The sequence below is a fragment of the Myxine glutinosa genome, chromosome 10, assembly GCF_964187855.1.
Source record: "Myxine glutinosa chromosome 10, kmMyxGlut1.1, whole genome shotgun sequence".
NCBI lineage: Eukaryota > Metazoa > Chordata > Myxini > Myxiniformes > Myxinidae > Myxine > Myxine glutinosa.
Window position 1 is genome coordinate 100,028,935 of NC_136270.1, and position 144,179 is coordinate 100,173,113.

A 144,179-nucleotide genomic window follows, 5' to 3' on the forward strand; every position below is an offset into this window, starting at 1 on the left:
ACTCTTTCTCTGCCTTTGATGCTTGAGCTGACTTCTTGGTGGTTGCAACAAAGTTGTTGTACAGATCATTTTTACACTTCTGGTGGTACCTCAGTTTTCCTTCCTTTTGAGCCTCCTTCATACGTTCCACAACAGTAACATTTTCGACAGTTTCTGCTTGTTTCAATAAAGTTGAGTATCCCTTTGGAGTTGCCTGTATGAGCCTTTCAGCTGGTGTATCCGAGCGTGCACAGATGAAGCAATTGAGCACAGGTGGAGTAACGTCTTCATCCATATTGCTAGACTCCATGTCCTGCAAAGTAGAAAATGAGATATATTTAGAAATTATTTTTCCACAAAGGAGTGTCTGTGGTGAAATATAAATGTTAACAATCAACTCAGAATCATGAAAAACCCTTATTTGACCCCTCATAAGTTACTTAAGGGCCGATTAAAAAAAATAAAAATTCTCGAAAATAATTTTTCGGTACCCGAATTCAACAGCTTTTTTTCTGGGTTTCCCACGGGAGTTGACCTTCAACATTTTAACACATGTTATTATTACACACCTTTACAAACATATTGGTGAAGAAATTTTTTGGTAACAATTTAGTTAACAGATTTTCATATGTTTCCCTTACTATTACCCACGCGTATCGCCTTTTGCGAGCGCAGGGTAATAATGGCTGGTGAACGATGACGATGTGTTTTGTTTGAAGTCCCATGTTGTTGCAGGGTTGGCTGGGGGAAAGTAATTGGGTCAAGTCTTTCAAGAACCAGGTTAGGATAGGAATTTGTCATTTGTCCAAGGTACCTGCAATAGCTTGACAACTCTTCGCAAAGGACACCATGGAATCTTTAACATCCACAAAACTGGTGTCGGTGATTCACCTGCATTAGTTAGTGGATGTGATGGGACGTCCTGTTTAACATCCATCGGAAGGACGGCACACTCATTGATGAATCACCCAGTCCGTAAAACACCGGGATGACATTTTATAACTGAGTCAAGATTCTAATCCAGACTAGAGAAGCAAAAGCAGCACTGAAAGCGTCCACTGACGCACAGACAGAAACAAACTTCTACTTATCTTCCATATATTATTAAAGTAGCGGCAGTTTTACCCATCCAATGGACCACACACATGATGGAGCCACACCCATCCAATGTACCACACAGATGATGGAGCCACACCCATCCAATGGACCACACACATGATGGAGCCACACCCATCCAATGGACCACACAGATGATGGAGCCACACCCATCCAATGGACCACACAGATGATGGAGCCACACCCATCCGAATGACCACATACATGATGGAACCACACCCATCCAATGGACCACACAGATGATGGAGCCATACCCATCCGATGGACCAAACACATGATGGATGGAGCCACATCCATCCAATGGACCACACAGATGATGCAGCCACACCCATCCAATGGACCACACAGATGATGGAGCCACACCCATCCGATGGACCAAACACATGATGGAGCCACACCCATCCAATGGACCACACAGATGATGGAGCCACACCCATCCGAATGACCACACACATGATGGAACCACACCCATCCGATGGACCACAACCGTGACCACACCCGTCCATCCGATCGACCACACCCATCCAACGGAACACAACCGTGATTTCACCTACACCCATCCAAATCCACCCACCCATCCAAACCCATCCAAATCCAATCAAATCCATCCAAATCCACCCACCCATTCGACCACCCCCCATTTTATTCGACCACACCCATTATATTCCACCACACCTCTTTTTTTTCAACCACACCCATTTAATTGCACCACACCCATTATTTTTTTTAAAAATGAAAATTTTTGTTGCTGAAAAATGAAAACTGGATTGATTCCACCCACAACGACGTCATTAGTAGGAAGGTTGGCTCCACCCTGTAATATACTGAACAAACCTGTAATATAATGAAATGCAGTATACTATACTGTAATATACCGGCATTTATGGTTTCCATGCATTTCAGGCCAAACACATCGTCAAACCTGTCCATATTTACAATTGTCATGCCCTACCTTTATATTGCTAAAACACAAACTTCCGGGAGCATGCGAAGCAGCGCGTCGTTGCCTATGCATCGCCCAATAAGGAAGGGTGTTCTTCCGTGGGACTGTGTTAGTATAATAGATTTGTTAGTACTTTATTTACGTACTTTTCGACACTCTTACTGTGAGCCCCAAAACAAGGATGCTGCTGTGATTTTGCTTTGTTTATGAGCTTGTTGCTGTCTTCATATATGAGAACGAAATACCTCGATCGATAAGGTGGTGTATCGGCGGCGGTTTTAAGGGGTCGTTACTTTCTCACGTTTAAATTGTGATTCATTAAACACCTATGGTGAATCAGAAATGTTTATGAAAACACCTTAGTTTGGTGTAAATGTTGTTTTGAGACTTTAATTAAGAAACCCTCTCAAAATACGTCAGACTCCACGAAGGAAAGATCGGAGGCCATTTTTCTTCGTCCCTGCCTTTTGGCGTGTTGGTTGTGTGAGCGCTCGTGAGTTTTCATTCCGTTCCGTGTGTCCAATGATTTATATTGTATTTATTTCAGGAAATTCGGTCTCTAGTTTTAGTAAAGCGAATTGAATATGTCCTTCAACATCCGTTAAGATTTATTTTCCTCACTTCCTGGTTCGTTATCGTGCGCTGTGAGTGTTAAAAAATCATTTCACTTTCCAAGTGATTCATTCACCTTCTGATGGAAATCTTTGTTACCTCCCTTCTCCCTGGCTCGATTATCCCAATTCGACACCTGTTTCTCTCGCTCACCTGTGTTCCATTTGCGCGTGTTGACAACGTGCCAGGAAGTTGTGGGTGGTTCGTGTGCAGCCTCTGTGTGTGTGTGTATCTGTATCTGCCTGTAGATGTGTATGCGTATACATGTAATTTGTTTTTGGCTGCTATCCCCACACGCGAGTGGGCCTCGGGAGATGTGCCAGGTCTCGTAGTATCCATATCCTCCAGCGTGCGTGTGTCTGTCTTCATTCCATCCATCACTTACTGGTTAGTTTGATTTGAATCGCATTTTTACCTAACATGAACTCTGACCTTTGACGCCAAAATCGAATCGGTTCATCTTTGCATCATAATTTATACATGTACCAAGTTTGGTCAGAATCCCATCACTAGAGTCCCTGTATATAGAGAGTTGTGTCAACTCAAATTTGGACGCCATTTTGTGTCTGTGTGTCGGATTAGATATACATGTACATTCGCGATATGGGGTGATATATTCTAAACCTGCTAAAAAAAAATTTACTACACATATTTAGTCTTATTATTACATACAGGTGATATTTGTTTTGTCAAAAACTCAGCTATTGCCGTGAAAAAGAGCTGTGTGGTGATATTAAAAGTGGTATGGCAATGCATATTACAAGCCAACACTGCATATAAGAGCTAACATTATAAGTAAGACAAACCAATGCTGGCCAACTGGAAAATTGGTATGTACAATTGCTCAGTATTCTGTAGATAAATGCTGTAATCGGGAAAGATAATTTTATACTTAACGTTAAATATAACACAATTTTTTTACAATTTAATTTTGCAAAATATTTAGAATAATGTAAAAAGAAAATGGCAACAGGAAGATAGTCATCATAATCTGAACGTACAATTATAGTTCAAAGAGCTATACAAATATAGACAAGCACATGCCTGTCATTTTGTAATCGTTTAAAATATGTCTGATTGAACATGTCCTGCCATGATTTTGTAATAAATAAAACAATTCTTACATTGAGATTCATTTGAGGAGTCAATACGTTCATGAGTGGAGTAGGTGTGGTCGGACAAGTTTGGTAGATGTAGTCTCTCAGTTCTGGACGGTCCACGCTTCTTGGGGGAGTTGCGCAGCTTCACGGGTTTCCGGTAGCTAAATATTGTTGGAACTGCAGAGCACTTCAACCTCTTTTTGTCATCAGCTCGCCCCCTCTCAAACTGATTCACATCGAAATGTTCCTGCAATCATACAATGAGTGTCCTTGATGTATTTATTTATTGAAATTTTTATTCTAACACAACACAGTTTAATTTTAATGAGCTGTCATGTACTAGTACTTCCACAACAGAAAATCACATGGACAATCTTCCGGAAGATGGCCAGACAAATCGCTAGCTCTATCGACCACATGTATATTGATATCAAACAGGGATAACAGCTTTTGAAAGTTGAGCCAGTTTTAAATGTGGGTACACAAATACACCTGTTTTACTGCATTAATCACCTCGAAATATTGTATGTTTTGGGAACGATAGCTGTCACCAGGTTAAATATATAGGGATTGTCCAATGTGCAAAATCTTCCATCACTACAATTTGGCCATAAATCCCGGGGTGGGAAATATTTGAGCAAATATGCCACAAGACGCATGAGCACTGTACAAAGCAAACAATAACTCGTCAAATTTTGGACGTATGGATGGCTGCACAACCCGCAAAAAAATTGAGCAGGCCCCCCCCTAAAATTGCTTTTATGATTGCCGATTAGGCTAAAGATTTTAAACCAAAAAAATAACTTGCCTCGGAATAAGTTTTGAATGGACGGACAGACAACTGAAAACAAAACGGACCATGGGTTTCCCACCCCTATAAAATCAAAATTAATTCCCTCTGAAAAAGTACAGTGACATTGCCCGCAGACCAGGCAATGTCACTGTACCGGGACATTTCATCAATCAATGACAATATGCGGTCCGCCAGTTCTACCCGAAAAAAATTGAGCAGGGTTCTTCCCACGGAAATGCATTTTTGGTCAGCTCCTTGAAGATTATAAACAAACACAAATCACTTCCCTTTAAAAGGGTTTTCAACGGACAGACAACCAAAAAAAAACCGAGCAGATAGAATTGCTTTTGAACATCGATCATCAAGCGGCGTGGGCCTACCTGGCAGAGTCTCGAGGAGTCGATCGCTTTCCAGCTCTTTCGTCTGACTTTCGCTTCCCAAATTTGTCTTCTGACTTTATCACTTGGAAATCTATACATCTTATATTTCCCAGATTGGTTTGAACAACCAAAAGCAGAACAACCAGTCATTTTGTTTGGCAATAAACAACATTCCCGTACCAAGCTGACGTTCACGCACGGTGAAGTTAGACACAAAATGGCGCCACGAAATCACGTGACCAGAAATCTCGGGTCAGCGCATGGCGCAACTCTCTTTATACAGGGACTCTACCCATCACTGATCCACAAGTTAGCTCGGTAACAGAATCTTTACCTCACGGGACCTATTGACCCCACAATTCAATCATTTAATCTTTGCATCATTATATATACTTGTTCCAAGTTTGATTTTGATCTGTAAAGCCATTCTTAACTTATCGTGGTAACAAAAACCTGATCATGGACGGCTGGATAACCTGAATACAATGCCTCTGGCGACCATCAGCGGAGGCATAAAAACATTATAAACCACAAAAACGTATGACTGCCTTTTTAAACAGTCACTATTGCTGATTAACACGAGACTGAAATAAATCTGGAGGAGTCCCGACGTCCCCGAGGCATCGTATGCTTGTCACGTCCACAACGACTAACAGACCAGCACCTAGAACTACTGTAATCTATATATCCCAGAGAGGATAATAACATGACTCTTCCTGCCGCTTCCATAGGGAATGGGTGTTTTTTTTTTGTTTTTTTTAAAGGTTTTGGATATTTATGGGTTCTGTTCTCTCGGTGTCCACAATGGTTCACTTCGTTGACAATATTTGTTGTCCTTCCTTGCCCTGGTATGTCTCTCCCATCCACTCCCCCATTGCAGCCACAAAAGGCTGCACTATGGGGAATGTCCTCGCTCAACTTTTTCAACAGCTCTTTGCGAAGAAGGAAATGCGAATCCTGATGGTTGGGTTGGATGCTGCAGGAAAGACCACCATCCTTTATAAGCTGAAGTTGGGCGAGATCGTGACGACCATTCCTACAATCGGTGAGGAAGTTTGAATTTCTTTTTCCGCCGATTTTCATCTGAGGTTCGACGGCTTGTGATGAAACGTTTTTGCACGTCACAATGCCATTAATGACCGTGCTACCTCGAGTCTTTATCTTTGAAAGACTTTGAATTACAACTTCGATGTCAGTTTTTGTTTGGGTGCCTGAATGTTTTGTAGAGGTAAAGCGGGAATGGGAGAGGGGGAGGTTTTGAGTTTCTCGATCGAATTTCGTTTTATGGCTGACGTCGCACGATCGTGTCTATGCCACCCTGTCTTTAACCACCACCATTGAGCAATCGGGCTATATCGGTATCCCAATGTGATACGATAACAAATTACCATGTTCCATTTTCTCGATATTTGCTTGCTCTTGTTTTTCTCTGTCTTGGCGTGTTTATTATTTAATGCTTGCATGGCATTGGTGTGCAAATGTGGATGAATGAATATGAATGAATGATCGTTTTAAGGCCATTTTTTCCCGCTATAGCGGGGGTTAGCCTTGCGGGCCCCATGACAATCATGGTTCCCTGTTTGAGGCAATGTTTTTATGGCCGGATGCCCTTCCTGACGCCAACCCTTGGTCACGCTCTTACGATGCGCAGGGATACGGTGTACCTATTCTAAATCGGGGTACACACCGTGATCATTCATCCCAGCAAGCTGGTACTCGATTTGCCGACCTCGGAAGGATGACAGGCTGAGTCAACCCCCCTGGCGTTAATTCAGCGATCGACCGGGATTCGAACCCAGGATGCTGCAGGATCCTAGGATCCCTAACAGGATCCTAGGATCCCAAGCCGGCACCCTAACCGCTAAGCCAACGCCAGGATGATGATATCTCAAGGATGAGTGATGATGAAATTTGGTGGGTGGGTTAGGTGTGTGACAAGGACAAATTGATTCAATTCTGGTGAAGATCCGAATCCGGATCCGATGATTTTAAAGTGATGTGTCACCATTGAGTGATACAGCTAAAACCGATACACAGTATACCACGATATCTCAAGTTATGGACAGATTCTGCCGAAGCTTGATGAATATGTTGGGTGTTTGATAAGAACGAATCGTTTCGATTTTGGGGAAGATTCAAATCTGGAAACAACAGTTTAATTTTTAAAATGATTCTTCACCATTGAGATATATTACACATCTCAAAAAGTTGTGGGCGAGTTATGACAAAACTAGGTGGATGAGTTTGTTTGGTGACAAGAACAAGCCGATTAGATTTTGGTTCAGGTCCGAATCCAGATCCGGCCTATCAGTGGGATACAAAACAAACGGTTCAGCCTGTTTATGGTACAAAAACTGATACAAAACGTAATAAAAACGACAATGGAAAGATTTAGTTCACCTGGACTTGCACTTGGTCACGACACTCTTCACGCCAAAGGACATGTTCCACTTGTTTGAGCAGGGTGGTGTTCCTCCCCCTCCAAAATAGGAATTTGCTCTCTTCTCTGAAACTACACACTATTTAAATGAAACATGACCACAACCTTCATCATCCATGATGTACCAAAACTTGTTCATGGCATTAAAAAAAAATCAGGGTCTAAGGGAGTCTGCGGGGAGTTTGAGTGACTTTTGCTCCTGATCCAGGTGACCTTCAGGGCCCACAGTTCTATTTTTATGATTACTTCAATTTGAAGGAGCCTGGTGTTGGCTGAGCGGTTAGGGTGCTGGCTTGGGATCCTAGGATCCAGAGTTTGAATCCCAGTCTATCGTTGAATTAACACCAGGGGGGTTGTTGACTCAGCCTGTCATCCTTCCGAGGTCGGCAAATTGAGTACCAGCTTGCTGGTATGGATGAGCCATTCAGGTATCCTGCGTCGGAGTGGCGACCCATCCAGGATTATGCCCAATAGCCAAGGAAACTGCTTCGGCAGCATATGCATCGTCACGGTGCAAAAAGGAATGGTCATCATCAATTTGAATGATTTTATGATCACTCTCATTTTATAAACTCGTCCACAAGCCTGATCAATGTGATATACAAACAACAACAGGCATTTTAAGGCCATTTTCCCTGTAAGAGCGGGGGTTAGCCTTGCGGTCCCCATGACAATCTTCTCCATTTTGTCCTATTTTCTGCATCTCCCCTTGTTAACCCCCTTGCCCGCATTTCTTCTTCGACCATTTTTAGCCAAGTCTTTCTCGTCCTCTACTTCCTTCTACATTCATTTCCATCACTTCTCAACTAGTCACTTTCATCCTTCCTCAACACATGACCAAACCCTCTCAACCTGTTTCTCTTCACAGCATCAATCACAGGCTCTATTCCCATCATCTTTCGCAATTCATCATTTGTCTTCCTCTCTCTCAACGATACTCCACACATCCACCGAACCATTCGCATTTCCATCCTTTCCAGCCTTCGTTGCTGCTCTACGTTCATTACCCATGTCTCGCTCCCATAAATCATAACACTTCTCACACATGCAGCATACACCTTTCCCTTCAGCTTCAACGACACTCCCATCCTCGTCAGCACACCACTCAGTTCCCGAAACTTCTTCCTTGCACATCTCACTCGAGCAACCGTTGCCGAGTCTGATCCACCTTCTCCATTCAGCATGTCTCCTAGGTAACAAAATGTTTTCACACCTTCCAGCTTCACGCCGTCTCCAAGATCCAACTCAACATTTCCTCCATCTGCAGCTCCCTCTGTGCACACCTTACACTTGAATGTAGCTGCCACACTGGTTAATGACCCTCTCAAACCACGACATTTTTGATGAACCCACTCAGTGCACATTGCACATTGAATGGAATTTACTCCGACACCCTTCCTGCACACAGCACACAGCACACGGCCACTTCCCAGTTCTTTCCACCTCACCACATGCTTTACCACTTGCCATCACCTTCGTTTTTCCGATATTCACCTTCAGACCTTTTGTCTCCATACATTCCTTCTACTTGTTCATCTTCTCCTTCAGTCCATCCATACTTTCTGCAATCAACACCAGATCATCTGCATACAACAACTCCCATGGTAAACCCTCCTTTACGTTCCGAGCCAGCACCTCCATCACAGCTACAAATAGTAGTGGACTTAGTACCGACCCCTGATGCACTCCCACCTTCACCTCAAACTCACCACTGTTCCCGTCCTTCGTCCTTACAGCTGTGCGCGCTCTTTTGTACATTGCCATCACTACTCTAATCAACCATTCCTCCACTCCTAATTTCCTCAATGCCCATGTCACTACTTCACGTGGAACCCTATCGAATGCTTTCTCCAGATCAACAAACCCAAGAAACAACTTCTTCCTCTTCATGTATTTCTCCTGTAACTGCCTCACAATAAAAAGCGCGTCTGTTGTTCCTCTTCCTGGCATAAATCCAAACTGCATTTCGTCAATCTTCACTTTCTTCCTTATCCTCCTCTCCAACACCCTTTCCAATACCTTAATTCCATGCTCCAATAACATTATCGCTCGATACGAGCCACAGTCCAGAGGGTCACCTTTCCCCTTGTATAGAGGGACAAGGGTACTCAGTTCCCACTCCACTGGAATGCGGCCTTCTTTCACCACCAGATTGCAGATCTGTCATTCTCGTCACACCCCAATTTTCCGCTGCCTTCAACATATCTCCCACAACTCCCGTCGGCCCTCCCGCTTTTCTGCCCTTCATTGCTTTTATCGCTTCCTCAACTTCCTTCTCGGTTATCTTCTCTGCCAGTCCTAAAACTGGGTTACTCTCCATGTTGCCAATCCCATTCATTCTCTGCATTCAACAGTATTTCCATCTTCCTCTTCCATCTTCCTTTAATTCCATCTGGGTCCACAACGATTTGTCCCACTTCATCCTTCAAGCAACTCATCCCCATCACATCACACCTCTCTTTCACTATCTGCTTTGCAATCCTGAATACCGCTCTCTGACCCTCTTCCAAATCCAAGCGTTCTCCGAACATTTTCCGACATGCCTCCTGCACCTTTGCTACCTCTTTCTTTGCAGCCTTCTTGGCTGCCTTATAACTTTCATGCTCTGCCTTTTCTGCCCCCATACCCTTCGCCTTCTGTCACTCCTTGAACTTCTTCCTCTTCTCGTCAATCTTCTTTCCAACTTCATCATCCCACCACCATGTTTCCGAGTGCCTCGGTGGTCCTTTTGTCCATCCACATACTTCACCAACGGCTCCCAACAGACTATCTTTCATTGACATCCAACCACTTTCAAGCTCAACCACATCATCCTCTACCATACTCAGGCTCTCTTGTAATGCCTCACTCACTGTCACCTCTTTCAACCTCCGCACCTTCATTCTCGGTTGGTACTTCACCCGCCGAGCTCTCCTCGCACCTTTCACCCTTATGTCGCAGACAACCAAGTGGTGCTGTGAAGCAGCCTCCTCCCCCGGGATCACCTTTGTGTCCCGGAGGTGCCCCCTATCTCGCCTATGCACCAGCAGGTAGTCAACAGTTGTCGTTGACCCACCTGACGTGTATGTAACAAGCTTATTATCCTCTTTCTGGAACTGAGTATTACAAATCAACAAATCAGCTCCATCAGCAAACTCCAAAATCCTTTCACCTTTTCCATTTCTCACACCATTTCTGTAACCCCCATGAACTCCCTCAAAACCGTCCATACTCCTTCCCACATGTTCATTTAGGTCTCCTCCTACCACAACAACTTCCTTATCTTTTATCTTTCACGTTTTCCATCAGCTTCACTATTGCACACCAGAACTTGTCCTTCTCTTCATCGCTCCGACCAACCTGCGGAGCATATCCCGAGATGACGTTCACCAAGAGCTTTCCAATCATCATTTTCACCATCATCAACCTTTCACTCACCCTTGTCACACTCACCACACTGTCTACAAACTCCTCAGAAAATAGGACACCAACACCATTCACGCCTTCTGGGCACCCTTGCCACACAAACCTGTATTTCTGTCCCTGCCTACCCTTCACCATTCTCACACCACCTCCCTTCCATCTCGTCTCCTGCACACAACATATGTCCTCTCTTCTTCTGACCAATACTTCCACCACTTCTCCTGATCTCCCTGTCATTGTCCCCACATTCCATGTCCCAAACCTCAGAAACCGATCTCCACGTCGGGCTTCAGACGTTTCGTCGTCATAAATGGAGTGATTTCCACCCTTGCTTCGATTGGGTTCCCCACCTTGAGTTTTGACGAGAGGGAGTGGGGTCCCCCACGGGGTACTACGGGCTGTACCCTGCCCATATGTAGTTGTAATTGTCATGGTTCTCTTTTTGAGGCAATGTTTTTATGGCCGGATGCCCTTCCTGACGCCAACCCTTTTCGTCGCCTCTTACGACACGCAGGGATACGGTGTACCTATTCTGAACCGGGGTACACACCGGGAGTACACAGTGCGCGCACACACACACACACACACACACACACACACACACACACACACACACACACACACACACACACACACACACACACACACACACACACACACACACATATATATATATATATATATATATATATATATATATATATATATATATATATATATATATATATATATAAAAGGATACAACAACAACAACATGCATTTTAAGGCCATTTTCCCCGCAAGAGTGGGGGTTAGCCTTATATATAAGGATAGTGTTGGGGAAAATGGATTTGTGTTCAGTCAACCTATTTTATTAATCCCCTGCCCAGATGGGACCACAGCTTCTTTTTTTTTTGTATACTTGGTCAAAGCTCGTATTAGAGCTAGCACATAGAACATATAATAAAGAGAGGGAAGCTCAATAGCAATAGGGAACAGGGACATCAGATCTGTGGAAGAGAAAGGGTTGGGTTGGTTTGGGGTGGGGTACATGGGATAAACAAGCTGGACACACCAAGGACTTTCAGAAAAGAAAACGAGGAAATTGAAGGAGGTGAGTTTTGCTCTCCATCTGTCTGTCAGTCCGTCAATCCTTCCCACCTGTGGTTTTCTGCACTTTTTCCCATACCCCTTTAACATATTCAACTGAAACTTGGCACATGGCTTTATTACAAGTTACAGAACAAGTTTGAATTTTGGGGAGTTTTGCAAATTTTTCACGGAGTTATGCTTTTTGCTTGGAACAAGAGCATTCATTGGGACTGGTAGGGGACATATATTGCAAAACAATCCTTCCTCTTGTTAAAGATGCATTTCCTTTGTATTGGATCTTTTCTTGTCCTTTCTTTCCTTTTCCATAACGTTTTAGTTTGTCTCATGACCATATGATTTAACCCATTACAGGATTCAACGTGGAAACTGTGGACTACAAGAGCGTCAGTTTCACGGTTTGGGATGTTGGTGGACAGGATAAAATTCGACCACTATGGCGACACTATTTCCAGAATACCCAAGGTACTGTTGCCGGTTATTTCTTATTTTCCATCTCCTACTACCCAAAATGTCACTTTTGCTGAAGTTAATCCCAATGCCTATCCCGACATCATATTGTGTCGATGTGTTGTATCCCAGGAGTAATCTTTGTGGTAGACAGTAATGACAGAGAGCGTGTGGTTGAGGCAAGGGATGAGCTCAAGTCGATGCTTGATGAGGAAGAATTGCGTGAGGCTAACCTTCTGGTGTTTGCAAACAAACAGGTAAATTAGTTAGCCATCCAACTTGCAATGATTCTCCTGTTATGCTTCTTTTTCACTTTGGCTTCAGCTCATCTTCTACATTCTGCATTCCTTTCCCTTTCCCTGACCAACTCTCCACATGCCGATTGCCTAGGACTTGCCAAACGCCATGAACGTAGGAGAACTCACACAGACCCTGGGATTGCATTGCTTGCATCGTCGCAACTGGTATATCCAAGCCACGTGTGCCACCAACGGCGACGGCCTTTACGAGGGCCTCGATTGGCTTACCAACTCTTTCAAGTCCACAAAGTGAAACGGCAGTGTTGTCATCTCCCAGGCCAGCCCAGTCCAACTTTGCTCCCGACGAAAACACCGTTGCCTCTTGTTTCGAATGCAGGGTCATTCCGGCCGTAAGATGATCATGGACTTCGTCGACCTGCATTTGTAAAGGTTACCACATTGAGTCGAACTGCCAACCGACACTCGCCAAGAGCGTTGCATAATTGCTCGGTGGTCGAGTGCAGCTCACTAATGTTGCTGCTTCGTGGTCAAAAAACAAACAAAAAAAAAAACCTTCCATTTTGGTTAAAAATATACGGACGTGCAGCTGATTGCAAGCGTCCGTCGAACGAGGTCTAGGTTTGCAACCGACTTAAAGTACCTTTTTGCAATGAATGGAATGTCAAAATTCATCACATTTGTTTTAACCACATCGCTTCATGAGTGGAAGCTTTGCCAATTCGTTTGAAAATGAACTTTGTGGTGTTAATTGCTTCATGTTAAAGCTTTTTTTTCCCCCTTTTGTTTCATGTGAGTGGGCAGCGTGTTGTTGTGTGAAAGTGTCCTTCGCTGGGTATTTGGGAAATGGAGCGGCATGGCATCAAGGAAGCCTTTATGGATCAATGTGCGGTTGTCATATGCTGAGATTCATTTACACAGAGGGTCGAATTTTTTTTTTTTCTTTCTTTGTCCTATTTGGCAATGGGTTTAATGTTACATTTCAACTTTATTTCACATATAAAAAGTCAAATACTCCAAGTGTTTGAAGATTTATTTCTCTATAAAATAGATGACATGAACACATCTAATGCTTGAAGTATATACGTTGCATAATGAATCTTGGTATTGTTACCAAATTCAGAATGAGTAATAGTAAAAGCGAAAGGGTTAAAATAGTAAAAGTGAAAAAAAAAAAAGGAAAAATAAAATAAAATTGGTGTGTGGTTCATCTCTTGAAGGGCTGGTATATACAGTCCATGGTTGAAACGTCTTTTTGTGTAATGTGTGATAAAGGGGGCCGGTGTGTGCCATGTATGAGCCATTCATCGAGCTTATGGTGATTCACCTTTTGAGCCACGTGGTAGGTGAAACGGGTCTGCTCTTTTTTTTTTTGGATACAAGATCGAGGCTCATGTAAGAGCTAACATTAATTACAAAAAAACAAATGGACACAACGAAATAAATGGAGCGGGAGACAAGATGGGGAAGCACACAAGTACAACATTTGAGAGAAGGGACCGGGAGATCTGTGGGACGTAGAGGGCTTGGGGGGAGGAGGAGTGGGAGAGGTAAAAAAAAAAACACGGACACTGCAAGGACTTCCAGGAAAGAAGTCGGAATTTCAAAAAAGTGGATCTGGGGTGAATTAACAGGGGTGGAAGAGATCAAGGTTTTGGATGGGGGAAGACAAGAGATGGTGGTGAACAGCTGTTTTAAAGACCTGGAGGGAGGAGTGGGATTTAAGAGAGCGATGGAGTTTGTTCCAGAGGCGGGAGAAAAGCGGAATGAAAGATTGAAGGTGAGCAGAGTGTCTTCATTTTGGCAGTTGCACCAGAAGAGGGTTGCAGGCAGATCTTGTGTGACCTGTAGGAATATTTGGGGGACAGAGCAGACAGGGCTGGGGGGGTTAGGCCAGAGAGTCAGTAGAAGACAGAAAGACCATCAACCTGCCTGCGGTGAGTGAGTGAAAGGCCCTCACAATCGGCTTCATCGCGGGAGATTCCAATGATTCTGAAAGCTTTGGTTTCAACAGCGTGAAGCCGAGCTCAGTGTGAGGCAGGAGCATCAGCCCAGAGGGAAGAGCAGTATTCAATTGAGGTGCAGATGAAAGCCTTGTATGTGGTGAGGAGCTCAGGTGTGCCAAGGAAGGACTTCGCACGATGGAGAATGCCCAGTCAGCTATGGCTTTGGAGGCCAGCTTGGAAATGTGGTTTTCCCAGGAAAGATCATGGCAGATTGTGAGCCAAGAGATTGAGTGACTTATTGGAGAGGATTGTTGAGAAAGTAGATGGGAGGGTTGTCCAGGTGGTCTTTTCGAAGAGACATAGTGAGAGTGTGAAATTTGTCAGGATTGAAAGACATGTTCCACTTGTTTGCCCAGTCTGTGATTTTGTCCAGGTCTGCAGAGAGTGAGGAGGCTGCAGACTGCCGATCTGAGGGATGAGGAATGGAGCGACAGAGAGTAGAGTCATCAGCAAAGATAGAGAGGATTTTCCAGAGAGTCAGAGAGATCATTGATGAAGACCAGAAAAAGCACAGGGCCCAGAACACTGCCTTGGGGAACTCCAGCCTGAACAGGAAGAGGAGATGAGAGAAATCCATTCAGGGCCACACGTTGACTACGACTAGAGAGGAAGTCCGCAAGCCATGTGTGGAGATTTCCATGGATACGATAATAAAATGTCGCGTGTTGGGAATAAAATGCGGACGTTCAAGTGAAGGCCAAGGCACGGCACCTAAAGCCCAGGTTTGTTGGAATGTCTGTCGTAAAACGAACAAGTGTTAATATACAGTGTTTGCCAATTATCAAAATGCTATCCTCTTACTTTTTTTATCCTTGCACTCCAACCCCTCCACCACCCCATTTTCAAATAATGGTGATGCACTGAAGCTTAAAAATTAACCAGCGATGTTGTTTCATTCCCATGGATAGCCTGCTGGAGTTTCGAGGATGAATTGGTCTGTGTCCAGCAGTTTGTTATTACAAGACGTTCTCTCCTGCAGTCCCTGGCTGGCAGGATGGCCTCGAGGTATGTACACTCGCCTCGAAGCTGTACAGCCTGTGTTTGAATGCTGACACAGTTATAAACTGTCATCCTGGTGTTTCACAGGCAGTCTGATTCAATAATGTGTGTGCTGTCCTTTGGATGGAAGTTAAACAGGGCAAAACAGGGCATCTGCCAGCATTAGTTGGTAGATGTTGAAGATCCCATCCCACGGTGTCCTTCACGATGGATAGGCGGCACGCTACCACCAGCACCCTGAACAAATTGCAAATTCCTGCCCTAAACTACGAAGTCGAGTGACAGGCCTGGCCAGCCGGTTCGTGAAAGACTTGGGCCAAACACTTCCTCCGGCCAACCCCACATGAACGCAGGAATAATTGAGACTGTTAAAGAAGAAGATTTCAAGACCAAATGACCAAGTCCCTCCTCCCCCCGGCATGGTGTCCACATAAAGCAGGCTGTCCACGCACGGCCATAACATAACCCTTTCACACAGCACATGAACTGCCGAGCATGGAGCTTCTCGGCCACAACGAGCTTCCCAAAGTGGCTCCCGCAGCAGCAGAGGTTCTGGAACATGACCCAGACCAGAGGGGTGTTGCAGCCTGAGCCGTGAATGATGGATGGCTCTCATAAGTCCTTGACACTGTACAGCCAAGGGAGCGAATGCAGGCCGATCAAGTTTTTATCATCATGCTGTTTCAAAATATTTTTGATCATGCCGCCTTAAAAAGTCAGGTTAATTTTGTGACTCGTGAAATGTACAAAACAACAGGAGTGAGTTATGGAGGAGAAAGCGAAAAGGTTGCTTATTAACTCCGCCACCAAAGATGGATGGAGGTTATGTTTTCACCTCTGTCTATTTGTTTGTGAACAAGATATCTCAAAAGTTGTGGACGGATTCGGACGAAATTTGGCAGAGATGTAGCATAGCATATATGACAAGGACGAAATGATTCGATTTTGGTGAAGATCTGGATTCGGCTACTATAATTTTTTAAGTGATTCTTCACCATTGGGAGATCGGGCCAAAAACGATACCTAGCAGGATATCTCAAAGTTGTGGACGTATTTGGACGAAACCTGGTGGACTGGTTGGGTGTCGGACAAGGACAAACAGATTCGATTTTGGTGAAGATCTGAATATGGATTCGGATATGAGAATTATTTAATTTTTTAAGTGATTCTTCACCATTGGGAGATAAGGCTAAAACCAACAATATAGCAGGATATGTCAAAAAGTTATGGATGGATTTGGACGAAACGTGTTGGACAGGTTGTGTGTGGGACAAAGAAGAATTGATTCAATTTTGGTGAAGATCCGGATCTGGATCAAGCTAGTATAATTTTTTAAGCGATTCTTCACCATTGAGTGATATGACCAAAAATGATATATAGCAGGATATCTCAAAGTTGTGGACGGATTTGGACAAAACTTGGTGAACAGGTTGTGTGTGTCAATAGGACTAATCGATTCGATTTTGGTGAAGATCTGAATATGGATTAGGCTACAAATATTATTAAATTTTCAAGTGATTCTTCACCATTGAGAGATCGGGTGAAAAGCGATATATAATGCCTAAGTCACACATAGGCGGATTTGTCGGCGACTACTGGCGACTGGAAAAATCGCCACCACCCGCCGACAATCGTAATGAAACCGTAATGGACGGTCGCCTGTAGTCGTGGTTATCCTCCCCAGGTCGGCTGCAGTCGGCAAGAGCCGCAAAGGGGCCAAATATTTTTTTTAATGTTTAAAAACGGCGCGCTCAGTCGCACTCGAAAAAAATCCGCCATGCTGTCGTGATGGAACCGCCATGCTGTCGTCGGTATCCGTAATAAGAGCGTAAAGCGGCCGCAACCCAGTCGCTCATAGTCTTCCGCAATCGTCCCACCAGCTAGCACGGCAGAGATGCGAATGCCATACGGCCTTCCTGCGGCATCTTCCCGACTACGGGCCGACACTGTTGCGGCTGCATATCGACTACAGAAGAACTGTCACGTCTCTCCTGCGGCTATGGGAGACTGACGACGACAGCAGTAGGACTAGTGGCGGCCGAGTTACGGCCACTGGCGACAGAGATACGACTGCCTGGCGACTGCATTACGACATACCACGATTCCATGGCAAGACAGGATGGTGTGAGGGTCTCCGTGGAGTGAGGTCCTGTGGTGCCGACAAGGATATGGCTTTATTGTTTGGACTTGGGACTTTTGAGAACTTTATTTTTGGGACTTGGGACCAGTGGAAATAATTTGTTGGACTTTATTTCCATTCTCTCTCCCTGCAGAAAAGTTTGATTATTACATTACAATGATACATCTTTATTAACTTTCTTATTGTACATCAAACATCTTTATGCTTCACGTCATACATCATTGAAATGAATAAAGTGAAATGTAAAATAGAGAAATAAAGATTTAAAAAGTTGTGTGAATCGTCTCCAATCGCCGGCGGTCTTATTGCAGTCTTGCGGACGTCGGAGTAAACCGCCACCCGGCCCCAATGCAGTCGCCGCGATCCGCCATCGGTCGTAATCTAGCCGCCAGACTGTCGCCGTCCATCTGCAATGCAGTCGTCGTCGATCTTCAACAGTCGCCATCCCACTCGGGGCGTCGTCGCAATGCAGTCGCAATGTGGCCGCCTGCAGTCGCCATACTGCCGCCTGACCATATTTGACCGCCCGAAATCGCCAGTAGTCGCCGAAAAATCTTGATCGCCGGCAGTCGCCAGTAGTCGCCAAAATATCCGCCTATGTGTGACTTAGGCATAACATTATATTTAAAAAAGTTATGGACGAGTTATGAATAAACTTGGTGGATGAGTTGGTTAGGTGACAAGAACAAGCCAATTCGATTTTGGTTCAGGTCCGAATCCAAATCCGGCCTATCAGTGGGATACAAAACGTATACTGTTCACCAGGCGGAGGTATGCTCTCTACTGAGTGCTGTTCTAGTTCAAGTATGTATTACCACAACAAATAATTATCCAACTAAAATACTTACAAAACAAGATAAATGCAAAACTGTACAGTTGTTTATCAAATTCAAAAATATTTATTACAATTGCACAAAAATGGCTTGACCTAATTGCAGTTGCAAAAACAAAAACGTCGATGTAGGTTATGAAACCATTTTGATATGACAGGTAATTGTGAAGACTAAGATGTGTGCCTTGATAGAACATAATGTTCTTCTCATCACTCCTCCAAAATATGCATTTGTATCACAACCCATATTGCAGTCATTACTGATTCAGTATTGTTATTCGCTGTCAGTATCATCACGGTGTGTGTGAGGTGAGGACCTTCTTTCAACTGAACGACGACGGTTGGAGGAACGTCTCTCCGACGAAAATCCATGGTACATGGCTGTCCTCATTTCCAAGGAATTTCCACAAGGTGAGGTCCTCCTCCTTTCCGACCTCCCTTCTGACAAACGGCCACGCGGAGGGGTCCTCCTCCCTTCTGATGAATGGCCATGGGGCGAGGTCCTCCTCCTTTCTGTCCTCCCTTCTGACAAACGACCACGCGGAGGGGTCCCCCTCCCTTCTGATGAATGGCCATGGGGTGGGGTCCTCCTCCTTTCCGACAAACGTCCATGGGGTGAGGCCTTCCTCTTTTCCAACAAATGCCCATGGGGTGAGGCCCTCCTTTCCGACAAACGTCCACGGGGCAACGCCCTCCTCTTTTCTGAGGAACTTCCACGGGGCGAGGACCTCCTCCTTTCCGACAAACGTCCACGGGGCAAGGCCCTCTTTTCTGACGAACTCCCACGGGGCGGGGACCTCCTCCTTTCCGACGAAAGTCCACTGGGCGAGGTCCTCCTTTCTGACGAAAGTCCGCGGGGTGAGGCCCTCCTCCTTTCTGACGAAAGTCCACAGGGCGAGGCCCTCCTCCTTTCCGACGAAAGTCCACGGGGCGAGGCCCTCCTCCTTTCCGACGAAAGTCCACGGGGTGAGGCCCTCCTCCTTTCCGACAAAAGTCCACGGGGCGAGGCCCTCCTCCTTTCCGACGAAAGTCCATGGGGCGAGGTCCTCCTCCTTTCCGACGAAAGTCCACGGGGTGAGGCCCTCCTCCTTTCCGACAAAAGTCCACGGGGCGAGGCCCTCCTCCTTTCCGACGAAAGTCCACGTGGCGAGGCCCTCCTCCTTTCCGACGAAAGTCCATGGGGCGAGGTCCTCCTCCTTTCCGACGAAAGTCCACGGGGCGAGGGCCTCCTCATTTCCGACAAACTTCCATGGGGCAAGTCCCTTCTCTTTTCTGACGATCGTCCACGGCGTGAGGTCCTCCTCCTTTCCGACGAGCGTCCACGGCATGAGGCCCTCCTCCTTTCCGATGAAAGTCCACGGGGCGAGGCCTCAGTATTTTCCGATGAATGGCTACATAGAGAGCTCCCCATACTTTCTGAGGAACGGCCACCAGGAGAGGCCGCCCTACTTTTCGAGGAACGGCCACAAAGTGAGTGCCTCCTCCTTTCTGAGGAACGGCCACAAGGTGAGATACCCCTCCTTTCTGAGGGATGGCCAAGGAAAGGGGTCCTCCTCTCTGAGGAAGTCTTTCCCTCTGAATGAGGAAGACGAGAAGTTTTCCACCTGTCCGAGCCCTCAGCATAAGGAAACGTTATTTGACCCTCTTGGTTACAGTTGTGAGATTCAGTTACTACTCGCAACCTTTTGGTAATTGGATTATGTGAATCATCCCTCTCTGATGAACTGGAATCATGACGAGGCCCACATTTCCTTTCATAACTTTGCTTTGCATCATAGCTATGACTAAGCTGCGAAGGTGTCTTGTATCTTTCATCTGGGTGATCAGTCCAGTTTTGACGCTTGCATTTTTGCTCTTCTTGGAACCACCCCTTCGATTTTGTGTTCAAACTCCTGTAAATTTATCAAATAAAGTGGTCAATAAGAAATAACGTCAAAATAATTAACATCTAGGATGATAGAGCAAGCAAACACTATTTTAAACAAAACTTCTTCCAGTACAAAATGATTAACAGTCTGTAATGAAACCAAATAAAAGGGAAAACAATCGTATTTAATGGTGAAACATTTGTCGATCATAGACCTACGATGACAACAACAATCCCAATAACTATCAGGGATGCCTCTTCGTGGTGGTTGTACCCCCCAATTTAAGTTGGGGACCAAATCTTCCCCATTCTTCCCTGCTGCCCAGATTTGTCAGGCTCACTGCTCACCTCCACTCATTTGTTCCTCTTCCTTCTCAACTGTGGAGCCAACTTGCCCATTCTGTTCAGTCCCATTATTCCCTCCAGGGCTTCAAGACAGCTGTTCACCACTACATCAGGCATCCCCAATCTATACTCATTACCTCTTCTACCCCAAATGACCTTATTCCCAAACATGCTTTTTTTTTTTTTCCAAGGCTAATGTGATGTGATATTCTCTACCTTATATCTCTCTTTCTCTCTCTTCTCTCTCTTCTCCCTCTCACCTCTTTTCATTTGTTGGTTTGGTCCTGTCCTGTTTCATTCCTTCTTTCCCCTTTCTCTTGCTGTTTCATTTATCTTGTTCACCCTCCCCTTGATCTCCTACTCGGCTGTTGGTGTCCCTACCCCAATCGATTATGCTCCAGCTCTTCATGCATGTGCAGAAAAAAAAAAACATGGATACTTCCTGTCCTCAAAGCTCAACCTTTTTGGATCAATTGGAAAAAAATTGCTTTGGGATTTCAATCCCAAGTGGAATTAAACAAGGCAATATAAGGCCAAGTTAAAAAAAAAAAAATGTTTCTCGCCCCCGCCCCCCGCTTCCGTTTTAGTCGCCGCCTACTTTTATTTACTATTTAATACTATTTTTAAAAAATATATACTTGTTTAAAAAAAAATCGTTTTGGGAAGAAACTCGGTCTAAAACTGGCTGTTTCCGGGCGTTTGCTGATCGTATCTTGTGCATTGATGATCTGAACTATTATGGATCCCGCCCTCTAACGGAACTTCCTGGTTAATACATGCTAGGCTTAACGCAGACACTTTGTGCTAAAGACTGTCAATTCTCGCAGCGGTTGTGCACTGGGCAAGTGCAATTTACGTGTAAAAATCTTGCATTTCATACTTTTAATGGTACAAATTTGAGTGGGGAATATGACGATATTCGTGGGTGTAAGCATACGTTCGTCGACAAAAGTTTTGAAGTCTTGATTCGCGAGATCAGTTGTAGATGAGAAGCGAACGTTGAACGATCTCTTCGTTAAATTTGCCAGTGGAGAATTTGACGATGGAGATGACATTGGTAATGGATACCAAACAACGAAAGTAAGTTGGCGTCGTGATATAGCGTAAATATTTAAGCCATATCAAGACATACATTTTCTAGTGTACTTGTTTTTAAATACTTGGTGCATTAAAAAATCCATATGTAGCTGTAACGCTATACTTGGATGGCCTAGTACTAGTGTAGTTTCGTGTATTCTGAAGTGTGAATACAGTCAAGCCATAGTCCTACCCTATGATGTAGGTTTAATGGTGGGAGGTGGGAGTACAACGCGGGTCTCTGAGTGAGAAGCTAGGTATCTAGGCCCTGTTGTAGTTAATAAAGTAGGCCTAAATTAGGCCTACTATATAAAGTAGGCCTGAAATTACAGGCCTTTCGGTAACAATCAACACTGGCATGTTTCACATTACATTGGACAAACTATAGAGTCTTTAAGTCAGCCACAGTGGTCATTCAATTCATGGCAGCCACCTTGGAAAAAAATAGCAAAAAAAATGAAAATAGTAAATAGTAAGGGCCTCCCTCCTCCTTTTTCAAAAAAGTCCGGACGAGAAACATTTTTATTTTTTTACTTGGCCTAATATAAAAAATAAATACTGTTCCAGCTTAATCTCAATTTCCCGTTATCTCATCAGCCACAATGCCACCCGAGTGAAGCATTGCATTAGATACGTGAGAGCTATGGAAGTACCCAACTCACCGATTCAACTTCGAGTCATCACCAGAAAAACTACTTTGAGAATGAGATCGCAGAAATTGGCTCCTCTTCTTTTTCTTTTCCTTCTTGTGCTTTTTTTCCTTTTTCAACCTCTTTACTTTGCCACTAAAAATAAAACGGTGAAACAAAACTCAAGAGTAACGTTTAAAGGATGATAGGCAAGCCACAATTAAATGTGGGATTCATTAACATGTGGGGAAAAGAGCACACTGTACCATTCGTACTTGGCGCTTTCCACAAGAACATCTTTCCTTTTTCCAAGCGATTCTTCTTTTGGAGGAACATTCTGATGCTGTACCAACAAAATAAGGAAATTTGTCAACAAATGTACAAAAAAAACAAGACCAAAAGTCTCACAGCGGCATAGCCAGGCTTGTAAAATATTATAAACCACAAACACATATTATTAGCTTTTCAAACTGTCGTTAATGCTGTTCATAACATTAAACAAAGAAATTTGGAGGAATCTCGACATCCATGAGGTAAGTTTTACTTACAGAACTGAGGGAAGATCGACACTGTAATCTCTATACCCCACAAGGTTTGGAGGTGTGCTCGTTTACCACCAAGCAGCTAGCTAGCGCTTGCCAAGCCAGCCGTTCCTTAACGGTTTTGAATGGCGTGCTTGCTTGAATGCTTAAACCACTTCGCGATCTCTCCACAATAAACTTGGTAAATGAACACACCCAATGTTCATGAGACCCGACCATAGATCGACTGTAATCTATATATCCCAAAGAGGAATGACCCTTTCTGCAGCTCCCGTAGTAAGCGAGTGTAGGCCTACTTGTAAATTAAAATGTCGGTCGGTGGAGTCAGCCGTCGTAATGACATCATAGACGTAATGACGTAACGGACACAAAACTGCCGCTTCTTTAATATGTAGAACATTATACTGTATATTTAACTTCCCGTACGTTTGCAGTCACGACGAAGGGATTAGTGTTATGATTAGATTTACTATAATATTAACGTTACCATTATCGTTAATCATTATTTCACTTTTTTAACGTTCATTTAACGTTACTTTACTTAAACGTTAAACTATAATTTAACGTTAAACTGTGGCGGACACAAAAGCCCACTGGCGTGGTGACATCATTCCGCGCACCAAGTGGGCGGTGGCCACGCCCGAGGGGTAGGCGTGGCCTCATGATATACACCGGGCGTGCAGCCCGGAGCGCGCCAGTGTTACAGTGAGCTCCTGAAATAAAGACGCTTATAAGTTACCGCTTGACCGCTTCCTCCTTGCTCGCAAGCAGCGCGCGTAACGCCGCGCTTTACTGGTGACCCCCTTGACGTTGGATCTGTCGGAGCGATCCTTCCACACGCGACGCCATTGCCATGGCCAACTTCATCAAACTTCCCGAATTTTGGGAGGCTCAGGCCGAAGTCTGGTTCGTCCAGGCCGAAGCCCAATTTCAGCTTCGGCGCCTCACCGGCGATGACACGCGCTATTGCCACGTCGTCGCCTCCCTCGGGCCCGGCACGGCCGCTCAAGTTGTGTCCGTCCTTCGCCACCCACCGGACGGCCACAAGTACGAGGCACTCAAGCGGCTACTCCTAGCCACGTTCGGCCTCACGGACGACGCACGGGCCGACCGCCTCCTGGATCTCCCCGAGCTCGGTGACACGCGCCCGTCGGTCCGAATGGACCATATGCTGTCACTGTTGGGCGACGAAGCCCCCGGTTCTCTATTCCGGGCGCTTTTCCGTCGCCAACTTCCAGCGCAGGTTCGCCTCGCGTTGGCCGGGACCGGGCTAACGGAACCCCGAGCATTGGCAGCCGAGGCGGACAAGTACTTCGCCGCTTCGGACACGCGGGCGAGAGTCGGCGTGGCCGTCACGGCCCTCGTGGCTGATGCTGCTGATGCTGCTGCTGATGCTGCTGATCCACAGCATCAGCTTATACAGCATACGCAGCATGCTGATACGCACCTCGTGACCGCCGCCACGCCCCGCCCACCGCCGCGGCGAAAACCGCCACCGTGGGGAAACCCGCCAACTCCACCGGCCTGGCGGAGCCAGCCGCGCTCCTCCAGCTCCACCACCTGGTGCTGGTTCCACGCCAAGTTCGGCCATGAAGCTCGGCAGTGTCATCCGCCATGCTCCTTCAACAGGTCGGGAAACGCCTGGGCCGGCGCTCAATAGTGGCGATGAGCGCCGGCCGTTCGAGCAGCCTGCTGTTCATAACGGACACCTTCTCCGGGCGCCGTTACCTGTGCGACACGGGAGCGCAGGTGAGTGTCGTTCCCGCCGGCACGTCAGACAAGCACGCCCCGGGTGGGGGCCCCGCGCTGCTTGCCGCGAACGGGACGCCCATCCGTACGTACGGAAATCGCTGCCTCTCTCTGCGGTTCGGAGGGCAGGTTTTCCGATGAACGTTCGTCACCGCCGACGTGCCCATGGCACTGCTTGGTGCGGACTTCCTGTGCGCTAATGGGCTCCTGGTTGACGTCAAGCGCAGACGTCTTGTCCAGGCCGAGACGTTCAGCTCGCTCGCTTGTGCGTTGCCCAGCTCAACGAGCGGCTTGCCAAGCGGCTTGCCGAACGGTTCGATTCCGGCCACGTTGGTCTGTACGCTTCCGGCAGCGGACGCATTCACCCGCCTCCTCGCCGGCTTCCCGGCCCTCACGCGGCCCACCTTCTCGGCGGGGGCCGTCAAGCACGGGGTGGCCCATCACATCCCCACCGTCGGGCCACCGGTCTACGCCCGGGCACGCCGCCTCGAGCCGACGAAGCTGGCGGTGGCAAAAGCGGGGTTCGCTACCCTGGAGCGACTCGGCATCGTTCGGCGCTCAGAGAGCGCTTGGGCGTCGCCGCTGCACATCGTGCCGAAGCCCGGCGGGGGATGGCGACCGTGCGGGGACTATCGCCGTCTCAATGACGCCACGACTCCCGACCGCTACCCCATCCCCCACATTCAGGACTTTTCCGCCCGTTTGGCGGGCATGTCCTTCTTCTCGAAGGTGGACCTCATACGCGGCTACCATCAGGTCCCCGTCAGGCCGGAGGACGTCCCGAAGACGGCGGTCATCACGCCATTCGGACTCTTCGAGTTCCTGCGCATGCCCTTCGGTCTGAAGAATGCGGCTCAGGCGTTCCAGCGACTGATGGACAGCGTCCTGCGTGACTTGGATTTTGTCTACGTCTACCTGGACGATATCCTCGTCGCCAGCGCGTCCCGCGAAGAGCACCTACGCCACCTCCGCACGTTCTTCGAACGCCTGGGCCAGCATGGCCTGATTGTGAACCCCGCAAAGTGCCGGTTCGGCGCCACCATAATCGATTTTCTGGGGCACCGTGTCACCAGGCACGGAGCCGTCCCCCTGCCGGCCAAGGTGGAGGCGGTGAAGGGGTTTCCGTGCCCCCGCACGATCAGAGGGCTGCAGGAGTTCCTGGGCATGGTGAACTTTTACCATCGGTTCCTGCCCCGTATCGCCCAGCTCTTGCGCCCCCTGCACGAAGCTCTCCGAGGTAAGCCGGGCAAAGGCGACGTTACCTGGACCGAGCAGATGGACACGGCGTTCACGGGCGCGAAGCTCGCCTTGGCTAACGCCACCATGCTCGCGCACCCGGCGCCCGATGCACCGATCGCCCTCACCACCGATGCCTCGGACTACGTGGTGGGCGCGGTGCACGAGCAATGGGTGCGTGGAGCTTGGCAACCGCTGGCGTTCTTTAGCCGGCAGCTTCGCCCGCCCGAACGCCGTTACAGTACCTTCGACCGCGAGTTGCTCGGGCTTCACTTGGCGGTCAGGCACTTCCGCCATCTGCTCGAGGGCCGTGCGTTCACTGCCTTCGTCGACCACAAGCCGCTGATCTTCGCGATGGGCAAGGTCACCGAGCCGTGGTCGGCCCGGCAGCAGCGTCACCTCTCGGCCATGTCCGAGTACACGACGGACATCCAGCACGTCGCGGGGAAGGACAACCCGGTGGCGGATTGCCTTTCCCGGGCCGTCGCCCACGCGGTCCACCTCGGCATCGACTATGCCCGGATGGCAGCGGACCAGGCCGCTGACCCCGACGTTCAGGCCTTGCGGACCGCCGTCACGGGCCTCCGCGTCACCGAGGTGGCGTTCGACGGCGCGGGCGCGGCCCTCTTGTGCGACGTCTCCCTCGGGCGTCCTCGCCCCATCGTGCCCGCGGGCTGGCAGCGCCAGGTGTTTGACGCCATCCACGGCCTGTCCCACCCGGGCGCGAGGGCCTCCCAAAGGCTGATCGCCGACAAGTTCGTCTGGCATGGCCTCCGGAAGGCCGTCCGCGGCTGGGCCAGGACGTGCCTCGCGTGCCAAGGTGCACCGGCACACCCAGGCCCCGTTGGCCCCGTTGACGGTGCCGGAACGCCGGTTTGACCACGTCCACGTGGACCTGGTGGGATCTCTGCCCCCCTCGCGGGGTTTCACCTATGCCCTCACCATGGTGGACCGCACCACCCGGTGGCCGGAGGCCGTGCCCTTGGCGTCGACAACGGCGGCCGATGTCGCGCAGGCTTTCATCGCCACCTGGGTCGCCCGGTTCAGCGCCCCCTCAGACATCTCGTCCGACCGCGGCCCCCAGTTCACCTCGGAGCTCTGGGGGGCGGTCGCGCAGGGGCTCGGGGTCCGGCTGCACCGAACCACGGCCTACCACCCCCAGGCTAACGGCCTGTGTGAGCGATTTCACCGCTCATTGAAGGCCGCGCTCCGGGCCACCCTCCGCGACGGCAGCTGGGTCGACAGGCTCCCCTGGGTCCTGCTGGGCCTCCGGACGGCGCCCAAGGAGGACCTGCGCGCATCCGCGGCGGAGTTGGTCTTCGGGCAACCGCTGCGGGTGCCGGGCGAGTTCCTCCCCGACTCCACGGCACCATGGTCCGCGGCACAGCAGCGCTCCGCTCTGCAAGAGACCGCCCAGAGGTTCGCCCCGGTGCCAACGGCATGCCACGGGCACCCACCGACGCACGTCGCCCCGGAGCTTCGCACGGCGGAGTACGTCTTCGTCCGCCACGATGCCCACCGGACACCACTGCGGCCCCCGTACGACGGGCCTTTCCGCGTGCTGGAGACCGGGGCGAAGCACTTCATCCTGGACATCGGTGGTACTCCTGACCGCGTTTCGGTAGACCGCCTCAAGCCGGCCCACCTCGACGTGGACCATCCACCGCCAGTGGCCCGACCCCCACGTCGGGGCCGCCCCCCTGCGGGCGGACCCCCGGCACCGCCCAGCCCCGCCGCCCCCCGGTCCTGCACCCATCCCTGGGGCAGCCAGGGGCATCCCACCTGGCATCCCTGCACCCCGGACGCCGCCGATCGCCAGGGGGCGCTTCGGCCGGGTCATTCGTCTGCCCCGCAAACTGGCCCTCCAGGTGCGCGGGAATTCTGGGGGGGTGCGTGTGGCGGACACAAAAGCCCACTGGCGTGGTGACATCATTCCGCGCACCAAGTGGGCGGTGGCCACGCCCGAGGGGTAGGCGTGGCCTCATGATATACACCGGGCGCGCAGCCCGGAGCGCGCCAGTGTTACAGTGAGCTCCTGAAATAAAGACGCTTATAAGTTACCGCTTGTCCGCTTCCTCCTTGCTCGCAAGCAGCGCGCGTAACGCCGCGCTTTAAAACGTTAATTAATAATTAAGATTAACGTTAATTAACGTTAATCACTATAATGTTATCATTATTTCGAAAATGATATTACGATAAAAAAACTGAGGTGAATTCCTTACTTCCTCGGTTATTAATATTAGTGCCGAACACCGCTCATCATTGATTCATGCTTCATACACCGCTTCAATCCATTTACCTTCCATTCCCGACATCGGGATTAAAGTATTATGGTTATATTTACTATATTATTATTAATATTATTACGAAAACGATACTACTGAAACGATACACCAATGTATTAAGAAACCTGGGCTTAATTTGTCCGAAGGTGAAGCATAACGCCTAAGGCCCATACGTACCGTACCGTATTGTTGGAAGAGACGTAACGCTGATGCTTTCGATATTTGATGATAATTTTAACAATCAGTTTGTTTGTCTTTCACACTGAATGAAAAACGTACAGGTAGAGCATGGCAATTGCGATATATGACAGGATCGATGATAGATTCGGCATGAACGGCATATTCATCAACATGGCGGTGTGTGGAGAGTCAGCCGCGGCACAGCCGTAATGACATGAGACGTAATGACATCACCCTGTCATGTGACCAGATTCTCAGCTCTGATTGGTATATGTTTGAGGGGACATACATACATACATACATACATACATACATACATAGTTACATACATACATACATACATACATACATACATACATAACCGGCCGAAAGTTTTAGAACACATCAATTTTTCCAGTTTTTATTGAAATTTACGCAGTTTAATGTCTCAATGTACTCTGAAATTAAGCATAGAACAAATAAACAATTGGAGACAAAAAAGAAATCATGGAATCATTTTGTTTAACAAAATTTAATTTAAATTTTTGACTCAGCAAAGTAGCCACCTTTTGCAGATATAACCGCCGAACACACTCATGCCATTCTTTCTACAATGGAAATCAAATATTGTTTGGGAAGTTCCTCCCAACGCTGTTGCAGAAGTTCCCACAAATGTGTTGCACTTGCAGGTTGCTTTGCTTTCACCCTTCTGTCCAGTTCATCCCAAACCAGCTCGATGGGGTTTAAGTCTGGAGACTGTGCTGGCCATTCCATGATTTGAAGCCTCCCGTCTTGTTCTTTTCCTCGCAGGTAGTTTTGACATAGCCTGGAGGTGTGTTTAGGGTCATTATCTTGCTGTAGTATGAATCCCTGACCAAATAGGCGTATACCAGAGGGTATTGCATGGCGCTGCAAAATGCTGTGGTAGCCCTTTTGGTTCAGGGTGCCAGTCACTCTGTGCAAGTCGCAAACTCTGGATCCAGGAAAAGAGCCCCAGACCATCACGCTTCCTCCTCCATGTTTGACAGTTGGTGTCACACACTGAGGAACCGTCCTTTCACCGACTCGACGGCGTACAAAAACCCTGTGTGATGAACCAAAGATTTAAAATTTTGATTCATCGGTCCATAAGACCTTCTTGCAATCTTCAGTAATCCACTGGCGGTGCTTCATGACCCAGGCAAGCCTCTTTTTCTTATTTTGCCATCTTAGCAATGGCTTTCTTACTGCCACTCGACCTGTCAAACCTGCAGCTCGAAGTCTTCTCTTCACAGTTGAAAGTGAGACTTGCTTACTTCGACCAGTGTTAAGCTGTGCTTGAAGCTGTTGTCCTGTGAGCTGCCTATCACGCAAGCTGTTGACTCTCAGAAACTTGTCTTCTGATTCTGTTGTGGCTTTGGGTCTGCCAGACCTCTTCTTGTCAGAGTTTCCTCAAGTTTACAAGTGCCTTTTGATGGTGTAGGAAACTGTACTCACTGACACCTTGGCTTTCTTTGCAATTTCTATAAAGGAAAGACCTACACTTTTAAGGGTTATAATTAGTCTAGGACCTGGCTAAGACATGTATGCACATAATTTAGGAGAGGATAACTCAACTGTTATAGGTTAATATGACCCCAAGGAATAACCTGGGATGTGTGCCAAAATCTCTATCCGGGGCGAAAAGCCCGAAAATGACCACGCCCTTTTTCATAGGAAGTGGTACTTCCGACATAGCTGTATCTTCTAAACTGTTGAAGCTACAGATTTTCTGAGGTGCTTAAAATGTTCAGAATGGCCATGTTTAGGAGGTCATATAGAAGAGTGAAAAATTTCCAATTTGGTTTTCTACGAGAAAATGACAAAAAAGCGTCTAAAAGCGTCGTGAAGTTGCCTTTCAAGTCTACCTTAAGGAAAGGGCATCGCTGTCTCAGTCATTTGATTACTGGAACACATACGTTTCCGACCTGTTCTCAATAGTCAGGAATCTCACCAATTCTCTGCGCTCTGGAGACTGGATTCTCTACCTCAGTGCTATGGAGAAGGCAACTTCACTGTTCTTCTTTTTTGGGAGAACAAACTACTGTCGATGGACACCATTATTCATGCTGGACTGCTATCAACTGAATGAGAAGTTCCCACTCCTCTACGACTCCTACATGAATGGTGGATTTGTCATGAACACCACCAAGAAAGGTAGTGGAGTGCCCTTTGACCAGGCGCTAGAGCAGTGCTACAACCGGCCTGCCAAAATAAGTGGAGGGATAATTGGGGTCACCAGGAAGAAGGAAGCAGTAGCTCTGTGGGGTATCATCAAGCATAAAAAAGACCAGCACATTGACCTCCTGAAGATGAAGGATGATGTCGAAGGAGAACTCTCACTTCACCACGACTTCAACCCAAGTACTGCAACTAAGATAGTTAGGATGGTGCAAGACATAGAGGATTATCTCCTGAAGGTATGCAGTCCTCTACAAGACCAGGTAGCGCTGAAGAATGTTCTCACTGGAGAAATTGTGACCAACGTAATCGTAGACAAGTTGTTGTGCTGTATCAAGGAGGGCAGCGCTGCTTGTGCTAAATTTATCGATGATTGACTCAGAAATAGGTCGATATCGATACACTCATCAGCAAAATCAAGTTTACATCCCCTAAGACCATCTTAAATTTGGCTCCCAAAGCAGACATCAAAGATGAGACAATCAAAGCTCTCATGTTTATTGAGTATGGGCGTCACCGGGGATTCACTGTCGAGGAGCTACTCCAGCATGAGATCACCAACTCTGCGTTTTTCTTGGTTGACAAAGATGGTTACTTGAGGAAGAGTGCCAAATCACAACTTGGGACTGAACTGCTGAAGTTGTGCCCACTAATAGATAAGAAAAGGGCCAGAAACCTCCCCACAAACCCACGCCATAGTTATCAACTTCATGGCCTTGGTGAGAAAAGTCCCTTTAAAGAAGCTTGATCCACCCGTCAAGACATTCCATGACTTTGCTATTGCCTTGACATCTATTGTCACCAAAGCTGGGCACAACTGTGATGAGATCCACATCGTTTTCGACGCTTACAGAGAGGACAGCATCAAGAATGGAGAGAGGGGGAGAAGAGGAGAGTCAAAATAAATGGTTGTCCTTGATGTGATATCACCGAACCAAAATGTTCCAGTGGTATTAGAGAACTTTTGGTCGTCTTCCATCAGCAAAACTGCTTTCCAGGCATTCTATGTTGAGTGGCTCACCACCAATTACCAAGGCACCAAACTGCTATACCTTGGCATATCACCAGTCATGGATGGTGTCAGCTGGGTGTGCTTCTCCATTCCCTTGGCTCAACTGCACACATGAGGAAGCTGATGACAGGATGATGTTCCATGTGCAGGACATTCTAAGTCACCGGTCAGGACCTACATCCTTGACGCTGTCATCAGGTGACACAGATGTCTTTGTGTGCCTGTTATACCACATCACAGTCAATGGGAGAGATCTTGGCCTCCAAGAGCTCTGGCTCGTCCACAACTCAGGAGTGAAAAGATCAATATTACCACTCCATGATATCTGCATAGCGCTGGGAGACGAGCTCACAAAGTGTCTGTGGGTGGGGATGGGGTGAAAGGGGGGGGGACCTAGGGAGTTAGTGGGGGATGAATTTTTTCGAACCCCTGACCTGACCCTGAGTACTACCAACATGTATGCAATTTATGTTGTTATGCTCCAATAATCGAAAAGGACCACAAACAACATGGATAAACACTGTAAAAGGTGCCGTTTGTGGTTGGACATTGATACACTTAGCTCCATTGTTTGAAAATTGATGATGTCCAACCCACTTCAGATTAATTCTTCACAAACTTTTTCCAGAGGCAACTTTTATGGGGACGAGTATTCCTGCCTTATATTTAATGGTGATGTCAATCCATGGTTTCATTTTGCATATTTTGGCCCGGTCTGCTTTAGTCTTCCAGGTTATCACTTGGATGCCCTTCCTTTTTTTGAGAAATTTCTCGTTCATTTCCCAGCTCATTATGGAGAGAAAAGTGATGTCATGTCGCTGGTACCCAGAATACTCTATACAATTATGTTTCTCCCCCCTAAGCTCAGTGGTTGTGCTTGTCCAAAGTAAAGTCCGGTATTGTCTGAATGCATTTGTCTACGTGTCTGCAGGGTTTATGTTTAGCAAGCCAAAACCATTTTTGTATTCCCTACTCCTGATAAAGGAGGTTTGTTTGTTTGTGTCCATGTCTGTGTGCGTGCAAGCGAAATAAACGCAAACTGCTCAACGTAGATACCCATGTAATAGCTTTCAAACCTGGGAACATTCACCCGGAGGGAGATGGGGAAGATGGTGAGAAATGTCGTTGGTTGTTAACTCTATATGTGGGTTTTCGAAGGTGGAACGTAGCCCTCCCAGGTCTCAAAGTGTGTGTGTGTGTGTGTGTGTGTGTGTGTGTGTGTGTGTGTGTGTGTGTGTGTTTGCTTATAGGTTGATGTTGCCTGCTATCTCCACATGTAGGTTGGTTTCAGGAGATGGAACGGAGACCTACAAGGTCTGAAAAGTATCCACCTTCGTATGTGTGTGTGATATATTCTCTCTTTAAAAGGGCTTTCCATGCAATCGCTTGTCCGATCAATGCAAACCTTTAGATATAAGCCCCATGGAGAATACATTATTGCTAACTCTGATGTCATAGGTCACATGGTATGGCAGCAATATTGGATTAAAGGAAAAAAATTGGACATCATCTCCACAACCGCTCAACAAAAAAAAAGTTGAAACTTGGCATATGTTATCAACTCACCATGGGATATATAGGGTGATAACGATGACCATCGGCCATAATTAGTCAAATTAAAGTCTTTATCCAAAAAATCTGAAACTTCATATATCTGATCTATGACTCAATGTAAGTGAAGAATTAAATTTCCGACGTTCATTACTCATGCCAAGAAACGATGTGACATTATGGGATGCATGGATAATACGGGTACGTGGGCCATAATAGCAGCATGTTCAGAATGAATGTGTAAGGCAAGACGATGCGATCTACCAAGCGCCATTCTAGTTTAATCAGGCAACGATAAAAGGCATGCCACGGAATAAAGATAAAATCTAGGGAAGCACCTTTCCAAGCTCTTAGTAGTTTCATTCCCATTCATACAATATTTCAGTTAATTTTATGCCGAGCAGTCAATTTGTTTAAAGGTATACAATATGTAACAAGTTAAAATTCTTACCACAAACACAGCAAGGCCTTTCTTAGTGGCTTCCTTTTCTTCTTTGGTGAGTAGGGCAAGTGCATTCCTAGAAAGAGCAAAGAAAAAGTATCGATTAAAAGTTGAATGTGAAGAGTGAGGAAGTTGACAGAAAGAAGTGATGGAAAGGAGAGATGGGAGTTGGAAGGCCTGATAGACAGGTCCATGCCAGGCAGAAATGGCGCCGTTTTCCAGTCAAGGTTTTCTCAGTGGATTTATATACTTTTGATCATACTCTGTCGAATAAGCTTGTGGGCCACCCTGAAATTTGCCTCAAATCCAAGATGGCGGCCAAAAATCCAAAATGGCCACCAGAATAGCTAAAATAGTATTTCTGAGAGTTGCTTTTACCCATAGATGATTTTTTTTCAACTGATTGTGGCCTATTATGATAAAGAAAGATAACTCAGTCATAACTCAGCCATAAAAATTAACAATCGGTACTTTATTAACAAAATGGCCGCCGGGCAACTTCCGTATTACGGAAACTGCTATAACTTCAGTTCCGAGTGTGATATGATTATAATTTTGGTGTCCAGTCATATGTTTTTGGGGTCAAGGAATCCATATTTGTACTTTTTATTTCAGTGAAATATATATTACAATACATTTTGATTCAATTTCTTGGTTTCCATTTCGGATTCCTTGAATCCGGATGCAAAGAAATGATTCCATGAATGCGGACGCAAAGAAATGATTCCATGAATCCTGGCTTAGCAGATACAGTGAATCCTCATAAAATTACTACATAAAGACAAAACTTTTTTGGCACAGGAGAAAAGGGTTGCACAATGGCATCCACGCCGATTTTGAGTTTAGCAAGGGGCGACAAACCGTTGTGCTGCCTCTGTAATGAAACTATTAAGGACGTTGAGTCAGCTTATAATATGACTGAGGAGGGATTGCAGTCTATTCAAGAATTAGCGGGAAGATGGGTTAAAGTTGACAAGAGTCTGTGTACTCAGGCACCATATGCTGAATTTCAATCAGCCGCTGTGAGACTATCTAGTGCAGGCCATGATGTCAAGATTCATGAGAACTGTAGAATCACATTTCGGAACAGAATTGCCCGAAAGGAAGCCCAGTCTCGCAAACTTCCCGTTTCCAGTTCAGAGAATATTCATGAGTCGAATGAACCAGTTGCTGCTCCCGCGTATAGGATACGCAGGGGGTCACTTGAGAAAAAGCAAATCTGTTTCGTGTGCAACGTGGATACGAAAGATGACAGTAAACCGTACAATAGTGGTGGTCTTGGTAGATGCTCCGAGAAGAATGCTGTCAGTAAAGTAGAACGTTCAAAGGACATGAAAATCAAAGATGAAGGAGATAAGTTCCATGATGCAGCGAAGCGACTCGATGTTATTCTGAGTGGAGCATCATATGACATGTTTGCAGTTGATGTGTACTATCATAAAAGTTGTTATGACAATTTTACCTATGCATATGATAGAAAGTTGCTGTCAGCGGATGCAGCAGAGAAGGATAGATTAGCTACCGAGGTTATGGACAGCTTTTTCAAACTGTTTCACCGCATGGTAGTCAAGGATCAAAAGGCGTATTTCCTGAGAGAATTGATTGAGGACATAAAGGAGATCAGTGAAGACAATGAACTTGAGGACCCTCCGATTTCAAAAACCTGCATGTTGAAAAAACGACTGACTGAGAAATTTGGTGACGCCATCGACTTCCACTTGTTTGGGAACCGGCTAGTTGTCCATTCCACTGCGGTCAATCCGATATCGTATTCTGCGGCTACAATTGAAGGAAATGGTCTACGTGAATCTGATTTGACAATAGCATTTTCAAAGCTGATTCGTCGTAAACTTTCACAGAGGTATGATATCAAATGGCCCCTTGAACCAGATGAGCTGTTTGATCTACTCGATAGTCACAGACCTCTTCACTGTATCTTCAATGCCATTTCTTGGTCAATCAATCCCAGGAGATCTACAAACGCATTTGGGTATGCTACGGCTACAAGCAACGCTGAAGCGGAGAAAATTTCAGCTATAACTCAGAGCTGGGAAAAAATGGTCAAAGGTGAGCGATCACCATTAGGAACTGCTTTGAGTTTGACCATACATAGAATCACTGGTAGCAAAGAGGCAACTACTCTCTTGAATCGATGTGGCGTTGGAATACCATACACAGATGTCCGTGACTTGAACAATAATTGGGCAAAGTCCATCAGCATGGAGCACAAGAAGATGCTACCTCCAGGTGACTGGCGAGCCCTTTTCTACGATCCATGGGGACTTGATCACTGAGACCACAATCAACAGAGATAGTGCAGGCCCATATGTCATAACAATATTGTTTGTGTTTTTTGTTTGTTAAAATTGATTTAGCAATGGATTCTGCTTCAGAATATTATAGAGATGTAAAAAAAATAGGGTTCCATTTTTTCTTTTACGTCTAATAGGTAGTAATTCGAAGAAATCCAAGATGGCCGCCATAAAATTTGGAAAATACACTTTTGTGCATATCTTTGTATCTAGATATCATATAAACATGAATAATATGTCCTTTTATATGTTTTCAGACCCAAGGAAGCCATTTCTGCCATTGTTTTTACAGAAAAATGCAAGGAAAATAAAATAGTGGACATATACCAGCCAAAGTGGGGTCGGCCGGCATGAAATCGGTTAATTAAGTTTCCACCATCTAGTTAAGGTCTGGTTTTGACTGTGTTGACGAAATGTGAATCTGAATAGTAGTATCTATCTTTGCAGGACCGACGACAGTTCAAGAGTGTCTAGAAAATTACACCTACCTTCAAGATGAGTGACTCACCACCCAGGAAGATTGAGAAGTCAGTAGATTTCGGACTTTGTTTTGTATGCCAAATGGCCATAGGGCAAACAGACTATACAACCTTTGTAACGAAACCAAAACTCTCCTCTGTCGAGAAACTGATGGCAGGTGCTGAGGAACAGTACACGTATGGTGAAACAAAGTTTGCATCATTGAATAGACGTTTGCAATATTCCTCTGCTGAAGAATTGCTCGCAAAAGGTCTCCGCTACCATAAAGCTTGTTACAAAGATGTTACCAATAAGATGCACATTGATCGAGCAAAGGCTAGGTTTGAGAAAGGAACAACATCAGGCAGTGCCGCAGAAATCCGACTGAAAAAGAGAGGACGACCAAGTTCTAGTGATCTAGGGGAAAGCACGTCAACATCCAGAAGGTGTTCCCGAGAACAGACATTTGACGCGCTCAGATGTGTCATATGCCAGGAAGACAGAGGAAGTGAACTACACAATGTGTCAACAAAGAACATGGGACTCCAGATCAGAAACATTGGCCAAGAAACAAGTAATGACAATCTGAAAGTGAGACTGAACAGTGTCATAAGTTCGCCTGACCCATTGCAAGCAATGGCTGAGGACATGAAATATCATTTACCATGTGTAGTTAAGGCCAAACGTGCTATAGTTAAGACGGAAAAACAAACAGAAACAACCAATGTTAACTTTGGTCAGGTGTTATCAGACCTTGAACTCATTGAAATTGTTGAAACTGCGTTGAATGATACTACTGAAAATGCTGTGCTGAATATGAATGAAATTCATGTAACCTATGTCAATTTACTTAAGGAGCACGACTTTCCGGTCTCAGACAACCATAGTTATAAGCCATACCTGAAACAATTGATCCTAGACAACATTGCCGATGTTCATTTCAGCCGGCCCTCAAACAAAACAAAGCCAGAGCAGATTCTTTCCACAAAGCTCAAAGACCACATGATATCAAGCACAATTACAGCAGACAGCATCAAAGACGATTTTAAAGTACTTTTGCGAGCTGCGAAAATATTGAGGAAAGACATCGCATCTTCCCCAGCATGGAAATTTAATGGAACATTTGCTGATTACAAGCCACCCCCGATGCTCAACATCTTCTGCAAGCATGCAGTCATGGGAACAAGGAAAGTAGGAAATAGCAACAGGGAGGACTCCATTGGTGTGAGTGCATCATTGTTGGCGCAGCACTTTGTCGGTGCTTATAAATCTGACCGACAGGTATCGTACGAACCAAGAAGCGAGGATGGATCATTCAAACAACGATTTGAAACTCCATTGAGTGTGGGCTTAGCTCTCGACATACACAAAAACACACGATCCAAGGCGCTTGTAGAGAAACTTGCACATCTGGACCTCGCCATCTCCTACAAAAAGGTCATGGAGATTGAGACCAGCATTGCCAACTCCGTACTGAAGCAAATGGAGTCCACCGGAGGCATCTGTCTACCACCATGGTTGGTTCAGGACACGTTCGTCTGGTTTGCCATGGACAACATCGATTTTCTAGAGTCAACTCCTTGCGGGATGAATACCCTTCATGGTACAGCAATTGCGATCTACCAGCCTGTATCACCGGAGAAATCACCCATGATACCACCAATTGAACTTGACCGGTCATCAAAAGCTCAAACGATACATGATGCAGTTGGCTGTAAAACGTTGACCTGCAAGAAGCCAGCACCCGAGAAGAGAAAGAGCGACTGCAAGCTGCTCACATCAAAACCCGAGACAGACAAGAACAAGAAAACCGATATGACCTGGATGATTGGATGCCTGAACTTCGAGGAAGAAGGAGAAGTTGACGTCAAACTCACAGCTCCGGGGACGTGGGGAGCCTTCAATTCCTTGCTATCTTCGTCCAGTGAGAAGACCAATGTTGCTCTCGTTCCTCCGTTGATAAGGTCGCCTCCTACAGACTATGATACACTGTACACGGGTCTGATGAGAGCTCACAACATCACAACTCGTGTTATGGGGAGTGAGGCAATCACAGTCATGACTCTCGATTTGCAGCTATACGACCTGGCGATGAAGCTGTGGGTGGAACGCGAGGACATCAGGAAGCAATTCCTCTTCCGACCTGGTGAGCTACATGTTGTGTTTTGGGCCTTAGCTGCATTAGGAAAATACGTGGAAGGGAGTGGAATTGATCAGGCATGGGTCGAGGCTGGACTTTTCTCGCCAACCACAGTGAGCCAAATACTAAATGGGAGGCACTTGTATCGAGCTCTGGAGGCACACATGGTAACACTGATCGCTTTGTACAACCTGTACTTCCAGAGATTCCTGGCAATGGAACCTGAAGAAAGGGCCTATCTGAACGAGTCATCTGTTCGTCTGGGAGAGGCATATCAGAGAGACATCAGCGGGAGCATGGAGCCAGAGAAGAATCTATGCGACATTCTCAAAAAAACATTGGCCATGATGGAGTCCAGAGATATGACCAAAAAACTGGAACAATTTGAGGTCAGCACAAACAAGATACAGCGCTTCATCCTGAACTACATGAAACAGTTTGAGACTATCCTTCTGTTCATTAGAAGTACAAGACAACGTGATCTGCTGCTGCATATGGAGAGCATCGAGTCTCTCACGAAGTACTTCTTCGCTCACGATCATCTAAACTATGCTCGGTTGCTCCCTCTCTACATTTCAACAATGCAGGAGACTGAAAAGCAGCACCCAGAACTGTGGAGGGAATTCATGAAAGGGAACTTCTGTGTGACAAAAGGATTGGCAGGCTTCACATCAATAGCCCCAGACCATGGCATTGAGCAAGAAAACCGTACACTGAAGGTGATTGGAGGAATCGTAGGGATAACTCAAAATGAGAAGGCGCTTGACAAGTTCTTCCTCATTGCACCTGAGCTGTCAAAGTCACTGCACGAGTTTGCGGAGGGATATGGTCTTGGTGAAAACCAGAGCAGAAAACAACACCACGAAATCACGGGGGGAAAGCTTTCCCGGGTGATGAGCCATGCCTCCAAGCTTTCTAGGGTGTTCCGTGAACATGGCGATCCATTTATGGAAGAGGAAGTAGACGAGGTCTACAACCTGCTCACCAAAGAAGTCATGAATGAAAAAGTGTCCAGCGACATCTTAGAGCGCGACGAGATCGGACAACAGATGTTCCAGCAATTTGCCACAGATCGTTTAGCTGAGGGAAAACTTTCTGTGTGGGACAAAATGACGAAAAGAAAACTTCGAACATTCAAGAGTTCGAATGCCACAACAGAAGTGAGATCGGGCGACAAGCTGATCAAAGTCAAAGAAGAGCGAGGATTGTTGCAGAGGTTCATCGTTATCTCACGGAGCCGACCAGAGCTCGACCTGAAAGAATGTATTGGCACCTATGAATTTGGCATCGTTCCACGTTCTTTATTTGCATCTGATGGATCCCTCTTGTTGGCATACGACAAGGCAAAAATCCTTCGTCAACTTGAGCATCTGGCTGAGCCTGAAGAGCAGGATGTACATGATCCACCAGGAGAACCTATTTCGACAGAAATCAATGAGCATCAAGACGCGGGAATTGCCGCTTTGAATGATGCAGCAGCACACGCTGGGGAAGAAACTAATGACCCATCAACTGACTATGAAATCTCAAGCCAAAATTTGCAGGAACCCTCTCAGATCAGCCAAAACCCAGACACAACCACAAGATCAGGAGTGATCAATGAAAACGAGACTACTTCTCGCCATAGAGTGATAATCATTGATGGCATGGCTCTTGTTAACGGGATCTCCAAAACAGAACAAATGATTACATGCAGTGACTTTGCTCAATCGTTCATTGAACGCCTCGAAAATATTGCCGTGCATTATGATGACGTGAGGTTGGTATTCGACCGATACATCGATAACTCACTGAAAGACAAAATGCGCCTAAAGAGGACAAAGGGGAAATCAACATACTATCACGTCAGGGATAGTACATTGATCCAGAAGATTTCACTCAAAGATTTCCTTTCCAATGTGAAGACCAAGGCAGAGCTTACAGAGTACTTGGCTGTGAAGTGTCTATCTTACAGCAAGGCTCATCCAAACAAGTTGAAGAAGTTAATGGTGACATCAGGAACTAAGACCACGGGCAACACTGAAGTTCCAGACAGTCTACTCACGCACAGCCAAGAAGAGGCCGATACACTCTTAATTCTGCATGCTCTCACAGTCGACAAAGATGCAGAAGTTATCATTGATTTGCCAGATACCGATATCTTCCTCCTACTGATTCAGAGATTTCACGATCTACCACCTGCTACGAGGTTTCTCACTGGGAAGGGAAAGTTGAGGAGGAGCATTGCAGTCCAACCTATTCATGGCATGCTAGGAGAGAAACGTGCGTCTGCAATACTTGGATTCCACGCATTCACGGGAAGTGACATGTCTGGAAGGTTCGCTGGCAGGAGCAAGGACTGGTGCTTTAAGGTCTTCATGACATGTGACAACAAGATATGGGAGGCTCTGGAGTCTTTGGGACAAACTGATCCGTCACCAGAAGTGTGTTCCCAGCTGGAACGCTTCGTCTGTCTGCTGTACAAGTCTAAAGTTCACACGAAAGTAAACGAGCTTCGCTGGTTCTTATTCTCCAACCGTGCTGCTGAGGGAGAGAGTCTTCCACCTACCACTGGTTCGCTAAAGTTACACGTTCAGCGAGCACATTATATCGCAATGATATGGAGAAAGGCAGCAGAAAGCCATCCGTCCCTTCCATCACCTGTCGAGTATGGTTGGCAGTTACTTTCGGATGATGGGGTTTATGCCCCAAGTCGATGCCTGAATCCTCCAGCCCCAGAAGCAATAATGAATCTCGTGAACTGTGGGTGCAAGAAAGGGTGTATGGGAAGATGTAGCTGTCGCAATAACAATATTCCTTGTACTGAAGTTTGTGGGTGTGTGGGTTACAGTTGTAACAACAAAGCAAACATCAATGAACCGCGTGTGATAGATATGGATGAGGATGAATGAGGCATTCGTTTATGTGATCGTTTATGTTCATTCATCGTTTATGTTTAGGTGTGTGTGTATGTGTGTGCGTGTGTGTGTGTGTGTGTGTGTGTGTGTGCGTGTGCGTGTGTGTGTATTCAAAATAAATGTTATCAGTGAAGATTGTTTATTGAATCGATTCTAATTGGGAAATTATACGATCCGATTTCACGACGGCCGTCTCCATTTTGGCTGGTATATTGCCCACTATTTTAATTTCCTTGCATTTTTCTGTAAAAACAATGGCAGATATGGCTTCCTTGGGTCTGAAAACATATAAAAGGACATATTATTCATGTTTATATGATATCTAGATACAAAGATATGCACAAAAGTGTATTTTCCAAATTTTATGGCGGCCATCTTGGATTTCTTCGAATTACTACCTATTAGACGTAAAAGAAAAAATGGAACCCTATTTTTTTTACATCTCTATAATATTCTGAAGCAGAATCCATTGCTAAATCAATTTTAACAAACAAAAAACACGAAATTACTAATCGCCCTAGACTAAGAGGTTAAAGTCCGGGGTGGTCCAATGCAAGGCGGTTACAGTACCAGCAAGCAGACAACAGATGCGTTCATAAAAACGAGTCACTTAATGGCAAAGCTCAGAGGAAGATTGAAGGAAAGGTTGCATATCCTGACCTCTTCAACTCACAAGGAAACAACAATAGGGGCACGGAGGCAGCATGACAACATGGTTCGCAACCTAGTCATCCAATTGGATAAGTACTTTGACCCTTTTCTGATTGGTTCTGCGCGTCACATGAAAACTGGAGTGGAAATTAACCAAGGTATTGTCAGTGGATTGTTGTCATCAACCGAAGCAGGAGAGAAACAATTCCAAGACTTTGTTAACCTTAGACTCAAGGCTACTGGAGAAGGCAGAATGAACATTTTTGACAGGATTGTGAATCTCAAGATCAAAACGGGCATGGAGAAGGTCAAGAAAAATCCAAAGGCAGTGAACGTTCTCAAGGAGGATCGACAAGCATTTGGTGTGTTGGTAGGAAAGGCAACTACCCCTGAAGAGGCACATTCACACCCCCTGACAACTATTCCACTTGCCCTTGCCACACCAGAACGAGACATTCGACAAGGTTCTAAAGCAGCGCTGAGGAACTACCTTATTGAGGAATCTTCATCAACTACAGAGGAACCGCCAAATAGAAGCAACTGGCTGATTGACGGAATGGCAGCTGTAAAGTCAATCCCGGCTCAACAGACTTGGGGAGAATACACTGATGCCCTATTGAAATTCTGCATGCCACCAAGCCAGTCAAACCCAAAACAGCTTGGGATCATATTTGATTCCTACTGTACGTCCACTACAAAGGAGTTAACCCAACGACGCCGAGGGATCTCTGGTAGAAGAACCCACATCACAAGCCCCGAGCAGAGTATGCCCAGAGGCAAAGATTGGGACGCATTTCTGCATAATGCTGAAAACAAGACTGAGCTGATTAAATTTATGGTCACTTACTTCAAAAGTGATTCAGTCAGATCGAAACTCAGAATTCCACTCACCGTGACAGAGGAACAGAATACATGGTTGATCACGCAAACTAAGTTTGAACAACTTGAATCCTGCAACCATCATGAGGCTGACACCAGGCTTGTTCTTCATGCAAGCAAGTGCGAAGGTCCGGTTGTGATTAAGGCTTCAGATACAGATGTACTGATCCTCTTGAGCTATGCCTATTCTGTCTGCAAACCACCACAAGACTGGTTCATGAAGATTGACCATCGGTACGTCAGTGTCAAGAAACTAACGACTCATTTTGGAGATGAAGTGTGTCAAACTCTCCCAGCATATCATAGCATTACTGGATGTGACACGACATCATTCCCATTTCGCATCGGCAAAATCAAGCCATTGAAGAAGATGTTGAAACAAGAGAAATCCCATCTACTCTCTCAGCTGGGCAGATCAAATCAATCTTTTCAAGATGCTACCAGTGCTAAATGCTTCTTCAGAACCTGCATGTATTCTGGAAGTGAACAAGAAAGCTTTGTTGAAACAAGGATCCGAACGTACAACACTCAAAAGGTGAAATCTAGTTCCAGCATCCTTCCAGACGAGAGTAGCACCAATGAACACCTCAAGAGGAGTGACCTTCAGGCATGGGTGTGGTACCAGTGTCTCAAGCAAAACATTGAGTATCCTTCTATCACTGACAGAGGATGGGAAAATACAGATGATGGTATCAGGCCAATATGGTTTACCTGCCCGCAACTCCCTCCAAGCCTCTCCAAGAAAAAGAGCAAGAAAAGACAAATTCAAAGTAAGTATACTAAAAATATATCATTACTTTGATCATTGCTTTTCGTTCCTGTCATAAAGTTCCTCCAATGTATTCCCACTGGCAGTGCATTCATCCAGATTAAATATGTGTAACCTTCCACTTACAGGTCTCGCGGAGTATGATGCAGATTTAGAAGATGCAGTAGAAGAGAGAAGCCAGCCTTCAAGGAAGAAGAGACACAGGAATACAAGCAGAAAGCATGTACAAGACAGTGAAGTTCACTGTAGAGAAAGAGAAAAGCAAGGTAGATAAGTCCAAAATGCAATCGTAATTTTGTTATTTTTATATGATTTACTGTTTTGAATCCCGACTATATCCATTCACATTTTTTATAGGTATCGGTGGGGCAGAAGAAAGAGCAGAAGAATCTGAAGTTGATGAAGAGTACCAAGGAGATGGGGAAAATTCGGAGAGCACCATGGAACAACTTTCTTCGGATACCTGTGGACTTTATTCAGACTTTCAGAGTGAAGAGAGTGATCTTGATCTTGATCTTAGTAACTGAGGATTATGTGCCTTTTGAACAACATATTTTTCCCAAAGCATAACCAAAGCCGGGGATCATATTGAATGGGAATTCAGATACATTTTATAAACCTGTGTAGTTTGGTAGACGAAGCAAAACTGACTAGGAGCCGTTCAGCGGCAGCCATCTTGGATTTATTGTTCATCCATGATTTAGGGGATGATCTATTGAGCTAGTGTCATGATAAACCAACTAAATGGATAACCAGACTTTGGAAACCAAGAAATTGAATCAAAATGTATTGTAATATATATTATGGAGCACAAGACATGACTGAATCTGCCACATCGGTGGCCAGTATTGGCAGCCATCTTAGATTTCTTTATGAACCAATGATTTCACTGAAATAAAAAGTACAAATATGGATTCCTTGACCCCAAAAACATATGACTGGACACCAAAATTATAATCATATCACACTCGGAACTGAAGTTATAGCAGTTTCCGTAATACGGAAGTTGCCCGGCGGCCATTTTGTTAATAAAGTACCGATTGTTAATTTTTATGGCTGAGTTATGACTGAGTTATCTTTCTTTATCATAATAGGCCACAATCAGTTGAAAAAAAATCATCTATGGGTAAAAGCAACTCTCAGAAATACTATTTTAGCTATTCTGGTGGCCATTTTGGATTTTTGGCCGCCATCTTGGATTTGAGGCAAATTTCAGGGTGGCCCACAAGCTTATTCGACAGAGTATGATCAAAAGTATATAAATCCACTGAGAAAACCTTGACTGGAAAACGGCGCCATTTCTGCCTGGCATGGACCTGTCTATGATAAGAGAGACCACGTACGAGCTGAGGACCATGTTTCATTTACATCTCGGGATCAATAAAATAATCACGCATTATAAACAAAGCATTGAAAGTATGGAGAAAATCCGCACTTTGCAAGTATCCATCTTATTTATCAATCTTGTCCACCCTTTGCAGTCCCCCCTACCCCTCATTGTTACCTGCAGTCCTTGTTTGTCCGTCTCGGTCTACCTTCCCCCTCCCTCCACCCTGCTATTGGTGTTTCCCCCATCTCCTGCTGTTCCCTTTATTATGTTGTGTCCTGATCTGTTGTGTGTCCTAGGTCTTCCACGAGCCTACATGTACCATGTAGTAAAAAAAAAGAAAGAAAGAAAACACGTTCGATGGTGTGACCTTTTCTATGGTGGTATTGGAGATAAGGAAGGAGAGGGTTGCTGCAGCGGTACTTATCCCCACTCTCCTTTTTCAGGAGAATATTTACAATCCGAAATCAACACGCATACCTTCAGGTAAATAACCATCTTAAATACGTTTATCTACAGGGATAACAAACAAAAATATCCTGCTGGGTATATGTAGGAATCGATATTTGGGACGTGTGGATCCCTTCCCCCCCCCCCCCCCCCCACCCCCAACCACGTGAATCAATTTCATTAGAAAGGAGGCAAACTTGACCAAACTTCCAGTTCATTTCGTGTTTTGGTGAGCAAGCTTGTCATGACGTTTCCTTCAGATGCAAACTTCAGCAAATTTTGCAAGAGCTTGGTTGTATCAAATGAGCAGAATGTCTGGTGGGTGACAATGTGTATGAGAGCTAAGGTGAAGCCTGCCGCTACAGAATTGAAGTCGCGGAAAAATTACTATGAACACAAGAACAAAAGACGTCTTGCCATCATTTACTTGTATCAGACTACCTGTGTGTTATGGCAGATGACGTACTTGGGTGCCTTGGTTTAGCTACTTATACATCATGTTGTCAAATATGTTCTTGGCCTGGGTGGACGCCATTTTAATGTAGCAAAGCCACTTCAAGAACATGTCCAGAGTTAGTCCTCGCAGGTCAAGGACAGAAAATGTTTACTGAGCATATAGAGCAGGGAGCCCTCCACAAGGTGTTCACGTGGACCATTACCCAAACAAGAGCAGTATTCAATGGTCACATGGATTGGCAAATACTCACTTTTACACCAGTCTTGGATAAAATACATTTATATGGTATCCATATTTTCAAGTATGTGTGTGTTTGTTTGTGCGCATGCTTGTGCATTTGTATGTTATTCCTTCACAGCCGAACTGCAGCACCTAGAGGCCCCAAATTTTGGGTGTAGGTACTTCAGAATCTGGACAAGATTTTAAGCCCCCACACATTGGCTTTGACATTCGTTTTGAGGCCATCAAAGGCCGCTGGAAAGTGTATAGTGAGACCATCAGCCTGCAGGAAAAAGGTAACCACCATGAGGCCAATAATTGCATAGCATTTCAATGTACAACACGCCCAAAACAACCGCCTGGAAAAGCTCACCCAGCCGGGCAGCACTGGGAATCCACCCCTACCTCCTCCTCCCCGCCCCCCCCCCCCCACCCCCGACCCTTGCTAGTTTTGTGTAAAGCTGATGCAAAAAAAAAAATCCAAGAGCTGCAAGCTTGTAAATAAATAAAAAGTCAGTAAACATAAATGTATTTCACAATCTTTGTAAAGGATGACCACAAAAAAAAACACAGACATACAAATAAATACACAGCGATCAAAACATAACCTTCCGCTTTTGCGAAGGTAAAAATTGCGTGTGTGTGTGTGTATATATATATGTATATATATATATAAATATATAAATATATAAACGTACCAACCTCACCTCTAATAATTACATCCATACTAATGATATCCTCTTGCTTTTTGTGGGTGTGCAAAGTGGGATTTGTATAGTCAGTACATTTTAGATTTAGTCACAATATAGGCCCATCCTTTCAACATGTCGTGGACAACTAAAGAAAAATCGTTTTCAGTCGAAATCTACCTGAGAACAAATCCTCCAAGAAGACTCAAACTGAGTTCAGGGTTAGATGCTTAAGGACGTCTACCGAGGAAGGCCACAATCCATAGATAACCTCAAAACAGCAATAACTGACAAAATCCATTCAATCACTGCAACCAAATGTGGCGGAGTCAGAAACAATTTTGCCCGTTGAATCCATGTGTGCCTGCAGTGCAGAGGCTGACATCCGGAGCATGTGCTATAACCTCAAATCAATGACATTAAATATATACACCTGAAACTTTCCAGAGTGATCATGTGAAGCCAAATGTGTACCAAAGAACACGTTATTTTAAGAACACACAAAGAGCATTAACATATGTGTTATCACATACTTCATGATGGCTACTCAATCTCACAAGAGACATGTCCAAGCTGTGCTACCTCGATGTGCCAAGGCCTGAGATGCGATCGCAGTCCATGTTATCTCTTTCTATCGTACCACGCTTGCAAACTTCAGAGAACTCCTGGAGGATGAGGGAGATGAAAGACACCATCTTTGGCTTAACGTTGAGATCACTGTGCAGACAACGAGAAAAAAAAACATTTTAAACAAACAAAGCCAAAATATAAAATGTTTTGTTGGTTTTGAGAAATCACCGATGTGGTGAAAAACTATCTGGCACGTAAAGAGGCTGAAGGAACACTCACGAAGAGGCATTGGCCTGCACAAAGTGCTGATACGAACATCGTTGAGGCTACATGGGGTTTATATAGATAATGAAAACGTCACACAGCGACCCAATACCTTGGATTAATTATTTGTGGAAAGTGCTTTACAGGATATTTGACACAACAATTCAGTCATACATTGATAAACTGAATAAAAAACCACCTTTAGAGGCCATTTTTTCCCCGCAAGCGGGGGTTGGCCTTTTTCTGGGACCGTGGTTGTTGTTGTTTTTCGGTCCCCTTTTTGAAGCAATGTTTTACGGCCGGATGCCCTTCCTGACGCCAACCCTTTTTGCCGCCTTTAACGACAAGCAGGGAATTACCAGTGAACTGGTACTCAATTTGCCGACCTCGGAAGGATGACAGGCTGAGTCAACCCTGACTGATGCCTGATGCCTGATGACAGGCTGAGGCTGATAAACTGAATGAGAGCATAAAAAACATAGGGGCAATACCCCTGGCGCTCACCTGGTAGAATAAACAGTATACATACTGCCTGACATGACATGACATGACAGACATGACTAAAGGTATTTTAAACCAATTTCAATGGTTGCTAGAAGACAGGGCAGCATGTAGAATCATACTAACATAATCATAAGACTTTAAACAAATAAGCAAAAAAAATACCTATTTTGGGGGGCAAACCCCCATCCCCTCCCCCAACCCAATATACCTCGTCAGACCCCAATTTTTCTAATGCCTTGAACAAACATTGGTACATCATGGGTGATGAAGGTTGTGGTGAAGTTTCATCGAAATAGTGTGTGTAGTTTCGGAGAAGAAAGCAAATACCTATTTTGGGGGGTCAAACCTGGACCCACTTTGACCCCCGGTAAACCCCCTGAGACTCCGATTAATTTTTTTAATGCCGTGAACAAACTTTAGTTATTTAAATTGTCATGGGGACCGCAAGGCTAACCCCACTCTTGCAGGGAAAATGGCTTTAAAATGCCTGTTGTTGTTGTTGTTGAACAAACTTTAGTCACAACACAACAAATATCATTTGTGCCAACTTGTCACAATCGCTTCAGCGGTTTTGGAGAATAAGCTGCAAGTGTTTACGGACTGACTGACGGACGGACGGACAACGCGCCATCGCATAAGCTCCCCTGAACTTGCTAACAAGATGAAATGCCCCGTATAAAGCAAAGGGCACACACAACAAATAAGAATGCACTATAATTTCTTTTTTTGGATATTATATACACCTCCCAGTTGCAATTACTCAATATTTGGGGCTCGTCCGGGATCAATTTCTGTTACGGGGTCCCCCCTGCCTTACCCCTGGTCTCGGTGGACCTCCGGACCCCGAGAGGGTCCCCGGCAGAAAGTTGTTTTAATCTCTCACTGGAACCCGCAAATGGAACAGTCGAGTCAAATGATGCAACCCCACCCGGTTATAAGCAAACCATAATATATTATAAATCCCACACAAAGAGCCATGCCGCAATGGGGCAAGCCATACAGCAATGGGGCAATCACACACTTTCAAATCCTACGATAATATCCTTATCAAGCCCCTTAACCCCAGCACCTCCCCCAATGTCTCTGCTCCACTCCAAGGCGAAGTCCCAATGTCTCTGTGCGCTCCCGCGATTGGGGAGTCGAGGCCCGATGGTCAATTGAGGCGTCGACGAGCGAGACGACCCCGATGACGCGTTCTCAGCCCCCAGCAGCACAGCGGTGGAGAGGAACCTCACCAAGATTCGAATTGAGGCGTCGACGAGCGAGACGACTCCGAGGTCACGTGCTCAGCCCCCAGCAGCACAGCGGTGGAGAGGAACCTCACAAAGATTCGAATTGAGTCGTCGACGAGCGAGACGACCCCGCGGTCACGTGCTCAGCCCCCAGCAGCCAAGCGGTGGAGAGGAACCTCACAAAGATTCGCTCCGATGTACACGTTGCGGTTCAACCCGCGAGCCTCCGTAGAATTCGCACGTGCCCCTCTCTGGTACGGCCGTTCCCGGCAATCCCCCAGGGAATAATGCCCAGCCGACACGACGAAAGCCTGTTCCCTGCAGGGTGCTCGCGTGGCCAGAATGGCGCGCGGCTTTCGCTCCAACTGTTCCGGTCTTGATCCGGATTTTTCCACCACACTTATCAGGAGCGCTTTTAACCCTTTTAACCACAACAAGCATCATCTGGAATCAACCATGAACAGGAACCACCATAATTAGGGCCGGTATCCGTAACTCCCCCCTTCCCCATGGGTGCCCCCCCCCCCCTCTTGGGTTAGAGTTAGGGTTCAGAACCCTTGCAGCAAATGTTGATGTGGCACAAGGGTTCACGGTCACTAAAGCAATGGAGAGGAGAGGTCCCGTTCAGCATCTGAGACATGCTAAGCTTGCAAACTACTCGGAGGGAGTGGGGGGGGGGGGGGTGCAGGGGAGTCCACCCTATGCTGATGAAGGCCAGTAATCCCAAAATTGGTCTGTTGATCAATTTCCTTCCCAATAAATGAGCTGCCATTGCTAAAAATGTCAGTTGACTGATACCTCAGGTAGCAGCTAACACGCTGCTTGTTTTGCAGTCGGTGAGTCTATGTCTTTCACAGGCTGCAGCGAAGAAAATTTTATCAGTGTATAAAAGCCAGTCATTAAAATATTTTGTGGAATCACAGTTGAATGTTAATAAGACTGAGAGTGTATTATAAGCAATCAAAAAATCACATCTGCATGACAAAGTGGTGCAGCGGGTGCTATTGCGAACAAACCTGTTTCGTCAAGCCCGTTGGATGCTTCTTCAGGTCAGTATATCCACTGCAGATGTACACAAAACAAACATTATAATCTGCTTGCAAACAAAACATGCTGAAAATTGTGTGCAATTCTTTCAGCAGCTGTCATTACACAACTCAAAACCAGAGGGAATGAGGCTGCCATCATTTGGTGAATAACAAAACGCACATCCCTCATTACAAGACAACTCAAAATACCGAATTTCACAATACCATAACACATAAATGAGGGAACTAACTCAGTATACATTACGTTACATTTGCTTTTACGGAATTTGAATCTCTAAATTATACATGGGTGAAAAAACATAAGGGCTTCCTACATCTACAGTGACAACAATACATGATAATAAAGACAAAATAAAAGCAAGTTCTCCAACATCTACAGTGCATTCAGAAAGTATTCAGACCCCTTCACTTTTTTCACATTTTGTTATGTTGCAGCCTTATGCTGAAATCGTTTAAATTCATTTTTTCCCTCATCAATCTACACTCAATACCCCATAATGACAGAGAAAACAGGATTTTAGAAAGTTTTGCAAATTTATTAAAAAGAAAAAACTGAAATATCACATTGACATAAGTATTCAGACCCTTAGCTATGACACTTGAAATTTAGCCCAGGTGCCTCCCATTTCTCTTGATCATCTTTGAGATGATTTTACACCTTGATTGGAGTCCACCTGTGGTAAATTCAATTAATTGGACATGATTTGGAAAGGCACACACCTGTCTATATAAGGTCTCACAGCTGACAATGCATATCAGAGCAAAAACCAAGCCATGAGGTCGAAGGAACTGCCTGCAGAGCTCAGAGACAGGATTGTGTCGAGGCACAGATCTGGGGAAGCCGACAAAAAAACAATTCTGCTGCGTTGAGGTTCCTAAGAGCACAGTGTCCTCCATAATTCTTAAATGGAAGAAGTTTGGAACAACCAGGACTCTTCCTAGAGCTGGCCGCCCGGCCAAACTGAGCAATCGGGGGAGAAGGGCCTTGGTAATAGAGGTGACCAAGAACCCGATGGTCACTCTAGCTGAGCTCCAGAGATCCTGTGTGGAGATGGGAGAAACTTCCAGAAGGACAACCATCACTGAAACACTCCACCGATCTAGGCTTTATGGCAGAGTGGCCAGACGGAAGCCTCTCCTCAGTGAAAGACACATTTTGTCGGCTTCCCCAGATCTGTGCCTCGACACAATCCTGTCCCTGAGCTCTGCAGGCAGTTCCTTTGCAAGCGCATCTCTGAGCTCTGCAAGCGCATCTCCAATTATATAATGGCATTAAATCGGAAAATACGGGTTGATATAAGGAATTTCTTTTTTTTTTTACAACTTTTCAAGAACGAATATACAGGCACTCATTGCTATACGCACCCCAGTTTAATGCATTTTCGCGGATACGCAATGAATAAAGTAACCAACACATTTCACTACATGCCATGTATTTCGCTGATACAATTTTTTTTTTTTTTTTGCCGCCACATCTAAAGGGGGTAATGTGCTGTGACCATGAGAACGGAAGGGGAAGCGTATGTGCTCCACGGAAGGTTATTATTCCATTGTAAATCAAGGGGTATCAGAGATTACGGTAGTACTCTATGTAGGGATGGCATTGAAAAAATTCTGGTCCCATATGCTACATGCAAAACTAAAGTTTGAGTATCTTCTCTAAGAAGTTGTTTAGGCTGCATCTGAGAACCTACCTGCTCTGTTCAACTGATTGCATTGGCAGGGATCACTTTTCAGTATTCCAGACCATGGAAAAAGGGAGGGGGGGGGGGGGGGAAAAAAAAAGGAAAAAATAAAATAAAATAATAATATTAACAAAGTTCAAAACAAAGTTCATAATAATAAATAATCACCTATAGACGGTATACTTGTATTTCCGAGCTGTCTCTATTAATGGCAATTAATCTGGTACCATCCGACGGAGTTTTTTTTAGTTTTTTTTGTATACAAGATCGAGGCTCGAGTAAGACCTAACATTAATCACAAAAAGACAAACTGACACATAAAACATATGATAAAGGGAACGGGAGACAAAATGGGGAGAGAGGGGGAAGCACACAAGTACAACATTTTACTTTGTGCAACATCCTTTAGTATCGTAATTTTAATAGCTTGAAAGCATTCCACTAAAGGTACAGAAAACTACATTCCTTTGTAAAATAATAGGAAGGGATCCAACAGGTGGGCGGGACTATGACTGCCAATCAGTTTGATAGGGGGCGCGGCTGATATACACATTTGCATCAGTGTGGTTATATTATGCATGATAATGCGACATCAAATAATATCAGTGGTGTGGAGAGCAAACTCCCATCCACGGGGTCGCAAGTGGCGGATAGCGAAACGGCCTCCAGATATGGAGGTTAGCTGCGAATATACAATAAGCAGTCCCCGACCAAACACGGGTTGCCCTTTGGCAAGGCATAGTACCCGGATGCCACCCGAACCAGGGTCACGGTGAAGACATTGGGAGGCAGGATGTTGGATGGTGGATGAAGCAAATTTGGACAGTCTTGGTTCATTCCACTTAGTGGCAAGGCGATACGAACAGTTACTGCTGCTTGTTTCGGTGAGGCACAAATGACCAATCGTAAATGCCGGACGGACTCAACCTGCAGGTGACCAAACCACCCGAATTCATTGCTCGGCTTTGCGAAGCCGAGTTTTAATGATGTAATGACGTACCGAGGCTCAAGTTTAATGGACTGTGATGATGATAGTGTTTTGAACCGAAATTGGGATAGTGAATAGGATTGGCAGTAATGATTGGCAAATTTGATGGGTAAAAATGATTGGCAAATTTTGATTTGCAGAAAATTTGATGGGCAAGATTGATAGTGAGAGATAGCCGAGGTGGAGGGATGGCAAATCCACCATCCCTCACATCCCCCGGGGCACATGAGCACTAGTTATGGGGTTATGGCAGTGTAAGCTCGCTGAGGGAGGGTTTGGATAATGTATAGGGATCTAGAAAAATGACCATAGGTAACGATAGAGGTAAGTAGCGACATTGTACAGGTAGTCGGGGACGTAGAGAGGTTAGAATGGTTGTTAATGACGTGGTATGTGCTTAGTTTAAAGGGAAGACGGGGAGCACCAAGTTAGAAGGGCACCAGGTAGATCAGATGATGCCGTGTGTGTGAGAATCTTTGCCGGTGAGCATGCTGAGCAAATGAGGCAATGCTCGTGAATGGTGCCGTGTGTTTGTGTTGGAAGTGTATGGAGCAGCGTATGAGGAATAATTGTGATTGTGCATTGTATTGAGTGAATGAAGAAGCCTGGGAGGAAGGAGGGTGCAGGAAGCACCAGGTGTAGGAGTGATGGCACAGGTGTGCAAATACAGGTGAGCATGGTTGTATGGAATAGGTCTGGAATATATGGAGTATGGAATGGATGGTGTGGAGTGAGTATGGTGGAAAATGTGGAGTGGAGTGGTGGGTGCGAAGGGAGTGTATGGTGGGATGGACCCCATCACGAATACCCGGGGAGGGTAGTTTAAGAGTTAGGTAGAGGGCATAGGTAAATTGTGGTTGGATATTGGCATCTGTGGTGCGTGTGGAAGAATGGTGTTTGGATGGGCGCATTAGTGACGTGGAAATGGCTGGGCGTGTGGCCTGTTAGTGTGTGTAGTTGAATGGGCACTCCGCCACTGTGAGGATGTTGGCCAGGTGAGGCCGCAGGTGGGCTCTGGGAGCCAGTAGAGTTGTTCAGTGGGGCCCGAGGATCCAGAGGATGGACCGGGTAGCCCTGTGCCAGAGAGGGCACCGGGAGGGGTAAGTGCCAGAGAGGGCCTTCCCCAGTTAGATAGGTTAGGTAATGAGCAGGTAAGCTCGGAGGCAACTGCAGTGGTGGAGGTGTGCAGGTGGGTAGACCTGCTGGGAGAGCCACACGACCCAGTCCTGAAATTGTGCAAAGGCACAGGGAGGTGAACCGGGGGAGTGAGACCCCATATTGATGAGCACCACAGTTTGGTCAATGGGAGTTTGGTTCTTAAAACCGCATAGAGTGTAAGATGGCCAATGGATTGGCAGGGAAAGACCCCGGGTAGTGTAAAGTGTGTTAAAGTCATTTAGAAGGTAGTTAGGATTGAAATCTACTCGCACCATCTACATCCACTCACCTGAGGTGACAGAACTCCACACCGTGCCATGGTTTGTTGTTGTTTTTTGTTCAAATGTTTGGATTGTGAGACGCATCATGACGCGGGTGTGACATTGTGCTGGTTGTTCCATCTCTTCCTCCTTAAGAGGGATTGATGATGAATTGGTGATGGCAAAATTGGCTTAGTGGGATTGTGACGAATTTGGTATAGGGGAGATAGGGGGAAGACGTGACATTAGTGACGAATTGGTAAGTGTGTAGATTTTGTAAATACGGGGGTAAGGGGCAAGGGGAGAACAGGTGACCGGTGGGGTGACGTACGATAGGGACGGGCTTTTCTCCGCTCAGTCTCCAGGCGCACCTCACCTTGCATTACCTTTATTGATGTGTACCCTTGTGACTTTACCCCTCGCTAACGCTGCTTCTTTGTCTTCCTTCTCCCAACCGAGGATCGTGCTCTCTGGGCACTGGGGGGAGCGTGCGGGAGGCCGCGTCTGTGTGCCCGGATCCTTGCTGCCAGCTGCCTGCATCGATGCACCACTTTATGGACCACGTTGTTGTGGCCGAGCACCACCATATGGACCCCATGTGTTGGGGCCTAGCCCCTCTGCTGGGACCGGCCACGATGGCCCAAGGGAGATCTTGCTTGCGGACCTCGGTAACGTGGCACCTATGCCATACAGGTGAACCACCCCTAGTCGGCCCCTGATGGCCGTAAATAAAAAGACAAACGGACACGTTTTGTGCATTTTTGCTTTATATTTCCAAATAGGCAGCAAGCCAGAAGACCAAGGAAGACCAGACCAGCGGCAGAACATTGGCCGGCTGACGGGGGCGCCAGTGAGAACTTTTTAACATATTTACTGTGCTTTGGTGCTTTGGTGTTTGTTGGTGCTGGTGCATCGATGCAGTGCATGCTGTCTCCTCCCCTCCCACAGGATTTTCTTTTTTTTTTGTTCCCCCCAAAAGAAAAACAACAGGTCCTGGGTTGCGTTTTGTAAATAATTACATAACGTCACTTGTAAATAATGCTCCCCAACGTTCATGTTTAGTTTGCGAATTAATTCCGCAATTCGGTTATCCTGTGGGCGTGAATCTGTTAGGCAGGGTGCAATGCAACAGCCGGACATACTTATTTGTGTTTTAAAACTGTCACACTCAGGGTCAGATTAATTGTAGAGGGAAATTACACCTGCGTGTCACATTAAGTAAAGTTTTATAGGCCCGGGACGTGCCTGGAGGAAGAAGGGTGCCGTGTTGCGGATTTGAAAACCGTGCACTTGGTGTAATTATTGTAAATATCACCCTCTGTAAATAGTAATTCTTTGTAAATACCTCCATCGATTGGTAAAGGTCAAAGGTCGTCCCTTTAGCTTGTCCATCGCATACACGTAGCAAATCATAGGCTTCCCTCAATAGTTATTTCTTTATTCTATGTCAGTATAAGGCTCTGTTTTTCCTCTAGTTCATTGCATTGCACCGAATCAAATAAGGTAGAATCCCTTTCTAATTGCCCAAGAAATTGTATTGCCAACCACAATTGCCAACTGCATTCGCCGCCATGCCATGTGCTCTAACTCGGGGAAGAAGGGCGTGCCCGCCCATCGTCATCGGGGGGGGGGGGGGGGGGGAGGAGTCAGCCAAGCGCCAGGAACAAGGCATGGCTTTGCCAACGCGGGGCGGGATCCCCATCCCCATCATCAACCCCCATCAAGGGGCGGGATCGGTGAGCCCTCGCGACCAATCAAGGTCGAGGCGAGCTCACCGATGGGCGTTTCCAAAAGGCCGGCGGTTTGATCGCCACGCGCCTCATAAAAGGAGGTTGAGAGGGACTGCTCAAAGAGAGGTGTGAAGGACGAGAGAGTTGAAGGAGCCCGAATCGAGAGTCCTGTCAAGAGAGACGCGCAACCTGCGGGAGTACGAGTTCAGGGGAGACGCTGTTCCAACCAGCCTTGCCACGACAAGCTCCGACGCGTTGCTGCGAGCATCCCGGCGGTGTGGACCCGAGGGTGGAGAGCCGGCGGCTGCTCGCTCCCGGCCCGGCCGTTCTGCAGTCCCACCTGAACCTTCCTCCCCTTCCAGCCATTCGTCCCTGCCTTCAACCCCCGTGTAAGTCTGATTGTCGTCCGTCTTTTATGTTGTCCTGGGGTATAAGTTAAGCTTGTTTTAAGAATTGCACTGTCTTCTTCTTCTTCTGTAAATTACTTTCGTTTCTTTCCTTCTCCCTTAGTTTCTTTGGTTTTGTACATAATTAGTAATAAATACCTGTGTTCTTCCTACCTTTGCCTTCTTTCCTTCACATCCGTTCGTTTTAGAGGTTTCCACATTGAGTTCCTGTGGCACGATTTTGGCCAACGCATATGAATCGGGTTTAGTCTTTGTTAATGGCCCGAACCGCGGGCTGCTAAAACCGCTCGGCAAAATAACATCTTGTCCGTGGTTTCGAGCGGAGTCACCCACCTGCCTTGTGGAGGGATTGCCGGAGGTGTACGGGAATCCCTTGACCAATCGCTTCGGGCAATCCCACCCCACAGGGGAGCGGGGTAGCTTCAGGATCGGAGACGGCCAGTGCAAATAGAAGGGGGATTAACCCCCCCCCCCCCCCCCCCCCCCGCGCTAAGGGGAGCGCCGTACTCCGTTTCCGTAACAATACGTTTATGGAACGAAATGCATTTTCAAAGGCCTGTAACATAAAGTTCATTCAGGCTCCCTCACGGCTTTATTTCGACTCTATTTCACCATCACAGTCGCTGGTATAGTTCAAGTCTCGGTTTCAGCTAAAGTTGATAAAATCGGCGAAATGTATTCCAACAGCCGTTTTGAATGTGTCGACTGGTTGGATGAGATGTGGGTATGGGGAGAGACGGGAATGAGGAGGAATGAGAGATGGGAATGAGACATGGGAAGGAGAGAAGATAACGTTCCCAGGACTTCGTTATCTATATAATAATAGCGTAAGGACTCGACTTTGTTATCCCTTTTACGCTGCACCCAGTGACCCGATGCCCACGGCACTAAAGGATTTACGATCTACGAACCGCACTCTTTGTTTATCACGTACAGCCATACTCGAAAAATCTGAATTAGCCGACGTTGGGGGCCCAAAAGCATCCGATTAACTGCCGATACGACGCCATCTTACGACGTCATCGTATTGGCGTCTGCTGGGCGAAGGCGAAGCAAGCCGTCCGCTGATTGGACAGGCAAAGGCGAAAACAAGCCGTCCACTAAGTGGACAATCCAGAGCATGCATTTGTGCCGGTGTCGGCGATCGTTGTTCATATACGCACTCTTCATTCTCATCTTTCTTCCTAACTCTTACTCGGACAAGCAAATCCCCTATGCCATCCATAATGGTACACTCTATCCATACACCACATCCTCCCTTCCATGGATGTTCCACGGGTTTCGGCTAGTTTATATTATTACTTGGTAAAAGTACAGCGACTGAATACTGAAGTTTGAGATCAAACCTGAGTCTTATTATATATTTACATATTCCTGGGGTATATATACAGAGTTTGTTTAAAGTGAGTCCACTCTTTTCCAACCATGGAATTAAACAATACAGTACTTCAAAAATGTACATAATAATGTAAACTAACTATGGAATACAATATTTATTAATAATGTTTGGTTTTAATCTATTTTTACTTTGTAATGTAAAGTGAAAAGTTTTCGATACATTCAAGTTTAAAAATGAAGAAGGGTTATGGGGTCCATGGGCCTCTGACAGGCCTATGATGTTCATTTTAAGACTGAATCAACACGTCTTCGATCATAAATTACTTTTTGAAGAAACAAAGGTACATTTTGATTACAACTCAAGCAAAGGAAACCAGGCAATGACTGTCACTCTGCAGTGTGTGTGTGTGTGACCCAGTCCCCTGTGTGTGTGTGTGTGACCCATTCGCCCGTGTGTGTGTGTGCGTGTGACACCCACTCCCCCGTGTGTGTGTGTGCGTGTGACACCCACTCCCCCGTGTGTGTGTGTGCATGTGACACCCACTCCCCCGTGTGTGTGTGCGTGTGACACCCACTCCCCCGTGTGTGTGTGCGTGTGACACCCACTCCCCCGTGTGTGTGTGTGCGTGTGACACCCACTCCCCTGTGTGTGTGTGCGTGTGACACCCACTCCCCCGTGTGTGTGTGTGCGTGTGACACCCACTCCCCCGTGTGTGTGTGTGCGTGTGACACCCACTCCCCACGTGTGTGTGTGTGACCCACTCCCCCGTGTGTGTGACCCACTCCCCAGTGTGTGTGACCCACTCCCCCGTGTGTGTGACCCACTCCCCCGTGTGTGTGACCCACTCCCCCATGTGTGTGTGACCCACTCCCCCATGTGTGTGTGACCCACTCCTCCGTGTGTGTGTGACCCACTCCTCCGTGTGTGTGTGACCCACTCCTCCGTGTGTGTGTGACCCACTCCTCCGTGTGTGTGTGACCCACTCCTCCGTGTGTGTGTGACCCACTCCTCCGTGTGTGTGTGACCCACTCCTCCGTGTGTGTGTGACCCACTCCTCCGTGTGTGTGTGACCCACTCCTCCGTGTGTGTGTGACCCACTCCTCCGTGTGTGTGTGACCCACTCCCCCATGTGTGTGACCCACTCCCCGTGTGTGTGTGACCCACTTCCCCGTGTGTGTGGGTGATCCACTCCCCGGTGCAGTGTGCGTGATTTGGGAGGGATGGGGGCGGGGAGGGAGAGGATTTGAGCTCTTGAAGTCACATTTTACACGAGATGTAATTACACATTTCAAACTGTATTTCCCATGTGCACGCACATGCATTCACATGTTATCAGAAGTAAATTAATTGTGTAGATGACATAATTTGTGGATCTGATAAATTGCCAGTAACCATTTTGTAAAACTGAATGTGCAGCATCTAAATCTGGGGTGGGGAACCTCCGGCCTCCAGGCCGTATACGGCCCGCGAGACCGTTTGATCCGGCCCGCGAGGCAATTCATCTATCTATAATTCCAGTAATCTCTCCTTTTCAAGGTTTTAAATTAATCGGACAAAGGGTAACCAAGTTATGGCCAAAAACGATTCAACCAATCAGAGAGGAGCGAGCTTTCACGTGTTGTAACAGTCAACGAATGCCGAACGTGGCGAGCAGACGCTGCCTCGGACAGCACATTTGAGAACTTATTCATTTATTTGACGTTGGCAAAATATGTTGGTGCTAACAGAATAATTGCCATCAAATTAAAACTAATTTGCGATTAATCGTAACTGTGGGGATTTTGTTAATCGGACGGTGGGAGGGATTTTCAAAGCTCCACACGGTCTCCACGTTTTTCGAAGTTAAGTCTGTTCACAATTGTATTTTGTCGAAACTGTATTTATCTTTCGGTGTGTGAAGTTATTGTGTGCAACTTTGGTTGTTTCTCGGTGTTTATCTTTCATAAATTGATCGTCTGTTTGCCGTGTCGTGTCTTGAGGCCTTGTACAGTGTGCACTGTACAACTTTGAGGCTTTGTTTTTCTCTCAGCGGTCCGTCGTTTGTGATCCAATAACTTTCGTTCTCTGTATTCCCAGGCTTTTCACCCATAGCCTACTTCCTTGTGTAAATCTCAACTCAAAAAAAAAAAAAAAAAAAAAAAAAAAAAAAAAAAAAAACATTTCCTTCTCTGTTCTCATTCGTTTATTCATTCTTATTCGTTCGTTCGTTCTTCGACCACGTGTTTCTCCCCCATTTCCCCAGATAGTTTTCACTCATTAACCTTCAATGTTTACACTTTCCCCTCAAGTTATGTATTCCGTCATATTTTATAACACCTTTTTCTTCTTCTTCTTAAAAAGGCTGCTTTCGACTTGCTCACCAAATCAATTCATCCCAAAAAAAATATCCATCTCCTATAGTGCCTTTTTTCTACATTCCCTAAACTCTCCTGCACTCCATCCTCCATCCAGCGTCCTTAAACGTATTTTTAACTCGAAGGTCACAAGAAACTCATTTTGCAATAAATGTTCGTTTCCCATAAATCGTACACTTTCAAAAATCCAATCTCACCCCTCCCCTCCAGATCTTCCCCATAACCCCTCCCCTCCAAATCTTCCCCATCACCCCTCCCCTCCAAATCTTCCCCATCACCCATCCCTTTCAAATCTCCCCCCTTGCCCCCTCCCTCCTAAACTACCCCCTCACCCCTCCCCGCCAAGACGCCCCCTCGCCCCTCCCCTCCTAGACTCCTGCCTCACCCCTCCCCTCCAAATCTCCCCCATATCCCATCCCTTTCAAATCCCTCCCCTTGTCCCTTCCCTCCCAAACTCCCCCCTCACCCCTCCCCTTCAAATCTCCCCACCCTCATTGCTTCTCAATTTCCCCCCTCTCACTCCCCCTCCTCAAAGCGTCCTCCCCGCTTCTTCCCCCTTCAAACTCTCACCTCCATCTCCCCCAACCTTCTGCCTCGCTCTTCCCCCTCCTCAAATAACACCTCATTATGGCTCACCCAATCACCATCAAACCTTTTGTCCGCCCCATCCTTCCCTTTCTCCGAGCTATTCTGAAATCTCTGACACACCTTCAACAGCTCTCCCTATCTCTTCCACCTCTTCCACATCTTACCCTACCCCTCCTCCCCCCTGTTCTGTATCTGATGCTCCCCCTTCCTCTTCATTAACGGTATGGACCTCAAACATCCGGGGCCTTCGTTCAAACTTAACTGATCTCTCCATACAGGTTGCTTCTGTCAAACCAGACGTGATCTGCTTAACAGAAACTTTCCTCCTTTATGATGTCTCTGATTCCATAGTATCTCTCCCGGGCTACTCCCTCCTCCGGTATGATAGACCTGAGCCTCGTCCTGGAGGCGGGGTTGCTATCCTTATCAAAAACTCTCTTCCTCACTCGCCCTGCACTGCACTCTCTCCACCTCACCCCCAGGAATACCTCTGGCTACGGCTTCCCCTTCGCTCCCACCTCTTGTTCATATGTGTGTTGTACCGTCCACCAAACAGTGATGACTCCATCTACATCTCGCTGTCTGATGATATGGACCAACTTCTATCTACTCATCCCAACTCTCTCTTCCTCATATGTGGTGATTTCAATTGTCACCATGCCAGTTGGCTGGGTGTGGGTACCTCTCTCACCAGCCATGGCTCTTCAGCAAAGGACTTCTGCGACTCACTGGGACTGACACAATCTGTCAATTTCCCGACCCGGATCTCAGTCAACGGAACATCTTCTCTTCTGGACTTGGTTATGACTAACTTCCCTGAAAATGTCTGCTGCTCTTCTTCTGCTCCGATCGGATCATCTGATCATGTCCTTGTTAAAGTGGACATCTCTCTGACCATCCTCAGGGAGCCTGCTCAGCGTCGACGAGTCTGGCATTTCACTCAGGCCAACTGGCACGGTCTTCAAGCAGCCATCAATCATCTGGACTGGTCTCCCATCTCTACCACCTCTGACATCAACTCATCCTGGGAATTCTTCCAAAGTAAATTGCTCTCTCTCATGCACAGATTTATCCCATCTCGTCTTCAGTTGTCATACCCTTCCTCCCGTCCATGGTACACGGAATCTTGTGGTGAGGCTGTTGCCCAGAAACAACTTGCCTTCGTCTCCTGGAAAGCAAATCCAATGGAAGGAAATCTCATTTCCTTTCACAAAGCCCGAAACAAGTGTGTGTCCACCCTCAGGAGAGCCAGGAAATAATATCTCTCCGTTCTCAAGACCGAACTCTCTTATCTGTCTCCCTCTTCCAAATCCTGGTGGCGTCTGGTCAAATCCGTTTCTGGTGTTTGTTCCCCCTCCATCCCCTCCCTTACCTCAAACGGCTACACAGCTGACTCCGCACGTGAAAAAGCTGAATGCCTCAACTCTGTGTTTGCCTCTAAATCTTGTGTCCCAAACCAATCCCTCTCTGTACCCACCATACCCAGTCGTACCCTGCTGCTCCTGGACTCCGTGTCCTTTCCTCCTGACAAGGTGGAAAAGTTTCTGTCAACCCTCGACTCTGATTCTGCAACTGGACCCGACGGCATCAGCCCACGGGTCCTAAAATCCTGCTCTGCTGCTCTATCTCACCCTCTCTCTGTTCTCTTCACCCTCTCTTTTGCTCAAGGTCAACTGCCATCTGCTTGGAAATCAGCCAACATCACCGCTTTGCACAAAAAAGGTGCAAAAACAGATCCTAGCAACTACAGACCAATCAGCCTTCTCCCAATTATCAGCAAAGTCATGGAATCCATCATTGCTTCGGATATGAAATCTTTCCTCTTCTCCAATGGCTTGATCTCTGATCATCAATTTGGTTTCAGACCAGGTCACTCTACTCTGGACATGCTGCTTCTGCTGTCTCAACAATGGATGGAGGTCCTCAATGCCAAACAGGAAATTAGAGCTGTCTCCCTCGACATATCACGTGCCTTCGACACGGTCTGGCACCCCGCTCTGCTCACCAAACTCTCCTCCTTTGGTATCCATGGAAATCTCCACGCATGGCTGGCGGACTTCCTCTCTAGTCGTCGTCAACGTGTGGCCCTGAATGGGTTTCTCTCATCTCCTCTTCCTGTTCAGGCTGGAGTTCCCCAAGGCAGTGTTCTGGGCCCCGTGCTTTTTCTGGTCTTCATCAATGATCTCTCTGACTCTCTCGAAAATCCTCTCTATCTCTTTGCTGATGACTCCACTCTCTGCGGCTCCATTCCTCTTCCCTCAGATCGGCAGTCTGCTGCCTCCTCACTCTCTGAAGACCTGGACAAAATCACAGACTGGTCAAACAAGTGGAACATGTCTTTCAATCCTGACAAATCTCACACTCTTACTATGTCTCTCCGAAAAGATCGACTGGACAACCCTCCCATCTACTTTCTCAACAATCCTCTCCAATAAGTTCTGTCGCTCAAGATTTTGGGTCTCACTATCTGCCATGATCTTTCTTGGGAAAACCACATTTCCAAGCTGGCCTCCAAAGCCAGTCGCCGACTGGGCATCCTCCGTCGTGCGAAGTCCTTCCTCGGCACACCTGAGCTCCTCACCACATACAAGGCTTTCATCCGCAGCTCAATGGAATACTGGTCTCCCCTATGGGCCGGTGCTCCTGCCTCACACCTAGCTCGGCTTCACGCTGTTGAAACCAAAGCTTTCAGAATTATTGGAATCTCCCGCGATGAAGCTATCTCTGAGGGCCTTTCACTCACTCACCGCAGGCAGGTAGGTGGTCTTTCTGTCTTCTACCGACTCCTCTCCGGCCTTGCACCCCCAGCTCTCTCTGTGCTCTGTCCCCCAAATATTCCTACAGGTCGCACAAGATCTGCCAGCAACCCTCTGATGGTTAAACTGCCGAAATCTCGGCTCTCTGCTCACCTTCACTCTTTCATTCCTCTTTTCTCCCGCCTCTGGAACAAACTCCCTCACTCCCTTCAATCCCACTCCTCCCTCCAGGTCTTTAAAACAGCTGTTCACCACCATCTCTTATCTTCCCCCATCCAAAACCTTGATCTTTTCTACCCCCGCTAATTCACCCCAGATCCACCTTGTTTGAAATTCCAACTTCTTTCCTGGAAGTCCTGGCAGTGTCCATATGTTCTATACCTCTCCCACCACCCCCTTCCCATGCCCCCCCCCCCCCCAAAGCCCTCGCCCTCTCTCAGATCTCTCGATGTCTCCATGTCTCTCGGTCCCTGCTCTCAAATGTTGTGTTTGTGTCCTTCCCCCTCTCTCCCCATCTTGTCTACCGCTCCCGATGTTATATGTTTTATGTGTCGGTTTGTCTTTCTGTGTGATTAATGTTCGCTCTTTCACGAGCCTCGATCTTGTATACAAAAAAAAAAAAAAAAAAAAAAAAAAAAAAACTGCGATATGCGACCTTCCGTACAGTCAAGTGAGTTCCGGACAGTCGTAACTGCGATATGCGACCTTCCGGACAGTCAAGTGATCGCGTGATCTCATGTCATCATTTCATTCAGTATATGCAAACATGGCGACTAACAAGAAAAGAAAGGTAGATGCGGAATGTCGCGCTTTCCAAGAGAAATAGGCAAACGATTATTTCTTTGTGGAAGTAAAAGGCAAGCCAGTATGCCTAGTTTGTCGGGAAGCGCTCTCGGTGATGAAAAAGGCCAACCTCGAGCGTCATTACAGCTCGAAACATGCTAAACTGGACGAGTTGAAAGGACAAATGCGCTTGGATAAAGTTAACGTTCTTCGGCGGAGTTTTGGTGCTCAACAAGCAGTCTTCATAAGACCACAATCTGACCGAGACAACACTACGCATGCTAGTTTTGTGGTGAGTGAGCTAATCGCTAAGAAGCTGATGCCGCATTCAGAAGGAGAATTTGTGAAGGAGTGCCTTGTTGCCGCTGCGGAGCTGCTCGCACCGGACAAAGTAAAATTGTTCCAAAGTGTCAGTTTGTCTCGAAGAACTGTCTCAGATCGGATTACTGACATGGCACAAGATATTGAGAAAACACTGAAGGACACCGCAAGAGATTTCCACTTTTTCTCTCTGGCCTGCGATGAGACAACGGACATAACAAACACCGCCCAACTGGCCATTTTTGTGCGGGGGATTACAGCTCAGTTTGATACGAGGGAGGAGTTGCTGTCTTTGCAAGCCATGCATGGCACCACCAAAGGTGAGGATTTGTTTGAGCAAGTTGTTTTGGCTATGAACAAATTCGAACTGCAGTTTGACAAGTTAAGTGGCCTGGCCACGGATGGAGCCCCAGCCATGGTTGGCACGCAAAAGGGTGTTACAGACGTGGCTTGGATGTTATTTACCGAGCGGTTTATTGGTATGACCACGTCTGCACAAGTTACCCGATTGTGCCCGAACGTTGACTAGTCGCGCTATGCTGGCTCAATAAGAAAAAGAAGACACCCGGCTGGGTTACAATAACACAATACGACACCAGGGGTTCAGTTCTCAAGACCTCCGGAGGAGGTTATATTAAGGCGGAAGGTTAGATTACAACTACAAGAGGGACAGCATAGAAAGACAAGCACTTAGACACACTCTTATATTAACCCCGGACAGACGACAGGTAAACGGGACAAGGCTGACTCACACGGGGGTTGATGGAAAGGACAGGCGGGTAGCGATGGCTCCAGGTGCACCTGGGCTCAAAGGTCAGAATCGACTCGGTCCGGTCCAGAGATGCGGGGAGGTCGCAGCGCTCGGATGGCGTCTTGTCTGCTCAAGCTGGGGGCGCATCTGACTCAGCGCTCGCAGGTGGCTTTCCTTCTCCAAGCTCGGTGCGCATCTCTCGTCACATCCGGCGCGTGGCCGCGTATATCCGGCGGGGAGTGACACGCCCTCGGCTCGTTAGCTCCGCCTCGTGGAATCGGCACGTTGCTTCTCATTGGGTGCGTGCGGGGGGTTTACCAGGCTCCGCCCTTGACGAGGAGCTGACAAGGAGCCCCTTCGTGGTAACCCCGTGGAGCGCATGGTCTGGAGCTAATCGAGCCGGTGTGAGGACGCATCCTCCCCCGCTCCGCCGCCATCTCCTCTGTTGTTGTTGTAATTGTTGGGGAAGAAGATGGAAGGAGGTATGGGAAAGGTCCTAAACTCACTACTGATGCCATATAATCACATTCTGGTGCAACGAAGAGTCATAATTAATGGAAACGAGGCCTTAACTGACATAGATTAAGAATAACTAGGAAGATGTCCGAAAGTTGTCTACGTGTGGTGCGGTGGACCTGGGCACGACATTTAATGGGGGAATAAGGGGAAGGTCGGCTCTACTGATTGTTATTTACATGCAATGGGACTAGGGAATGGGGGATCGGGGAAAGTTGGGGAGTATTGGAGAAAATAGGGGAATATTTACAAGCGGATATGGAGGCCAAATTCCATATTCGCAACATTGCACCCTTCTCTACCCTCGGGGCGTCCCGACCCGATAAATTTTTACCTACTTTAGTGTGGCACGCAATGTAGTTCCCTCTACTATTAACTCTACCCTGAGTGCGACAGTTTTACAGATATTCACAAATGAGTAAATATGTCCCCCTGCGACGTTGCACCCTTCTCCTCACAGAAACACACCCACAGGATAACCGAATCCGGAAAGAATTCTCAAACTAAACATACAGCCGGTAGGGAGCATTATTTACAAGACTACGCTGCTATTTACACTACGATCCAGGACCGGTTTTTGGAGGAACACATGCAGATGTTATGCATAGAGAGAGCGCGCTTGCCAACATCGATACACCAACCCACGAGTGCTCTGTGGCCGACGGCCTTTAATAACGTGCAGAGCACCCTTCCCGAGCATCAACAGCACCACCCCACCACCAATCGGTGCAGTCACCATTGTTCATTGGAATAAAAATAAATTCGACAACCCCTAACCCTGCAGGTGTCTCTTGCTCTTCTTGTGGTGCACTTGGTGGTGTTAACTATTAGTGGTTCACCTGTATGGCATAGGTGCCACGTTGACCCATAGGTCCATCCCCGGGTGGTGCTTGGCCGCAAACGAACTGCGGTCCATTGTGGGTGGCCACAAACATTGCGGTCCATATGGTGTATCGATCCCGGCAGCAAACAGCGAAAGTGCAGGCCCACAACTGCGCAGCCAGCACCTCTCTCTCCTCTCTCTCTACCCCAAAGCCAGATCCTCGGAGGTGGGAGACAAAAGAAGCAGACAAGTGAGTAAGGTGGTAAGGGCGCAAAAGTGCACGCAATGTAAGGTGATGCACACTGGGGGCACATGGGAACCAGGTGAGACAGGTACGTTCCTATCGTACGCCCCCCCCCCCCCACCAGGTAACCTACATGGCCCCTCCCTTACCCCTTACTGTATCCACAAAACACAACACTACCCATAAACATCTACTTTACAAATCAACAAACATCCCTACTGTCTTCCCCGTTCCTCCCATAAACCAAATTCGTCTTCTCTCCCTCCTAACCAATCAAATTTGCCATTTTCAACTCTCATCAAAATTTGCCATCTCCAACTCAACATCATAATTTGCCATTACCAATTCATCATCAGTCCCTCCTAGGGAGGGAGAGATGGAATCACCCCAATGTCTCATCCACGTCGTGATGCGTCTCACAAATCCACACAGCGATTCATCTCCTGCAACAAAACAAAGAAAACACAGGTGTGGAGTCATCATCATCACCACAGGTAAGTGGCTGCGTATGGTGCGACAGGTTCATCAATCCTAACTATCTCCTAAATGACTTTAACAACTTTACACTACCCGGGGTCTTTCTCCGGCCAAACCATTGGCCCTCTTACACTATGGGTTCTAAAAACCAATTCCCATTGGCCAAACTGTGGTGCTTTTCAATTTGGGGTCTCACTCCCCCGATTCATCTCCCGGTGCCCTCGCACAACTTCTGGGCTGTGGCGTGTACCTCTCCCAGTGGGTCTACCCACCTGCACACCTCCACCACTGCAGTTGCCTCCGAGCTTACCTGCTCCTTACCCTAACCTAACTACCTGGGGAAGGCCCTCTGGCACTCTCCCCACTCGGTGCCCTCTCTGGCACTGGGCTACCCGGGTCCGTCCTCCGGATCCTCGGGCCCCATCCACAACTCTACCGGCTCCCAGAGCCCACCTGCGGCCTCACCTGGCCGACATCCTCACAGTGGTGGAGTGCCCAACCAACTACACACACTAACAGGCTACACGCCCAGCCATTTCCACAACACTAATGCACCCATTCACAACACCATTCTGCAACCGCACCACAAATGCCAATATCCAACCACAATTTACCTGTACCCTCTACCTAACACTTACACTACCCGCCCCGGGTACTCGTGAAAGGGGTCCACTCTTCCCCCATCCACACCTTCGCACCATGCACACCACTCCGTACCACTTACTCCAACTCTCTCCACACACCTGTACCTGCACACCTGTGCTCTCACACCTGGTGCCACCTGCACCCTTCTCTCCCCAAGCGCATTCGCGCTGATCCACACACTCACTACTCATACACTGCTCCACACACCTGTCCAGTTGCACACCTGTGCAATCACACCTGTTCAACCTTCACACACACGGCATCATCTCAGCTAACTACTCCCTTCTGAAACTTGCGCTTCCCAGTCGCCCCTTTAAACTATTGCGCTCCCACGTCATTATCATCCACCCTAATCTACCTGCGTCCCCACTACAGGTATCAGTCACTAACGAAACCTTAACGTTACCTACTGTCATCTTCGCTAGATCCCTACACACAATATCCTAACCCACCCGGGCTAGTTTTCACTGCCATACACCCCATAATCTATTGCTCCTTTGCCCCCCTTATGGGAAAGGTGGCAGGGATGCCATCCCACCCCATCGGGGGTCTCTCACTACCAATTTTGCACATCAAATTTCAATAAATCAAAAATTTGCCAATCACTACCCATCATCTGCCAATCACTACTGCCAATCCCTTGCCAATCATCAAATTTTGTTTTTCTCTAATTTTTGGGTCCAAAACACTAACCTCATCACCCAGTCTACTCACTACTACCTCTCGGTGCGCCAATCCCTGTCCAAAGCCCGGCTTCGTAAAGCCAAGCAATGGATGATGGTTGTTTTGTGCCAGCGGCTGGATGCGTCCGGCACTCGGTGCAGGGACGGGGGCTTACTCGGGCCGAGATCCCACGCATCACCTCGGCGTGGAGCCATCCAATGTCCCGATCTCGACCTGCCGGCACGTCTCAACAAAACGTGGTCGCCATAACGACCCTTCCTATCGGGCTGCCAGCTCCGCCTAGTGGAGCCTGGACACGGCCGTTCAAAGCGAGGCCCAGCACGCACCGAGGGCCCGATTCGGCTATAAGTCGTTCTAAACTCTATCCCGTCTAACGTCGATGCTTCACCTGGACGCTTACACCCCGCAGCCCGTTCCTTGCTCACACATCCAGCCGTGCCCATGCTCCTCGTACCTTTCCTTACACACCCAGGTGCACCCATCCCACTCACAGCCTTGGTCACACACCTGACCACCGAACACCTTGGCACACATTCGTTGGTCGCACACCTCACCAAAACACCTCTTCGCACCCCCTCCTCGGTCACCTCCTCTGTGACAATCACAGGTGTGCCCTCATTCGCACACCCAACCACGTGCCTCACCACCAACTCCAGCGTGCATTCCCACTCACGCTCTACCATTCCAGGTGTGCATCCTTCCATCCCAGGTGTACATCCTCGCTCACCTGTCACAACTAACTCACGCTCCATGTCACTCTCACTACTTTCACCTCCATTCCTGACAGCGCACTCACCCTTACTCTTGACAGCACACTCTTTCCCCATGCACCTGTCCGTCACACACCTTTCTCGCGCACACTCTCCCGTTACACCCTCTGTAACACTCACCACAGGTGGACACTCTTCCTTACTTCTGGCAGCGCACTCTTTCCTCATGCACCTGTCCGTCACACACCTTTCTCGCGCACACTCCTGCGCACACTCTCCCGTCACACCCTCTGCAACACTCACCACACCGCGCTTCCATGTGCTCCCTCGCACACACGCTACGACCGACTCACTCTCGCCAGCACACTCACTCCTTGGTACACACTTTTTCCTCACACACCCCAGAGTCGGACTTTCTCGCACACCTCCTCTTTCGCACACCAGACCTGTCACACACCTCACCAACGGCCTTTCACGAACACCCGGATCCAAACCAATCCCCAAGCTTTTTAAATCCCCTGGCGCATCATACGCACGACCATATTGGTCACCACTTACACCGGGTCCTCTTCCTCTTCGCTTCTCCTCCATCACCTGCGAATCCCTCATCCGGTTAACGAGCACATCACGATCCAAACACAGACTTTGGACCAATTCTTTTATCTCCTCTTTTATCTCTTTGTTATCCCCTCTCCGTCGCTTCTTAATTTCGCTCACCCCTTCTTCCACTTCTTCTAATTTGTGCCTCACCTCTTTTATTCCCCGGTACGTCTCCTCAAGCTCGTCCTCCAAGGCTACCTTGACCGTTTCCATGTGCGTCCTCACCTGCCGGTCCTTCGTCTCCATTACCTCTATCACCTCGTCCAACCTCGTTGTCAGTCCCTCACGTACCATCTGACATTCCCTCTTCGTCGCTACCAAGTCATCTTTTAGTTCTTTCTGTGTCGCCTTTAAACCTCCTAATACCGCAGTGTTCCTTTGAACCTGCTCCACTAACTCCGTCTGTCCCACCGTCAGCTGCTCCACCTCCTGCGTCAGGTCCTCTATGCCCCCTTGTAACTTTACAGTCCCCTTTCTCACCTCCTTTTCCATGTGCTCCTCACAGTGCCTCACCTCCTCGCGCACTCCTCCGACCTCCTCACTCACTCCTCTTCTGATCTCCTCTCCCATCACTTGCATCTCCTGCCCAGATGCCACCCTCATCTGCTCCATTTCCTCCCTGTGAGCATCCAGTTTGGTTTCTACCCCCATTCTGACCCCCTCTATCTGCTGCTCCATTTGTTTAACTTCCCTTTCCGCTTGGTCCCTCATGTCCCTCAATTTGCCTTCCATACTGTTTTCTAACCCCTCTAACCCATTTTTCACTCCCTCTATTTGATTCTCTTGAGCGGCCATTCTGTTTTCTACCCCCGTTAACCCATTTTTCACTTCTTTTATCCCGTTGTCTAACCCCTCAAAATTATTGTCTAACTTCCCAAATTTCTTGTCTAACCCCTCACCAGTACCCCTCGCTTCGTCCCTCATTACTCCCAATTGCTCACTCTGAGCATCCATCCGGTTCCCCATTACCCCCATTTGGCCCTCCAATCGCTCACCCAATCGCTCAATTTGGCTCCCCATACTCATCTGTACAGCTGCCTGTAGCTGCGCAATGAGGGCCTGTATGTCAATCGGCTGCATGTTAAAGCCCGTTGATACAGCGGGCTCGGCTACCGCGCGCTCTTGCGAGGCGCCATTTTGCGTGCCTGCTACCCTCGCTGTTTCGCTCTCCTCATGTCCCTCATGTCCCTCAATTTGGTCCTGGACCGACCCTGCTTCACTCTCCGCTACCGGACCCCAGCCGTCTTGATCCGCCATAGCGCGACTTGCAAAATTCGAGTTTCGTAAAACAAATCCAAATTTTTTTTTTTTTTCGTTATAATTTCGGCGAGCGCAGTAACCGCGGGACCGCGCTCCGGCTCGATTTTGTCGAGCGCAGTACGCGCTCCGAACCGATTTTCCCTCCCAAAATTTGGGCCTAACTAATTTAGTCCCGGGTCCGAATCTCACTCCTCGACACCAATTGTTACCGTACTAACACAATTGGTGTCCAAAATTTGGGCTAAATAAATTTAGTCCCAGGTTCGAATCCAACTCCTGACAACCAATTGTTACAGACGTGGCTTGGATGTTATTTACCGAGCGGTTTATTGGTATGACCACGTCTGCACAAGTTACCCGATTGTGCCCGAACGTTGACTAGTCGCGCTATGCTGGCTCAATAAGAAAAAGAAGACACCCGGCTGGGTTACAATAACACAATACGACACCAGGGGTTCAGTTCTCAAGACCTCCGGAGGAGGTTATATTAAGGCGGAAGGTTAGATTACAACTACAAGAGGGACAGCATAGAAAGACAAGCACTTAGACACACTCTTATATTAACCCCGGACAGACGACAGGTAAACGGGACAAGGCTGACTCACACGGGGGTTGATGGAAAGGACAGGCGGGTAGCGATGGCTCCAGGTGCACCTGGGCTCAAAGGTCAGAATCGACTCGGTCCGGTCCAGAGATGCGGGGAGGTCGCAGCGCTCGGATGGCGTCTTGTCTGCTCAAGCTGGGGGCGCATCTGACTCAGCGCTCGCAGGTGGCTTTCCTTCTCCAAGCTCGGTGCGCATCTCTCGTCACATCCGGCGCGTGGCCGCGTATATCCGGCGGGGAGTGACACGCCCTCGGCTCGTTAGCTCCGCCTCGTGGAATCGGCACGTTGCTTCTCATTGGGTGCGTGCGGGGGGTTTACCAGGCTCCGCCCTTGACGAGGAGCTGACAAGGAGCCCCTTCGTGGTAACCCCGTGGAGCGCATGGTCTGGAGCTAATCGAGCCGGTGTGAGGACGCATCCTCCCCCGCTCCGCCGCCATCTCCTCTGTTGTTGTTGTAATTGTTGGGGAAGAAGATGGAAGGAGGTATGGGAAAGGTCCTAAACTCACTACTGATGCCATATAATCACATTCTGGTGCAACGAAGAGTCATAATTAATGGAAACGAGGCCTTAACTGACATAGATTAAGAATAACTAGGAAGATGTCCGAAAGTTGTCTACGTGTGGTGCGGTGGACCTGGGCACGACATTTAATGGGGGAATAAGGGGAAGGTCGGCTCTACTGATTGTTATTTACATGCAATGGGACTAGGGAATGGGGGATCGGGGAAAGTTGGGGAGTATTGGAGAAAATAGGGGAATATTTACAAGCGGATATGGAGGCCAAATTCCATATTCGCAACAAGGGATTGACTGCATTGTTCAAAAAAGAAATGAGTCGTCTCAGTCTCGATCCAAGTGAGTTAGTTGTATGCCACTGTATCATACACCAAGAGAATCTGTGTGCACAGTCCCTGAAGCTCAACAATGTGATGACAACTATCGTTTCCACCATAAACGTCATCAAAAGCAGAGGGCTGAACAGCCGCCAGTTCAAGGAGCTACTGAGTGAACTAGAGTCAGAGTACGGAGATCTGGTTTACCACTGTGAGGTGCGGTGGCTGAGTCGCGGAAATATGCTCACATGGTTTTACTCACTGAGAGAAGAAGTGAAACAGTTCATGGAGATGAAGGGGAAACCTGTCATGGAACTCAGTGATAGCAAGTGGCTGTGTGATTTGGGCTTCATGGTGGACATTACCAAGTACCTGTCAGAGCTGAACGTCAAGCTCCAAGGTCCCAACCAGCTTCTCAGCCCTCTGCAATCACATGTGAAATCATTTGAAGCTAAACTAATGCTTCAGTCACATTTGGCTCGGCGGCCGTAGGGTCTAAAAAATCTACGGCCACTAGCAATTATAGGGCGGCCGCAGTATTTCCACGGTCACACAATGTAGCAGTCACATATGTTTTTATTTTTCGGGTAGCCGCACGGGGTATTTAGAAATTGTGGAGACCGAAAACATGGGGGTGCCATACGGTCTTTGATTTGATGTCGCACGGTGACCTTAGGGCGTCCCTGCGGCGGCCATAGAATTTTCAAGGCAGACGCAAGGTAGCCTCAAGGTGCCCGCAAGGCGACCGCAGGGGGGCCCTAAGGCGAACGTGCGGCCAGACGGACGGTAACGAGTGGGTATATATACCAGTTCTTTTTCATATGTATAACAGCACTTACAGTTGTCATGGCTACGACTTGTCGAATTGCTACGGCCGACCTAGAAATGAAAAAAGTTATAACTCCGCGCTATAATTCCACGGCGACCCCTACGGCCTGTAAAAGATAGCCATACGCCCTAGGGCCACCCTGAGGCCACCTCAGAAACTCTGCGGCCGCCGCACGTTTCTGTCAATTTAGGGGGGGTACGGCCGCCGTATCCTAGCCGTAGAGCAAATGTGACTGAGGAGTAAAGCTGTGGCAAGTGCAACTGGAAAGGGGAAACACTATCCACTTTCCCACTCTGCAAGAACAAAAGCCTGCTGTGACATCTGAATATGCTGCTGAGTGTGCAAAACTCCTCCAGGCATTTGGAGAGAGGTTCCAGGACATGAAAAGTAAACAAAGGGAACTGAACATATTTGCCACGCCGTTTAATGTGGAACCAGCTGATGTGCCTGACAACCTACAACACGAAATCATTGAGCTGCAAAGCAATGACGAGCTCAAAGCTAGGTACAACAACCTCCCTTTGCTCGAGTTCTACAAACTGTATGTACGTGCTGAGGATTTTCCCATTCTGAGGAGACATGCACTGAAGTTTGCATCACTGTTTGGGACGACCTACAGCTGTGAGCAGTTCTTTTCAAAACTGACTCTTGCAAAGACTCGGTTCCGCTCAAGACTGACTGACCCAAATCTGCAAAACCAGCTGCGAGTAGCATCATCAGCACTACCACCTGACACCAGGCCAAAGTTCAAACGTTCAAACGTTCAAACGCCTCGCCAAAGAGAAACAGTTCCAGCCATCGCATTAGGCGAGTCCGATATATGTATTCAATAATTTAGCATGGCCCTCGAAGGATGTTCTAAAAATCGAAATGGCCCTTGACAGGAAAAAGGTTCCCCACCCCTGATCTAAATGAAGATGTCCAAAAGTCACACACGTCCATGCCCGTGGGATTCCCACAGGTGACCCCACTAGTATAACATATTCTCCGGAGGCGATTCTGTCTGTCTGTGATATGTCTGTCCGGGGGAGTGGCTACACCCGGTCTGGGAGGGGCTTCAAAAACAAATCACCACCATTTTGTTTACTCGCATAGCTTTGAGGCCTCTTTTGTTAGGCCCACGGTGTCTTGCTCTCTCTCACAGTTTTATTTGAACTCTAATTCTATATCTCATTTCATTTTTCACAGTCGCCAACATGGTTTTAGACTCCGTTGCAAAAAACGGGAATAAAATTCGATGAAAGTTACCGTTTATAGAACAAAATGCATTTTCAAAGGCCTGTAACATAAAGTTAATTGAGACTCTCTCACGGCTTTATCTCGACTCTAATTCACCATCTGATTTCATTTTTATCGATCGTTTTAGACTCAGTTTCAGCAATAATTGAGAAAATTCACGCAACACATGGAAAATTGCTGAGACATTTTAGAAATTTGCGGCACAATATATCAAACACTGCCCAAATAACACAGACGGGAAAATGCCGAGATATATTAAAAATTAGCGGCGGACTTTTCCATCGTCACAAAGAAATGTTTCATTTAGACGTAGTCACAATAAAAAGTCAACAATGTGGGGAGAGGGGCGGAGCTTCGTTAACGTATCGCCACAGACGGGAAATTGCCTACAGATATTTCTTCGTTCATATTTTATAAGTTATCATCATCATGCATCATTATTATACGGAAGTAAAGGTAATCCTGTTTAAACTTCCATTCATTCCATCGGTTTTTTTTTTTTCCACGAGTTTTCAAGGCTGAATCGTGTTCACATCCAGAATTAATAAAGAAACTCCATTTCACGTGTGCCTGGACATGTAATTCACATCTGTAAAATACATAAATAAACACAGACTGGAAATTGCCAAGAGATATTTTTTCGTTCTTATTTTATAAGCTATGTGCAGGTACACTTTAAAGAAGTTTATTTGAAATCATTAATTTAAAAAATGTCATTTTGTATGCTGTAACAAGAAGAGTTACTTTGGTTTTCGTGGGACAAAAAGGTGTAATATAATGTTCTTATACACCGCCCATAAGACTTTTTTCCCAGGGACTTTTCCATTGGAGCTGCATTCTTTATAAAGTCAGAATGTTTGATTCACAATAAAAAGTTGCAATTAGGTACTCTGCACTTGGGGAGAGGGGCGGAGCATCGTTTACGGGTCACCACTCGCGTTTGTAAATGGTATGTCCAAAATGAATAAAATAATGAGGGAACAGAACGAGACCGCCAATGAACGTTAACCCAGACTTGAACGGGATGCTGATCAACAAAGACATTGGAAGGTAATGTGTGCTCAGCAAACATATACAAGAGCAGCTGTAATGAATCCGGATGAAGTATCGGATAATATTGTTGAAGATCATTATTATGGGCCGAGTCCGATGACATCACCATGCGTGTATTGTTCTGCGAAACATTTCACTAATGAATGAACAGGACAAGGGGACAGATTTACACTGTGTTGCTCCAAGAGAAAAGTTCAATTCCCGTGAAATGGGGTGAATAGGGACAGCAAGGTGAATAGGGACACAAACTGAAAAAAAGTTCGGAAACCTTTTTTCGCTGAAAATTGATAACCATACTGATTTGTTGATATTTGGGTTGAAAGTGTTCTCTTGTTTAAAAAAAAAAAGCAACTTATAGTCCCTATTAACCCCATATATGGGTTAAATAGGAATAAATAGGATTTTTATGGCTGTCCCTATTCACCCCGTTTTCCGGGTGTGTGTGTGTGTACGATATAACTTTGTCTTTTCTAGGGAGAACCATTATGCAAAGAAAGATGTAGGGATGGTTTCAGATGATCATTTCTTATGACCATACCCACCTTGTAAACATACTTTTTGGAGTAACATCCCTACATCCCTTTACATTCAAAAACGAGAACGGCACTCGGTAGAGCGCATGCCAGGCTGAACAGTTTATGTTTTGTATCCCACTGATATGCCGGATCTGGATTCGGACCTGAACCAAAATCTAATCGGCTTGTTCTCGTCACCGAAGCAACTCGTCCACCAAGTTAGTCATAACTCGTCCACAACTTTTATCAATATCCTGTTATATATATATCACTTTTCACCTTATCTCTCAATGGTGAAGAATCACTTAAAAATTAAATAATTCTCGTGTCCGAATCCATATTCAGATCTTTACCAAAATAGAATCGAATCATCCTTGTAACACCCAAACCGGTCCACCAAGTTTCGTCCAAAACTTTTTGAAACATCCTGCTATATATATATCGTTTTTGGTCCTATCTCTCAATGGTGAAGAATCACTTTAAAAATTATACTATAGTAAGGGAAACATGAAAATCTGTTAACTAAATTGTTACCGAAAAATTTCTTCACCAATATGTTTGTAAAGGTGTGTAATAACATGTGTTAAAATGTTGAAGGTCAACTCCCGTGGGAAACCCAGAAAAAAAGCTGTTGAATTCGGGTACCGAAAAATTATTTTCGAGAATTTTTATTTTTTTTAATCGGCCCTTAAGTAACTTATGAGGGGTCAAATAAGGGTTTTTCATGATTCTGAGTTGATTGTTAACATTTATATTTCACCACAGACACTCCTTTGTGGAAAAATAATTTCTAAATATATCTCATTTTCTACTTTGCAGGACATGGAGTCTAGCAATATGGATGAAGACGTTACTCCACCTGTGCTCAATTGCTTCATCTGTGCACGCTCGGATACACCAGCTGAAAGGCTCATACAGGCAACTCCAAAGGGATACTCAACTTTATTGAAACAAGCAGAAACTGTCGAAAATGTTACTGTTGTGGAACGTATGAAGGAGGCTCAAAAGGAAGGAAAACTGAGGTACCACCAGAAGTGTAAAAATGATCTGTACAACAACTTTGTTGCAACCACCAAGAAGTCAGCTCAAGCATCAAAGGCAGAGAAAGAGTCATCAAAGTTGAAGAGAAGACGCACTACTTGTGAGTTCAGTTCATCAACTGGCTGCAGTTCTAGAAGATCACAGTCAGTTGACCTCCTGTATAAGGATGTATGCATTCTTTGCAACCAACCAGCCCAGCTCTACAAAAATAATCCAGCACAAGCTAGAAAGAAATACAGAGTGCCAGATAATTTGACTGCAGATACACTGAAGGCAAGCTTGCTGAAGACAGCACAGAGTCGCGGGGATGACTGGGGCACTGAAGTCACTGGACGCCTGGAAGGGATCAACGACTTGGTAGCAGAAGAAACACTGTACCATTTGCGATGCAAACTTATGTTTGCGAGAGGTGACAGTTTGTCCAAGACTGATGAGGAAGGAAAAAGGAAGAGAGGACAGAGGAGTATTGATGAGGAGCGAGAGGCAGTTTTTATTGAATTCTGCGAATGGTTAGACTCAGAATTAGAGCATGGGGTAATGAACATGGACCAAGTCCATGAAAAGCTGCAGGAGTTTGATCAGTCACCAGAGAAGAGCCTTTCTTATTCAAAGCATTGGCTAAAGATAAAACTTCTAGAGAAATACGAAGACACCTTGTATTTCACAACACAGGAAAGAAGGGCAGATGTACTCTGTCTCAAAGATGGCACCGACAATATTCTGCAAGGGCATCATGCTAATCTTGACCATGGAGATGAGAAGACTCAGATCATAAAGACGGCACTCAAGTTCATATCCAATGATATTGCCTTGATTGATTTAGGTCCAAAGTCATACCCCACCACACACTGTATGACTGACATCGATAGTCAGCTGACACTTGTTCCTGCAAGCCTTCAGATGTTCTTGAGACCGATTGTCAAGACAGACGAAAGAGTTGCCGTTTGGGGGCAGAATTTTATTAAGGCCTGTCGACCTCGGTCTGGAGTATTGCCACACCAAATGGGGCTTGCCATACAACTTGATCATAGATTTGGGTCAAAATGGATGCTCAACAAGTTCCACCGGCTGGGATACACTGAGTCTTACACGGAGACACAAAACTACAAATACTGCTTCCTTAATAGTAGGAGTGGAGATGATGTTCCAGATACTTCTGGCACTCTTGACACCATTGTGGAGGAAACCGATGAACAGATCAATGATGAGGTTGCGGTTGATGCTGCGCTTGAGGATCAATCAGTGATGACAGCCAAAGTGCCAGCCAGTGAAAGTGAATTGTCAAGTAATGATCAGGTGGTCTTTATGGAGGTTGGGGAAACAAACAATGCAGTCACTCAGTTTGTTGGAGACAATATAGATTTAAACATTGTCTCTATTCACGGAAACACTCCCTTTCACTCAATGGGTTGGATCGAAGTCACCTCTCCGGCACCACCTTTGCCAGATCCACAGACAACAGCAGCTTTCCCCCGGGTGAAGTTGAAGGCACTCGACAAAGCTAAGATCCTGAGAGGAACTGAAGTAAAGATTATTCCATTTACGAACAGGAAACAGATAGGAACGAACGCGATCATGTTTCTCCCCCTCGCTGAGCTTTCCTCCTCCCTGGCTCATGATCAGCCACTCCTCACTCCAGGTGACACACTCTGGGCAGCGGGGTGGGTGATCAAAGCCAACACTGGATGAGCCAGTTCCAACACTGGACCCCACGGCTCCTGAGGAGCTATTGCAGTTCACGAGCTGTAATTGTCATGGAGATTGCAGCAACCGGCGATGCAGCTGCAAGAAGAATGGGGTCACGTGCATCTCGGCCTGTGGAGTCTGTAATGGCATTACATGCAGAAACTGCAGTCATGATGTTGTTGAGTCTGAAGAAGACATAGACAATGACTGTTGAAACTTCTGACATTGTGAATGAGAAATAACTCTTGAGTATTATATATGTATGTGAAATAAAAGCTACTTTGTGTGTAAATGTAAAAGTGAAAATATAAATGTTAACAATCAACTCAGAATCATGAAAAACCCTTATTTGACCCCTCATAAGTTACTTAAGGACAGATTTAAAAAAATAAAAATTCTCGAAAATAATTTTTCGGTACCCGAATTCAACAGCTTTTTTTCTGGGTTTCCCAAGGGAGTTGAACTTCAACATTTTAACACATGTTATTACACACCTTTACAAACATATTGGTGAAGAAATTTTTTGGTAACAATTTAGTTAACAGATTTGTGAAATATCTCATAAAATGCCCTTACTACTAGCCGGATCCAGATCTTCACCAAAATCTAATCATTTAGTCCTTGTCACATACACTACATCTCTGCCAAATTTCGTCCGAATCCGTCCACAACTTTTTGAGATATCTTGTTCACAGACAGACACACAGACAAACAAACATACGGACAGGAGTGAAAACATAACCTCCATCCAACTTTGGTGGTGGAGGTAAAGAATGTTTTTATTACTTGTAAACTGTCTGATCGGTGCTTTGCAGGGGGTGTGTTGCATCACAGTATGTCATCCCCTGGATGGACATCGGACATCAAGCTAGGTGTCCTGTCTTCTAGTATTATATGGTAGACAATAAAAAAACCCACATGGTCTTTCACAAACAGCAGGCAAGTCATCACCGGCACCGTGAAACAAATCTTATTACCTCCCCTGACCATCCCTGGGAAGGCAAGGCAACCAAACCACTCAGTGTAATCCTTGCAGCAGGGCTTTGGAAGCACAGAGTGTGCCTTCTGGCATGGCATCAGAGACCAGACTTAATATGAGAAGTGATCTACTCTGATGAAAATGCAGGAAATGAAAATAACAGCATGTATAAGGGTAGAAACTACCGGTACTCACAGAGCTGCCATAAGTGCTTGCTGTTCAGCCAATCTCACAGCTGCCAACTCCTGTTGGTGACTCGCATCCCTGTGGCTACTCCCAATTGGTGTTTCACCACTCTTCTGTTTTGCATACCATGTGAGATCACGGCCTTTTTGCCACCGACCTACTGGTGCCATCAGCGAGTTACCTAACAAAGGGATAACCAAAATCACCAGAGACTTGAAACGAGTCTGTTTTTTCATTCAAACATTCTATATTGGTGTCTACATTTCATTTGTATGACTATCTACATGCACTCTAATACTGTACACCAAACAATCAAATTATACTGCTCGTGTGCGAGTGACTGTGTATCTGCACGAGCACGTGTCTCCGCCTGGGCTGTCATGCGTGCGTGCATGTGTCTCCGCCTGGGCTGTTATGTGTGTGCGCATGTATCGCCACCTGGGCTGGCATGCATGTGCGCACGTGTCTCAGCCCGTCTGTCATGCGTGTCCGAACGTGTCGCCACCTGGGCTGTCATGTGTGTGCGCACGTGTCACCGCCTGTCTGTGTGTGCGCGCATGTGTGACTGTCTGTGTGTGTGACTGCCTGTCCATGTGTGCGTGTGACTGTCTGCGTGTGAGAGACTGCCTGTCTTTGTGCTTGTGACTGTCTGCCTGTGCACGTGCGTGCGTCTGTGTCCGTCTGCGTGCAAGTCTACGCAGATCTACATGAATATACAGCATATGGTTCATTCTCAGATCTACTGTAGTCTATATACCCGACCAGATTCTGCATATACCCGACCAGGTTCTGTTCTCTTGCGTCATACTGAACCGGCAGCGGCGGATCCAGGGGAGGGATGCAGGGGATGCAGGGGGTGCAGGGGGTGCGCACCCCCCACCCCATCCCCCCCCACCCCCTGCATCGCAACGGCATGGATTTGCTTTAGGCATGCTCTATGATTGACGACAAGAAGGACGCGCTCACTCAACTAAGGTAAAATGCTGAAACTGAATTATCTCTGTGGTTCGATCACGCTAAGGCCATGGTATAATCTGTAGGAGGTGATGTCACAATGCCGAGAGTTGTAAAACGACAAATCCATCGTCCAAACACTGCCGCCAATACTCCCTTGCTCTTCTACCTCAGAAACATGTGGCATTCCATTTCTCGACCACCTCAGCCAGGAAATGGACACCCGATTCTGTGCTGAAAATCGGGAAGGTAGTGATGTTTCTGCTGATGCTATATATATAAATCGCTATATTATCGGGAAGGAATAATCGCTATATATATAAAACACAGTGTGTGTGTGTGTGTGTGTGTGTGTGTGTGTGTGTGTGTGTGTGTGTGTGTGTGTGTGTGTGTGTGTGTGTAATGTTACCGGTAGACTCCTAAACGGAGAGGCTCACGTACTTGATATTTGGCACAGACATGGCCATTGAGCATATATATATAAAACACAGTTTGTGTGTGTGTGTGTGTGTGTGTGTGTGTGTGTGTGTGTGTGTGTGTGTGTGTGTGTGTGTGTGTGTGTGTGTGTGTGTGTGTGTGTGTGTGTGTGTGTAATGTTACCGGTAGACTCCTAAACGGAGAGGCTCACGTACTTGATATTTGGCACAGACATGGCCATTGAGCATATATATATAAAACACAGTTTGTGTGTGTGTGTGTGTGTGTGTGTGTGTGTGTGTGTGTGTGTGTGTGTGTGTGTGTGTGTGTGTGTGTGTGTGTGTGTGTGTGTGTGTGTGTGTAATGTTACCGGTAGACTCCTAAACGGAGAGGCTCACGTACTTGATATTTGGCACAGACATGGCCATTGAGCCTGGGAAGAACATGGCCGACCTAAAAATTGATTTCATAATATTTTTAAACCATATTTTTACCTCAGCGCATTTCAGCGAGGACTTTATGCACGGAATCTGACCGGTCGCAGAGCAGCGCGCTGATTCGCTCAGAGCGATCACGTGATGTTCCTTGCCGCCATTAACTCAGTTACGTGTTCGCACGTATTTCAGAGCGAAAAGCAATTGCCTTTTTTCACATTTGAGCGACGAACATTGCCATTCACAGCACATAGGCTTTTTTCCCTTTCATCTTTAGATCCATATTTTTTGCCATAATGTAGCGCATTATGGCTCTCTCGAGCTCGAGTTAGCCAATCACCTGGGAGCACGAGGCCACGTTGTCCACGCCCACGACAGGACGCAGAGTTGCAATCGATCGCTCAGAGCGATCACGTGATGTTCCTTGCCGCGCGATTGCGTTTTTTCACATTTCAGCGAGGAACATTGCCATTCACAGCACATAGGTTTTTTTTTCTTTCATCTTCAGATCCATATTTTTTGCCATAACATAGCGCATTATGGCTCTCTCGAGCTCGAGTTAGCCAATCACCTGGGAGCATGAGGCCACGTTGGCCATGCCCACGACACGACGCAGAGTCGTGTTGGAAAAAAAAAAAAAAAAAAAAAAAAAAAAGTAGCAATCGTGCGTTTGCGTCGTTTCTTACCACGTGTAAACGTGGTATTTTGTCTATGAGTATTTTGAATTTGGTATTTTTAATTTGTCTACGAGTGAGTGACTGGAAGACTGACTGTGATAAAAGCAATGGCACCGAAGAAAAGAAATTTGTCACGTTCAACCTCCCGAGCAAGGAAAATCGCTGATCGGAGACTCCATGAAACCGATGAAGGTACTTTTCACCATCGACAAGCCAATCAAGAACGTGTCTCTAGATTCAGACAGCGAGAGACAGAAGATGAGACAGAGGCACGACTAAACGCCAATCAACAATGTCTGGCGAGGGCCAGACAGCGAGAGACAGAAGATGAGACAGAGGCACGTCTGAACGCTAATCAACAACGTGTGGCGAGGGCCAGACAGCGAGAGACAGAAGATGAGACAGAGGCACGTCTGAACGCTAATCAACGTGTGGCGAGGGCCAGACAGCGAGAGACAGAAGATGAGACAGAGGCACGTCTAAACGCCAATCAACAAAGTGTAGCAGGAGACAGCAGCAGGAGTCTGTCTCCTGTAGCAAGCAGCAGGAGACAGAAGAACAGCGCCAAAAACGACTCAACAACTGGCAACCATCAGGCAGACGGCAGCCGGCCATTGCATGGGAGAAGGCTGCATTCAGTTACAATCCGAACACCGACTACTCCTCAAACGTTGATATTGGCTCCATGTCGTTCACCTGTCAGTTTTGCCATGCCTTGAAATGGAAGGGAGAAACACCAGGAATGCGTTGCAGGGGAGGCAATGTCCTTTTGCCTTCTCTCCAATCTCCACCGGAACCTTTGAAAGAACTACTTCAATAAACTACGACTCAATCCAGACACTTCCTGAAGGAAATCCGTAATTACAACTCTTCGTTCCAAATGACTTCGTTTGGAGCAGATCGCGTCGTCACTGAGCAAGGATTCATGCCGACATTCAAGGTGCAAGGCCAGGTATACCACCTCATTGGCTCTATCCACCCTCAACCAGGTGAGCAACCGAAATTTTTACAAATCTATTTTATGGGTGACCACCGAGAAGAAGCTGCCCTCCCCCCCCCTGTTCCCCTCCCCTCCCCCTCCCCTTCCCCCTCCCCTCCCCCGCCCGGCAATGCCGGGTACTTCTGCTAGTCTGCAATAATCGCCGATACCTGCGACATTCCAGCCCTACATCAGAAGCTATTGCATTGGAAAAACGACATGGAACATCCCGCAGGACTGACAAATGAGCTTAGAGACTGGCAGATGTTTTGGAGAAGGAAGCCCAACAACACGCTTCCAAGCACATTCATGGATTGTTTCTGCACAGTAGATGGAGACGAATTTCCACCCATCAAAGTCCTACTCCATATTGGATGCACCCACCCTCCCTATAGGCTGCTGTGAGGCCGAACGCTCATTTTCTTGCCTGCGTCGTCTGAAGACCTACCGAAGAAATTCCATGGGAGAAAGTCGAATGGCATCTCTGGCCCTCATAAACATACACCATGACTTCACCCTATCCCCACATGATGTGTGTGACATTTTCATTCAGAAACACAAGCGCCGTCTATTCCAAAATAGCATAATTTACGATTAATAAAATAATTCACATTCCACTGTCCAATCTGATCTCTTTTGTGGGGAGAACCCCCTGCCTTGAGCTTCACAACCTCGGCGCATGGCGTTGCCGGGCTTTGACCAGCACACAGTCTGTCATCGCCATCATTTCACACTATGGGAGTGCACAGGTCTTTTATAACTACCAGTGAGCCCGTTCGTCCAAATGGACCAAATTCTGATCGGCTTTCATGGCCTTGCAGCATACCTACCTGCTACAGTTGGAATAAATGTTTTGTAAAATATTATCATTGTTTTTGTTATTTATTTAGTAATGAGAATGGCATGCCATGGAAGGACCTATTAAGCTGCTCTATACACTTTAACATGGCGTGCGTTTAGAAACATGGGAATTCTTCTGGATTCTTTGTAGTTAATGAGCCTAATTAACACAGGAGATCATAACAATCATTTCGTGAGAAATACACAAATCAGAAATTCAATATCAGAAAGCTCCAGTAGAACTACACAAAAGACATGCCGCACGCATGCACACCACACCAGACACACACACACACACACACACACACACACACACACACACACACACACACACACACACACACACACACACACACACACACACACACACACCAGACACACACACACCAGACACACACACACACACACACCAGACACACACACACACACACCAGACAGACACACACACACCAGACAGACACACACACACACCAGACAGACACACACACACACACACCAGACAGACACACACACACACCAGACAGACACACACACACACCAGACAGACACACACACACACCAGACAGACACACACACACACCAGACAGACACACACACACCCCAGACAGACACACACACACACCAGACAGACACACACACACACCAGACAGACACACACACACACACACCAGACAGACACACACACACACCAGACAGACACACACACACACACACACACACACACACCAGACAGACACACACACACACACCAGACAGACACACACACACCAGACACACACACACACACCAGACACACACACACACACCAGACACACCAGACACACACACACACACACCAGACACACCAGACACACACACACACACACCAGACACACACACACCAGACACACACACACCCGACACACACACACCAGACACACACACACACCAGACACACACACACACCAGACACACACACACACCAGACACACACACACCAGACACACACACACACCAGACACACACACACACCAGACACACACACACACCAGACACACACACACACCAGACACACACACACACCAGACACACACACACACCAGACACACACACACACCAGACACACACACACCAGACACACACACACACCAGACACACACACACACCAGACACACACACACACCAGACACACACACACACCAGACACACACACACACCAGACACACACACACACACCAGACACACACACACACACCAGACACACACACACACCAGACACACACACACACCAGACACACACACACACACACACCAGACACACACACACACCAGACACACACACACACACCAGACACACACACACACACCAGACACACACACACACCAGACACACACACACACCAGACACACACACACACCAGACACACACACACCAGACACACACACACCAGACACACACACACCAGACACACACACACCAGACACACACACACCAGACACACACACACACCAGACACACACACACACACCAGACACACACACACACACACCAGACAGACACACACACACACCAGACAGACACACACACACACCAGACAGACACACACACACACCAGACAGACACACACACACACCAGACAGACACACACACACCAGACACACCAGACACACACACACACACACACCAGACACACACACACCAGACACACACACACCCGACACACACACACACCAGACACACACACACACCAGACACACACGCACCAGACACACACGCACCAGACACACACACACCAGACACACACACACACACCAGACACACACACACCAGACACACACACACACCAGACACACACACACACACCAGACACACACACACCAGACACACACACACCAGACACACACACACCAGACACACACACACCAGACACACACACACACCAGACACACACACACCAGACACACACACACCAGACACACACACACCAGACACACACACACACACACCAGACACACACACACCAGACACACACACACCAGACACACACACACACACACACACACACACACACCAGACACACACACACACACACACACACACCAGACAGACACACACACACACCAGACAGACACACACACACACACACCAGACAGACACACACACACACACACCAGACAGACACACACACACACCAGACAGACACACACACACACCAGACAGACACACACACACACCAGACAGACACACACACACACCAGACAGACACACACACACCCCAGACAGACACACACACACCCCAGACAGACACACACACACACCAGACAGACACACACACACACCAGACAGACACACACACACACCAGACAGACACACACACACACACACACCAGACAGACACACACACACACCAGACAGACACACACACACCAGACACACACACACACACCAGACACACACACACACACCAGACACACCAGACACACACACACACACACCAGACACACACACACCAGACACACACACACCAGACACACACACACCAGACACACACACACACACCAGACACACACACACACCAGACACACACACACACCAGACACACACACACCAGACACACACACACCAGACACACACACACCAGACACACACACACCAGACACACACACACCAGACACACACACACCAGACACACACACCAGACACACACACACCAGACACACACACACACCAGACACACACACACACACCCACACACACACCAGACACACACACACCAGACACACACACACCAGACACACACACACACCAGACACACACACACACACCAGACACACACACCAGACACACACACACACACACACACACCAGACACACACACACACCAGACACACACACACACACCAGACACACACACACACACCAGACACACACACACACCAGACACACACACACACCAGACACACACACACACACCAGACACACACACACACACCAGACACACACACACACCAGACACACACACACACCAGACACACACACACACCAGACACACACACACCAGACACACACACACCAGACACACACACACCAGACACACACACACCAGACACACACACACCAGACACACACACACACCAGACACACACACACCAGACACACACACACACCAGACACACACACACACCAGACAGACACACACACCAGACACACACACACACCAGACACACACACCAGACACACACACACACCAGACACACACACAAAATTAATCAACTTATAGCAGAAGGAACAGCTGGGCAAGTCGTTTCACCACTTCCTCGATCTGACCATTAGTCATCGCGAATCTGCTGAACTGTTGGACCAGGGAAGAACACAAGGAACTGCAGAAACTTCCAAGAACGCACGAAATGCCGTTTCTGAAGATCAATTTTTCAAAATTTCCTGGGGCAGGACCCCCAGACCCTCCTTTATCCCCCAGCGCTATAGTTTCATGTACCCCCTCCCCATCATCTTGAAATTCCTGGATCCGCCCCTGACCGGTGTTACTCGCCGATAGACCAATCGTGAGCCGATGGTTAAAATCAATGCAGATTAAAATCGGACAAACACGTCCGGACAAATAGTCCAAGAAAGATTCGAATCAGACAAACGACGTGTACGAGACGTACACGTGAACACGCAGTCGCCGTGGCAATGCCAAAAGTATCTTCCTTACCCAAATAATTTTCTCGGTGTTTATCCATCTTCACGTCATCCCAGCTGAATTGATCTTGTCCACCACGGACACCACCACGCGTTGGATGGTGCATGGTGTACACAGAGACCACCTTGAGAGTGCAAAAGAACAACAGGTACACCGCGGTATTCATCATCCGAAGGTAAATGGCTGGAATTCCAGGTTAAGTCGATTACAAACACCAATTATGTATATAAACAGCATTTTAACTTAAGTGGGCTTTGACGCCCCACGAAGCAAAAAAAAAAAGGTAACCGAAGAATATTACTATTATATTTATATAACCTTTTATTTTTTGGAAATGAATACACCATTAAGGCATTATCTGTAAATAGTCTATTATTAACCGACAGTCGGACACTTATTGCATAAATATACTGCAAAACAGTATCAAAAGTAAGAGTGACAAGATTGAATCTAACGATTTGCAAAAGCCACGGAAACACGCACCAGAAACCCTCTGGTAATCCGTGGAGATCGTTTCTTTTCACGCAGACCAAGGAACTTCTAAAATGCTACAGATATCGCGAGATCACAACGACACAACATCCTGTCCAATACCCCCTCAGATATCGCGAGATCACATCATCCTGTCCCACACTCCCTCAGATATCGCGAGATCACATCATCCTGTTCCACACTCGCTCAGATATCGCGAGATCACATCATCCTATCCAATACCCCCTCAGATATCGCGAGCTCACAACATCCTGTCCCACACTCCCTCAGATATCGCGAGATCACACCATCCTATCCTTCCAACCACTTTCGTCTTTCAGATGTAATGTAATCATATTGCGGCTTTCAAGAGGATACGTTTCGAACTTACAGTAAACGTGTTGAAATTATTTACACAATCTTTGAGAGACATTAGGGTACTTTGTAAATAACTTTGTACAACCACGAGCTACACTGTCAAGGCAATGACAAACACAGTCAATAGCAATATTTGCAACTTTAGAAATACAGCTCATTGGCAGTGTTGTATTTTCTATGACTAATTAGGTTTTATTAGGAAAGAAAATGAGAACAGTAAAAATCTTGACTTGATGTGATCTACAGGCATGGACCTGCAGATTGTGGACATTATATGCAGACTAAAGTAATTCTTCGGAAACTATTCACCCCCATACACAGCCATAATCTTTTCTACCCCCATTAACTCTCCCCAGCTCACTTCTTTCAAGGTGGGTTTCCACCTTTCACTTCCACTTCTGTGATTGAGACTTTGCGGCTGTACGTCTTCTCCTTACTCCCTCATTCTTCGCCACATCCCAAAATCTAGTGTGAATACTGAACGGTGTATAAGCACAGGGCCGCAGGAATGTTTACTGTCTTTTTCACTTCTGCTCATGTACATTATCTATAATTTAAATTTGCATACCGGAAACGGCCGTACGTAGAAAATAAAGCTTTAAGTCGTAGTAAATTTTCAAATATACTTTACAGTAGTACTTCATTAAAAAAAAAATTATGTTTGACTTCCGGGTTAAGGGGTGTCAGCTGTGCATTATGGCGGCTGCTCAGGTGGAATTACGGCGGGCACAGTCTCTGGTCTCGTCTGATCAAGAGACGTCCATTGGTATTCTGCATGGTTTAGGTATGGTATCCTTTACTTACCAAACAGCTCGGTATTTCGGCGGGACTACTTTACTTGCAGTCCATACGCTTTGCAAATCGAGCGTGTTTACTCTGCAAGGCCGCGGCGGATTTGGCTGAGTCACTATCCGGGACAATCGCGCTTTGACTTGGTATCGCTTTGGCCACGACGTTTTGTTCGCCTGGATATCTGCTCGTCCTGTTTTTATCTCTACCGACTAGGGGACACTTTCCCTGTCTCTCTGTCCCTCTCAGCTGTCCTACGCGTGCACGTTGGGAGGTTTATTTAAATTCCTTGTGTGAAATATTTTTTACTTCCGCTCCCCATAATATTTTTGAATGAACCTACCTTTTAACTACCAGGATTAACGTCTTCTTAAAAAACAAAAACATTTGCTCTGCTTTTGTGCAGTGAAACGAGACGTACAAAATGGTGATGAAGACGCTATCCGCATCAAGGAGCAAAGCATTTTGGAGCTCGGAGGTCTGTTGGCGAAGACGGGCCAGGCAGCAGGTGGGAACTTGATGAGGCTGTGAAAGTATCGTTTTGAAATTGAATAGATTATGTCTGAATGGTTTCGGTGTCACAAGGTTTCGGTGGAAAATGATGCACACAACTAATCACAACACAACAACAACAACAACATGCATTTTAAGGCCATTTTCCCTGCGAGAGCGGGTGTTAGCCTTGCGGTCCCCATGACAATCTTCTCCATCTTGCCCTATTTTCTGCATCTCTCCTTGTTGACCCCCTTGCCCGCATTTCTTCTTCCACCATCTTTAGCCAAGTCTTTCTCGGTCTTCCCCGTCCTCTACTTCCTTCTACATTCATTTCCATCACTCTTCTCAACCAGTCACTTTCATCCTTCCTCAACACATGACCAAACCATCTCAACCTGTTCCTCTTCACAGCATCCATCACAGGCTCACACAATGACAATGACTCGATGCTCAATGCACACAACTAATCGTGTTTATTTATTTATTTCCACAGAGCTGGGTGGTCTTCTTAAGTTTGTTCGGCCATTCCTGAATGCAGTGAGCAAGGCGAAGGCGGCACGCTTGGTCCGTTCCCTCCTGGACATGTTTTTAGACATGGAAGCGGCCACTGGCCAAGAGGTACCTCCTTGTTACCTCCGCCACCAAAGGTGGATGGAGGTTGTGTTTTCACCCCTGTCTGTCTATCTGTTTGTTTCTTTGTGAACAAAATATCTCAAAGTTGTGGACGGATTCGGACGAAATTTGTCAGAAAGGTAGCGCATGTGACACAGACGAAATGATTCTATTTAGGTGATTGTCCGGATTCGGATCTGGCTACTATAATTTTAAAAAAGTGATTCTTCACCATTGGGAGATGGGGCCAAAAACGAAATATAGCAGGATATCTCAAAAAGTTGTGGATGGATTTGGACGAAGCTTGGTGGAGAGGTTGGGTGTCTGACAAGGACTAATCGATTCGACTTTGGTGAAGATCTGAATATGGATTCAGATATGAGAATTATTTGATTTTTTTAAGCGATTCTTCACCTTTGAGTGATGGGGCTAAAACCAACATATAGCAGGATATCTCTAAAAGTTATGGACGGACTTGGACGAAACGTGTTGGACAGGTTGTGTTTGTGACGCGGAAGAATCTATTCAATTTTGGTGAAGATCCGAATCCGGATCCAGCTAGTACAATTTTTAAAATGATTTTTCACTATTGGGAGATAGGGCCAATAGCAGGATATCTCAAATTTATATATTAGCTTTATACTTAAAAGTCTCTGAGTCCCTGCTGTTGAAAAGCATCCCCATAGCATGATTCTGCCATGACCATGCTTCACGGTAGGGATGGTGTTAAATGGGTGACGAGTTGTGCTTTGTATATATTATACTTGCAAATATAGCAGGATATCTCAAAAAGTTGTGGACTGATGATTTTGATTAAATGTGATTTTGTATTGTGATTTTCTGGTCTACTCTGGGATACAAAACGGAAACTGTTCACTTGGCGGATGTATGCTCTCTACTGAGTGCCGTTCTCGTTCCTCGACTTAGTTTTTGAAACGTACTGGATACTGGTGATTGTGTTCTTCGCAAGAATCCTTTAATACCAATAGCTACTCATTCTCCTTGTCAATGGATGCTTTGCCACAAGTTCCATTGTTTAATTCAAAGCTGTGTATTAACCCTGCACATGCCAAGTAACAAGCGGGGTGAAGCAATTGGTTCATGTCTGTCCGTCCGTCTGTCTTGTCAGTTTATAACTGAGGAACAACTTGTTTAAATTGAACATGCATCGGAAGACAAGTCTGCCAGTAAATTGCGGTAAATTCTGGAACTAATTTATACGACCTCTACAATCTTTGTTATTTCAATTAAATTATACACTTGAAGACTGCATACACAAATAATATATCGTAATACTTCCAAGAACCTCCAGTTTTGCAGCACTTCAACTTAAATACATTTTCAATGGGGTATTTTAATGGTAATGGGGTAAACAAATTTTCAATAATGGGGTAATGGGTTATTTTAAAATAATTTTTCAATGTATAAGGGTGATATTTGGGACTGGTTCTGGACTACTTCAATTGCACTAAACTTTCGATCACCTGGTGTTGCATCAGCGGCAAACACGCCCACAGAAAAATGATGCACCCAGCAGCCAGGTGGCTGCACATGAACCACCCACTAAGCTTTAGGATTTTTAAAAACTATCATTCAAATCATTATTCTAATAAAATTGAAGTACCTGCACAGGGTAACATGTTTGATGAACTCTATAGTTTATTTATTTCTTCCTTTCCATTTATTATGAAACTGTCTTGCTCTATCCCAGCGACTGCAGCTTCAAGTGTTCTTGGGTATATCTGTATCGCCTTTGCACATCTGCATTTGGGGAGTTTATCCCATTCTTTCTTGCAGATTTACTTGAGATCTGTCAAAATGCATGGGGAGCATCGGTGAACAGCAATCTTGAAATCTTTTCACAGATTCTCGATGGGATTCAAGTTTGCGCTTTGCCTGTGCCACTCATTGACTTTCACGTTATTTTTCTGAAGCTGTTCCAGTGTTGCTTTGGCTGTATGCTTGGGGTCATTGTCGTGTTGGAATGAAAATCTTCGCCACAGTCTAAGGTCTTTTGCACTCTAAAGCAGGTTCTCCTCAAGGATTTGCCTGTATTTGGCTCCATTCATTGTTCCATTTATACTTACAAGTCTCTGAGTCACTGCTGTTGAAAAGCATCCCCATAGCATGATGCTGCCACGACCATGCTTCACGGTAGGGATGGTGTTAAATGGGTGATGAGTTGTGCTTTGTTTCTGTCAGACGTAGCACTTTGCATTCAGACCAAAGGGTTCAATTTTCATCTCGTCAGACCACAGAATATTTTGCCTCATGCTCTGAGTCTTTCACGTGCCTTTTTGCCAAGATTTGTGAAGTGCTGCAGAGACTGTTGTCCTTCCGGCAGGTTCTCCCATCTAAGCCAAGGAACTCTGTAGTTCTGTTGGAGTGGTCATTGGGTTCTTGGTCACCTCCCTGACCAAAGTCCTTGCCAGGTTGCTCTGGTCAGACAGACAGCTCAAGGAAGAGTCTGGGTAGTTCCATATTCTTTCCATTTCCTAATGATGGAGCTCGCTGTGCTCGTGGGAACTTTCAACGCACTATAAATTGTTTTAAACGCTTCCCCAGATCTATGCCTCCTCACAATTCCATCTCGGAGTTCTACGGACAGTTCCTTGGACTTCATTATGGAGTTTCTGCTCTGACATGGTCAACTATATGACCTTATGTAGAAAGGTGTTTCTTTCTATCTCATGTCCAATCAATTGAATTGGCCACAGGTAGACTCCAATGAAGTTGTAGAAACATCTCAAGGATGATCAAGGGAAATTGGATGCACCTGAGCTCAGTTTGGAGTGTCACAGTAAAGGGGTTGAATACGTATTGAGTCAAGACATTTCCGATTTTCATTTTAAATTATTTTGTAAAGATTTCTAAAAAAAAAAATCCACTTTTGTGCTTGGTTTCTGCCAAGTAGATCAGTGACATAAAAACCTCAATTTAATCTATTTTAAATTCAGGCTGTTACAAAAAAATGTGAAAAAAGTCAAGGAGTGTGAATACTTTCTGAAGGCACTTTATATGATGCAAAGATTAACTGATTAGATCTTGGCATCAAGTGGTCGAAGGTCAGAGTCTGTAATAGGTTTTCGTTACCACGATAACTTAAGAACAGCTGAAGGGAAGAAAGTCAAACTTGGTACAAGTATGTATAATGATGCAAAGATTAACTGATGAGATTATGGAATCAAGAGATCAGAGGTAAAAATTCTGTTCCTGTGCTAACTTCTGGACGAGTGAATGGATTTTGACCAAACTTGGAAAAAGTATCTATTATGATGCAAAGATGAACTGATTATATTTCGGAATCAAAGGTCAGAGGTGATGTCAGTTAAAATGTGATACTTAAAAACAGCTGAAAGGATTTAAATCAAGTTTGGTGCAAGTATGTTTAATGGTGTAATAAAGTGGGTGGAGGCATATCTGTTGACGACGCGATGTTCAGAGTGCCGTTCTAGTTTTTAGCTCAACTGGAACAAAGGTCAGAACAAAGGTCAGGGGAGCTTATGCGATGACGCATCGTCTGTCAGTCGTCCGTCTGTAAACACTTTTAAATTCTCCGAAACTGCTGATCGTAATTGCGGCCAAATTTGGCACAAATGATATTTGTTGTGTTGTGACTAAAGTTTGTTCATGGCATAAAAAAAATTGGTCTAAGGGGTCTACCGGGGGTCAAAGTGGATCCATGTCGTCTCCCCCACCCCCCTCCCCCCCCCCCCCCCCCCAAATAGGAATTTGCTATTTCTGCTGAAACTACTCACTATTTCGATGAAACTGTATCACAACCTTCATCACGTGTGATGTACCGAAGATTGTTCACGCCATTAAAAAAATTCTGCCCCTTTGGGAATCTGAGGGTGGGGGGGGGGGGGGGGGGAGGGGTTGCCCCCAAAATAGGTATTTGCTTTCTTCTCAGAAACTACACATGCAATTCTGATGAAAGTTGACCACGACCTTAATCACCCATGTTGTACCAAAGCTTGTTCAAGGCATTGGAAAATTTGCGGTCTGAGGAGGTACACGGGGTGGGAGGGGGGGGGGGGTGGAGTTGCCCCCCAAAATAGGTATTTTTGTTTGTTTCTTTGTTTGTTTGTTTGAAGTCTTATGATTATGTTGGTATGATTCTACATGCTGCCCTGTGTTCTAGCAAGCATTGAAATTGGTTTAAAATACCTTTAGTCAGTGTAGTATACTGTTTATTCTACCAGGTGAGCGCCAGGGTATTGCCCCTATGTTTAATGCCTCTGGTTATGCAAATTATTTTCTTTTAACCATTTAAATATCAATGGGCAATTTGCAACATCATTCCATAATCGGATATGTAGCTGCGTTTAATTTCTCGTTTTTGGGTGCCTCCACCGCCGCTCTTCCCTCCTCCCATCAAAAGATAAGATAATTACCACAAATGGCCAACAGTACTGCATTCACTCATTTCACCTTTTGCGAATCACCTGCTAGTTATTTCTAAAGGAATCGCATATTGTCAGGGCTGTTCATGTGCTGAACTCTGTGGAATTGGATTGTCCATTCTGGTGTGCCATGTTGAAAAGTGGGCCATAAGGGGTTAAACTTTCAATATGTGGTCTTTACAGGTGGATTTGTGCTTGGAATGTATTGAATGGGCAAAGGCAGAGAAGAGGACATTTCTGCGGCAAGCGCTGGAGGTAGGATTTACTTTGGTCTCACTTGTGCAAGAGGATTACAGAATATCACAATGGAAAAAAAATTCTGAATTGTTTTGGTGTATTCAACATGCTGAAGTGATTGTTTATTTGATACAAACTTTTGATTTGTCAACTTATTTTTTCATTACTCTTCTTTCCCTCACCCCTCCCCTCACCATCCCCCCTGAGGAGTTTTGAGTAAGGAAGCTTTCATGTTGAGCAACATGAGTGCTTTGCTAATAAAGTTCTTCTTTTTAACTAGTCTTTTTTTATTTACCTCTAGGCACGGTTAGTGGCACTGTATTTCGACACAAAGAAATATCCAGAGGCTTTGCAACTTGGTAAGTGACCTACCTAGTCATCGATGTTCAGTTAATTCAGTTGCGATAGATTTCTGCTGTTGGACAGATCTCTGCTTTGTTGCCTCAAAAGTGGAACGTACCGTATTTTTCAGTGTACAAGTCGATGTTGATACTTTTTCCCCCCAGGAGTCTGTGCCAATCGACTTGTCTATGAATGAAAGAAAGAAAGAAACATAGGGGCAGTACCCCTGGTGCTCACCTGGTGGAATAAACAGTATACTGCACTGACTAAAGTTATTTTAAACCAATTTCAATGGTTGCTAGAATACAGGGCAGCATATAGAATCATACTAACATAATCATAAGACTTTAAACAAACAAACAAAAAAAAATACCTATTTTGGGGGGCAATGGGTGATGAAGGTTGTGGTCAAGTTTCATCGAAATTGCCTGTGTCATTTCTGAGAAGAAAGCAAATACCTATTTTGGGGTGTCAAACCTGGACCCACTTTGACCCCCCTCCCCCCCCCCGTAGGCCCCATAGACTTTCGTGCTGTGAACAAACTTCTGTACATCACGTGTGATGAAGTTGTGGTCAAGTTTCATTGAAATTGTGTGTTTAGTTTCAGAGGAAAAAGCAAATTTATGTTTTGGGGGGGTCAAACCTGGATGCACTTTGACCCGAGTAAAGCCCCTTAGACACCGATTCCCCCCCCCCCCCCCTATTCTCTCTCTTACTTCTCTTCTTCTCTTCTTATTATTTTATTTAATGCCGTGAACAAACTTTAGTCGCAACACAACAAATATCATTTGTGCCAAATTTGGTCGCAATCACAGCAACGGTTTTGGAGAAGAAGTTTCAAGTGTTTACGGACTGACTGACCACGCGCCATCGCATAAGCTCCCCTGAACTTTGTTCCAGGTGAGCTAAAAATGGGTAAATTTGCCAATTTGACTTATAAATTTGCAATCTGTAAAAGGATTGTGGTGTCATTACTACCTTGTTTGGGATTTCATCTCGACATATTTTTGTCTGACTTGTGTAAATGTTGATTCTCATTTGATTTCTGTAGCGTAATGTCATATCAAAAATTTGCATGGAAGGTCAATACATTTTTAATACCTCGTCACTTTTTACGTTGTCTCTAATGATGGTCAATGCACGTTTGCTTCCTTTTAATTAGGGTATGAATACCTGCGCTGTACAACTCATTGCCGCACTTGCTTACCAATTGCGGACATCCTCCTTCGCAGCATTGTCACCATCAAAAGTCGTGTCGACACGTAACATACTTCAGTAGGCCAAAGGAGATTAGTCTGAAGGTGCATTTCATGAAGTTCCTTCAGCTTCAACATATTTTTGAGGAATTCTGCATCTATTTGTTTGAGGATTACAGATTGCTTGGAACCAAAAACTATTTTCAACTTTAATTTGACGATAGAGCTCCATCTCTTGACGTTTTTCAGATAATCTCAGATCTGTGGCAAATGGACCATCAGTTCCTCTCTGAAATCCAGAAGCACATTTGCCTCTTCGTGCACACTTTTCACATAACTGCACTGATTTGCGATTTTTACTTTTCATCTAAGGTTCCTCAATGAACTTTGCACATTCATCACATGCTGGACAAACGTTTTTGAAGACTAGTTGTGTCACTGGACCAATCAACACAGGATATGGGATTTGAACCTGGAATCCCAGCTTTGTATTCAGATGGCAACGTCAATCAGGCCGACCTTGACTGATTTATGTCAAGTAATTCAAGTAATTTGTCAAGTTATAACCCAGTCAAGGGTTATTGCGCACTTTTATTTTCTTTGCACACCATTGTGTTTTTTTTGTTTTTTTCGCGTTTACATCCCTCTGCACAGTGCGCATAAAGCTTGTAACTTTACTCAGCCTTATCAAAACATCCGAAGGCACAAGTCTTCTGTCCCAAGCTCAATGCTTCTAAATGTGCCAAAACCTTTCCACAAATGTTGAAATGTTTTCAGGGTTTGGTTATAACCCAGTAAGCACCAGGTTGGATCGAAAATTACTTCTTAAAATGGAACATGTGATGTCATTTCATTCAATTGGGTACTTTTTTCATATGCAGCACATGGTTGCTGGTAGTATCATTTACTTGAGGAAGAGGGGCGGGGAAGTTGTGCTGCTGATGAAGTTCCCCCTGTTGGTTCGAGCAAGAATTTGTAATTTGTCCAGGATGCCGACGACCTTGCTCTTAAAGGATACTATGGGATCTTTAATGTAATACAGGCAGATGGGACTTTCAATCTAACATTTATCGGAGGGATGGCAAGCACGTTGATGAATCACCCGACCTGTGAAACGCAAGGATGACAGATTATAGCTGGACCGAGATTTCAACCCAGGCGAGAAAGCTTGGAGTAGAGTGCGCATGCCTGTAGGTCATCCTGTCAGCACCAATCGGGTGCATTGTTCAATGAAAGCTCTCCCTATAGGGGACACTATGATGTGCTGTGGTAATGCCTGGAAGAGTTAGGGAGAGCACTTTTGAGATATTGATGTTTGTGCTGATGGCATCTTGAACACTGTGCACAGCATACTTGGAGCAATGCTTCTTAATTTCACCTTGAAGAGCAACATCCATGCAAACCTGAACTGGTATTATGCCAGTAATTTGGTAATTATTCTGATGCCCGATAGCATAACACAGCTAGTGATATGAAAATGTGTGTGTAAGCAGTGAAGAACATTAGCAATATTCTGTTATCAAATGAGTAGTGCTTTCACTGACATTCACCATTGTCAACAAAATATATCTATCTATAATTCCAGTAATCTCTGTGTGTATGTCTGTGTGTATGTCTGTGTGTTTGTCTGTGACCGCTGTTTCTCGACAACCACGGGTCCGATATACTTGAAACTTGCCAGGTATATTGCTGGGGACCTGAGGATGTGCCTTTTCAAGGTTTCATATTAATCGGAGAAGTAGTTACCGAGCTATGTCCAAAAAACGATTCAACCAATCAGAGAGCAGCGAGCTATCACGTGTGCCGAACGTGCCGAACAGACTCTGCCTCGGACGGCACATTTGAGAGCGTATTCATTTATTTCACGTTGGCAAACTATGTTGCCGCTATGTTGGCGTTAAACTATGTTTTAAAACTAATTAAAACTAATTTGCGATTCTTTCGCTTTCCTGCGCGTTTGTGCACGCTATGGCGATTTCTTTACCAAACTCCGCAAGCCGTTCGCTTTGGACCAAACCATTTCATGTAAATAGAGGGGGGGGATTGTCACCGTACTCGCAAGCCGTTCGCTTTGGACCAAACCATTTCATGTAAATAGAGGGGGGGGATTGTCACCGTACTCGCAAGCCGTTCGCTTTGGACCAAACCATTTCATGTAAATAGAGGGGGGGGATTGTCACCGTACTCGCAAGCCGTTCGCTTTGGCTTTGCGAATGGACCAAACCATTTCATGTAAATAGAGGGGGGGGGATATAATTTTAGATATATATATATATAGTACGGGCATGCCCTAGTATAACTAAATGCTTGGTGATTATTTATTATTATTTTCCCAGTGTACCATGGGTGAGAAGACTTGCAGGATAATTGATGACAACATGGGATTAATCTGTGTATGAGGGAGAGCAGGTCACTTTGGAAGCTTTGGACGGCCTTCCTATCCTAAGGGATGATTTTGAGAGACACTAAAATAAAATGAGTTTATTTTAAGTACAAACCTATTCAGAACTAGAACGGCACTCAGTAGAGAGCTTACTTCCGCCTGGGTGGCCATATCGCTCAATGGTGAAGAATCGCTTTTAAAATTCTACTCGATGGATCCGCATCTTCACCAAAATTGAATTGATTCTTCCTTGTCACACACACAACCTGTCCAAATTCGTCCAAATCCATCCATAACTCTTTGAGATATCCTGCAATGTATCGTTTTTGGCCCCATCTCCCAATGGTGAAGAATCACTTGAAAAATTAAATAATTCTCATTTTCGAATCCATATTCAGATCTTCACCAAAATCGAATCGAATCGTCCTTGTCGGACACCCAACCGGTCCACCAAGTTTAGTCCAAATCGGTCCACAACTTTTTGAGATATCCTGCTGTGTATCGTTTTTGGCCCTATCTCCCAATGGTGAAGAATCGCTTAAAAAATTCTAGTAGCCAGATCTGAATCCGGATCTTCACCAAAATCTAATCGTTTCGTCCTTGTCACATCCGCTACATTTCTGCCAAATTTCGTCCGAATCCGTCCACAACTTTTTGAGATATTTTGTTCACAAACGGACATACAGACAGGGGTGAAAACAACCTCCATCCACCTTTGGTGGTGGAGGTAAATATTGAGTTTATACTTTAAAGGAAAAGTTGAGAGTCAAATTAGGCATTCCGATAAGATTGAGAACCTCTGAGGGAAAAGGCGGTCCTGCTAATTAATTACTGATCGTTACTTATGCCTCTGTATATTCCAGTTTAAGGCATTTCTGTAAAAATACAAATAAATGAAGGATCATTTTTTACTGGCGTTTATATTTGACAAAACGATTGCCTTCTAATAACAACAATAATAATAATAGGTCCCAATAAATTACCAAGTAATGTCGGTATTGTCACCCTACCAGTTTAGCTGCTCAGTTATGCTGATTTACTGCCTGGATAGAAAGCAGTAGAAGAACCATCTTTAGGGGCCATTTTCCCCCACAGAGCAGAGGTTGGCCTTTTTCGGGCACCGTGGTCCCCTTTTTGAAGCAATGTTTTACGGCCGGATGCCCTTCCTGCCGCCAACCCTGTTCGTCGCCTCTTGCGACACACAGGGAATGACCAGTGAACTGGACTCAATTTGCCGACCTCGGAAGGATGACAGGCTGAGTCAACCCCCCTGGTGTTAATTCAGCGATCCACCGGGATTCGAACCCAGGATCCTAGGATCCCAAGCCGGCACCCTAACCGCTATGCCAACGAACCCAGGATCCTCAGCTCCCAAGCCGGCACCCTAACCGCGAAGCCAACACCAGGCTAGAAAAAAAAAAAAACAAAGATGAAGAAAATGAAAGAAAGAAAAAATGAAGGAGATTGAATGAAAACAAAGTTAGTAAACTTTTCCCAGGGGCCACTTTTAGGACCACCCTGATGTTTTCAAGGATAACAAACGACAGCTAAATCTAGTTTATGGAATTTGAGATCCCTACATCCTGTGTTCATTGCTCAAGAAACGGCAAATAGGGCAGCCCAGATTTTGTTGACCTGATGAACATTTATTATTTTAAAAAAATAAATAAATAAGTAACGCCAATATTTATTATTTTATCGACATTTCTTGCCCAAATCCAGGTGCACAGGCAGGTTATGACCCACAGCGGAACAGAGGGTCGTGATCGCGCTGCCACTTGCGTTCAGACTCAGTATCCACATCTTGAAGTTTTTCTCCCGGACAGTCACCTCTAGATTGTCCACTTGCACTTACAAAGCTGACGAGTAATAAAACAAAAACAATTATTCAGATCATAAGGTTTCCCATTGTTGTTGTCAAAATATGTTTGTTTCCAGACGCTGGTGAGATTGGATAGAAAGCAGTAGATGTCGTGTAAATTAATAACTGAGAAAACAGTTCGATTTGATCAATTTTGTTTGTATCAAGTATTCACCTGGTAATTGATAAATTAAGAAGACCTGGTACTTTATAAAGTCATATTTTCCTTTCCCTTAACTTTTAATTTTCCCTATTTTATCACAGTCCCCTTTCTTTCCTGACTTGACCATGTTATTCCTTGTTCATTGTTTGCTTAGAACTATTGCCATGGGATAAATAGTTTTTCTGAAGGGATTTGGGAATGGCATTTGAGCCATTCAATAAAAAACATTGCCTCAAAAAAGAGAACCATGACAATCACAAGTACATATGGGCAGGGTGCAGCCCAAAGTGGAGATCGGTTTCTGAGGTTTGGGACATGGAATGTGGGGACAATGACAGGGAGATCAGGAGAAGTGGTGGAAGTATTGGTCAGAAGAAGAGTGGACATATGTTGTGTGCAAGAGACGAGATGGAAGGGAAGTGGTGTGAGAATGGTGAAGGGTAGGCAGGGACAGAAATACAAGTTTGTGTGGCAAGGGTGCCCGGAGGGCGTGAATGGTGTTGGTGTCCTGTTTTCTGAGGAGTTTATAGACAGTGTGGTGAGTGTGACTAGAGTGAGTGATAGGTTGATGATGGTGAAAATGATGATTGGAAAGCTCTTGGTGAACGTCATCTCGGGATATGCTCCGCAGGTTGGTCGAAGCGATGAAGAGAAGGACAAGTTCTGGTGTGCGATAGAGAAGCTGATGGAAAACGTGAAAGATGAGGAAGTTGTTGTGGTGGGAGGAGACCTGAATGGACATGTGGGAAGGAGTATGGATGGTTTTGAGGGAGTTCATGGGGGTTACGGATATGGTGTGAGAAATGGAGAAGGTGAAAGGATTTTGGAGTTTGCTGATGGAGCTGATTTGTTGATTTGTAATATTCAGTTCCAGAAAGAGGACAATAAGCTTGTTACATACACGTCAGGTGGGTCGACGACAACCGTTGACTACCTGATGGTGCGTCGGCGAGATAGGGGGCACCTCCGGGACACAAAGGTGATCCCGGGGGAGGAGGCTGTTTCACAGCACCACTTGGTTGTCTGCGACATAAGGGTGAAAGGTGCGAGGAGAGCTCGGCGGGTGAAGTACCAACCGAGAATGAAGGTGTGGAGGTTGAAAGAGGTGACAGTAAGGGAGGCATTAAAAGAGAGGCTGAGTAGGGTAGAGGATGATGTGGTTGAGCTTGAAAGTGGTTGGATGTCAATGAAAGCTAGTCTGTTGGGAGCCGTTGGTGAGGTATGTGGATGGACAAAAGGACCACCGAGGCACTCGGAAACATGGTGGTGGGATGTTGAGGTTGGAAAGAGGATTGACGAGAAGAGGAAGAAGTTCAAAGAGTGGCAGAAGGCGAAGGGTACGGGAGCAGAAACAGCAGAGCATGAAAGTTATAAGGCAGCCAGGAAGGCTGCAAAGAAAGAGGTAGCAAAGGCGCAGGAGGCATGTAGGAAAATGTTCGGAGAACGCTTGGATTCGGAAGAGGGTCAGAAAGCAGTATTCAGGATTGCAAAGCAGATAGAGAAAGAGAGGTGTGATGTGATGGGGGTGAGTTGCTTGAAGGATGAAGTGGGACAAATCGTTGTCGACCCAGATGGAATTAAAGGAAGATGGAAAAGATATATGGAAATGCTGTTGAATACAGAGAATGAATGGGATGGCAACATAGAGAGTAACCCAGTTTTAGGACCGGCAGAGAAGATAACTGAGAAGGAAGTTGAGGAAGCGATAAAAGCAATGAAGAGTGGAAAAGCGGGAGGGCCGACGGGAGTTGTGGGAGATATGTTGAAGGCAGCAGGAAGTTGGGGTGTGAAGAGAATGACAGAGATCTGTAATCTGGTGGTGAAAGAAGGCCGCATTCCAGTGGATTGGGAACTGAGTACCCTCGTCCCTCTATACAAGGGGAAAGGTGACCCTCTGGAGTGTGGCTCGTACCGAGCGATAAAGTTATTGGAGCATGGAATGAAGGTATTGGAAAGGGTGTTCGAGAGGAGGATAAGGAAGAAAGTGAAGATCGACGAAATGCAGTTTGGATTTATGCCAGGAAGAGGAACGACAGATGCGCTTTTCATTGTGAGGCAGTTGCAGGAGAAGTACATGGATAAGAGGAAGAAGTTGTTTTTTGGGTTTGTTGATCTGGAGAAAGCATTCGATAGGGTTCCACGCAAAGTATTGACATGGGCATTGAGGAAGTTAGGAGTGGAGGAATGGTTGATCAGAGTAGTGATGGCAATGTACAAAAGAGCACGCACAGCTGTAAGGACGAAGGATGGGAACAGTGGTGAGTTTGAGGTGAAGGTGGGAGTGCATCAGGGGTCGGTACTAAGTCCACTACTATTTGTAGCTGTGATGGAGGTGCTGGCTCAGACCGTAAAGGAGGGTTTACCATGGGAGTTGTTGTATGCAGATGATCTGGTGTTGATTGCGGAAAGTATGGATGGACTGAAGGAAAAGATGAACAAGTGGAAGGAATGTATGGAGACAAAAGGTCTGAAGGTGAATATCGGAAAGACAAAGGTGATGGCAAGTGGTAAAGCATGTGGTGAGGTGGAAAGAACTGGGAAGTCGCCGTGTGCTGTGTGCAGGAAGGGTGTCGGAGTGAACTCCATTCAATGTACAATGTGCGCTGAGTGGGTTCATCAAAAATGTCGTGGTTTGAGAGGGTCATTAACCAGTCTGGCAGCTACATTCAAATGTAAGGTGTGCACAGAGGGAGCTGCAGATGGAGGAAATGTTGAGTTGGATCTTGGAGACGGCGTGAAGCTGGAAGGTGTGAAAACATTTTGCTACCTCGGAGACATGCTGAATGGAGAAGGTGGATCAGACTCGGCAACGGTTGCTCGAGTGAGATGTGCATGGAAGAAGTTTCGGGAACTGAGTGGCGTGCTGATGAGGAGGAGAGTGTCGCTGAAGCTGAAGGGAAAGGTGTATGCTGCATGTGTGAGAAGTGTTATGATTTATGGGAGCGAGACATGGGTAATGAACGTAGAGCAGCAACGAAGGCTGGAAAGGGTGGAAATGCGAATGGTTCGATGGATGTGCGGAGTATCGTTGAGAGAGAGGAAGACAAATGATGAATTGCGAAAGATGATGGGAATATTGCCTGTGATTGATGCTGTGAAGAGGAACAGGTTGAGATGGTTTGGTCATGTATTGAGGAAGGATGAAAGTGACTGGTTGAGAAGAGTGATGGAAGTTAATGTAGAAGGAAGTAGAGGACGGGGAAGACTGAGAAAGACTTGGCTAAAGATGGTGGAAGAAGAAATGCGGGCAAGGGGGTTAACAAGGAGAGATGCAGAAAATAGGGCAAAATGGAGAAGATTGTCATGGGGACCGCAAGGCTAACCCCCGCTCTAGCAGGGAACATGGCCTTAAAATGCATGTTGTTGTTGTTGTTGTATTTGAGCATTGAAGTGTGTATGCTTGCTCAAATTTTGAGGGGGAAATACAATAAACCACCGTTTAGAGGCCATTTTTCCCCGCAAAGCGGGGGTTGGCCTTTTCGGGGACCGTGGTAGTTGTTGTTTTTTGGTCCCCTTTTTGAAGCAATGTTTTACGGCCGGATGCCCTTCCTGACGCCAACCCTTTTTGCCGCCTTTAACGACAAACAGGGAATTACCAGTGAACTGGTACTCAATTAGCCGACCTCGGAAGGATGACAGGCTGAGTCAACCCCCCTGGCATTAATTCGGCGATCGACCGAGATTCGAACCCAGGATCCTAGGATCCTAAGCCGGCACCCTAGCCGCTAGCCCAACACCAGGGATGAGGGGGAAATACAATGTAATCCAAAAACTGTCCATGTGGCCTACTCCTTGGCAGGCTCTCAGCTCCTGCGCGAACTGAAAAAGATGGATGACAAGGCTTTGCTCGTGGAGGTTCAGCTGTTGGAGAGTAAGACGTATCATGCGTTGAGTAACCTGCCCAAGGCTCGTGCTGCGCTCACCTCTGCCCGGACAACCGCCAACGCGATCTACTGTCCACCCAAGCTGCAAGCCGCCCTAGACATGCAGTCGGGTGGGTCGCCCGCCCTCCCAGCTAACGGCTGGCATCTTTATTCCACGGCTTCCTTTTAGCTGTAAACTCGATATCTCCCTCCCCACGTCCTGCGCTGCAGGGATCATCCACGCCGCAGAGGAGAAGGACTGGAAAACGGCTTACTCGTACTTCTATGAGGCGTTTGAGGGTTATGACTCTGTGGCCAATCCTCGCGCGATCACGGCCCTCAAGTACATGCTGCTGTGCAAGATAATGTTAAACATGTAAGTCCATTTCTTAATGAGTTAACATTGCACACCATGTGTAGATAAAAACATTGTGATTAAAATATGATTTTCCACTGTTTATCCATTAAGTATTTTCCTGATGGATGCTCGCAATGTTACAGGCTGGTCTGTTATTAATGATGTTGTTTGTTTGTGTGCTGTGCCAGCCCTGAAGATGTGCAGTCGATAGTGAGTGGAAAGTTAGCACTCCGCTATGCAGGGAGGGAGGTAAAAGTTTATTTGATATTTATTTTGTTTCGGCCGATTTTTATAGGGAAAGGAGGGGACTGAGGGGGTGTGTGGATGGTTGGTTTGAGGGAATTTAAGAAATGAAAATCTGATCAGGTTTGCTTGTCGCAATCATTCACACTAAAGATTCTGAACCACCACAAAGGACCACCTGCATATTTATTAATATTCTCAGCATTGTCATGCCTTTTCATATTGTTCAATCCCTTCCACTCCACTTCTTCTTTTTCAGACTGACGCGATGAAGAGCATAGCACAGGCGAGCAAGAACCGCTCTCTCTCCGACTTCAACAAAGTATGGCTGTGAATCTGCACAATGCACCGTATCTTTCTTGCTTTAGGTTTGTGTATTGTGTTAGGGTTTTGGTACTCACCTTGTCTTCTGCTTCCACAATGTTGGCTGATGGTGAGGCATGTGTGCGCACGCTTGTCATTGTGTAGGCATTGCACGAATATAAACCGGAGCTTCAATGTGATGTAATCATCGCAACACACCTCGACCAGCTCTACGACAACCTCCTGGAGCAGAATCTCATCAGGGTCATTGAGCCCTTTTCCCGTGCGCAGGTACCGCTCCGCCGTGCATGGAGCCATACCTTGTGGCATTCGTATCTACGCTTCCATTTTTGCCCTGCAGTCTAAAACGAAGTGATTTTGTTTTTTCCACCCTCATATCCGTGTCTCCTTTCAGATTGACCATGTGGCAGAACTCATCAAGCTGCAAAGGGTATATTCTTTACACCACCACTTGTCGTTTTTTGTGCACAGTGAACTTGGTCTCATTTATGAATCTTTTGCTTGACAACAACTAAATGTCTGTTGCAGAATCTGGTGGAAAAGAAGTTGTCACAGATGATCCTGGATAAAAAGTTCCATGGTGAGTTTTTGTTTCTGATGCTGGGATTAGTCTCATCCTTAAAGCAACCAGGTGGCATTGCTTTGGCATCTCTTGTTGCAAGTGATTCCAGGATAAACATTAAAGTGAAAGCATCCCCATTCCCATTCTGCTATAACCAAGCTGGTTTATTAGACCCCTTCTGGTTTCACTGGAGGGGACTATAGATTTGCTCTCCATCTGTCTGTCCGTCCATCCCACCTGTGGTATTCAGGACTTTTTCCCCATACCCTTTAACATATCCAACTGAAACTTGGTACATGGCTTTATAATAACTTTCAGAACAAGGTCTTTCCATAACCTATTCTTCAGTGTGGACTGATGATTAAAAAAAACTTAACCATTACCAATGTTTCTCTCACCCACAATTATATATCCATTCAACCACAAAACAGCTTTGTTGGTCTTTATTGGCTGAATGTTCATTTTGACATCAGTGAAACCTTTTGTGCTTCATGTAGGCATCCTGGATCAGGGTGAGGGTGTTCTCATCGTATTTGACGAGCCTCCAGTCGACAGGACATACGAAGCAGCATTGGAAACTATACAAAATATGAGTAAGGTGGTGGATTCGCTGTACAATAAGGCCAAGAAACTCACCTAGAGAGGAACCTCGCTATCTTTGGGGCTACTGCTGTTGGTGAGGATTTGGTTTTGTCGTTGTTGCGAGAAAGGAGTCCTGTGTGTTGATGAAACCTTTTTGTATTATCGAGATTCAGTTTACAACTTGTTTAGTATGATGGAAATACAGCGCTCTTTCTGAATAATTTCCAAACAAGTCTCCTATTCCTCCGATGCCACTGCAATTCCAACAACCACAACTCAATTCTCCTCTTCCTGCATCAATCGTTCCAAGTTTCAGTCTATGCATATGAATTGCGGCCTTGTTTTTTGACTATTTCTTCTATTTTTAATAATCCCCTCAATTTATAACAACTCTGATCATCCTTATTCCAGTTTAAAGGGCCACAGACACAGAAAATCATGTTTGGTTTAATTAATAGATATTTCTTCACTTAACACTTAATCGTCCTTTTTTTAAAATAAATATCACTCGATTGGCCTCCGCCACCCAAAAAATGGCGATTTGATTGCTCATGTGACTGGCTACGTCATCGAGGGAATTTTTGTTGCTGCTGGTAGTTTTTAATAATGATTTTGACTATCAGAAGATTCTTTGTCAAGCAGTTATCATTGCGTGCTGAGAAACCTTTCCCTCGATTACATCACACAGGTGACATCATGAATGAACATCACGATTTTAGGGGCGGGACTCCACTTCCAGCTCAAATCTGGCGCGCAGCTCATGCTTGTCCCGCCTCCCAAACTAAGCACAGCTCATGACCTATCTAATGCCATCCCTATCGTGAAGTATAGTGGTGGCAGCATCATGCTATGGGGATGCTTTTCAGTGGCAGGGACTAGGGGATTTGTAAGGATAGAGGGAACAATGAATGGAGCCAAATGCAGGCAAATCCTTGAGGAGAACCTGCTCCAGAGTGAAAAAGACCTTAGTCTGCAGCGAAGATTTCCACTCCAACAGGGCAATGACCCCAAGTATACAGCCAAAGCAACACTGGAATGGCTTCAGACGAAGTACGTGAAAGTCATTGAGTTGCTCAGCCAAAGCCAAGACATGAATCCCATTGAGAATCTGTGGAAAGACTTGAAGATTGCTGTTCACGGACGCTCCCCATCCAACTTGACAGAGCTTGAGCAAATCTGCATGGAAGATTGGGAAAACTCCCTAAATCCAGATGTGCAAAGCTGATGCAGACATACCCAAGAAGACTTGAAGCTGTAATCTCTTCCAAAGGCGAAGTATTGACTGGGAGGGTTGGGGGGGGGGGGGGGGGGGTCTGAATACTTATGTAAGTTACATATTTCTATTTAATTTTCAATAGATTTGTACAATATCTAAAAACATGTTTTTGCTTCAGTGTCATTATGGGGTATTTTGTGTAGATTGGTGACAATTTTCTTTTTACATTCAATCGAAGAGAAGAGGAAGAAGTTCAAGGAGTGGCAGAAGGCGAAGGGTACGGGAGCAGAAAAAGCAGAGCATGAAATTTATAAGGCAGCCAAGAAGGCTGCAAAGAAAGAGGTAGCAAAGGCGCAGGAGGCATGTAGGAAAATGTTCGGAGAACGCTTGGATTCGGAAGAGGGTCAGAGAGCGGTATTCAGGATTGCAAAGCAGATAGCGAAAGAGAGGTGTGATGTGATGGGGGTGAGTTGCTTGAATGATGAAGTGGGACAAATCGTTGTGGACCCAGATGGAATTAAAGGAAGATGGAAAAGATATATGGAAATGCTGTTGAACACAGAGAATGAATGGGATGGCAACATAGAGAGTAACCCAGTTTTAGGACCGGCAGAGAAGATAACTGAGAAGGAAGTTGAGGAAGCGATAAAAGCAATAAAACCACCGTATAGAGGCCATTTTTCCCCGCAAAGCGGTTGCGAGAAAGTTGAGGAAGCGATAAAAGCAATGAAGAGTATAAAAGTGAGAGGGCCGACGGGAGTTGTGCGAGATATGTTGAAGGCAGCAGGAAGTTGGAGTGTGAAGAGAATGACAGAGATCTGTAATCTGGTGGTGAAAGAAGGCCGCATTCCAGTGGATTGGGAACTGAGTACCCTCGTCCCTCTATACAAGGGGAAAGGTGACCCTCTGGAGTGTGGCTCGTACCGAGCGATAAAGTTATTGGAGCATGGAATGAAGGTATTGGAAAGGGTGTTGGAGAGGAGGATAAGGAAGAAGGTGAAGATCGACGAAATGCAGTTTGGATTTATGCCAGGAAGAGGAATGACAGACGCGCTCTTTATTGTGAGGCAGTTGCAGGAGAAGTACATGGAGAAGAGGAAGAAGTTGTTTCTTGGGTTTGTTGATCTGGAGAAAGCATTCGTTAGGGTTCCACGCGAAGTATTGACATGGGCATTGAGGAAGTTAGAAGTGGAGGAATGGTTGATCAAAGTAGTGATGGCAATGTACAAAAGAGCGCGCACAGCTGTAAGGACGAAGGACGGGAACAGTGGTGAGTTTGAGGTGAAGGTGGGAGTGCATCAGGGGTCGGTACTATGTCCACTACTATTTGTAGCTGTGATGGAGGTGCTGGCTCAGAACGTAAAGGAGGGTTTACCGTGGGAGTTGTTGTATGCAGATGATCTGGTGTTGATTGCGGAAAGTATGGATGGACTGAAGGAAAAGATGAACAAGTGGAAGGAATGTATGGAGACAAAAGGTCTGAAAGGTGAATATAGGAAAGACAAAGGTGATGGCAAGTGGTAAAGCATGTGGTGAGGTGGAAAGAACTGGGAAGTGGCCATGTGCTGTGTGCAGGAAGGGTGTCGGAGTGAACTCCATTCAATGTACAATGTGCGCTGAGTGGGTTCATCAAAAATGTAGCTGTCTGAGAGGGTCATTGACCAGTGTGACAGCTGCATTCAAATGTAAGGTGTGCACAGAGGGAGCTGCAGATGGAGGAAATGTTGAGTTGGATCTTGGAGACGGTGTGAAGCTGGAAGGTGTGAAAACATTTTGCTACCTCGGAGACATGCTGAATGGAGAAGGTGGATCAGACTCTGCAACGGTTGCTAGAGTGAGATGTGCATGGAAGAAGTTTCGGGAACTGATTGGCATGCTGGTGAGGAGGGGAGTGTCGTTGAAGCTGAAGGGAAAGGTGTATGCTGCATGTGTGAGAAGTGTTATGATTTATGGGAGCGAGACATGGGTCATGAATGTAGAGCAGCAACGAAGGCTGAAAGGGTGGAAATGCGAATGGTTCGGTGGATGTGCGGAGTATCGTTGAGAGAGAGGAAGACCAATGATGAATTGCGAAAGATGATGGGAATAGAGCCTGTGATTGATGCTGTGAAGAGGAACAGGTTGAGATGGTTTTGTCATGTGTTTTAGTCATGTGACGACCTTCTCCTCTCCTCTGACGCTGGCAACCTCAACATTCTCATCCTCCTCGACCTCAGCGCCGCCTTTGACACCATCGATCACACCATCCTCCTCACCCGACTTGAAACCACCTTTAACATTACCGGCACTGCCCTCTCTTGGATTAAATCATACCTCTCTGACAGACGTCAGTTCATCTCCATCAATAACTGCAAATCCCCCACTGCTCCCCTCCCCCAAGGTGTCCCCCAAGGTTCAGTTCTTGGCCCCCTCCTCTTCATCCTTTACCTGTCCCCCCTCGGTCACTTAATCCGCCGTCATGGTCTCCAATTCCACTGCTTCGCTGATGACATCCAGCTTTTCATCTCCACCAAGTCCATCTCCACCGCCACCCACTCTATCCTGACAAACTGCATCACTGAAATAAAATCCTGGCTTCAAATCAACTTCCTCAAACTTAACTGTGATAAATCTGAAATAATCATCATTGGCCCAAAAACGCTCACCAAGTCCACCCATAACTTTGCCCTCAACATTGACGGTTTCCCAGTATCCACCTCCCCTCACATCTGGAATTTTGGCATCATCTTTGACCAAACCCTCTCCTTCGACAAATACACTAAACAGATCACAAAGACAGCCTTCTTTCACCTGAAAAACATCGCCCGTCTCCGTCCATCCCTCTCCTCTGTGGCTGCAGAAACCCTCATCCACGCCTTCATCACTTCCCGTCTGGACTACTGCAATAGCCTCCTTTATGGTTCACCCTCAACAATCACCAATAAACTCCAATACATTCAGAACTCCGCTGCCCGTCTACTCACCCATTCCCGGACCCGTGACCACATCACCCCCATCCTTTACAAGCTTCACTGGCTCCCCATCTCCCAGAGAATCCAGTACAAAATCCTCCTCTTGACCTACAAAGCCCTCCATAACCTGGCCCCATCCTACCTGGCTGACCTCCTCTCCAGACACACTCCCACCCGCAACCTCCGCTCTGCTGGTACCAACCTCCTGACCCCCCCCCCCCCCCCCCCATCCGGACCAAATTTAGATCCTGGGGGGACAGGGCCTTCTCCATCGCTGCTCCCACCCTCTGGAACTCGCTACCTCACACCATCAGAGACTCCTCCTCACTCACCACATTCAAAACATCACTCAAGACCCACCTGTTCAACACTGCATTCAACATTTAACCCACAGCATCTAACCCCTGACTATCTCCTCTCCTTCTCCCTCCTTTGTGCTTTGAATATTTCCCTGTTGATTCTTCTTTTTTTGCAATTGTTTTTATGTTTTGCTATGCATTATGTTTTGCACTCTGTCAAAGCGTCTTTGGGCTTCCTGAAAAGCGCTATATAAAATAAATGCATTATTATTATAGTGCAGCGGCATAGCAAACCAATTGTGCATTTTGTGATGGAAGCACCAAATTTGGCAGAATGATAGAAAATTATATGGAGAACATTTTCAGATATGGAACCACTTTGGAATTCACCCCAATGTGGCCGCCATATTGGATTTCAAAATGGCGGCTTAAAAATCTTTAATTACAAATATTTCTGGTTCTATACCAGCTACAGCCTTGATTTTAGTGTTTGGATGTACAAACTTGAGGTCAAGGAATTGAATGGTTCTACTTAGAAGTTGATTTACTGACGCCATATTGGATTTCAAGATGGCGGAAATTGATTTACTGACGCCATATTGGATTCCAAGATGGCGGCTTCCGAAAATCTGCTGACCGATATCTCTGGTTCTATGCCAGCTAGATACTTGATTCTGGTGTCTAGATGTACATTTCTGAGGTCAATGAATTGAATGGTTGTATTGAAATATGTTTTAATGCACATAAGCAACTGATAATCCCATATTACGTACATTGTATACACACGTTCAGCAAGAGAACTAGCGAGCGTATTGCATCAAGTCATGCCAAGTGTCACAGTTCCAACTCAATGTGAGCAGTCACCATCACAGGCACACAGTGCTGTGCATTTCAGAGCCGCTTTCTTGCACTTGCATCTCCCACTGCAACCTTTTTCGCACCCACAACAGATGAGTTCATAGCAGGATTTGGCAGCTTCTGGTAGTGTTGTCCACAGAGGATCGAACTGTCCGTCATTGTCCACCCACCCCCAGTCGCATGGTGATGGGAGATAGCAGTGTGGGACAAGAGACTGTCCCCAACAATGTCCACCCTGGTAAGTTGCTCTCTTCACGTGTTGTACTAGGGCGGCCTGTGTTGGAGGTATTGCTTCAATGGATCGAGATTTCTTTGCAAAGAGTTTCTTTCTTGCCAGATTCACCTCAGAACATGTGCATGTGCGGTCGTACAGAAGCACTACGTATCTCTCCAGGGTTGCCAGTGTATCCTCAGAGATCTCACTTGGTGCAGATGCCAGGTCCAGGAATGCATTGGTCACTTCTGGAAAAGTTTCCCATACTGCCCCTGTGATTGCATGGAAGATTGGCAGTGCCTTGGCTTTGTCTGGTCCCAGGGTAGCAGACAGCTCGTGTGCTGCTATGTAGCAGAAGTTCTTTCCGGTTCCAAACGCTAACCAGAGTTCGTCCACTACCTCATTAAGCTCCTGGGCCATCCACACAGCGAGAACCACCACATCTGTGTCCACGGTGCGGATGAGTACTCTGCGGTGTCCAGATTTCATAGCAGCTGCTGCGTGGAGCATCATGCGCGTGTCTGCTTCCTCGTGATTGCACGGGGCCAAAGCGGCTGTGTCTGCACATGGTGGTACAGCAATGACCTGTTGGTGTAAGCATGAACAATACCGTGATGTAAATTAAATGTGAATTCCTTTGGTGTAGGTGGTCACGAATAAAACCTGACATGAATCTGCATAACATTTATTAATTTATTTCAGTACATTATTTCAAGTACATAAATACAGGGCAATTATTATTATTATTATTATTATTATTGTTATTTACTTGGCATCAAACACATGAAATCATACAATATGACATTGCACATATGACAGTAGCCTGTTCGTGTACACTCCCCCAAGATGCCAGGAAAGAAAAAAGCAATTCAAGAACACTATGGCCAATAGGCCTTTCCTAACAATTTGAGGGAGTGTACCGTGGACAGCTAAAGATTATATATACAATACAAAATATTCTTCCGAATAGATAATACAAATCGGGATTATATAATCAAAATTAAATTATATGAAAAGAATACACATATGTGGGTAAGAATTTACTCTACAACAGCATAAATCAATAATACATTGTATAATATGTACTGAAACCACAGAAGATTGTACACACACTCTCAAACACACAAGCAGGCACGCACCCACTCTCACCACCCAGACACATACACACACTTTCACTAACACACACTAACATACATCATGCACATTACCTGTTCACCGTCAGTAGCAATCAGCTGTTTGTCTGGCACATCGATGGACTCCGTGACCTGCTTAGACAGAAAGCTGAAGAGTTCCTCCTTGTTCTCGTCGACACGGAGGAAACTGTGCCAGTTGCCTGGTAGGAGGGCAGAGCCAGTGACACGTCTGCGTATTCCCTTGCCTCTGTTGGTCCTTGCAGTTGCCTTCAGGCTGCCTGACTTTGCATAGCGGTCCCACACTAGATCGAGACGAGATCGATGTTGAAGCTGTGACATAATGTATGGAACGAATACTTTTGTGGCATAGTCAAGAAATGTTTTGGTCTGGCCTGGGCTCAGCATTTGAACTATTACAGCTCCATCGAGGATCACAGAAGATACTTGTGGTGGGTCCGACTTTGTTTCGACAAGCTGTTCTAAGGGCTGCAACAAGTCAGCTTTGGAACCAAAGCGGAGCTGTCCATTTTGCGAGAGTGCTGGCGGATGTGCGCTGTTCTCATGTTTGAAGAACTGCTCGAGACCCCCATCTCTGGTTTGGCATGCGATGTATAGTCTGGAGAAGAGCTCTGAATCACTCTTTGCAGAGGCTACTTGTTGTTTGCTCTTCTGGGCAGCTTTGACCTTGATGGATGAAAACAACGGGAGTTTGTTGCGTTTGATGACATCATTGAGTGGCTTGGATCTGTCTGCCAGACGTTCCTTCTCAAATGAATGGAACTGATCTCTCCCAATCTGTAAAGCTGTACGCACAGTATCTACAACAGCTGGGCCCAAGATCTCCAGTGTGCCCAGGACCAGCAAATCTGTGCTTTCTTCTTCAAAGGGGCTGCCCATCTCTTCGATGACTGTTGTCAGTGCACGGACATCTTGGACGAACTTCTTCTGCACACTGTCGGTTTGCTCATGGTGGTGGGTGTGCTCTCCCCTTTGGCGCAGTTGCTGTGAGGTCTCAAATTCTGTGATGACCCGAGCAACTTCGGGGCCAGCCACCATCCACCATCGAAGGGCACTTGGATTTTCAGTTAGGCCCACTGCCCCGCTATCGCCTTTGACCGTGGCATTGTTTTGTTCATGAGCCTGGTCTAGGGAGATGGCGGAGAAAGCATGCCTAGTCTTCTTGGATGTGAAGTGCCACGCATGGAACTTGGCAGCAACATCTGGGTGTTTCTCTGCAATGCCAACCATGTCCCTGACCATCTTCCTGAACCATCTTCCTGAAACCAACCATCTTCCTGAAACACCAGCAGGACATCTCTTCCCTGCCTGTGCTCCTGCAGATCAGGGAAGTGTGCCAGGATACGCTCCTTGAGTCTGGTTGTATGGACTCGTGTTTCCAGCACAACTCCGAACTGTTCCATTCTCATTGTGTAGAGCTTGGTGAGGTCTGCCATCTTGAATACAGGAGCAGTGTCTTCTTCTTTAGCAGTTTCCTCTATGTACGTTACCAGTTCAGCAAGGAGTATTGCTGAAATGACATCTACCGTGCTCTGGCTTTGCTCAGCAAGCTTTTTTGCTGCCCTCACGCGGTTGTATAGGGATGTCAAACATTTCTTATGGTACTTGGCCTCTCTTGCGACCATGTCCCCAGCACTCAGTTGGGCTAACAAAGTGGTATCCTGAAGAAACTCTGCAGCCTTGTGAACGTGTTTATCTAGTTCCAATGTCGCTGCTTGATGAAACTCCAAACCAAGCTCTTGCTGGCAGAAGAAGCACAAATTGTCACATATGCTATCAACACAAGCTGCCTGAGACCTAGTAAGCTTGTACTTATCTGTGATTGTACTGGGGATAGGGCTTCCCTCTGAATGACTTCTCTTCTGTACCCGCTGTAGCTTGGTAGTGTTATATTTCACCCTGCATGACTTGTGCCACTTGGCTTGGTGGGCAGCTAGAGTGGCAGCTATCCCTTGGCCTTCATCCAGTCGTTGCAAGTCCACGTCTTGTGGCAGCTTGCCTAGTTTATTGAATGCTGATAGATTGTCTTCAAGTGTCTTGTATCCAGCACCTGCATCAGTTCTTTTCGTGACAGCAGGACACTGTAGGGACTCTCCTATATCAACTTGACACAGAACACAGAGTTCCCAGTCCAGTGGCGTCTTTGGCGTTGAAGTTACATGCTTGGTAACATGAACTAACTTGAACTGCTTCGACATGATTGGAACCTGGATGGAGCAAACAAACAAAAAAGTCGTTTAATTAGGGGTTAATCAACGGACCAGCATGTTTTATCTACAGGACAATACACGACCCCCCCTGAAATTTGACACCAAATGACCTCTTTTAGGGGTATTTTTGGCCGAAATTTTCAAATTTTTCACTCCCCAGACCCCTAGATGTTCCCTTGAGCTCAGAATCGCCGCTGTAATGTGTCTACTGATGTTAGAAAAGATATAGGGTGAATGGGGCAATAATTGTGCCTGTAGGATTTGTTTCCGCCACCCCCCCTAAGGGTTACAGATTTTTAAAGCCGCCATTTTGAAATCCAATATGGCGGCGACCTTGGGTGAATTTCAAAGTGGTTCCATATCTGAAAATGTTCTAAATATAACATTCTATCATTGTGCCAAATTTGGTGCTTCCATCACAAAATGCACAATTCTTCTTAAATTTTTGCTATGCCGCTGCACTATTATTATTATTATGTGTTGAGAAAGGATGAAAGTGACTGGTTGAGAAGAGTGATGGAAATGAATGTAGAAGGAAGTAGAGGACGGGGAAGACCGAGAAAGACTTGGCTAAAGATGGTGGAAGAAGAAATGCGGGCAAGGGGGTTAACAAGGAGAGATGCAGAAAATAGGGCAAAATAGAAAAGATTGTCATGGGGACCGCAAGGCTAACCCCCGCTCTAGCAGGGAAAATGGCCTTAAAATGCATGTTGTTGTTGTTGTGTTTAATCCATTTTTAATTCAGGCTGTAACACAACAAATGTGTGGAAAAAGTCGAGGGGTGTGAATAATTTATGAAGGCACTGTTTGTCTGTCGGGTAGGTGTGACGTAGCTTTGCAATTCAGCCGGGAGTAGGGAGAGCATAAAATGTTGAAAGGGATAAAAGGATATTTTGTGCAATTGTACCTAACTTGCCCTCACCAAGTGACTTCGGCCTCGTTTGACTGGCCCAATACTGGTGCGAAACTATCCCGCAGGTGTGTGATAAAAGGGAATCCTGTAAGCACTGCAGGGACAGAGGAAAACAGTATGGAGAGTCTAGAACAGTCTGTCGGTGTGAGCAAGTCAAACGTTAGTCGTGAGGATGATAAAGCCGGAAGTGTATTTTGAGTGACGTCTGCTGCCCAGTGCTGTACTCCAAACTAACCTGCCCACACTCATGGCAGACACGACGGCAGTACCACTGTTGCCGGCCACATCTCCCACCCTCCATTAAATTGTCTGCCTGTGCTGGGCATGTATTTTTAATTCGCAAATCCCAAACGAATCGCCACTGTTATCTGGGGTCAGGCTCCACACATAGTCTTGAAGCTCCTGTAATGCTTCCAGTGAAGCGCAATATTGTACATCCCGTGCATTCAACAATAATGCAGCTTAAACACCCCTTCTCCCTACTGACCCTCCTAAATACTTGTTTTCTGTGCTTCAGGACACAAAGCACAAGCGGTCCCCGAGTTTGGGAATGCGTTCTAACAATGCATTTTGTATTCATGTGTTGCAGGCTTCTGGATGCAGGGTTTCCTGTGCAGAAGACTTGTATTCGAGATGACGGCATGATTGGATAAACGTGCCCAAACATGCAGATTGGATTGTGCTATCTATGGGCTCGTAATTTTATCCTCATTTACTCCTGAATTCCCTCCTCACCCCTCACCCCCCTCTCCTGGCATTTCCGTAAAACTTCCAGGTTTTCCCTCGGATGTGGTTAATTTGGCACTGCTCCCACCTCCCAATCAACTTCATTCTTCAATCCCGGTTTGTGGAAATCTATATTTTGGTTTCATGTATTTCGCTCAATTACACTGGCACATGCTTTTGAAACGTCAAAACATCTTTCACAACCTGCTCAAACCTCAAACTTAAACAATTTCTTTTCTTATTTTCTTTGCAGTTTCTTTTTTTTTTTCCTCTCTGGTTATCGAGAGTTTTTATACATGCATGTTTGGTCTTGCATTCTGCACGATTTCCAGCTGGTAGCTGGAGAAATTGTTTTATTTCTTTGGAGCTCAAAATCGGTCTCATCCACTGCTGGAGGGGTTCGTTTGTTTCCTCTTGGTTAGTTTTACACGTTGCTAGCCGTGGGGGACGTGGCGGGATAGTTTGGGCTCCTTGTCTGGTTGGGCCAGCGAACATCAGCACCTCACGGTGCGTCAGACTTCGTGTTCTCTTCCTAATAAAAATTGAGAAAAACCAAAAATGCGCGACTTTTGTGTTAATGTCCATTCGTTGCATGGGAAAGTGTGCAGCGTCTTGTATTGGATTATGTGGTTGCAACTATCTCTTTTGAAGTGTCTCATGAATGTCGTATGATTGTGCGCGTCTCTCCATGCAGTGAATTGCTTTCACTTCGTCCTGTTCGACCTTGTCTGCCTTAATTAACATTCGTGGAGTACTCTTTGAAAACCGAATCTCATGGCAGACTGTCTGATACTGACCCAAGATTTTAACTTCTAAAACTTCTTAATGCATATTTTTGGGGAAATTTTTTTTTTTCCCCACTTTACAGTTGCGACTACTGACTTTAACGTCATGCAGCATCTCGATTTATAATGAATTGGCGTTGTGTATACATAATACGTACGTACAGTCGTACATACATACTTCATTTTCAGAATTGACCATTTCCCACCTGCAATTGTCAATACTCGTTCCCTCCAGCAGAGGTCAGTGGTTAAACCACATGTACAGGTGAAAATTGCATACCTCTCCACACTCGAGAGGATTTATTTAATAATGCCCCTGACCTGACCTCAAGCACGAATGCAAAATTTGGTGGAGGTCGACAGTCGTTTTGGATTTCACAAGGAACAGACATTGCCTTTTTTATGTGGTAGGATTTATATTATATATTATATTATATTATATTATATTATATTATATTATATTATATTATTAGCCTGGTCATGTAAAGCGAAAAGTGGGGTTAAGTAATTGCTTCACTTTGTCTGTCTCTCTGTCCACAAACGTCACTTTGTGATGGAGGAACAACTTGATTTAAATTGAATGTTATATTTTGAACACGAATCAGAACATGAACCTACAGTTTATCAGTACTTTGGCTCTGAATTTATCCCGATTGCACAGAGATGAGCGAGATACTTTTGTTACTGTCTGCATGTGTGGGAGTCAAACAAAATTGAAAATCATTCCAAACAGGAAACTTACTGCTTTTTAAGGATGTCATAAAGGACAGAAACGATAGATAGCAAGAACTAATGGAACATGTTGAAGAAGGTGATTTAGAAGATGCTGCATCAACGGTGGTAAACTTTTGAATTTGTATTTTTTTCCACGACCTTTAAAATCTTTTATTTCAATTTAATTATATACTTGAACGCTTGGAACACAAGTTGCCTTTTTCACACTTTCAAAAACCTTTACTTTAGCAGTTCTTGGCCAAAATTCTACGGATTTTTACATCATCTCGCCCAATCACATTTGGCACTCGTAGACCCTTTCCATGTTCTTATTAGTCCCCTACCAAGGTGTACACCGGAGGGGACTATAGGTTTGCACTCCATCCCTCCGTCTGTCTGTCTGTCAGTCCGTCACGCAAAGAACAGTTTTCCGGACTTTTTTTCTAAACTCTTAATGCTAATGATTTCAAACTCGGTACATGGTTTCCTCATGATAGGTTACAGATCAGGTTCGAACTTCACGACGTTTCGATCATTTTTGACAAAGTTATGGCACTTTGAACTTTGGCAATTTTCCCAACAGTTTTCCGGACTATAATTTGGAGTGCGGCAAGTCAAAGCTGTTAATATTCCTTGTGTACAATATGCTGTAATCGTGGACTGTTCTTTAAAATGCTTTCCTGGAATAAGCATCAAGTCAAAAACGTTTTCACTGAATTTTGTTTCCATTAACACAATTCTTAATATCAGGCAAGAATACATTGAATTCACATAGTTTACCAATAAATCAACAATACATCCAGGGAGGTTGGAGTGTCACTTTACCATATGCTTCTGTGCGTATAATCTGTGTGAATACTTTAAATATGTATCTGATACTCTGCCCTCTTAGCAGTATATACAGTACGCGTCAGAAGTAACCTAGCTTCCACGGTCCGTGGATAACCCGGTCAGGATAACCCGGTCTCACATCATCCGCGCCCATATTCAACCGTGCATACATTTGCATATTTAATGAGGTTCCCAGTCACATAATATGTGTACACTGGAGGGGACTATAGGTTTGCACTCCGTCCCTCCGTCTGTCAGTCCGTCACGCAAAGAACAGTTTTCCGGGCTTTTTTTCTAAACTCTTGATGCTAATGATTTCAAACTTGGTACAAGGTTTCCTCATGATAAGGTACAGATCAAGTTCGAACTTCACGACGTTTCGATCATTTTTGGCAAAGGTATGGCACTTTGAACTTTGGTAATTTCCCCAACAGTTTTCCGGACTATAATTTGGAGTGCGGTAAGTCAAAGCTGTTAATATTCCTTGTTTTAACTCCAATTTACATTCTGTTTCCACTTTTAGTGAGAAGTAGGGGTCTGTGCAACCATTCATAAACTTTATTTGGTGCAAATTGGATAATTTCTAGCTGAGTTACCTCAGACCGTGAGTTGGTAATTATATAATTCACACATAGTGCAATACGTGCAGGCTGCTCCACGGAGCGACCTTGCGGGCTTATTTTAACTCCGATTTACATTATTTTTCCCCTTTTAGTGAGAAGTAGGGGTCTGTGCAACCATTCATGAACTTTATTTGGTGCAAATCAGATAATTTTTAGCCGAGTTACCTCAAACTGTGAGTTGGTAATTATATAATTCACACAGTGCAATACGTGCAGGCTGCTCCACGGAGCGACCTTTCAGGCTTATTAGTCCCCTACCGGTGTACACCGGAGGGGACTAGAGGTTTGCACTCCGTCCCTCCGTCCGTCAGTCTGTCCGTCCATCACGCAAAGAACAGTTTTCCGGACTTTTTTTCTAAACTCTTAATGCTAATGATTTCAAACTTGGTACATGGTTTCCTCATTGTACGTTACAGATCATGTTCGAACTTCACGACGTTTCGATCATTTTTGACAAAGTTATGGCACTTTGAAATTTGGTAATTTCCCCAACAGTTTTCCGTACGACAGACTGCCGGTAGGGGACATGTATTGCAGCGCATTACTCAGAATGCTTGTTTCTCAAGCCAACATGGGGTAATATGTTTTATGAACTCTAGTTATGCAATGGGGTTGTCAGGTTGACCTAGACCCTAGAGGTACACACACACTCTCCTTTAATGAGTTGACCTATGTGGGAAAAGTACATGCCCAGACCAGGAATCGACCCAGGTCCTCTGGTGAACCGTACCAGCGCTCTGCCAACTGAGCTATCTGGGTGACGCTGACTGAGCATGTAATTTTCCGCCACTGCTTCCGGAGCACTCGCTGCCAACCATAGGAGCACCAACGGCCTGCTCATGAGATGGTCTTCCTCCCTACCAGCCACGTAACGAACACACTCCTTTAAGCCGTCGAGTCTGTATTTGAATCCCAACCTAACTATAAACTGTCATCCTTGGTGTTTCACAAGCAGTGTGATTCATCCATCCATTTGTGCTCCGTCACTTGGATGGATGTTAAACTGGGCATCCCATCTGCTGGCATTAGTCGGGGGACGTTAAATATCCCACGGTGTCCTTCACAAAGATGAGGTGGGCTTTCTCCAGTACCATGAGCAAATTCTAAATTTCTGCCCTAACTACTGCTGGAAAGGCAGTGGCAAGTGGCACCCAGTATAACCCTTGTCAAGAAACTGCTTTGGCAGCACCAATGCTCTGTCATTTCACGACTGGTTTACCCGCCGAGACCTTTGACCAGCTTCTGGGGAGCATTGGCTGCATTTCGGTGGAACATCCACCTTTACTTGCGTTTCGTCATGTTCGTCGAGCGTAACGGAGACCGAGGATTGCCAGCAAGCATCGAGCCCACTGCATGACCACACGTGAGTAGAAATTCACACACATAATTTCTACGTGTGTGTGTGTGTGTGTGTGTGTGTGTGTGTGTGTGTGTGTGTGTGTGTGTGTGTGTGTGTGTGTGTGTGTGTGTGTGTGTGTGTGTGTGTGTGTGTGTGTCAGTTAGGTTCTGTTGAAATGTACCTTTTAAGCCTTTACACTGCTGAGACCCCTTCCACCTTTGAAGACCCTTTAACACTTGAGACCCAAAAGATCCTGAGGATCCAAAACACCCACATGACCCAAAAGTCCCCGAGGACCCAAAAATACGTTGATGACCCAAAAGGACCCAAAAGTCCTTAATGCAAAAGTCCTTGATTATATCCAAAGGTCCTTGATGACCCAAAAGTCACTGAGGACAAAAACGTCTGGCCGTGTAATTTTCCCACATATGTCAATTTCTGCATTGGTCACCCCAACGTGATGCGGTGATTTAGATGAAGTGTTTCTGCACATTTGGACTCGTATCTATTTTGGATTACCAACCGGCGCAGTCCCAGATGCTGTTGGCTTAGCGGTTAGGGTGCCGGCTTAGGATCCTAGGGTCCTGGGTCTGAATCCCGTTCGATCGCTGAATTAACACCAGGGGGGTTGATTCAGCCTGTCATCCTTCCGAGGTCGGCAAATTGAGTACCAGTTCACTGGTAATTCCTTGTGTATTGCAAGAGGCGACTAACAGGGATGGTGTCATGAAGGGCATCCGGCCATAAAACATTGCTTCAAAAAGGGGACCATGGTGCCCCAAAAAGGACAAAAATAAATAGGTAAATAATCAAAGCAGAAGGAGAAGAGATAGTCAGGGGTTAAATGCTGTGGGTTAAATGTTAAATGCAGTGTTGAACAGGTGGGTCTTGAGTGATGTTTTGAATGTGGTGAGTGAGGAGTCGTCTCTGATGGTGTGAGGTAGTGCGTTCCAGAGGGTGGGAGCAGCGATGGAGAAGGTCCTGTCCCCCCAGGATCTGAATTTGGTCTGGATTGGGGGGGACAGGAGGTTGGCGCCAGCAGAGCGGAGGTTGCGGGTGGGAGTGTGTCTGGAGAGGAGGTCAGTCAGGTAGGATGGGGCCAGGTTATGGAGGGCTTTGTAGGTCAAGAGGAGGATTTTGTACTGGATTCTCTGGGGGATGGGGAGCCAGTGAAGCTTATAAAGGACGGGGGTGATGTGGTCACGGGTCCGGGAATGGGTGAGTAGACGGGCAGCGGAGTTCTGAATGTATTGGAGTTTATTGATGATTATTGAGGGTGAACCATGGAGGAGGCTGTTGCAGTAGTCCAGACGGGAGGTGATGAAGGCGTGGATGAGGGTTTCTGCAGCCATGGAGGAGAGGGATGGATGGAGACGGGTGATGTTTTTCAGGTGAAAGAGGGCTGTCTTCGTGATGTGTTTAGTGTATTTGTCGAAGGAGAGGGTTTGATCAAAGATGATGCCAAGATTCCGGATGTGAGGGGAGGTGGATACTGGGAAACAGTCAATGTTGAGGGCGAAGTTATGGGTGGATTTGGTGAGCGTTTTTGGGCCAATGATGATTATTTCAGATTTATCATAATTAAGTTTGAGGAAGTTGATTTGAAGCCAGGATTTTATTTCAGTGATGCAGTTTGTCAGGACAGAGTGGGTGGCGGTGGAGATTGACTTTGGAGATGAAAAGCTGGATGTCATCGGCGAAGCAGTGGAATTGGGGACCATGACGGCGGATTAAGTGACCAAGGGGGGACAGGTACAGGATGAAGAGGAGGGGGGCAAGAACTGAACCTTGGGGGAGGGGAGCAGTGGGGGATTTGCAGTTATTGATGGAGATAAACTGGCGTCTGTCAGAGAGGTAAGATTTGATCCAAGAGAGGGCAGTGCCGGTAATGTTAAAGGTGGTTTCAAGTCGGGTGAGGAGGATGGTGTGATTGATGGTGTCAAAGGCGGCGCTGAGGTCAAGGAGGATGAGAATGTTGAGGTTGGCGGCGTCGGAGGAGAGGAGAAGGTCGTTGGTGATTTTGAGGAGAGCAGTTTCAGTACTGTGGTTGGAGCGGAATCGGGATTGGAATGTTTCATACAGGTTATTGATGCCAGCAAGCATCGAGCCCACTGCATGACCACACGTGAGTAGAAATTCACACACATAATTTCTACATCGCAGTGGCAGAGAGGTGATGTTTGAGTTGAGTGGCTACAGCGCGTTCCAAAACTTTTGACAGAAAGGGTAGGTTGGAGATGGGTCTGAAGTTATTTAGGGTGTCAGGGTTGAGTCCAGGTTTTTTAAGAATGGGGGTAACAGCAGCAATTTTGAGGGATGGTGGGACGATGCCTGTAGACAGGGAGGAGTTTATTGTTTCAGTGATAAGTGGAGAGAGAGCAGGAAGGGAGGCCTTGACAAAGCTGGAGGGGATGGGGTCCAGAGTGCAGGTGGCAGTTTTCATTCCTATGAGGAGTTCAGAGAGGTCAGTAGGGGAGACTGGGGAGAACTGAGACAGGGGTTGGCAGGATAAGGGGGGGCAGGTGGTTTGAGGGGGAGCAGGTGCAGTGGTGGTTAAGCTGTTGTCGATGTCAATTTTGCTTTTGAAGAATGAAAGGAAGGAGATGCAGTTGTCTACTGTGAATGACTGGGTGGTGGTGTCCAGGGGGCTGAGGAGTTTGTTTATTGTAGAGAAGAGTGCTTTTGGGTTTCCGGAGCCAGAGTGGATAATTTGAGAGTAGTAGGCGGAGCGGGCGTGGGCGAGGGCATCTTTGTAGTGCTGCAGGTGGTCCTTGTAGGCTTGGGAGTGAATTGTGAGACCTGTTTTATTGCGGAGTCTTTCAAGTTGGCGAGCACGAGTTTTCATCAGGCGGAGTTCAAGGGTAAACCAGGGAGCAGAATGGGTGAAAGAAACTGTTTTGGTTTTTATAGGCGCAAGCTGGTCGAGGCAGAAGGAGAGAGTGTGGTTGTAGTAGTCAGTGAGGTCAGAAGGGGTGTGGAGGTCAACGAAGGGAGAAGTGGACATTTTTTCAGAGAGGGTGGATGAGAATGAGGTAGGTGAAAGAGAGTTTAGCTTACGGAAGTTGATAATGCGATAATGCCTTGGTGCTTGGTCATAGTGATGGCTAAGTGGTCAGAGAGGGTGAGGTCGGAGCTAGAGAGATGGTGCAAAATTAGTCCAGTAGAGCAGACAAGGTCGAGAATGTGACCACGGTTATGGGTAGGAAAGTTGACATGTTGAGTGAGGTTAAAGCAGGTGAGTAAATCAGTGAAGTCAGTGGTTATTGTGGAGTCAGTGGAGTCCATGTGGATATTGAAATCACCGAGGAGGATGATTGAGGGTGTGAAGGAACAGAGCTGGGTCAGAAAGTAAGAGAAGTCAGACAGGAATGATGGGTGTGGTTTGGGAGGGCGGTAGACGACTGCCATGACTGACTGTGTGTGACCATAGAGTTTGAAAGCCAGGTGTTCAAATGATGGAGCAGATGAGATGGAGATGAGGCTGGTCTTGACGTCCTGTCGGTGAATTACAGCAATTCCACCACCTCGGCCCTCCGAGCGTGGTTTATTGATGTATGAATATCCATTGGGTGTAGTGAGGTTGAGTGAGAAGTAGTCCAGAGGTTGTTGCCAGGTTTCAGTGAGACAGAGAAAGTCCAGTTTATTGTCCAGAATGTAGTCGTTCAGGATGTGGCTTTTGTTGTTGAGGGACCGGGTATTGAACAGAGTGAGCTTCATGTTGCTTTGTACGGTGGGGATGAACTCAGGTGATTTTGCCAGGGTTTGCAGACAGGAGGCGTGATCGTGTGCGTTGCTGTGATGACGTAGTCGATGAGTGGGAGTGCGCTGAGCTGACCAGAGTACGGGAATGGAGTGACCTGTTTGTAAGTAAACAAACTTATGACCGGAGCCTCTATGAATGTATCTGGGTCGTCGCAGGAGTCCGTGGTATTTGATTGCAGAGATGCATGATGGGGTGGAGTGAGTGTTGAGCAGAAGAAGCCTTGCGGCAGAGTACCTTAGAGCCATGCCAGGCAGGAGCGAAGGGGACGAGGACGAGGCCAAGGCCGAGGAGGACGAGCAGGCCTTGCCAGTGCGGGACGTGCAGAACGTGAAGGCCAGGGACGTGCAGGCTGGGCTCAACGACCGCAGCGGCATACCAAGACAGCAAAGGCCGCAGCGGCAAACGACTGCAGCCGCAAACCAAGACAGCAAAGGCCACAGCGGCAAACGACCGCAGCCGCAAACCAAGACAGCAAAGGCCGCAGCATCAAACGACCGCAGCTGCAAACCAAGACAGCAAAGGCCGCAGCGGCAAACCGGGCGTCTTGCTCACCCCGGCCTCGTGGTGTTCCAGCGGCAAACCGCCCTCGTCCACGCGCAACCGCAGCCGCAAACAAGACAGCAAAGGGTAGGAGAGGCGTAAGACGCCCCGGGAGCGGGCCTGAGGCAACGGTGGAAGAGCCGGGCAGGCAAAGCCGGGAGCAGAGCCGGGACCGAGCAGAGAGCAGACCCAACGCCCAAAAAGCCGCCACGACCACCAGAAAAGCAGACTATATACAATGACCCAGTCGGAGAAGCGGCGAACAAGTAACGCTAGCGTCCTCTCGCAGACCGGACCGGAAGTACAATACGTGTGTGTGTGTGTGTGTGTGTGTGTGTGTGGTGTGGTGTGGTGTGGTGTGGTGTGGTGTGGTGTGTGTGTACACTACCGGTCAAACGTTTTAGAACACCGAAATTTTTCCAGTTTTTATTGAAATGTATGCAGTTTAATGTCCAGTGAATAACCTGAAATGGTACAAAGGTAAGCAGTAAACTGCTCAAAGTTATTTTAAAAAAGAAAAAAGTTTAGGTTAGCAAAAACGGGAAAATAATGTAAATTGCACAGTTATATTGTAAAAAAGGGCCTTCTTCAGGGAACAAGTAATGGGTTAATTTACAGCTGTTCTGCAGCAATGTAAGTAAATTAAGCCTTGAAAGTTGATGCAAACAATTCCTACAGGTGTCCCATCCTCTGCTGATTACTTGATTACAAACCCCCTGTCTGTATAAAAGCAGTATTGGAACAGACTATTATTACACCCTCTGAAGCATTATTTGGACAATATTGCACTCCAGGAAGTAGTATATTGGAAACTGGAGGAAAACTGACAGGAAGAGGTCTGGCAGACCCAAAGCCACAACAGAATCAGAAAACAAGCTTCTGAGAGTCAACAGCTTCCATGATAGGCGGCTCACAGGACAACAGCTTCAAGCACAGCTTAACACTGGTTGAAGGAAGCAACTCTCAGTTTCAACTGTGAAGAGAAGACTTTGAGCTGCAGGTTTGACAGGTCGAGTGGCAGTAAGAAAGCCATTGCTAAGATGGCAAAATAAGAAAAAGAGGCTTGCCTGGGCCATGAAGCACCGCCAGTGGACCACTGAAGACTGGAAGAAGGTCTTATGGACCGATGAATCAAAATTTGAAATCTTTGGTTCATCACGCAGGGTTTTTGTACGCCGTCGAGTAGGCGAAAGGATGGTTCCTCAATGTGTGACACCAACTGTCAAACATGGAGGAGGAAGCGTGAAGGTCTGGGGCTCTTTTGCTGGATCCAGAGTTGGCGACTTGCACAGAGTGATTGGCACCCTGAACCAAAAGGGCTACCACAGCATTTTGCAACGCCATGCAATACCACTGGTATACGCCTAGTTGGTCAGGGGTTCATCCTCCAGCAAGATAATGACCCTAAACACACCTCCAGGCTTTGTCAAAACTACCTTCGATGAAAAGAACAAGACGGTGGGCTACAAATCATGGAATGGCCAGCACAGTCTCCAGACTTAAACCCCATCGAGCTGGTTTGGAATGAACTGGACAGAAGGGTGAAAGCAAAGCAACCTACAAGTGCAACACATTTGTGGAAACTTCTGCAACAGTGTTGGGAGGCACTTCCCGAACAATATTTGATTTCCATTGTCGAAAGAATGGCACGAGTGTGTTCGGCGGTTAAATCTGCAAAAGGTGGCGACTTTGCTGAGTCAAAAATTTAAATTAAATTTTGTTAAACAAAATGATTCTATGATTTCTTTTTTATCTCCAATTGTTTATTTGTTCTATGCTTAATTTCAGAGTACATTTAGACATTAAACTGCGTAAATTTCAATAAAAACTGGAAAAATTGAGGTGTCCCAATACTTTTGACCGGTAGTGTATATAACTATATATACAGACTTGGCATTTAATATGGAATATTTTTTTTTTCTTGACTTGGGTTTACTTTCTGAACTCGGTTTATCAATCTGGTGAGTTTCTTTTACGCTTCGGTGATTTCTTTGTTGAAAGAACCATGTCACTGATTGTCTGTCGCAGCAAGAAGTCAATAACAGGATTATATCACAGGTGGCGTGACAAAATGTACGGACAGGTACATTTGACGATTGGCTTCACAATCGGGTATATAAGGGTTGTTGCGTTCTGTATTAGTGGAAAACAACTGCTGCACGTCTACAAAAGTTATTGCCGCTTCCCCTGGAGATGGTCCATCAACTCGATAATGCTGTTTGGCATTTCGTGGTGGCTTTACGAAATTCCGGCATGAAACAGCGTGCTATTGCTCGGCAGTATGGCATCACTCAAGGTCAGGTGTCAAAGATCCTGAAACGAAATGCTCAGAGGGGTGTCCCTACTCCAATACCGAGGTCAGGACGTCCCCGCAGAACCACAAGTAGGGATGATCGCCAGCTGCACCGGTTAGTCCGCAATGGCCGTACCAAGTCAGCTAATCGGCTTAGGGCTGAGTGGCAGCAACTGACAAATGTGCCTGTATCCAGAAGGCTAGTCAACCAACGACTGGTTCAAGCAGGCTATCGTGCCAGGCGTCCCCTGAGAAAGCCACGTCTGACCAGACAACACCACCAGCGCCGATTGCAGTGGGCCAGAGAGCACCGTCAATGGCAGCCAGGACACTGGAATCACGTGATCTTCAGTGACGAGTCTAGATTTCTGGTCTATCGTCAATATGGCCGCGTCCGAGTGCGCAGACAAGTGCATGAAGCCTACAACGAAGATTGTATAGTGCCAAGAGTCCAAGCTTGAGGTGGTGGGGTGACCGTTTGGGCTGCTTTTCATGCAGGGGGCAAAACTGACCTGGTTGTTCTGAATGGAAACCTGAACCAGTTCAAGCACAGGGCCATTCTGGAAGAAACATTGCTTCCATTTGTTCGTGCAGCCTTTCGAGGAAACTTTGTCTTCCAAGATGACAATGCACGGCCTCATCGTGCTCGCATGATCCAACACTTTCTTGCTGACCGTGGTGTCGAGCATATGGAGTGGCCTGCCATGTCCCCGGATATGAATCCGATAGAGAACTTGTGGGCAGAATTAACGCGTCAAATCGACAACTTGGACCAGCAGCCTACCTCTGTGCGTGAATTGCAGCAGGCTATTGTAACTGCATGGCAAGCGATTCCTGTCCAACCCTTGGCAAATCTCGTGAACAGCATGCCTCGACGTGTACGTGCTCTCCTGAATGCTCGTGGGGGTTACACGAAGTACTGAACTGTAATTTTACTGCCCGTCATCCCAGTCGTAATTTAACTTTTGTTTTTGGCTAATGTGCAAAATAAAGAGATACTTCTGGAAAACGCACAGAAGTTTAACGCAGTACTGTCCATGAATTGAGTTCGATATCAGTTTACACAACTTTCAAGGATCAATTTATTTGCTTTGAAATGTCAAATGTTGTTTTTGTTTCTTTTAAAGGTCACATTAACAAAATCTAGAATAATTTCAACATAATTCCAAAGAACTTTTGGTTCTACGTCATCTTGAGAAGTAAGTTCACCCCCACAAAAAAAATATTCCATATTAAATGCCAAGTCTGTATATATATAACTATATATATGGAGTCGACCTGGCGATGGCTTTGGCGATGGCGATGACGTCATGACGTTCGCTCATTAGGTTGGAGAACCAGATTACAGATACCAATTACATATATATATATATATATATATATATATATATATATATATATATATATATATATATATATATATATCTGTGCAGTGTCTTGTGTTGTCTTGTCTTGTCACTGAACTACTTCCTCAAACTTTTGTGAAATCATACCAAACTTCTGGTATGCACATATCTCTCCCGTCGGTATGTCCTAAGGGTATTTTTTTTGGAAAAATTTCCAATTTTTTTTTTGGGGGGGAAAACATTTTTTTCTTCAACTTCAGTTTTCAACTTCAATTGTTTATAAAAGGTAATATCACGTATATTACAAATACATTTGTGCAAAATAATTGTTTGACTTATGATTGGTGTAAAGTGTAAACCATGACAAAACGGCAACTCGGGTACAGTCATTTATCTATACTAGGGCATGCCCGTACGTGGGTGCAATGCCCGTACGTGGGTACGTGGGTACGTGGGTGCGAGTACGGTGACAATCCCCCCCCCCCTCTATTTACATGAAATGGTTTGGTGCATGAAATGTTTTGGTCCATTCGCAACGCCAAAGCGAACGGCGAACGGCTTGCGAGTACAGTGACAATCCCCCCCCCTCTATTTACATGAAATGGTTTGGTCCATTCGCAACGACCACAGAACCCCCCCCCCCCCCCCTCTATTTACATGAAATGGTTTGGTCCATTCGCAACGCCAAAGCGAACGGCGAACGGCTAAATCGCCATAGCTCGGTAACTACTTGTCCGATTAATTTCAAACCTTGAAAAGGCACATCCTCGGGTCCCCAGCAATATACCTGGCAAGTTTAAAGTATATCGGACCCGTGGTTGTCGAGAAACAGCGGTCACAGACATACAAACATACACACAGAGATTACTGGAATTATAGATAGATATCTACATATCAGGGCATTGTCTGTGTAGTCACTGAACTGCTCCCACAAACTTGTTTCCGTGGTTGTGAAGTGTTTTTAATAATGTGGTGGTGGATTTGAATCACGTGGTGGTGAGGTGTTTTGAATTACTTGAGGGTGAGGTGTTTTGAATTACTTGATGGTGACGTGTTTTGAATTACGTGGTGGTGTGTTTTGAATTACGTGGTGGTGAGGTGTTTTGAATTACGTGGTGGTGAGGTGTTTTGAATGACATGATGGTAAGGTGTTTTGAATTACATGGGGGTGAGGTGTTTTGGATTATGGGGTGGTGAGGTGTTTTGAATTTGGTGGGGGTGAGGTGTTTTAAATTACTTAGTGGTGAGGTGTTTTAAATTACGTGGTGGTGATGTGTTTTAAATTACGTGGTGGATGGTGGTGAGGTGTTTTCAATTACTTGGTGGTGAGGTGTTTTAAATTAGGTGGGCTTGAGTTGAGGTGTTTTAAATTATGTGAGGGTGAGGTATTTTAAATTACATGGGGGTGAGGCGTTTTGAATTACTTGGTGGTGAGTTGTTTTAAATTACATTGTGGTGAGGTGTTTTAAATTACTTGGTGGTGAGGTGCTTTAAATTACTTGGTGGTGAAGTGTTTTAAATTACTTGGTGGTGAGGTGTTTTAAATTACATGGTGGTGAGGTGTTTTAAATTACATGGTGGTGAGGTGTTTTAAATTACGTGGTGGTGAGGTGTTTTAAACTACTTGGGGGTGAGGAGTTTTGAATTACTTGGTGGTGAGGTATTTTAAATTACATGGTGGTGAGGTGCTTTAAATTACTTGGTGGTGAGGTGCTTTAGATTACTTTGTGGTGATGTGCTTTAAATTTCATGGTGGTGAGGTGTTTAAATTACATGGTGGTGAGGTGTTTTAAACTACTTGGGGGTGAGGCGTTTTGAATTACTTGGTGGTGAGGTGTTTTAAATTACATGGTGGTGAGATGTTTTAAATTACTTGGTGGTGAGGTGTTTTAAATTTCGTCGTGGTGAGGTGTTTTGAATTACGTGGTGGTGAGGTGTAATCGTCCCAAATTTCCAGTCTGCACCTACCCCTCCCCTATGTATGTGCTGAGGGGTTCTTTCTTGAAAATAAAACATTCGACCTAAAACATTCAACCTAAATTGCCTTTTAAAATGTAATATCACAAACACAACAGTAGATGATAAATGTTGTTCCTGGGACAGCCCCAAATCTCCATTCACTTACATGTAAATTTTCCTCTCACCATCACTTTTCTTCATTTCCCCTTAACACCTCTATTCCTTCCCCCCTTGGTCTTATGGGCCTTTTACTCTTGCTATCAATGATCATTGTTTCGTAGACCACTGAAACAATGATCCGACGAATATTTGCTCCCTCTCACCCCCCTTGAGGACCTATGATCCTTCTAACCTTATGGACCTATGATCCTTCTTCTACTATTGACACTGAGCCTTATACATATCATCTGGCAGATCATCTCGTAGACCACTCAAACAATGATCCTACAAATATTTGTTTATGCGTAGGAAATAATTTAATTCTCCTACAACTCTCTTCACCATCTAATATATTAACAAAGTATATGTTTGAGTTTGGTTCTTTATCAAGATATTTTAACTGAGCTAAAATAAAATGATAAACCTCCCTCAATGTCCTTGTCTGAGCACCTCCTGTGCCACACACTTTTTGGGAGGCTCTGCCCACTTTTTGTTAAGCTCCGTCCACTTTTTGGTAAGCCCCGCCCACTTATTGTTAAACCACGCCCACTTTTTCTAATCCCCGCCCACTTTTGCTAAGCCCCACCCACTTTATAAACTCTTCAGCATTGTATCATTTCCAGGTAAGACATCGCATCATTTTCAGGGAATTTCCATCACATCGTTTCCAGTTAAGACACGCCCAGGTTTGCCCAGGGAATTTCCACAGGAAATGACACACACCCAGCCCTTCTTATAAAAGGCACCGACCACACAGGCTTTTTCAAACACGCTTTCTGCTTCACTTGAGAATGGACGACTATGCCGAAATGGAATGGGATAACTTTGCTATTCCTTGGAGTCCTACTACCTGTGGAGAACTCAACCTTCAGATTGATGAACTGGACTCGAACCTCTTATCAATGGAGGTAAGTTTGTTTGTTTGTTTATTTATTTATTTATTTAATTTTTTTTTTTTTTTTTTTTTTTTTTTTTTAGATGAGACTCGTGTAAGAGTTAACAAAGTTAATTTTAATATTCATAGAGCTTGATTTATACAAATAAAAATATTGTATTAAATTAATACATTGTTATTTTCTTTCACAGGAAATTGTATCTGAGATACGAAATGAAAATTCTGCTTTTAACACAACTTGGGATGACGTTTTTTTTTGTTTGAAGACATTTTGAACAACCAAGACCCCCAGAACGAGTTCTACCTTGATGACCCAGCCAAAGAGTTATACCTTGGAGATCCACAAAATCCTGAAAAAGAGTTTTACCATGATGATACTTGTTGTGAGTTATCAAAACAAAACCCACTGAACAAGTTCTACCTTGATGAGCCAGAATACAAGTCATACATTGGAGACCCACAAATTTCTGAAAATTGGGAAAGGGGAGTTCTCCCTGATGGTCCGCAGTTATACTATGTGAGACACATCATAGAAACCCTAAAAAATTGTGAAACGGGAATTCTCCCTGATGGTCCGCAGTTATACTATGTGAGACACATCACAGAAACGCTAAAAAAATTGGGCAAGGAGAGTTCTCCCTGATGGTCCGCAGTTATACTATGTGAGACACATCATAGAAACCCTAAAAAATTGGGAAACGGGAATTCTTCCTGATGGTCCGCAGTTATACTATGTGAGACACATCACAGAAACCCTAAAAAATTGGGCAAGGAGAGTTCTCCCTGATGGTCCGCAGTTATACTATGTGAGACTTATCACGGAAACCCTCAATATTTCTGAAAATTGTGGTTTTACCTTGGAGACTTGGAAAGATGGTTATATTTTTGGAGACTCGGAATGGGGGTTTTGTTTTGATGACTCGGAATGTGATACCTATCTTGGAGACTCAACAGGAATGTGGTTATACCTTGGGAACTTGGAAAGTTGGTTTTATTTTGGAGACTCTACCTGTGGGGTCCATCTTGGAGACTCTTTGCATTCTAAAGCTTGCATTTTGCATTCTTTGTTCAATGACGCTTGATTTAAGCAATATCAAGAAAGTTCGAGGAAGAAAATGCTGGAAAATTCTTTCTTCCCATTTCTACTTCTTCAAACTTGAAAGCCTTGAAAGACAGAATTGGAAGAAGAGGAAAAAAAATAAATGAAATACGTATTTAAAAAAGAAGGAAAAAAAATATTATGTTAGGGTTAGGGTGGGATTTTGAATGTGAGGGTTAGGGATGGGTTTGGGTTAGGGATGGGGTTGGGTTAGGGATGGGGTTGGGTTAGGGATGGGGTTGGGTTAGGGTGGGATTTTGAATGTGAGGGTTGGGGTTGGGTTAGGGATGGGGTTGGGTTAGGGTTGGGATTTTGAATGTGAGGGTTAGGGATGGGTTGGGTTAGGGATGGGGTTGGGTTGGGGATGGGGTTGGGGTTGGGGATGGGGTTGGGTTGGGGATGGGGTTGGGTTGGGGATGGGGTTTTTTTGTTTTTTTTTGTATACAAGATCGAAGCTCGTGAAAGAGCTAACATTAATCACACAAAAAGACAAACCGACACACAAAAAACAAGGGGAGCGGCAGACAAGATGGGGAGAGAGGGGGAAGGACACAAACACAACATTTGAGAGCAGGGACATCGGGAGGACTTGGGGGGAGGTGGGAGAGGAATAAAACGTGAACACTGCAAGGACTCTGGGGTGAATTACCGGGGGTAGAAAAGATCAAGGTTTTCGATGGGGGAAGATAAGAGATGGTGGTGAACAGCTGTTTTAAAGACCTGGACGGAGGAGTGGGATTGAAGGGAGTGGGGGAGTTTGTTCCAGAGGCGGGAGAAAAGGGGAATGAAAGAGTGAAGGTGAGCAGAGAGCCTAGACTTTGGCAGTTTAACCATAAGAGGGTTGCAGGCAGATCTTGTGCGACCTGAAGGAATATTAGGGGGACAGAGCACAGAGAGAGCTGGGGGAGAAAGGCCGGAGAGGAGTCGGTAGAAGACAGAAAGACCACCAACCTGCCTGCGGTGAGTGAGTGAAAGGCCCTCGGAGTTGACTACATCGCAGGAGATTCCAATGATTCTGAAAGCTTTGGCCTCAACAGCGTGAAGCCGAGCAAGGTGTGAGGCAGGAGCACCAGCCCAGAGGGGGGAACGGTATTCCATTGAGCTGCGGATGAAAGCCTTGTATGTGGTGAGGAGCTCAGGTGTGCCAAGGAAGGACTTCGCACGACGGAGGATGCCCAGTCGGGGACTGGCTTTGGAGGCCAGCTTGGAAATGTGGTTTTCCCAAGAAACATCATGGCAGATAGTGAGACCCAAAAGCTTGAGCGACAGAACTTCTTGGAGAGGATTGTTGAGAAAGTAGATGGGAGGGTTGTCTAGTCGGTCCTTTCGGAGAGACATTGTAAGAGTGTGAGATTTGTCAGGATTGAAAGACATGTTCCACTTGTTTGACCAGTCTGTGATTTTGTCCAGGTCTGCAGAGAGTGAGGAGGCTGCAGACTGACGATCTGAGGGATAAGGAATGGAGCGGCAGATAGTGGAGTCATCAGCAAAGAGATAGAGAGGATTTTCCAGAGAGTCGGAGAGGTCATTGATGAAGACCAGAAATAGCACAGGGCCCAGAACACTGCCTTGGGGAACTCCAGCCAGAACAGGAAGGGAAGATGAGAGAAATCCATTCAGGGCCACACGTTGCCTACGACCAGAGAGGAAATCCGCAAGCCATGAGTGGAGATTTCCCTGAATACCATAGGAGGTGAGTTTGGTGAGCAGAGCTGGGTGCCAGACCATATCGAAGGCACGTGATATGTCAAGTGAGACAGCTCTGATTTCCTGTTTGGCATTGAGGACCTCCATCCATTGTTGAGACAGCAGAAGCAACATGTCCAGAGTAGAATGACCTGGTCTGAATCCAAATTGATGATCAGAGATCAAGCCATTGGAGAAGAGGAAGGATTTGATATCTGAAGCAATGATGGATTCCATGACTTTGCTGATAATTGGGAGCAGGCTGATTGGTCTGTAGTTGCAAGGATCTGTTTTTGCACATTTATTGTGTAAAGCGGTAATGTTTGCTGATTTCCAAGATGCTGGCAGATGACCTTGAGCAAAAGAGAGGGTGAAAAGAACAGAGAGAGGGTGAGATAGAGTGGCAGAGCAGGATTCTAGGACCCGAGGGCTGATGCCATCTGGTCCAGTTGCAGAATCAGAGTCGAGGTTTGATAAAAAAAACTTCTCCACCTTGTCAGGAGAGAAGGACACAGAGTCCAGGAGCAGTTGGGTTCAACTGGGTAAGGTGGGAACAGAGAGAGATGGGTTTGGGACACAAGATTTTGAGGCAAACACAGAGTTGAGGCATTCGGCTTTGTCACGTGCGGTGTCAACTGTGTAGCCATTTGAGGTAAGGGAGGGGATGGAGGGGGAACAAACACCAGAAACGGATTTGACCAGACGCCACCAGGATTTGGAGGAAGGAGACAGGTTTGAGAGTTCAATCTTGAGTGTGGAGAGATAGTGCTTCCTGGCACTCCTGAGGGTAGAAACACACTTGTTTCGAGCTTGGTAGAAGGAACTGAGATTGCCTTCAGTTGGATTTGCCTTCCAAGACGCAAAGGCAAGTTGTTTCAGGGCAACTGCCTCACCACAAGATTCAGTGTACCATGGACGGGAGGAAGGGTAAGACAACTGAAGACGAGATGGGATAAAGCTGTGCATGAGAGAGAGCAGTTTGCTTTGGAAGAATTCCCAGGAAGAATTGATGTCAGAGGCATTAGAGATGGGAGACCAGTCCAGTTGATTGATGGCTGCTTGCAGACCGTGCCAGTCGGCCTGAGTGAAATGCCAGACTCGTCGGCGCTGAGGAGGCTCTCTGAGAATGGCCAGTGAGATGTCCACTTTAACAAGCACATGATCAGAAGAACCGATTGGAGCAGAAGAAGAGCAGCAGACATTTGCAGGGAAGTTAGTCATAACCAAGTCCAGAAGAGAAGATACTCCATTGACTGAGATCCGGGTCGGGAAATTGACAGATTGTGTCAGTCCCAATGAGTCGCAGAAGTCCTTTGCTGAGGTGCCATGGCTGGTGAGAGATGAACCCACACCCAGCCAGCTGGCATGATGACAGTTGAAGTCGCCACATATGAGGAAGAGAGAGTTTGGATGAGTTGATAGAAGTTGGTCCATGTTGTCCGACAGAGAAATGTAAATGGAGTCATCACTGTTTGGAGGACGGTACAGAACACATATGAACAAAAGGTGGGAGCGGAGAGGAAGCCGCAGCCAGAGGTACTCCTGTGGGTGGGGTGGAGAGAGGGCAGTGCAGGGAGAGTGAGGAAGAGAGTTTTTGATAAAGATAGCCACCCCACCACCAGGACGAGGATCAGGCCTATCGTACCGGAGGAGGGAGTAACCAGGAAGAGATATTAAGGAATCAGAGACATCTTGAAGGAGGAAAGTTTCTGTTAAGCAGATCAAGTCTGGATTTTCAGAAGCAACCTGAATGGAGAGATCAATCAGGTTTTGAGCGAAGGCCCAGGATGTTTGAGGTCCATACCGTTAGTGAGGAGAGAGGGGGAGCATCGGGTGCAGGACAGGGGAGGTGAGGGGTAGGGTCAGATGAAGGGTGAGAGGGGGATGTAGGAAGAGCAGTTGATAGTGTGTCAGAGATTACAGAAGAGTTACAAGAAAGGGAAGGATGAGGAGGACGAAAGGTTTGATGGTGATGGAATGAGGCACAGTGAGAGTTTGTTTGAGGGGGGACAGAGGAAAGTAGAAGGTTGGGGGAGGTGGAGGTATGACATAGGAGGGAGAGGAAGTGGGGAGGAGGCAGCTTTGAGAAGGAGGTGGGAGGAGGGAGAATTTGGGAGGGATGGTTGGGGGGGAGATTTGAAGGGGAGGGGCAAGGGGGGAGTTTAGAAAGTGGATGATTAATGAAAGATGAACATATATAACAAATTGGGTTTGTTGTGATTTTCAAGTTAGCGATTCGTTTAAGAACGATGGAGGAGGGATGGAATGAATGAGAATTTAGAGCATGGAGTGATTTGGAATCATAAGAGATTGAATATTTTTTTGAAATGGAATGAGTTGAAGAGGAAATTGAAAGGAGCCTTTTAAATAAGAAGAAAAACAGCGTGTTGTAATAAACCACTGAATAAAACACTGAAGGGGATAGTTGAACCATATTTAAACAGAACTGTGAAGAACAATCTTATATTCACAAAAATACCAATGGGGAGAGGAGGCCTAGAGCGACGACCACGAGTCACTTGAACAGGGCAAAAGGTGGAAGGCAAGGGGAAAATGGGGGCGGGGCGAGACAGCGCACGTGGGCAGAGGCAAAAGCACACGAGGAGAAAGGGAAATAAAAGTTTTTTTTTGTTTGTTTTGGGGGGGGGTGGGGGTTACAACGTTAGACAAATAGTAGATGTTTGGTGAAGCTTGGAGAAGGGGAAATCAAAAAAGCTAGCAAAACAGCGAAGGAAGGAACAACCTTCGACGGGGGAAGCCTAAGGCTGCAAGGCCTTGCTCGCGACGCGGCAAACAAACGATTAATATATGAAAGATAAACACCGAGAAACTTCCAAGGGGGACGCTATAAGTTCACACACCGAACGATAAATACAGTTTCGACAAAATACAATTGTGAACAGACTTGACTTTGAAAAACGTGGAGACCGTGTGGACCGTCGAAAACCCCTGACCACCGTCTCCAAGATCTCGCGAGATTGGTCAAAGTTTTTTTTTCAAAACGCAGGTACAGTGGCCATGATCGCAGGTACAGTTGGGGGTTGGGTACAGGGTTGGGTTGGGGATGGGTTAGGGATGGGGTTGGGCTAGGGATGGGGTTGGGTTAGGGATGGGGTTGGGTTAGGGATGGGGTTGGGTTAGGGATGTGGTTGGGTTAGGGTTTGTATATTATTATGACTCACACATACACACACACAGAAAAGTTAAGCCCCAACTGAAAAGTTGAGGGATTCTGTGTTTGGGGTTCACAGATCTCAAGAACGTATCCCCATTGTACACACACACAAAAGTTAAGCCCCAACTGAAAAGTTGAGGGATTCTGTGTTTGGGGTTCACAGATCTCAAGAATGTATCCCCATTACATTTTATTTATTTATTTATTATTTCAAGGGTATTATCTGCTTACTTGTGTTTTTTGTAATTGCAAGTAAAATGAACCCAAGATTTATTCTCCATTTAAATCATATAATTTGTAGGTCCAAGGGACTGTATCCATTACATCAATGATTTTAAATAATTCACGAGTCCATTTTTGTGTCTAACCTTTCTCAAAATGACTTTTCCATTTGTATATTCTTACAATATCACCAACTTTAAACTTGGGCTTTCTCAAATTAATCTCCTTTTCATATTCTAATTTTGTAAATGTTTCCGATGGTTTTGATTTTGTTGATGAATGAACTGTATTATTGTAATTATCTACAATATCCTGAATTAAATACACCCATTTTTGAGAACCGAGTTGTGTGAATTTTTTATATAGTCTCTTTCAAAGTACGATTAAAACGCTCAATAACTGCTTTTCCTTCATTAAAGGTGCTGTATAATTTAATACCCTCCCCTTTTAGAAATTTCATAAATATTTTGTTATAGAACTCTGTTCCCTCGTCAGTCCATAACTTCTTTGGTTTCCTTTTATCCCTATCAAATATTAGCTTAAAGGCTAACATTAAAGTATCACCTCTCTTGTTTTTCAAAGGAACAACCCAGGCAAATCTACTCCTCAAATCAATAACGGTTAAAGCATACCTGTATCCATTATCATTATTTAGTTCGATTAAATCAGCGGACCATATGTGGTCAGTGTATTTAGAATAAACTTTCCTTCTTTTAAACTTTGTGATTATGGGTTTATGTAATTCATTAGCCAAACGCTCCTCAGTCTTGATGACATCATTGGAGTTTAATAGTTTTTTGGGGAATAACCAAGACCAAGTTTCAATTTAACACTTATCATTTTTTTCACAATAAACCTATCAACTTTCTCTCTCAATGTAGGATTTTGTATCAAGGACAAATTATACAACATTTCTCTGTCTGCTTCATGTTTTTCATCCAATGTAGTGGTATTCCCATAAGCAATATCATGCTTCATACACACTTCATCAACTCTATTTATAGGTTTAGACCAAGGTTTAGGATTGTCAGCCTCATCTAATCTTTTATCCAGGTTTGTTCCAGGACCACAGAAAGAATACCCTGGAAGGTGTAATTCCCCTGGAATTCCAGTTGTTGTAAATTTACTTCCTGACAGAAACTTTTGTATGTCTCCTCCACTTTTAGGAGAGATGAATTGGCACTTTTTAGAGCCACACACTTGACATATTCCTTTTTGATAAACTCTATTATTTTTAGCTTTAACATAAGAGATATTTTTAGATTTAGTTTTCTTTTTACATTTGAGACAATAACTCATATTTATTTATCAGAAAAAGTCCGACAGAGTATCAAAACCTTTTTGGTTTTTAACATATACATTTCTATCTTAATTTTTAAAACATAAAGAATCCTTAGGAATGTCTTCACTCTCTCCTCCATTTATTTACAAATAAAAACTAACTGAAGTCAATAACACCAACATCATCAACGATATGACCTTTGTCTTCTTCATGTAAATCTCCTCGCTGAACTCATCTTAACCATTTTAAAAATCATTATCTTAGTAAGAGTCGTTAATTCTTTATTTTCCTCTTCGGTGCGTTGAGATTGATTTATTTGCTGTAGTACACTCAATCTTTTACGAATCTCACTTTTTCCATCTTTTTATATTTTTCCTCCCTCTCCTCCTCCTTTTTCTCCCTCTCCTCCTTCTCTTTTTTCTCCCTCTCTTCCTTCTCTCTTTTCTCCCTTTCCTCCCTCTCCTTTTTCTCCCTCTCCTCCTCCTTTTTCTCCCTTTCCTCCTCCTTTTTCTCCCTTTCCTCCTCCTTTTTCTCTCTTTCCTCCTTCTCTTCTTCAACTCCTTCCTCATCCCTTGCTACCCTTGAGTTTGAGCCCCAAAGAATATTATACATATACTCATCTGGATTTTGAGATATTCTTGTATCTATAATTATTTTTCTCATAATAGGATACCAATAAGATTTGTTGATGATTTCTAAAAGAGTTTTATATTTCATAACTTTGAGAAGTTCATTTTTATTTCATATTTTAAACAAGTCTCGATTTGTGGGTTTAGCAATATCAGTATAAGGCCAGTTTTTTATGACAAAATTCCCATGTATATGCTCCAAATCATAAGGTATGTAATACCGAGCACCCTTTTCTTGTAGGTAGCCTTGAATACAAAAATTATAATTCTCTTGTGGTCTTCTTCCTGCCATTTATGTATCAGAAATATATGTGAGATTAATATTATGACAGGTAATACCACCCCATCTTCCCACTACCAAATCGGTTTGTATTCCTCGGCTTTATATTGTTGCGGATATGGGACTTGGCCTCAATATCCGCTTGTAAATACTCCCCTATTTCCCCAATACTCCCCAACTATCCCCAATCCCCCATTCCCTAGTCCCATTGTCTGTAAACAACACTCTGTAGAACCGACCTTCCCCTTTTTTCCCCCCATTAAATGTCGTGCCCAGGTCCACCGCATCTCACGTAGACAACTTTCGGACATCTTGCTAGTTATTCTTAGTCTATGTCAGTTAAGGACTCGTTTCCATTAATTCTGACTCTTCGTTGCACCAGAATGTGATTATATGGCACCAGTAGTGAGTTTAGGACCTTCCCATACCTCCTCCCATCTTCTTCCCCAAACAACAACTACAACAACAACTACAACAACAACTACAACAACAGAGGGGCGCGGTGCGGGGAGTGTGCGTCCTCACACCGGCGTCGTTAGCCGCCATTGCCCATGCGCTCCACGGGGTTACCACGAAGGGGCTGGCTGTCAGCTCCTCGTCAGGGGCGGAGCCAGTAACCCCCCCGCACCCAATAAGAAGGGCGGACCGATTCCATCTGGGGCGGAGCTAACTAGCCGAGGGCGTGTCACTCCCCGCCGGATATACGGAGCGACTTACCGGACGTGACGAGAGATGCGCCCCCAGCTTGGAAAGAGAAGTCACTACCTCCGAGCGCTGAGTGAGACCTACTGCATCTCTGGACCGGACCGGGTCGATTCTGTCCTTGAGCCAAGAGTGCACCTTGAGCCATCGACTGCCCGCTTTCCTTGCCATCAATCCCCGTGTGAGTCAGTTTTTGTCCTGTTTATCTGTCGTCTGTCAGGGAATAAGATAAGTGTGTCTAAGTGCCTGTCTTTCTATGCTGTCCCTCTTGTCGTTGTAATCTGACCTTCCGCCCTAATATAACCTCCTCCGGAGGTCTTGAGAACTGAACCCTTGGTGTCGTGTCATTTTAATCCCAGCCGTTGTGTCCTTTTCCTCAATTGATCTAGCGTAGCGCGATTTGGCCAACGTTCGAGTGGAATCGGGTAAACTGTGCAGACGTGGTCATACCAAACCGCTCGGTAAACCAACATCCACAACCACGTCTGTAACATTTGGTGTCGAGGAGTGAGATTGGACCCGGAGCGCGTTTACGCGCTCGAAATTATAACGGCGAAATTTGAATTTGTTTTACGAAAATAAAAACCCGAATTTTGAAAGTCGCGCTATGGCAGACCAAGTCGGCTGGGGTCCGGTAGTGGAGAGTGAGGCAGGGTCGGTCCAGGACCAAATTGAGGGACGCGAGGAGAGCGAAGCAGCGAGGGTAGCAGACGCACAAATTAGCGTCGTTGCGCCCGACATGGCGGGCGCGCGAAATGGCGCCTCGCACATGGCCACGGCGCCCGCGACCGTGGCAGCGCCCCTGGTGGATTCGAACCTTTTCCTCCTGCAAATGAGGGCCCTTATGGAACAAATGAGTGAGCGATTAGAGAACCAAATGGGGGTAATGAGGGACGAAGCGAGGGCTCAGAGTGAGCAATTGGGGGTAATGGGAAACCAAATGGGGGTAATGAGGGACGAAGCGAGGGGTACCGGTGAGGGGTTAGACAATAATTTTAAGGGATTAGACAAGAAATTTGGGAAGTTAGACAATAATTTTGAGGAGTTAGACAAGAAATTTGGGAAGTTAGACAATAATTTTGAGGAGTTAGACAAGAAATTTGGGAAGTTAGACAATAATTTTGAGGGGTTAGACAACGGGATAAAAGAGGTGAAAAATGGGTTAATGGGGGTAGAAAATAGAATGGCTGCCCAGGAGAATCAGATAGAGGGAGTGAAAAATGGGTTAGAGGGGTTAGAAAACAGGATGGAAGGCAAATTGAGGGACATGAGGGACCAAGCGGAAAGGGAAGTTAACCAAATGGGGCAGCAGATAGAGGGGGTCAGAATGGGGGTAGAAACCAAACTGGATGCTCACAGGGAGGAAATGGAGCAGATGAGGGTGGCATCTGGGCAGGAGATGCAAGTGATGGGAGAGGAGATCAGAAGAGGAGTGAGTGAGGAGGTCGGAGGAGTGCGCGAGGAGGTGAGGCACTGTAAGGAGCACATGGAGAAGGAGGTGAGAAAGGGGACTGTAAAATTACAAG

General features: G+C 45.9%; 4 protein-coding genes and 1 pseudogene across 11 annotated transcripts; 4 read left to right on the forward strand and 1 right to left on the reverse strand.

The window, feature by feature from the left end:
* Positions 1-2,264: 2,264 nt before the first annotated feature.
* LOC137433917 (ADP-ribosylation factor 2-like) lies at positions 2,265-13,626 on the forward strand. 3 transcript variants are annotated; one of them, XM_068126405.2, is made up of 5 exons: positions 2,265-2,531; positions 5,804-5,968; positions 12,209-12,319; positions 12,437-12,561; positions 12,695-13,626. In XM_068126405.2, the coding sequence occupies exons 2-5, from the start codon at positions 5,821-5,823 to the stop codon at positions 12,854-12,856; spliced, it is 546 nt and encodes a 181-aa protein (XP_067982506.1). In that variant the 5' UTR covers positions 2,265-2,531; positions 5,804-5,820; the 3' UTR covers positions 12,857-13,626. The 3 variants fall into 3 exon arrangements, with proteins under 3 accessions (XP_067982506.1, XP_078642061.1, XP_067982505.2); XM_078785935.1 differs by lacking the exon at positions 2,265-2,531 and adding an exon at positions 2,542-2,682; XM_068126404.2 differs by lacking the exon at positions 2,265-2,531 and adding an exon at positions 2,837-3,037.
* Positions 13,353-89,827, reverse strand: LOC137433915 (multiple myeloma tumor-associated protein 2 homolog). 6 transcript variants are annotated; one of them, XM_068126400.2, is made up of 9 exons: positions 89,739-89,827; positions 88,541-88,652; positions 80,554-80,725; positions 50,467-50,512; positions 47,463-47,545; positions 33,641-33,707; positions 22,723-22,799; positions 22,490-22,612; positions 13,353-20,430 (listed from the first exon to the last, which is right to left on the reverse strand). In XM_068126400.2, the coding sequence occupies exons 2-9, from the start codon at positions 88,632-88,634 to the stop codon at positions 18,813-18,815; spliced, it is 2,280 nt and encodes a 759-aa protein (XP_067982501.2). In that variant the 5' UTR covers positions 88,635-88,652; positions 89,739-89,827; the 3' UTR covers positions 13,353-18,812. The 6 variants fall into 6 exon arrangements, with proteins under 6 accessions (XP_067982501.2, XP_067982502.2, XP_067982504.1 ...); XM_068126401.2 differs by lacking the exon at positions 89,739-89,827 and adding an exon at positions 89,012-89,134 and having other exon boundaries at positions 22,732-22,799; XM_068126403.2 differs by lacking the exon at positions 89,739-89,827 and adding an exon at positions 89,012-89,134 and having other exon boundaries at positions 13,353-14,975.
* On the forward strand, positions 42,231-44,304 carry LOC137433585 (uncharacterized). Its single transcript, XM_078786241.1, has 3 exons — positions 42,231-43,739; positions 43,867-44,004; positions 44,096-44,304. Exons 1-3 carry the CDS (start codon positions 42,344-42,346, stop codon positions 44,263-44,265), a joined length of 1,704 nt encoding a protein of 567 aa, XP_078642367.1. The 5' UTR covers positions 42,231-42,343; the 3' UTR covers positions 44,266-44,304.
* Positions 64,860-74,255, forward strand: LOC144894116 (general transcription factor II-I repeat domain-containing protein 2 pseudogene; annotated as a pseudogene).
* Positions 89,828-90,028: 201 nt separating the features above from the next.
* Positions 90,029-118,890, forward strand: PSMD11 (proteasome 26S subunit, non-ATPase 11). Its single transcript, XM_068126398.2, has 14 exons — positions 90,029-90,161; positions 90,573-90,674; positions 91,155-91,279; positions 95,863-95,934; positions 96,218-96,275; positions 105,661-105,855; positions 105,956-106,100; positions 106,271-106,331; positions 106,585-106,647; positions 106,794-106,919; positions 107,044-107,079; positions 107,178-107,229; positions 107,709-107,887; positions 118,195-118,890. The coding sequence occupies exons 1-13, from the start codon at positions 90,035-90,037 to the stop codon at positions 107,849-107,851; spliced, it is 1,305 nt and encodes a 434-aa protein (XP_067982499.2). The 5' UTR covers positions 90,029-90,034; the 3' UTR covers positions 107,852-107,887; positions 118,195-118,890.
* Positions 118,891-144,179: the final 25,289 nt, after the last annotated feature.

Excerpts from the sequence above, each read along its gene's own strand:
- LOC137433917 (XM_068126405.2), top strand. The coding sequence starts at position 5,821 with ATGGGGAATGTCCTCGCTCAACTTTTTCAACAGCTCTTTGCGAAGAAG. Across the intron at positions 5,969-12,208 it reads GACGACCATTCCTACAATCG|GATTCAACGTGGAAACTGTG; the intron begins GTGAGGAAGTTT and ends AACCCATTACAG. Across the intron at positions 12,320-12,436 it reads CTATTTCCAGAATACCCAAG|GAGTAATCTTTGTGGTAGAC; the intron begins GTACTGTTGCCG and ends GTTGTATCCCAG.
- LOC137433915 (XM_068126400.2), bottom strand. The coding sequence starts at position 88,634 with ATGCACCATCCAACGCGTGGTGGTGTCCGTGGTGGACAAGATCAATTC. Across the intron at positions 33,708-47,462 it reads TCAGGCCTTGGCACATCGAG|GAATGCACTTGCCCTACTCA; the intron begins GTAGCACAGCTT and ends TGCTCTTTCTAG. Across the intron at positions 20,431-22,489 it reads GATGACTCGAAGTTGAATCG|GAGTTTGAACACAAAATCGA; the intron begins GTGAGTTGGGTA and ends ATAAATTTACAG.
- LOC137433585 (XM_078786241.1), top strand. The coding sequence starts at position 42,344 with ATGAACATTTTTGACAGGATTGTGAATCTCAAGATCAAAACGGGCATG. Across the intron at positions 43,740-43,866 it reads CAAGAAAAGACAAATTCAAA|GTCTCGCGGAGTATGATGCA; the intron begins GTAAGTATACTA and ends TTCCACTTACAG. Across the intron at positions 44,005-44,095 it reads TAGAGAAAGAGAAAAGCAAG|GTATCGGTGGGGCAGAAGAA; the intron begins GTAGATAAGTCC and ends CATTTTTTATAG.
- PSMD11 (XM_068126398.2), top strand. The coding sequence starts at position 90,035 with ATGTTTGACTTCCGGGTTAAGGGGTGTCAGCTGTGCATTATGGCGGCT. Across the intron at positions 90,675-91,154 it reads GAAGACGGGCCAGGCAGCAG|AGCTGGGTGGTCTTCTTAAG; the intron begins GTGGGAACTTGA and ends TTATTTCCACAG. Across the intron at positions 106,648-106,793 it reads CTCTCTCCGACTTCAACAAA|GCATTGCACGAATATAAACC; the intron begins GTATGGCTGTGA and ends GTCATTGTGTAG.